General features: G+C 40.7%; 4 protein-coding genes across 7 annotated transcripts in view; 3 read left to right on the forward strand and 1 right to left on the reverse strand.

Moving 5' to 3' along the window:
* The window catches only part of slc23a2 (solute carrier family 23 member 2), a 71,373-nt gene extending 42,654 nt beyond the window's left edge, over window positions 1-28,719 (forward strand). For both annotated transcript variants that reach the window (XM_017719932.2, XM_017719933.2), the window contains 11 exons: window positions 1-12; window positions 8,118-8,206; window positions 14,805-14,872; window positions 15,629-15,810; window positions 16,692-16,812; window positions 21,349-21,505; window positions 23,020-23,167; window positions 23,565-23,670; window positions 24,690-24,957; window positions 26,333-26,428; window positions 27,138-28,719. The exon at window positions 1-12 is cut by the window's left edge and continues 146 nt beyond it. In XM_017719932.2, the coding sequence (XP_017575421.1) occupies window positions 1-12; window positions 8,118-8,206; window positions 14,805-14,872; window positions 15,629-15,810; window positions 16,692-16,812; window positions 21,349-21,505; window positions 23,020-23,167; window positions 23,565-23,670; window positions 24,690-24,957; window positions 26,333-26,428; window positions 27,138-27,397 (1,507 nt within the window). In that variant the 3' untranslated portion in view covers window positions 27,398-28,719. The remainder of the gene's footprint in view (window positions 13-8,117; window positions 8,207-14,804; window positions 14,873-15,628; window positions 15,811-16,691; window positions 16,813-21,348; window positions 21,506-23,019; window positions 23,168-23,564; window positions 23,671-24,689; window positions 24,958-26,332; window positions 26,429-27,137) is intronic.
* Window positions 28,720-41,938: 13,219 nt separating this feature from the next.
* On the forward strand, window positions 41,939-73,814 carry rassf2a (Ras association domain family member 2a). Of its 3 annotated transcripts, none has more exons than XM_017719944.2 (11): window positions 41,939-42,059; window positions 53,468-53,622; window positions 59,285-59,371; window positions 62,747-62,822; window positions 63,805-63,956; window positions 67,262-67,359; window positions 67,993-68,135; window positions 68,363-68,516; window positions 68,707-68,828; window positions 70,255-70,352; window positions 70,578-73,814. In XM_017719944.2, exons 3-11 carry the CDS (start codon window positions 59,319-59,321, stop codon window positions 70,645-70,647), a joined length of 966 nt encoding a protein of 321 aa, XP_017575433.2. In that variant the 5' UTR covers window positions 41,939-42,059; window positions 53,468-53,622; window positions 59,285-59,318; the 3' UTR covers window positions 70,648-73,814. The 3 variants fall into 3 exon arrangements, with proteins under 3 accessions (XP_017575433.2, XP_037392146.1, XP_017575434.2); XM_037536249.1 differs by lacking the exon at window positions 41,939-42,059 and adding an exon at window positions 42,116-42,609; XM_017719945.2 differs by lacking the exons at window positions 41,939-42,059; window positions 53,468-53,622 and adding an exon at window positions 56,783-56,837.
* A 2,030-nt stretch (window positions 73,815-75,844) lies between these two features.
* prnpa (prion protein a) lies at window positions 75,845-83,999 on the forward strand. The gene is made up of 2 exons (XM_017719934.2): window positions 75,845-76,028; window positions 81,171-83,999. Exon 2 carries the CDS (start codon window positions 81,187-81,189, stop codon window positions 81,790-81,792), a length of 606 nt encoding a protein of 201 aa, XP_017575423.2. The 5' UTR covers window positions 75,845-76,028; window positions 81,171-81,186; the 3' UTR covers window positions 81,793-83,999.
* A 1,265-nt stretch (window positions 84,000-85,264) lies between these two features.
* ccdc92 (coiled-coil domain containing 92) lies at window positions 85,265-121,579 on the reverse strand. The gene is made up of 4 exons (XM_017719936.2): window positions 121,224-121,579; window positions 103,913-104,109; window positions 102,138-102,179; window positions 85,265-88,348 (listed from the first exon to the last, which is right to left on the reverse strand). The coding sequence occupies exons 2-4, from the start codon at window positions 104,046-104,048 to the stop codon at window positions 87,474-87,476; spliced, it is 1,053 nt and encodes a 350-aa protein (XP_017575425.1). The 5' UTR covers window positions 104,049-104,109; window positions 121,224-121,579; the 3' UTR covers window positions 85,265-87,473.
* Between the last annotated feature and the right edge of the window lie 6,403 nt (window positions 121,580-127,982).

Genomic DNA, 127,982 nt, shown 5'->3' on the forward strand with positions numbered 1-127,982 from the left:
CATCGGCTGCCGGTGAGTGAGAGTGTGTGTACATATTTGAGTGTTCTGGTACGTGCCTGCTTCTGAGTAGGCACACGTAGGAGTGTGTGTGTGTGTGTGTGTGTGTGTGTGTGTGTGTGTGTGTGTGTGTGTGTGTGTGTGTGTGTGCAGGGGGGGAAAAAAAATCAAGGTTACATCAGGGCCACATCAGCAGAGCAGCATATTCATTTAACTAAAAGACGGCAACAAAGAGCTACTAACTGTAAAACTGTGTTCTTTTCCAAGAATTTGGGATGCTGTACCAAAAAAAAATCAAATGTTTAAATTGAGAGGTGTTATTGTTTTTTGAAAAATATATGCCGATTTTGAATTTGAAGGCCACATCGCATCTTAAAAAAAAATTGGATTACCTAAAAGAATTTCAGATGTTGAATTTCGGACCACAGGACACTTCTCCACTGTGCCTCAGTCCATTTTGTATAGGCCTGGGCCCAGAGAAGGTGGCAGCATTTCTGGATCCCATTTATATATGATTTCTTCTTTGTGTTTTAGAGTTTTAACTGGTATTTTTGGATGCAGCACTAAACTGCTTTATAGTCAGTGATTTTAAGTGTTTCTGAGCCCATGCAGTGACTTTCCACTACAGAATCATGTCTGGTTTTAATGCAGTTCCGCCTGAGGGCCCAAAGATCACGGCCAGCAAATACCAGTTTCTGGCCTTGACCCTTACATACAGAGATTTGACCCTTACATACAGAGACCCTTACATACAGATTTAGCACCCTGCATGTATCTCTCCACCACAAATGGATTTAAAAGATGACATTTTTAGGGTGAATGCCTTCTTGATCATCAGACACTGTATTCATACCCGTTTAATGTAATAACTTTCTGTGAGGGAGTTTTTCGAGGTGGATGTCTGGTTCCTGTCACCACCACTGTGAACAGTTCTGGGCCTGTAAGTTTCTTTAGAACAGGGCGTTTCCCACCAAACCACCCTGAAAGACTTTCCTAAGGACGAAATCATGCAGAAATTTTGAAAAACTGGGGGAATTCCCCTTTTGAGGCGAAGGCTCAAGCTATAAGCTGGTTACAGATCTTGTCTTGACTACAGTTCTCCTAAACTTCCATTTCTTAATGATTTAATTTGTTAATTTGGGAGTGGATTGACCGAAAGGGTGCCTGAACACATTTTATATTATTTAATGAAATATATCCATTTAAATTGTAAATTATTTCAATGTCTAATCAGGGAAAATACGGTGCAACTGTATACAGTAGAACTGTATTAATAACTAATATCTCCCAGTTAAGGCCAAATAAGGCTCGTTAAGGTCTGTAGCTTATGCTAAGGCCTCATCCTCGTGACTCGGCGAGACGGGCAGTAAAGGTGAGTGGTAATCCGACTTGGCAAATCCAGTGAAATTTTTTGCTTCTGTAATTTGCTTTTATTAAGATAATTAACAGAATAGTTGTTCGTTTTGATGAAAAATGTCATGTAATTAAAATTCTCAGTCATTTTTAATCGGGTTCCTCAGGCGGGCGCTGCAGGGGTCAGAATGGTGGACGGACAGTTTCCTTTATGTGCTTTAATCAGAATTAAATACCAAAACAGTGACTCTGCACTTTAGATCAGGGCTGATCGAGTCATGTGATTATCTCCTGTGTTCCTATCTCACACACACACACACACACACACACACACACACACACACACACACACACACTCACACACACACACTAACTGCTGAGTGGAGTCAAATAAAATGTTGTTTTCAGCTTAAGTTGGTCAGCATCTGCTGTTTTATACTCGAGCACCTTTTACAGCCAAACCCCCATTTTTTCTCTCTCTCTCTCTCTCTCTCTCTCTCTCTCTCTCTCTCTCTCTCTCTCTCTCTCTCTCTCCTGTGTCTCTCTCTCTCTCTCTCTCTCTCTCTCTCTCTCTCTCTCTCCTGTGTCTCTTTCTCTTGTATATCTCTCTCATTCTCTACATCTCTCTCTCGCTCTCTCTCTTCCTCTCTGCCTCTGTACTTCTCGCTCGCTCTTGCTCTGTCTCTCTCTCTCTTTCTCTCTCGCTCTCGCTCTCTCTTCCTCTCTGCCTCTGTACTTCTCTCTCTCTCTCGCTCGCTCTTGCTCTCGCTCGCTCTTGCTCTCGCTCTTTCTCTCTTGTATATATTAAAATTTTTGTGATATTGAGGTGAGAATATAAAGTAAGAGTGTTCCAGTGTAAGTAAAACCCAGTTCACGCACAGATTTTGGTGTCAGTATTAACTGTGGATCTGAGTTGAGGTGACGTTTCCTCTCATTAGCACTTTCTATACACCTGCAGTCATGCGACCATTCGTAAAGAGCATTAACAGAGAGGCTGTGAGGTCTGAAAGGTGTGATGGACGATATTCCTCTTTAATATCTCCCAGTTTTCTTAGCCTCTCTAAGCTTTTGTTTATCGTTGCTTTTGGCCTCGTTCTCTTTTTCTGTGACACTGAGATGAAGGCTGTCTCTCTGCAGGGTGTGTTGTGTTTGAAGAACCTTCTCTGTTTCAGTCTCTCTCACACACACACACACACACACACACACACACACACACACACACACACACACACACACACACACACTCACACTCACACTCACACACACACACACAGCAGGACAAGGTCAGCGCTGTTTCATAACAGATGAGCAGACAAAGAGTGAGACGGTCAGTGTCCAGCAGGCAGCTTCAGTGTAGTTATATAATTCCTAGTGGTCTGAAATTTAAAGGTAGTGATTTAACTTCAGTTTTGGCTTTGCATTAATTGTACTGAGTTATAATAATATTCTGTAAGCTATGCGCAAATATTTAGCTCAAAATAAAAAACTTAGTGTAATGTGTGAGCTGTCTGCTACGAATCATTGTACTAAAGGGATTTATACGGTGTTTACGTTGGCATAGCACAGGGTTCGGCTAGCCAAATGTTAAGAAGGGCCATTTTGTCCTTTAAACGAAAATCTAACTTTGGGAGCCAAAAACTTTTTATATCCATTTTATTTATCTTGGCTCTAAATGTGTCTGATGTGCTGGTATAGACACATATGTTATATAAAAATATAATAGAAACGAAAACAAAGACTCAGTTTGCTCTGCTTTAAGCTTTAGCTCAGCTATAGCCGCCTTTCTCACATCTCCGGCAGGAAACATTTCCTCAAAAGTGGGATAGTTGCTTGTGAAATGTCTTTCAACTTTTGTTTTTTACGAGGTTGAAGTTGCTTCTTGTTCGAATTCTGTCGTTCCACCTTAAATGGTGCTTGAGGCGGCAGAATGTCACTGCTGCACCATTTAAGGTGGAACGGGAGAATTAGAACGAGAAGCAGCTCAATGGGACGCGCCTTCAGCTTTGTGACTTTTTAGAGTTTGCAGATTAAACGTATCAGGAAACCAGCTGAAGTGATCATAAACGCACATAAGTCAATTTGTTTCCAAATTTTCGATGTTCGTCTTAAATCTTTCTCTTTGTTTTTCCATTAGCTACCAGCTAGGACTCTGTGTTGCTATGGTGACCAGCAGTCTGCACGCCAGCTTTAAGGGTTAAATGGTGAATGAGCTGTTCTGCATTAACTCCTGTGTTTAAGACCATTTATTGTTAAACTGTGTTGAACGATCAGCAGAGCTTTGTTTTACGTTATTTTCCTGCCTGTCTTTATTTCAACATGTTGCTTCTTTCTGAGCTGTTAGCTGTTCCTGTGCCTTGCTGTGAACCAGCCAATCAGAGCAGAGCTCATCAGCATATTCATGAACCTAACATGTTTCATGGTCCTAACACCACCCAACATCAAGTTTTAGTTGGGACGGTGGTTCATTGGATGCACTTGAAAGAACGTTCTAACCGCCTGAGCAGGTGACTAACAGTAGGTTCTCCGATAGTCACTACAGGCATGTTTAATTGGACTTCTGTCCGTTCCAAATATTCACATACGGTGTGCTGTATATAACATGGGGAGATGGTGAAGAGTCATGATTCGTTTCCTAAAGAATCACAATGAAATTTGATTCATTGTGAGGGCTGAGGCTTAATAAGGATGGATGGACACATTGGAGGCGCCTTTTTTTGTGTCAATATGAAGAAATGATCGTTTGAGAAGTCTGGTCACCGTGCTTAACCCCAGACTTGGCTGATTTGTGTGAGGCAGCAGGCTGAGTTCAGTGGTCTTTGCTCATTCATGTCCAGCCTGCCCCCAGAAACCAACCATCTGATGTCAGAACAGCTCACATGATCTCCACTGACGTCCCACATGGAGACGTGACTCAGCGCTCTTAAAAAAGAGGAAATGAGAAGATAAGGAGAGGGAGAGAGATGGTTATGTGGGGGGGGGGTGAGATCTGATGAGTCACTACGGTGAGTGAACTCTCGCCTCCTTCTAGGAAAGCAGTGTGTGTGGCCTGTTTGCATTCCTTTGTGTGTGTGTGTGTGTGTGTGTGTGTGTGTGTGTGTGTGTGCACAGCTGGGCTACCTGGTTTCACCTCGTTTCACCAATCAAAATTTCGAAGAACCCAACTGTCCAGACCTGTCCATCAGATTTTCTGACCTGCGACAGGTCAGGTACAGCTTCACTGAAAGCCAAACCCGCATTACAGAGAGCAGCACGATGATGGAGTATGAAACAGGCTTACATCACTTCAACCCCCCCCCCCCCCCCCCCCCCTCCACACACACTTTATTTTGCCCTGACATCCACAAGGAAAAGGCATTTTTGGTCACTGGAAACATTTTTGAAAACATTGTCGAAGGTGAAGGTTGTTTAAAATCGTTGCTTTTGCCACTTTCACATGGAAGAACAGGACATCTCGTCATGTAAATCGTGTAAATTTTGAAGTAGCACTGCTAACCAGCGTGTAATTCCTGCTGTGTGCTGTTGCATTTGGATCAGAATGGTAATTACTGGGCTCAGTTCTTGGCAGCTCCATAGCCGCAAGCAAGCTTTTATTTTCTGGCAGGAGTTTGACTTTGGCTAGTTTCGGATATACTTTACATGTCGTGTTTTTTTTTTTGTTTTTTTTTAAACCGTGGTCGTGTTTTCTGTTCATATTCTCCAGATCCCCCCCTCCCAATTTTCTCACCATCTACTGACGATGGGGCCAGTGTTTAGACGGTTGTGCCACTCAGGAGCCCTGCTGTCTTTTTAGTTAAACAGGAGGTGATTCATCTCTGGTTCTCGGGACACAGCTGACTAAAATCCATTTCACAGCAGACGCGCTTACTGTACCACGTTCTGCGTCACATCACACACAATTCTCTGCTATATCAAAGTAGCCTTTTGCACAAGCTGTATCCATCGTGAGCCGGCAATGTGTGCAGAAATATGCTTTGAGCCATTTCTGCAGCGTGGTGGCAGAAACTGTAAAGGAATGCAGTGTCTACAGTCCTGTGTGAAGGTTTTAGGCGTCTAAGCAAATATTTAAACAGTTGACCTCAGCAGTGAGTTTATCACAATATACATTAGAATAAAGTCACATTCATAATTCAAATAAACAGAAAAACAATAAAAAGTAACAAGAATTTCTTGGGTCCATATTTTTCCTGGACACCTTCACAGCCGCCACAGAGACTCGTTAATATCATCAATTACATTATGAGCTCAATTTACTGAGCACTGATTGGTCAAACCAGGAGCTGCTTTTTAACTACATATAATACTGGGCTTCCTCGAGGAGAGGCTTGGAAATGGGTAAACAAACACAGCAACATCCACAAAATGACCATTTATATATATAATTACATATATACATATAATTAATAATTATATATAATTAATAATAATGATTATATAATTAATATTCTATAAATTTAGTTTATTCAAATATTAACACTTTTCTCAGCAAATAAACACAAACTACACAAATAAACAGATTTTGAAAATGTGTCTCATGAGAAATGAGACTTTCTCGCTGTACTGTATGCTGCAATATACAGTCTAGGCTAATAAACAGATCAACAAATGTAATTTTAACTCTTTTGACACGGTTGATGTTGTGAGCCCACATGCTCATTCTCCTCCTCCTTGTTTAGCTACATCACAGAGTGAGGAAGCCAACAGTCACAGGTTTTTATTGCTGATCTCTTTGTCAACTCTATAAAGTTTATTTAAGCAATAAACAGATAATAAAGACATTTATATTGCATGAAATTTCAACAGAAACCGCTTTGTCTTGGCATCAGACGGTCGTTTCCTGTGTGAAGTAAGAAGTTGCAGTGTAGTGGTGCGGAATGCGCCGTGTTGCATCTGTTATGAACTTGGCAGAAAGAGACTGTGGACGATATTGCAAAATACAGGGAGATTCACTTGAAAGAGGCCCTGAATATTCTGTTGTAACTCCTATTAGGAGAAAGCAATTGGAACCAAAACAATTCGCTACATACCTTGACGTGTGTGTAACCGATGGCATTACATGCGATGCTGTGTTGAGTGTTCTCCGTTTTCTGCCAGACACATTTTGTTGCGACGCTCCATGCTCCTGAACATATCAGCAAGCATTAGAGAGGTTAAACGTCGCGACGGCTGTTGGGCGCCTACCTCTTAGCTCCGATGCAGGGGCGTCCCGGCCTGTTCGAAGCTGAGTATCCTGAGTAGCACATTACACATCGTTTCGTTCAGATTGTTAAGATTGCAGGAGTTATTACAGTGTATTTGGGGCCTCTTTCGAGTGAATCTCCCTGTATTCAGTACTTCCCCTTGTAATCCCTTCACAATATTTAGCTTTTCTGAGAGTTAATATGTTGGAATAGACTAAACAGAACCTGTAGCGTCGTATTAAAATGCTAGATAATAATAATAATAATAATAATAATAATAATAATAATAATAATAATAATAAAAAACCTACAGCTACAATGATAATTGGTAATGTATTACAAACAGCACTGCACTAAATCCTGTTAAACAGACCTAATTATGCTCACTTTGCAACGAAACACAGTCTCGTTAGTGTTCTAGTGCCGATGATGTCCATGATGTACTCAGAAAAGCATGTTGTGACAATTTATCATGATTAGAATATATTCCTATTGCCCACTCTTACTATGGGCCTATAAGCTAGTAGATCTACACAACTACAAAACGTCAGGGTGCTTTTATAGGTTGGGATATTTTAGCTACATCATATGTTTAAATAAACAAAAAACATTGAGATCTCCACCTGAAACTTCCAGCAGTCTCGGAATTTTCTCCGTTAAAGATCTTCTATTATAAAATCAGATTTAGAGGAAGGGTCATACAGCGCTGAACTGTGTTGACAAAAGACGGCTTTAATCTGTGTTTGTGTTGAAATAAAGGAAAACTGGACATCACATTGCAGCACGTAGCACCCTTGTGCTTTTCTAGTCACTCACTTGCGTTGTTGGTTGATTGATTGAACATGCGGAGATCATGGGTTTGATTCCAGCGATGCTGCGACCAGTGAGGTGCTACTTATCAGCACATTATGTTTAGGCTGGTGCTAATAAAACTGTGTTGGAGATATCAGTCAGGCTTATCAGCACCATCTGTGAGCTGGCTGCGTTCAGCTGCTGCAATGCTCATCTTAACTGCTGCTGCATTTTCAGCTGTTTTTGAAAAAATCGTCATGCATTTTCTTTTCAAAATGGGAAATAATTGGCAGGTCGACATGGCAGATTCTGCTGAAACCCCCCCCCCCCCCCCCCCCCCCCCCCCCATCCAGTCTGGGGCCAGGGGAACCATGTGCTGGTTCCTTGCATAAAATCTGTCATTACTGTAAACAGGGTGTGAGTTTTATGATTAAAGGCCCTCCCTCTGCACTCGTTTGGTGTGGGATAGTGATTGTTCTAGAAAAGAGGATGTAGGACTTCTTGTTTTTAGGCCACATCTTTCTCCAGCAGTCTCCAGTTGCATGTGACATCTAGTGGACAGTGTTGGTACTGCAGGGTGCAGTTAGTGGAGTTACTTAACTTGAATTAGAGCCGTTGAAGGATTTTGCTCGTGTCGAGGTTGTGATCGTTACGTCTTTCTCTGTTTGTTGTCTTTACGTGTTCTTGCCGTTGTTGATGGTGAAGCATGTTTGCTTGTCCGTGAGGATGAGAATTGATGTACTCAGTGTCCTTGTGTCAGTAGATTAATGAGTGTGTTTGCGTGTTTTGTCTTTCCAGGCTTCCGCTGTTCCAGGCCAGTGCTTTTGCATTCCTCGCACCAGCCAGAGCCATCCTCTCCCTGGAGAAATGGAAGTGCAATGCAACAGGTGAGACTTCCTCACGTACACTACAGGCCAAGTTCTTTAATGCCTTGTGTTTGGATTTATCTGGTCTTGGATTTTACAGGGCCTGTATTAAAGCTGGGCAGTATGGCCATATTTATCTTTATCGTGATAAATTACATCACAATATATCACAGTTTGCTTTTCTGAGCACATCCCCATTCCATTGAAACGATGTTGACATCTTTAAAAAGTCGTAAAATATTGAATACAAATAGTTATATTCATAGTTTTGATAGTGTTTTAAAACATCCTTCGTCTTCCTTCGTATGTTCTAACTTAATGTCAGAAAAAATAAATGCCATGACGGATCGTGTGTCATAAAAATCTTCCTATCTTGGTTGGACATTTGGCCACATCGCCCACCCCAGACCCATGTCAATACCCTACTTTTTTTTCCCTCTTAAAGTCTCATGTATGACATGTATATGGTTACATGTAGCAAAAGCAATCATAATTCATTTCTACATGACCATAATTCATGATCCCTTACAATTAAGCATGCTGTGCCTTTAAGACTGAGATATGAAAAGTACACTGGTGTTGCTGCAGTCGAACCTTTTTATCCTCTGTTAATTAACATATTAATATCTGCTGTCTTTGTACGGCAGCATTTTAGGTCGACTGTTAAAAAAGAAGAAATTGTTGGACTTCTAGAATAAAGTCGTAATAATGTAGAGATAAAAAGTCATACTGTGGGACGTTTTGAGAGCAAAGTCGTAATAAGGTAGAGATAAAAAGTCATACTGTGGGACGTTTTGAGAGCAAAGTCGTAATAAGGTAGAGATAAAAAGTCGTACTGTGGGACGTTTTGAGAGCAAAGTCGTAATAAGGTAGAGATAAAAAGTCGTACTGTGGGACGTTTTGAGAGCAAAGTCGTAATAAAGTAGAGATAAAAAGTCGTACTGTGTGACGTTTTGAGAGCAAAGTCGTAATAATGTGGAGATAAAAAGTTGTACTGTGGGACGTTTTGAGAGCAAAGTCGTAATAAGGTAGAGATAAAAAGTCGTACTGTGGGACGTTTTGAGAGCAAAGTCGTAATAATGTAGAGATAAAAAGTCGTACTGTGTGACGTTTTGAGAGCAAAGTCGTAATAATGTGGAGATAAAAAGTCGTACTGTGGGACGTTTTGAGAGAAAGTCGTAATAATATGGAGATAAAAAGTCGTACTGTGGGATGTTTTGAGAGCAAAGTCGTAATAAGGTAGAGATAAAAAGTCGTACTGTGGGACGTTTTGAGAGAAAGTCGTAATAATATGGAGATAAAAAGTCGTACTGTGGGACGTTTTGAGAGCAAAGTCGTAATAATGTAGAGATAAAAAGTCGTACTGTGGGACGTTTTGAGAGCAAAGTCGTAATAATGTAGAGATAAAAGTCGTACTGTGGGACGTTTTGAGAGCAAAGTCGTAATAAAGTAGAGATAAAAAGTCGTACTGTGGGACGTTTTGAGAGCAAAGTCGTAATAAGGTAGAGATAAAAAGTCGTACTGTGGGACGTTTTGAGAGCAAAGTCGTAATAAGGTAGAGATAAAAAGTCGTACTGTGGGACGTTTTGAGAGCAAAGTCGTAATAAGGTAGAGATAAAAAGTCGTACTGTGGGACGTTTTGAGAGCAAAGTCGTAATAAGGTAGAGATAAAAAGTCGTACTGTGGGACGTTTTGAGAGCAAAGTCGTAATAAGGTAGAGATAAAAAGTCGTACTGTGGGACGTTTTGAGAGCAAAGTCGTAATAAGGTAGAGATAAAAAGTCGTACTGTGGGACGTTTTGAGAGCAAAGTCGTAATAATGTAGAGATAAAAAGTCGTACTGTGGGACGTTTTGAGAGCAAAGTCGTAATAAGGTAGAGATAAAAAGTCGTACTGTGGGACGTTTTGAGAGCAAAGTCGTAATAAGGTAGAGATAAAAAGTCGTACTGTGGGACGTTTTGAGAGCAAAGTCGTAATAAGGTAGAGATAAAAAGTCGTACTGTGGGACGTTTTGAGAGCAAAGTCGTAATAAGGTAGAGATAAAAAGTCGTACTGTGGGACGTTTTGAGAGCAAAGTCGTAATAAGGTAGAGATAAAAAGTCGTACTGTGGGACGTTTTGAGAGCAAAGTCGTAATAAGGTAGAGATAAAAAGTCGTACTGTGTGACGTTTTGAGAGCAAAGTCGTAATAATGTGGAGATAAAAAGTCGTACTGTGGGACGTTTTGAGAGAAAGTCGTAATAATATGGAGATAAAAAGTCGTACTGTGGGACGTTTTGAGAGCAAAGTCGTAATAAGGTAGAGATAAAAAGTCGTACTGTGGGACGTTTTGAGAGAAAGTCGTAATAATATGGAGATAAAAAGTCGTACTGTGGGACGTTTTGAGAGCAAAGTCGTAATAATGTAGAGATAAAAAGTCGTACTGTGGGACGTTTTGAGAGCAAAGTCGTAATAATGTAGAGATAAAAGTCGTACTGTGGGACGTTTTGAGAGAAAGTCGTAATAAGGTAGAGATAAAAAGTCGTACTGTGGGACGTTTTGAGAGCAAAGTCGTAATAAAGTAGAGATAAAAAGTCGTACTGTGGGACGTTTTGAGAGCAAAGTCGTAATAAGGTAGAGATAAAAAGTCGTACTGTGGGACGTTTTGAGAGCAAAGTCGTAATAAGGTAGAGATAAAAAGTCGTACTGTGGGACGTTTTGAGAGCAAAGTCGTAATAATATGGAGATAAAAAGTCGTACTGTGGGATGTTTTGAGAGCAAAGTCGTAATAAGGTAGAGATAAAAAGTCGTACTGTGGGACGTTTTGAGAGAAAGTCGTAATAATATGGAGATAAAAAGTCGTACTGTGGGACGTTTTGAGAGCAAAGTCGTAATAATGTAGAGATAAAAAGTCGTACTGTGGGACGTTTTGAGAGCAAAGTCGTAATAATGTAGAGATAAAAGTCGTACTGTGGGACGTTTTGAGAGCAAAGTCGTAATAAAGTAGAGATAAAAAGTCGTACTGTGGGACGTTTTGAGAGCAAAGTCGTAATAAGGTAGAGATAAAAAGTCGTACTGTGGGACGTTTTGAGAGCAAAGTCGTAATAAGGTAGAGATAAAAAGTCGTACTGTGGGACGTTTTGAGAGCAAAGTCGTAATAAGGTAGAGATAAAAAGTCGTACTGTGGGACGTTTTGAGAGCAAAGTCGTAATAAGGTAGAGATAAAAAGTCGTACTGTGGGACGTTTTGAGAGCAAAGTCGTAATAAGGTAGAGATAAAAAGTCGTACTGTGGGACGTTTTGAGAGCAAAGTCGTAATAAGGTAGAGATAAAAAGTCGTACTGTGGGACGTTTTGAGAGCAAAGTCGTAATAATGTAGAGATAAAAAGTCGTACTGTGGGACGTTTTGAGAGCAAAGTCGTAATAAGGTAGAGATAAAAAGTCGTACTGTGGGACGTTTTGAGAGCAAAGTCGTAATAAGGTAGAGATAAAAAGTCGTACTGTGGGACGTTTTGAGAGCAAAGTCGTAATAAGGTAGAGATAAAAAGTCGTACTGTGGGACGTTTTGAGAGCAAAGTCGTAATAAGGTAGAGATAAAAAGTCGTACTGTGGGACGTTTTGAGAGCAAAGTCGTAATAAGGTAGAGATAAAAAGTCGTACTGTGGGACGTTTTGAGAGCAAAGTCGTAATAAGGTAGAGATAAAAAGTCGTACTGTGTGACGTTTTGAGAGCAAAGTCGTAATAATGTGGAGATAAAAAGTCGTACTGTGGGACGTTTTGAGAGAAAGTCGTAATAATATGGAGATAAAAAGTCGTACTGTGGGACGTTTTGAGAGCAAAGTCGTAATAAGGTAGAGATAAAAAGTCGTACTGTGGGACGTTTTGAGAGAAAGTCGTAATAATATGGAGATAAAAAGTCGTACTGTGGGACGTTTTGAGAGCAAAGTCGTAATAATGTAGAGATAAAAAGTCGTACTGTGGGACGTTTTGAGAGCAAAGTCGTAATAATGTAGAGATAAAAGTCGTACTGTGGGACGTTTTGAGAGAAAGTCGTAATAAGGTAGAGATAAAAAGTCGTACTGTGGGACGTTTTGAGAGCAAAGTCGTAATAAAGTAGAGATAAAAAGTCGTACTGTGGGACGTTTTGAGAGCAAAGTCGTAATAAGGTAGAGATAAAAAGTCGTACTGTGGGACGTTTTGAGAGCAAAGTCGTAATAAGGTAGAGATAAAAAGTCGTACTGTGGGACGTTTTGAGAGCAAAGTCGTAATAATGTAGAGATAAAAAGTCGTACTGTGGGACTGTTTTGAGAGCAAAGTCGTAATAAGGTAGAGATAAAAAGTCGTACTGTGGGACGTTTTGAGAGCAAAGTCGTAATAAGGTAGAGATAAAAAGTCGTACTGTGGGACGTTTTGAGAGCAAAGTCGTAATAAGGTAGAGATAAAAAGTCGTACTGTGGGATGTTTTGAGAGCAAAGTTGTAATAAGGTAGAGATAAAAAGTCGTACTGTGGGACGTTTTGAGAGCAAAGTCGTAATAAGGTAGAGATAAAAAGTCGTACTGTGGGACGTTTTGAGAGCAAAGTCGTAATAAGGTAGAGATAAAAAGTCGTACTGTGGGACGTTTTGAGAGCAAAGTCGTAATAAGGTAGAGATAAAAAGTCGTACTGTGGGACGTTTTGAGAGCAAAGTCGTAATAAGGTAGAGATAAAAAGTCGTACTGTGGGACGTTTTGAGAGCAAAGTCGTAATAAGGTAGAGATAAAAAGTCGTACTGTGGGACGTTTTGAGAGCAAAGTCGTAATAAGGTAGAGATAAAAAGTCGTACTGTGGGACGTTTTGAGAGCAAAGTCGTAATAAGGTAGAGATAAAAAGTCGTACTGTGGGACGTTTTGAGAGCAAAGTCGTAATAAAGTAGAGATAAAAAGTCGTACTGTGGGACGTTTTGAGAGCAAAGTCGTAATAAAGTAGAGATAAAAAGTCGTACTGTGGGACGTTTTGAGAGCAAAGTCGTAATAAGGTAGAGATAAAAAGTCGTACTGTGGGACGTTTTGAGAGCAAAGTCGTAATAAGGTAGAGATAAAAAGTCGTACTGTGGGACGTTTTGAGAGCAAAGTCGTAATAAGGTAGAGATAAAAAGTCGTACTGTGGGACGTTTTGAGAGCAAAGTCGTAATAAAGTAGAGATAAAAAGTCGTACTGTGGGACGTTTTGAGAGCAAAGTCGTAATAAGGTAGAGATAAAAAGTCGTACTGTGGGACGTTTTGAGAGCAAAGTCGTAATAAGGTAGAGATAAAAAGTCGTACTGTGGGACGTTTTGAGAGCAAAGTCGTAATAAGGTAGAGATAAAAAGTCGTACTGTGGGACGTTTTGAGAGCAAAGTCGTAATAATGTGGAGATAAAAAGTCGTACTGTGGGATGTTTTGAGAGCAAAGTCGTAATAAGGTAGAGATAAAAAGTCGTACTGTGGGACGTTTTGAGAGCAAAGTCGTAATAAGGTAGAGATAAAAAGTCGTACTGTGGGACGTTTTGAGAGCAAAGTCGTAATAAGGTAGAGATAAAAAGTCGTACTGTGGGATGTTTTGAGAGCAAAGTCGTAATAAGGTAGAGATAAAAAGTCGTACTGTGGGATGTTTTGAGAGCAAAGTTGTAATAAGGTAGAGATAAAAAGTCGTACTGTGGGACGTTTTGAGAGCAAAGTCGTAATAAGGTAGAGATAAAAAGTCGTACTGTGGGACGTTTTGAGAGCAAAGTCGTAATAAGGTAGAGATAAAAAGTCGTACTGTGGGACGTTTTGAGAGCAAAGTCGTAATAAGGTAGAGATAAAAAGTCGTACTGTGGGACGTTTTGAGAGCAAAGTCGTAATAAGGTAGAGATGTACAGACGAGGTGAATGATAAACAAAACGATTGATCCTGAAGAAGCAGAACTCTGTTGTGCTCTGCGTCTTCACCCTCGACAGTACAGCAATCGAGGCCCCCACGCATTACAGCAGCCCCCTTAAAATTAGCCCCCTTTATCTTCCAAATATCAAGTTTATTCTTATAATATTGCAACTGTATTGTCGCAATATTATCACTTTTTATTCTAAAGAATACGACTTTATTCTCAAAATTATTTTTATTTATTGTTAACCGTGTGTGTTGCTTTCATGTTTGTTTTTTGATACATTGGCAATGTATGATTAAAACTATTTAATCATAGTTTGGATAAATTATGTAATGTAAGAAATACACATTTCTTTTAGTGTATGATTGATAACGTCAGAGTTTAAAGAACAATGACAAAGTACATGTTGTCTTACAAAGTGAGCCTGACTAGGCCTCTTTAACTGGATTTAGTGCAGCACAGTTTGTACTGAATAAAAACAATTGTAGTCATAGTTTTATTTGTTTATGTGACTATTTTATATATGAGGCACTACAGGTTCTGTTTTGTCTGTTCCAACATATTAAATCTCAGAAAAACTAAATATTGTGATGCGTGTCGTGTATCGTGAAAATGTCTTGAAGTATCGTGATTATGATATTTTTGCCACATCGCCCACCCCTAACGTCGGTGCTACCAAACGTCTGGCCTGCATACACACGCACACATACAGTGTAATTCCTGGCTGTGATTGTGTTTCATTCTTATATCTGTATCTGCAGATGTTCCAGTTGTGAACAGCACTGAGCTCCTGCACACAGAGCACATCTGGCACCCCAGGATACGAGAGGTGAGTCACATGACTTTCACTTTCAGGGGTTTATACAGAGGACTATATATAGAGAGAGGGTGAGAACAGAAACACTGAAAGACTCGGGAGGAACGATGGAGATGAGACAGAAACACTGCACCAAAAAGCACTGAAATAGCTAGAAATATAAAAGGTAAAACCTGATAGGGGCTCATATAGTCCCATATATGGAAAATAATGAGCATAAACAGTTTGAATAATGCCACAAAAACACAACACCTTTTACCGTCATCCACCTATTCAGGCTGCAGCAGTTTAGCCCCGCCCATTCACACTGAAGTTATAAGGAGTGTTTCAGCCTGGACTGCTTGCTAAATTGGGCAGCCTGCCAGAAGCAGAGCTCATTTACATATCAGTCTTGAGATGAGGTTGGAAAATGGTCATGTAAACTGGTTTTGATGCAGAACAGCACACACATGGTAAAATGCAAGGAATTGGTGTGGGAAACTGACCATATAAGGCAAGAGCTTTATGACGATTATATTAATGTGTTTATTTCCTTCATCCTGTTGTGTATTTACCCAGTTTTCTCCGTTTAGTCTGTGCTCAGTTTGCTGGGTGTGGCGTGAATATAAATAGTCCAGATGAGTGTCTCTCTCTCTCACTCTCACTCTCTCACGGCCTTTTATATGGAACATGTCATTCTTAAAGGTCTAATTTGAGCTTGACAAGTCAAAGTTTTCCCCTCTCCCCTCCTTATTTTGTGTTCTCTCTCTCTTGTCTGTCTGTCTGTAGATTCAGGGGGCTATAATCGTGTCCTCTCTGGTGGAGGTGTGTATAGGGGCTCTGGGTCTGCCAGGTGTTCTGCTGAAGTATATTGGGCCCCTCACCATCACCCCGACTGTGGCTCTCATCGGCCTCTCTGGCTTCCAGGCCGCAGGAGAGAGGGCAGGAAAACACTGGGGCATTGCTATGCTGTGAGTACCGGGATTACAACACACGTGTGTGCAGACTTTTGAACACGGCTGGTCAGATTACATATTCTGTTGATTTTCTGAGTGGAAATATGTGAACACGTCCTCTACAAAAGACGCACTGAAACATTAAATGTGCTATAAACTGTTTAAAATTTAAAGGGCCCATGTGTTAAGAGTTTGATTTTAGCATGTAAATATTGTTAAAGTTTCTAAACATGCTGTTCACCATCCTGTCCATACTGTCCAAATATGCAAAAACACAAACCGGTACATTTACATATTCAGCCTTCAGCAGTTCAGCTCTATAGAGTTTAAGACAGATTACTTTATGAGTTAGGCAAGTACAGGGCAGCCAATCGGAACAGAGCTCATTTACATGCATCAGTCTTAAAGGCACAGTAACAGCCTGTTTAATTATGGCAGCACTGCTGTGTCTGATCCACTCAGACCAGCACAACACACAAAAACGCACCACCATGTCAGTGTTACTGCAGTGCTGAGAATGATCCACCACCCAAATAGTACCTGCTCTGTGAGGGTCCATGGGGGTCCTGACCACTGAAGAACAGGGTAACAGAGTATCAGAGAAACAGATGGACTACAGTCTGTAACTGTAGAACTACAGAGTGCAGCTATACAGTAAGTGGAGCTGATCAGATGGACACTGAGCGTAGAGACGAGGAGGTGGTCATTATGTTTTGCCCGATCAGTGTCAGTGGACCTCAGGGCGATAAATAAAATATTTATTTAACAAGAAAATTGTCTAAAATGAGCCCTTTAAAACGAACTGATGCCTCATGAATTGAAGGAAAGACGTAGAAAAGTAGGTCTGGAACAAACTTGAGCTGCAAGTTTCCAACATTCTGGTGTTTTCTCCACAGGACGATCTTCCTGGTGCTGCTGTTTTCTCAGTACGCTCGTAACGTACAGCTGCCGTTCCCCATCTACAAAGCCAAGAAAGGCTGGACCTCCTACCGCCTGCAGCTTTTCAAGATGTTTCCTGTGAGTTTCTCTGCCATCCACACACACACACACACACACACACACACACACACACACACACACACACACACACACACACACACACACACACACACACTGCGTTCTAGTCATAAGCTGAGCTGAGAGGTTATGAGAGTGATGCAGGTAGATGGGTACTAATGAAATTTTTATTAAAGTTAATTATGCGTCATTTGGAAATTATGTCCATAGAGTGACCTGTTTCATGGAGGCATCAGACAGTTTTCCCTTAATGATAGTTGGAGGTGAAGTGAGATGAAGGTGCAACATATTATTGTACATATTAAAACTAATCTTCCCTGCCTGCTGATACATGGTGACATAATTAAAGATCCAAAGACATTTTGGGAGCAAAAATCATTACATTTAGATTGAATTTTCTTGGAAAGCGGGGCATGTTATGATGAATTGTGCTCAAAACTACCAGGAATGTGAACCAGCAATGTAAAAAAATATCAGTTTGGTCCATTTAGATTTTATGTTGAGTTTCACTGTGGGAGAGCTGCACGATTAGGACCCTGAGACGATATGAGACCCACCAAATTGTGATTAAATGATGTCAGGCTGCTTGTGCAACTACGTAATTAAACCAAAATGTTCTTGAACCCCTTAAAATCCAGCTTATCGTGCAGTAAGGCTGGGCGTTCACTACATGACTTATAAGATCTTAACAGATTTCTAAAATGGAGAGCATCACAAACTTTCTCATGGAATTTGTGTTTTCGATGTGTGGGCGCTCACACTAGACCACAGGGCAAAGAGAGCGCATAACACACACAACGTGTTCAGGCTAAGAACTCAAACTCCCAGATCTCCTCAGATCACACGGCACAATTAATACTAAACTTTCTGGACCTGTTTGTGCTTTTTAGTTTAAAAGCACTGATATTACCTGGAGAAATATTTCACAAAAAACAGCTGAGCTGAAACCGTTAGAGTGGCTTGACGTCTGTATCCAACATTATAAACACGATGTCGGCTCTTATCCGCCTCCGTCTCCGCTCTGCTGTTCATGTGTGTCTCTTCACTTGTTTCTCAGCTCTTCCAGATGTCTGACTGGCTGTTTGAACAATTTACTCAGTGCGACTCTGACCTTCACACTGCATGAATGTTTTTGAGTCGTAAATATCAAACATGTTTGATAATGTCGGAGGGTCTCCGATCACTTCAGGTCTTGATTTACTCATTCCTCCTCTGGAGAATCGCTTCAGATTGTGAAAATTTGTCTCAAGGGGCAAATCGGACTTAAATCGGGCAAAAGATCAGGTAGTGTGGGCCCAGATTAAGCCTTATTATTCCAGAACTACAGGGACTTGCAAAGTGGTTGAGTGCAATAGAGTGAGGATGAAGGCTAACACCGTCTTCCTCCAAGACCTGTGAAACCAGCCACCGCTTCTTTTTGAACTGCCACTCCCGCAACGTCACTGGACAGCCGAACGTCCTTGAAGGAAAGCGTCAACCTCCAGATCTGCTACATCAGCTCTCGCTGCCTGCGCTGACTAATATTGCGTTGAGTGATGGGAGGGGGGGGCGGTGGGCCCACCCGAAGAGAGCAAGGCCAATTGTGCTGTCTTGGACTCCCTGCTATGGGCGGCTGTAGCATCACCAAGGATTGAAATCACAATGACCGGGCCAACGCTTAGACGGACGTGCCGCTCGGGAGCCGGGCCTGGAGCACATAATCAATCACTGTCTTCCGTAAAGAATGAAAAACTATTCACAACACGGTAGTAAATACATTTTGTCTACTTTAAGACTGTTAGAAAAGCCTTCAGCATTCCCTGAACAGCTCAGCTTTTCCAGGACAGGCCTACGGTCAGTAAAACGCTCCTAATAGTGATGCTGCTTCATACACTTAACACTGAGAAAGATAATCGTCATGTTTAGAGGATTATTACAGTTTGTTTAGCTGGTAGTTACAGACTGTTTTGTAATTATCTCTGTAGGAACGTGGTTAAATCACTCTCTCTGCACTCTGGAGAGCTGAGTTTTAGTCCCTGGCTAAGACGAGCTCCCCGCTGTGCTAATATTAGAGACTCCTCACGCGCCTCATCATTTCACTCTCCTGCTTCACACACAGGATGTAATTTGATTAAAAAGTACAGTTTGTCATGTGTAGGATACAACTGATAGCAAGAGTTTTAAAAAAAATCTGATTTACACGGTTTTCTCCTAAATGAACAGCCTCTGCATGTTTGGTGTCTGAAGTTTCCTTCGTTATTGGCTTTGTAATCTGTAGAAATGGACTAAAGTGCAGATGTTCCAGCTTCAGGATGGCTACTACTACCGTTTTCACTGTGCTGATGTGCTTTAGTATATGATTATAGACAATAGTATGTCGTACAGCATCAGAAACCACATAAAGACGTTTATTAGTCATCACAACTCCACACAGTTTGAGCAAAGTAGACACACTGTTTGCACAGTTAATAATGTGTGGGGTATAAACTTCCATTACTTGTGATCTGCATTAGCCTCATAGCTGCAGTGAGAAACAAAAGTCAACAAAACATTTGACCAAGGGCTCCCACACTGGCGTTCGACTCGGTAGGCACACACGGGCATATTCAAAAATTTGAGCACCCCTGGCCAAATCCCGTTTCTAAGTGAAAAGAAGTCGAAACATTTTCTACAAAGAACAAACTTCTGTTTTAATCCACAGTTAATGTTTGTTTACTGAAATGAACGTATTTAGGGAAGAAATAGAACATAAAATCAGGCCTGCGCAAAAGTTATGGCACATTATATAGAAACAAAACCTTATCTCCAAACTGGTAACGTTACAGGTGAGGGGGAAAAATATACTTTACTTTTAATGGAAGTCAATAGAACCAGACCTTTTTTCCGAGTGATTTTAAGCCATTTCTTTTGATCCATTCATCATGAAATGTAAACACAATATAAAAGACAGTAGGTATTTGTCAAAAACTGAAAAATGTTCTGAGAGCAGCTGAATATGTGTGTATATATGTGTGTGTGTGTGTGTGCGTGTGTGTGTGTGTGTGTATGTGTGTGTGTGTGTATGTATATATATATATATATATATATATATATATATATATATATATATATATACACACACACACACACACACACACACACACACACACACACACACACACATATATATATGCATATACATACACTCCCCAGCCACTTTATTAGGTAGTAAAAGGTTGGACCCCCTTTTGCCTTCAGAACTGCCTTAATTCTTCGAGGCAGACTTTGAACAAGGTGTTGGAAACGTTCCTCAGAGATTCTGGTTGGTTATTTGAGTTCCTGCTGCCTTTCTATCATCTGGAACCGGTCTGCTCATTCTCCTCTGACCTCTCACATCAACAAGGCAATTTTGTCCACACAACTGACCGCTCACTGGATATTTCCTCTTTTTCGGACCGTTCTCTGTAAACCCTAGAGATGGTTGTGCGTGAAAATCCCAGTAGATCAGCAGTTTCTGAAATACTCAGACCAGCCCGTCTGGCACCAACAACCACGCCACGTTCAAAGACCCTTAAATCCCCTTTCTTCCCCGTTCTGATGCTCGGTCTGCACTTCAGCAAGTCGTCTTGACCACCTCTACATGCCTAAATGCACTGAGTTGCAGCCACGTGATTGGCTGATTAGCTATTTGTGTTAACAAGCAACTGAACTACACCTAATATACTGTACCTAATAAAGTGGCCAGTGAGTGTATATGTGTGTATATGTATACAAACCATGTTCTTTGTAGAGAAAAAAAAAACACTGCATGTAAATTTTGCTTATGACTGCATGTAAACAGCTGCAGGTTATGAGGAATTTCCCATCTACAGACCTTAAGTCAGATTTACAGTATGAATGAGTTTATCCGAGGAGCGTTATGGGACTGTAAAGGGTTAAACCATCTTGGCGCTGCAGGAGTGAGTTCTGATTATGATGATCATGATCAGGATTATGATGATCATTAACAGTCTGGTGGCACCAGTTGGCAGTCGGTGGTGTGTCTGATGAGGGCTTGGCACCTGTGCCAGGGAGCCTCTGTAGACGAGTCTGGATTACAGCTGATGGGCTCATTAATGAACTCAGCGTGCCCGGCCATGCCAGGCTGGGAGATTTTCCCGCCGCCTGCAGTGGTTTAACCCGGGTGTCGATGGCGAGGACAATGAGAGCTGAGAATATGCTGAATATGCTGAGTCACGGAGGCCTGTGGGTTACACTGCCTAGAGACCAAGCCAGGGATTGTAAGTAACATGTCTGGCTTTGTAGGGCAATTATGTGCCACTGTGTGTCGTGGATATGGATGGACCACACCCAGCACAGAGTTACTGCTAGGTGATTAACCAAAATGTTTCTCTCTCTCTCTCTCTCTCTCTCTCTCTCTCTCTCTCTCTCTCTCTCTCTCTCTCTCTCTCTCTCTCTCTCTCTCTCTCTCTCTCTCTCTCTCTCTCTCTCTCTCTCTCTCTCTCTCTCTCTCTCTCTCTCTCTCTCTCTCTCTCTCTCTCTCTCTCTCTCTCTCTCTCTCTCTCTCTCTCTCTCTAGATCATCATGGCGATCCTGGTTTCTTGGCTTTTGTGCTTTATCTTCACTGTGACGGATGTGTTCCCTCCTGAAAGGGGGAAATATGGCTTCTATGCTCGAACAGATGCCCGGCAGGGTATCCTAGCAGCTGCCCCCTGGTTTAAAGTACCTTACCCCTGTGAGTGTCTGTGACTTTTGTTCAGATATATAGATGTATCTTTGTGTGTGTGTGTGTGTATGTGTGTATATATATATATATATGTGTGTGTGGTCTGTGGGTCAAGAGAAATGAACAGTATGGTATTTTAAATACAATATTAACTTGCACAGTGATAATATAGATTTAAATATTACATTACATTTAGCAGACGCTTTTATCCAAAGCGACTTACAAATAATGTGGTACATAGAACAAACATAGTCAGGCCTTAAAGGAGGCCAAGGGGTAATAGCGGGGTAGAGAAGGGAAGGAGGGCAAGAAGGAGATGAGGTTGGTAGTGGCTAGATTTGCAAGAGGCGATTAGAGTAAGTGCTCCCTGAAATATTATAAACTAGCAAACCTTTGTTGACGATCTTTTATTCCAAATCCATTTTTTGGCAGTTTTTCAAATTCAGTAAGTGACCAAAAAATGGATATACAAGGTTTTGTTCTGACAGCAACTGTAATTGATTAGCAAATGCTAATTAATGCGGCCTCTTGTGTGCATAATGTCATTCTAGACCAGGGGTCGGCAATGGTACTGCCCTGTTGTGGCTCTAGATTTTTGGATTTTTACTTTACCTTAAAATGTAAGGTGAAATTTTTACCTTTTTAGATTTTTGGCCTTAGATTTTTAGGTCCAAATAAAATAATCCTCCTTTGCAGTAAAATAAAGCTTGAAGGGACTTGCATTTATAATCATCTCCAGCTGGTTTCCTGACGCATTTAATCTGCAGCTACAAACTGTCAGACGCTAAAGTCGTGAAGCTGCATCCAGTTTCTCATTCTCCAGCTTCTTGTTTGAATTTCCGTTCCACCTTATATGGTGCTACAGTTACATGCTGGCACCTTGGGCACCATTTAAGGTGGAACGGGAAATTCGAACAAGAAGCTGGAGAATGAGAAGTGACTTCAGCCTCGTGGAAAGTCGAACGCTGTAGAGACATTTTAGAAGAACCTGCTCTACTTTTGGAAAAGTTTCCTGCTGGAGATGCGAGAAAAGTGGCTACAGCTGTGCTAAAGCTTAAAGCAGAGCAAAGTAGGTCTGCGTTCTCACTTATATCGTATTTTTTTAGCCTATACTAGCACATTAGCACATGCTGAGACATGCAAGATAAAAAAAATGGACACACAATTTTGTGGTGGTTTGATTTTTGTGGAAAGGACAAAATGTCTCTTCTTAACCTTTGGGTTGCGACCGCTGGACTAGACTGATATGTTACTAGATCGGATCAGGACATGTTCAGTTTCTGGAAACATTGTATAGGATTAGCCTTTCATTATGCATATATTATCATCGTATCTTAATAAATCCATTTTATTATTTATTACATTTATCCACATCTAATTTGCAAACGTAAAACATTTCCATTGTTGAAAACTTTGATGTAAAGCTTTTTTTTCTGTTTGTGCTACATATCGTATAATGAAGTATGAGATCTCTAGACAGCAGCCGTATGTGTGCACTACACTGAACTGATTCTCTCTTGCAGTTCAATGGGGGTTGCCGACGGTAACCGCAGCAGGGGTAATAGGGATGATGAGTGCGGTGGTTGCCAGCATCATCGAGTCTATTGGAGATTATTACGCCTGCGCACGTCTGTCTGCTGCCCCCCCGCCTCCTGTACACGCTATTAACAGGTAAAACAACGAGAAAAAGGCGGCGTTGTGGAAATCAGTTTTAGCATCATTTCTCTCTTAGTGTTGTACAGCTTTCTAACCATCTGAAGCTCCGCTGCAGCGCACTGTGTTATTCAGAAACAGCTTTTAAATGACTGTTAAAGCAATACCTTCAGCAGCAACGGTAGACAGCCCATATAAATTATAGGTTCATGTCAACTCTGTTCACATAATGACAGCGTTATTGAATTAATGACAGTAATAAATACATTCTGATGAAGCTTATTATTTTAATTTTATATAGATATAATAACATTCACAGCCTTTCATATGGAATATGTCATTATTTAGGGTCTAATTTGAGCTTGAAAGGTCATTGTTAAACATTTCTCCTCTCCCCTCCTCTCCTCTCTCTCAGAGGGATTTTTGTAGAGGGTCTGTCCTGCGTGCTGGACGGTTTGTTCGGCACAGGAAACGGCTCCACGTCTTCCAGCCCCAACATCGGGGTGCTGGGTATCACTAAGGTAAAGCTGCCCTGGATCTCCAGGTCTACAGTCTCTCCGTTCACTAGAACAGCTCGGCAGACAAGACATTCTCCCTCTCGCACTTGTTCTCGTCTCTTGTCCAGATCAAATTATACTTTTTTCCTTATTTTGTCCCCCGTGACTCAAACTGTCCTGAGGTTAAAAATAAATAACCCTGTAATTTAGTGAATCGCAGAACTGCACTCTCAAATTAGACAGTAATTACAGTGTTGGGTTGGTGCTGCACCACCTTGTGTTCAGAACATGCCTCACTGACCCACTGGTAGCACTTCAGTCACAGCAGTGGACACTACAGTCTGTTAGTGGCCACTGAGCTATTAAAAATGAGCAAGAAGAACACACATACATACATACATATATATATGCTTACACACATACCACACACACACACACACACACACACACACACACACACACACACACACACACACATATATATATATATATATATATATATATATATATATATATATATATATATATATATATATATATATATATATATATATATTTCAAAGTTAAATTTTATTACAACAGTAACAATATGCAGTATTAAGTTATTAAAGGCCTAAAATCCCCACTCTGTATGCTCCACATGTGGAAACTAAAGCCCAATCACTCTGATTTGAGTTAATTGTATTTATGAAATCACAAAACCCAATGCATCGCCTACTCAACCTGCTCCGGTTTCACTCCACCTATTTGTGGAGAAATCAGTGTTCTAGCCTGAACTGCACAGTACAGGACAGCCAATCAGAACAGATCATTTACATTTCTCAGTAACAAACTAAAAAAAGTAACAATGAGTTGTTAATACATACAACCACAAATATCATACGTGGATGTATTTAGGAAATGGGCTCTTAAGTGCAGCGATAATCACAAAACTCCTGGTTTTAAGCTGGAGTCACTAGACTTCAAGCTAGTACTGGATATATTACTGAATCTTCTTAATCACTGGCTGATTGGACGGTGTGGTCTGCTGTGATTTGGTGCAGGTGGGCAGTAGGCGGGTGATTCAGTACGGTGCGGTGCTGATGCTGCTGTTGGGCACTGTGGGGAAGTTCAGTGCGCTCTTCGCCTCTCTTCCGGACCCCGTGCTGGGGGCGCTGTTCTGCACGCTCTTCGGGATGATCACGGCCGTAGGTTTGTCCAACCTGCAGTTCGTCGACCTCAACTCGTCTCGCAACCTATTCGTTCTCGGGTTCTCCATATTCTTCGGCCTGGTCCTGCCCAGCTATCTCCGGGGAAACCCGCTCGTCACTGGTGGGTAAACACACACACACTCATTCACAGCCTTCAGTTACATGGGAGTTATTTTGTGGATTGTATTGTGGAAAAAAAATTGTTGAAGCAAGGCTAAGGCGAGAGGTCCAGATCAGTGAGCAGCAGTTTGGTTTCATGCCCAGAAAGAGCACCAGAGATGCAATTTTTGCGTTGAGAGTGTTGGTAGAGAAGTACAGAGAAGGTCAGAAGGAGCTACATTGTGTCTTTGTGGATCTAGAGAAGGCAGATGATAGGGTGCCAAGAGAGGAACTGTGGTACTGTATGAGGAAGTCAGGTGTAGCTGAAAAGTATGTTAGGGTGGTGCAGGACATGAATGAGGATAGTGAGACAGTGGTGAGGTGTGCAGTTGGAGTGACAAATGGTTTCAAGGTGAAGGTGGGGTTACATCAGGGATCAGCTTTGAGCCCCTTCTTGTTTGCAATGGTGATGGACAGGTTGACAGATGAGGTCAGGCAGAAGGCTCCATGGACCATGATGTTTGCAGATGAGAATCTGGAGAGGTGGAGGTTTGCACTGGAGAGGAGAGGAATGAAGGTCAGTAGAGATAAGACGGAATGCATGTGTGTGAATGAGAGGGAGGCAGGTGGAAAGGTGAAGATTCAAGGAGTAGAGGTCGTAAAGGTGGATGACTTAAAATATCTTGGGTCAACCATCCAGAGCAATGGACAGTGCAGAAAAGAGGGGAAGAAGAGGGTGCAGGCAGGATGGAGTGGGTGGAGACGGGTGTCAGGGCTGATGTGTGACAGAAGGATAGCAGCAAGAGTGAAAGGGAAGGTTTACAAGACAGCAGTGCGTCCTGCTATGATGTCTGGTTTGGAGACTGTGGCTCTGTCTAAAAGACAGGAGGCTGAGCTGGAGGTGGCGGAGATGAAGATGCTGAGATTTTCGTTGGGAGTGACAAGGATGGACAAGATTAGAAATGAGCAGATCAGAGGGACGGTGAAGGTGGAGCAGTTTGGAGATAAAGCCAGAGAGGCCAGGTTGAGATGGTTTGGACATGTGTTGAGGAGGAACAGTGGATATATTGGGCAAAGAATGTTGGAGATGGAGCTGCCGGGTAGAAGGAGAAGAGGTAGACCTCAGAGAAGGTTTATGGATGTAGTGAAGGTGGACATGGAGATGGTTGGTGTAAAAGTAGAGGAGGCAGTGGATAGGGCAAGATGGAGGCAGGTGATCCGCTGTGGCGACCCCTAAAGGGAGCAGCCGAAAGAAGAAGTATTGTGTGATGTCACAACCATGGCCACACTTACAAATCACTGAAAATTCAGCCAACAGTGTTCGCGCTGATGTTAACATATCTGAGAAGAGTGTTGTGTTGGTAATGTTATGGTGGCTCTCTCTCGCTCCATTGCAGGAATAGTGGAGATTGATCAGGTGCTGAACGTCCTGCTGACCACAGCCATGTTCGTGGGAGGTTCTGTGGCGTTTATTCTGGATAACACTATTCCCGGTGAGTGCATTCAGGACGGGAATTCTCCTCACAGGAAATGATGCTATCCGGACTTTCATTCAGAATTTTAGAATCATTGGATCTCATTCACCAAACGTTCTTAAGAAGAAATCTCTTCTTAAAACCCACTTACAGTTTTTACAAAGACTCCAACATTCACCAGTGTTTTCTTATTTGGGATTTTTTCTACACACACTCAAGAGCACAAAGCACAGTTCTGCGCTTTAAGAACACACCATGACTCTGACGTAGACTCTGACTTTTTCTTGGGACTTTTATCGTGAACAAATTTAAGGAAAGCTTAGGAAGATATTTACATGTGGTGAATGAGGCCCAGTGATTGAATCAGTTTATACATGTTCATACAACCAAACTGGTTTAATATTATTGCAAATATGCTCGGCCTGTGCAACTTTATGGCTCAGGAAGCTAATCAGCTTAAAAATGATGATTGGAGCTGTAGATGATTCTGAAATGACTGAGAAAGCTCTACAACATTAAGAATGAAGTTATAATACTCATTAATATCTGTAATATTTAAAAAGTGGTAACCAAACTTGAGACAGATGACAATGATTGTAGATAGATAATTGTGTATCATTTAGAATTTAACAACTTTTATTTCCTATAAAATTCTTGAAATATTGAACAAAATGTCTAGAAAGACCTTCTGGTGCCTGGTGTGGTAAACGTGTTTGTGCATGTGTAGGCACTCCAGAGGAGAGGGGAATCCGTAAGCTGAAGCGTGGGACTGGTCCCAGTGCGTCTGAGCTGGAGGGGATGCGATCCTATGACCTCCCGTTTGGCATGGACTTCCTCCGGCGCCACCACATCTTCCAGCACCTGCCGATCAGCCCCACCTTCACCGGCTACAAGTTCAGCCTGCTGGGCAGAGCCTGCCAAGAGCGGAGCAGCAGGAGGGAGGAGGGCGGGGCCTCCAAGTTAGAGACAGGGGAAAGCAGGGTGTAGAGCTGGAGGGGTCAGAGTGGTGGTCGTATAAGTCCAGTTGTGACCTCATACATGTGTTTTCGTGCGTTGGCTGCTCTACTTTACCTACATCTACTCTTCAAAAGTTTGGAATCACTTACCATACAAAACAATACAGTACTAATTTATAGAATCTAATATTTTAAAATACATTAAGTGTTATTAAACAAATATACTGTAATTGTCTGTTTATTGATTTTTGGCCACATTGTCTGCCTCAAGATGCGATCACGTCTGACGAATGAGGCATTCTGTTTTTATTCTGTTCAGTCATCCAGTCATTTTAGAACCACTCTAAGCTCTGTGTTCATTATTTAACTGGACACCACTGCAATTAAATCTTAAAGGGAAATTCCAACCTTTTTTTTTTTTTTTCCCAAATTTTCTGTTTAGCTTTGAGGTGCAAAGTCCTTCAGAGTAATTTGATGCAAAATAGTTAATTCCGGAGAAATTTATGCACTTACCATATATAGCCTGCATGAACATATAAAATATGTTTAGGCATAAAAGTTTTCTAAAAATTGTACAACAATGTCCCAGGCTTTGTTTATAATCATTTAATGTGTGGACTTTCTGTGAGAGCTTTTTTAGGCCTTGGCACTCTTCAGGCGTCTGGTTCCCATCGCCACCAAAGTGAACACTTCTCGGTCTGCAAGTTTCTCTATAACTGAGCGTTTCACACCAAACCACTCTGAATGACTTTGTTTATATCATAACCATTTAATTATGCAGAAATTTAGAAACATCGGTGGAGTTGCCCTCTACTTTTGAAAGCTATGCAGTTGAACAAAACTTGCATGTTAGAATCGTTTTAGACACTGAACTGATTTCATTTTATTGACCAGTTTGATTCCAAACTTTTGAACCGTAGCGAAGTTCAACCTTTTAGCGATTATCAATCTTTCTATTCATGTTACGGCACTAAGAACACAAATGTGCTTCGCATGGGGTCCAAGAGTGGGATCGAGAACCGATGGGTTAAGGCGGGAAGCAGGAAACGGATCCAGTGCAACGCTGCCTTCCAGGCACCTGGTTGGGTACTGGGTGGGCTCTGTTTGTTTACCTTAGTCAGCAGCTCTGAAGAATCTGTTTTTGACTGGACATTAAGAGGCATTCCGCCAGGTGGCTAAGATGTTACCATGGTAACGGTGGTGTAATGCAGGTTGCACTGGTGGCTTTTCTCTGCGGATGGGCAGGCAGACAGAGACTGAGACATGGAAACTTGCACTCTTGCCAAAACTTAAAAAAAAAAAAAAGATCCTTCAGAGATCAGTGTTCCCTTTTGTTTTAGCAAACCTGCACTGCTCAGTATGCATGAGGGATTGTGGGAATTGTAGTTTAGATAACTGGGGATAGGTTGACCAGTTTATCGATTAGGCTTCAACATAAGCTGATTGTTTATGCATATACAAACACAGTGGCCGTCGTCCCCCGCCTAACATGCGCTCGCTTGTTAGTGTCCGACGTCCCATGAAGCTAAGCGGCTTGAAGGTGTATGTACTGCAGAATGATTGTGATTTGTTCGTTTGGTGTTTCTTTTGCACTAATCGCTAATGCAAGAAACGCACACTAACCAGGTAGGACCTCCATCCACCTGGTGCATCTTGAGCCTTCTAACCCTCAATGGACGTATGACTGTACAGGTGGTGGTGGGCAGTAAAGCCTTGAGCAGTTTCCATTGTCCAGCCCCCACTTTTCACGTCTGCATTTGATTTGATTTTGAGCAAGTCAAGTTTGCCTTAAACCCTCACGTTGTGGCTCAGGTGTTCTAAGAGTCCAGCGTAGTCCGCTAACAGGCCTCACAGACCACCCAGCTTTGCCACCAGTTTTAATCTAGCTACTTACGCCTGTTTTTGATTAGGATTTATTTGATAATATAAACCAACTGTACTCAGCCGATCACCGATGGGGAGTGGGGGGTAGGTGGTCATACAGAAGGGGTGCGAATGAGGATTCAGTTGTGAGTTTTTATTTATTTATTTAATTTTTTTTTTATTTTTTTTTTTAGGAAAAGATTCAGATTAACACAACACGTGATTCGATTCTAAAGACAAGGCTAATTACTAAGGCTCTCTCTCAGACTTACAGATGGCTGTGGCATCACTAGGCATCAAACTGTGGTCTCCTACTGATGGAGCCAACACTTAGATGGTTGCCCTCTGGAGTCGTCTCTGTTTAATATTTTATTATTTTTTGTGTAAATGGCTTCTCCAGTCACATTTATGGTCATGTGCAAAAGTATGTGCACCCCCAGTCAACTTAGACGTCACGTTGCTTTAAACATAAGTCTTTACTTTAGTGCACCATTTCTGTTTTTATTTCTTTATATTTTTGGAACATATTGGAGGGAAAAGAATAAAACATGCAGTACAAAATGTGCCCACACTTTTTGTACCGTTAGCATTTATTTTTCACCCGATATGTTTAGCTAGTAAAGGGTTTCTCTGTAGAGAGTTGTGACGTGTGCTTTTTATTGTTAAAATAACCAAAACACGGTTTGAGCAAGGGTGCACAAACGTTTGCATGCGACTGTAAACTGGACTTACACTAAAATTTGCAACAAAAAAAGAGAGAAAATAGCCTGAGAACAGTATTGAAACTTATAATAATTTAATATTATTTATTAATAGAACTGTTTAAAGTTAACATTCCAGACTTGAATCGTGTTCTGAGGCTGTTCAGAGCGTTTTTTTTACACAGTTACGTCCATTAAGTCCAGTCACGGACATGTGGTCAGTGCATGGTATGCAGAGAATGGGAGGATGAGGGGACGGTCAGTCAGGCAGCCTCTCCAGCAGATCAAACTAACAAAGAGCAGAAGAAATGAGGGTTTCTCTCTGTCTCTCTCTCTGTCTCTCTCTCTGTCTCTCTCTCTGTCTCTCTCTCTCTCTGTCTCTCTCTGTGTCTCTCTCTCTCTCTCTCTCTCTCTCTCTCTCTCTCTCTCTCTCTCTCTCTCTCTCTCTCTCTCTCTCTCTCTCTCTCTCTCTCTCTCTCTCTCTCTCTGTGTGTGTGTGATCTCTCTTTCTCTCTCTCTCTCTCTCTCTCTCTCTGTCTCTCTCTCTCTCTCTCTTTCTCTCTCTCTCTCTCTCTCTCTCTTTCTCTCTCTCTCTCTCTCTCTCTCTCTCTGTGTGATCTCTCTCTCTCTGTCTCTCTCTCTCTCTCTCTCTCTCTCCTTCTTCTAAAATGAAAGGTGCCAGTTTTTCCTCGCCACTGTTCGGTTCAAGTGAACGTAAGACTATGACTGAAATCCAAAGACACTGCACCGTGGAGGCTGTTTGGGGTATTAGGCTTTGGAGGAGCACTTCAAAAAGGGGTGGGGCTTTAACTCTTACTGTACAGTCCCTCTTACCTGCTGCATTTCAGTGATTAATATTAATATTCAGCTGTTATTATGCTATTAGTTGCTTATTTTGCATTGTTAACTTTTTTAATTGTGCTGTTCACTTCATTAATATTAGTTAGTGCTTTTCAGGCCTGCAAGTCATACATGTTGTGAACAGCTGGAAATGCGCAGTAAACGTTAAATTAAGGTTTTAATCATTCAATATTGCAGCCTGACTTCAGTATATGTCACTATCTGAAGGCTGTAGGCTGAACACAAGACAGACCCTTCATCCATTAAAGGAATAATCCAGCATTTTTCAGTCTAATCTCCATCTGATTCGTCTCTCTTTGGTGAGCGATGACCACAGAGAGTTATCTTGATGTGTGTTTGCGTTTATGGAAAAGAGCAGAAAAAGCGTTGACTTGATGCTCAGGTATAATAGAAGCCAATGGGCAGTTGCTGAGCTCGGCGTGAAATGTGTGACTACATAATGCACGTTTGATCTTGGGGTGAGACAAACGTGAGAGAAGGTCTAAATCAAGCTGTAGATTCAAACACTGGGGCAACCAAGAGGTAAAACAATCCCGGTTACTTTCGCTTTCCATAAGCTTTACTATCTGCTGGTGGAAGCTCCGCCCACATCAGTAGGCTGGGAATAAATTCTTTCCATGGGTAAACTGGTCCCATCTAGGAAGGGTCGAAAAATAGTGCCTGTGACTGAAGAGCTCATGAAAGTGTTCAGCACAGTTCAGCAGCTGCCCATTGGCGTCTATTGTAAGTCAAATTTGTCAGATTGCTTTCTGACAGGAAAATCAAAGCGATGAGCCACATGCTGTAGGTGGAGCAGAACAAGATTAGGTTAAAAGGCTGGGCTGCTGGAGATCTCCTTTAACGCACCTAAAGAGATCTGAACATAATGATGCGCAGGTATCTATTTATTTATTTAAGGCTAGTACTAGTGTGTTGGTATAGCATCAGATCTGCGAAGATTACGGACGTGCAGGTATAGAGACGACTCCAGTACCGCCTGAGAAAAGAGAAGACTATAACTGCAGTGTGGGTGGGCTGTATACTGTTGGGGGGACTTGGTGCTGCTCTACTGGGACGTTTAATTGTGAGATTTACAGCATCACTGGTGCTTCTTCAAAAAGGTCATTCCACACATTGCAGTGCTGAAACGTTGGCTTTGCTCGTTTTATTTACCGTATAATTTCCTCAAAAATGCGAAGTCACCCTTACAAGCTGTAATTGAGCCTCCCGTGTCAGAAGGAGGCCGATTTAATGATGCGTTTTCACTGGAAATGCACATGCAAGGACCAGCTGGCTTTTAACCAGGCAATGGGAGACGCCCTCTTTCACAGTTCGGGATTACAGGAACGGAGAAGCTGCCTGTTCCTCCAGTTTTAGAGGGACAGTTTGGCGGAAAATCAGGTTTACAGAAGACCTAGATTTCCATTTAACAGTTTTAACAGTGCTAATTGGTGGGGTGTAAGCTTCCATTGCTTACTAGGTGCATTAGCCTTGCAGCAACTTCAGACACCAAACGTGTCTTGAGTGATTACATTCGAGTTAAAGGGGTCAAATTGTGTGAATCAGATCTTTCACTACTACTTTATCCCAGTTTCAGCCCTAATAAAGATTTCCATTTTCATAGCCAGTCAGGCTTCGCGTCTTGTGCAAAAGTTTGTGCACCCCGGTCAGATCACGTTTTGTTGTTTTTCTGGCTGCGAATACGGATAACATGCATGCAGAGGTGTAAATTGGGTCTGATGTAGGCCCCACTCATCAGGAGGCTGTAGCTTACAGACAGCAGTGCGGGTCTAAAACTGTACGTCTGCAGTTACACTTACAAAGCATGAGACGTTGATGTTTGTCAATATTAACGCAGCAAAACAAAATATCATTCACAGGAACGTCAGCGTTTAAATTTTGTTGCTTATTATAGTCGTGTGTGAAAGTTTGAACACCCCTGGTCAAACTACATGTTTTTGTTGGTTTTCTAAGTGTAAATAAGTGAATACATCTTCTACAGAGAACACACTTCTACACATTTTAATAGGTCGGGGTGCGTGCGTGTGTGTGTGTGTGTGTGTGTGTGTGTGTGTGTATAATATAATATTTTATATATATATATATATATATATATATATATATATATATATATATATATATATATATATATATATATATATATATATATATATATATATATAATCAAACCATCATGCAGTTCGACCCAGGGTGTTCAAACTTTTGCATATGACTTTTGCATATTGCTGTTGTCAGAAGAAAACCTTGTATCTCCAAACAGGTGACTTTACAGGTGAAGGAAAAAACCTGCTTTACTTTCAATGTAAGTCAATGGAACCCGAATCGTTTCCACATCATTTTGGGCTGTTTCTTTTGGTCCATCCATCATGAAATGTGCACACAAAGTAAAGGACGACTGGTACTTCTCAATTATTTTAAAAAAACTGAAAAATGGCAAAAATGGACATACGAGGTTTTCTTCCGACAGCAGCGATTTATTGTGTCAATTCAATTTTTTGTTTGATCTGCATGTTTTAAATATCGCTGCTGTTGGAACGAAACCTTGCATCTTCACAAACGTTGATTTTTACAGGACAAGGAACAACTTTCTTAACCTTTAATGGAAATAAATGGAGAAACATTTTTTCCAAGTAAGTTTGGACCTTTTCTGTTGGGCCGTTTCTCATGAAGTTTTGACAGCCGCCTTTTTCAAAATGTTAAAAAATGGAAAAACAACAAAAAAGGAGATATGAGGTTTTGTTGTGTTAAACATGCAATTAGACTGGCGGTGCACAAACTTTTGCACAAGACTGCAGTGTTGCAAGTATTAAGGGCTTGATGAACCATACTTCACTCAGCAGAGCAGGCAGAGTGGAGCGCACTGTACATCTTTTACATCATCCCTGAAATACATTACAGGCCACTTTACAGCCCAGTTTGACCCAAAGCAACGAGCGTTGAGAGGAGCTTTTGGTGGGTGGGGGTGTTGGGGTGGGGGGAGCACATTGGCAGTACTTGTCATGCTCTTTCACAGTGAAACGCCTTGTGAAATCCTTTTCCCGTGTTTAATATAGAGATGCTGTCGTTCAGGCACGTTGTGTCGTGTAAATCCAGTGAACAGTGTGTCAGATGTCCACTGCATCTTTGCCCCTCGTGGCCTCCCAACCTGACTCTACACCCGCAGTGCTCACTATGGAGTCGGTGTCCACTCTACATGGACTTCAGCTTCCTTTCTTTGACCTTAAATCATTGATTATAATGTTATTGACTGCAGGATGTGACTCGAACGGGCCTTCATATTAAAGCCTCTCACTTCCTGTATGATTTGATCCTCGACCTGTCCGTCACAGAGGTTGCCAAGGTAACACACACACACACACACACACACACACACACACACACACACACACACATATATATATATATATATATATATATATATATATAAATGAAAAGCATAGAATGTGGCAATAGTTATGGCACACTTGATGTTATTTTATATATTTTTCTTCATCTTAAGCTCTTATTTAAGCCAATAAAATGGAAATTGTGTACTAAAATTTGTAGGAAAATGCCAAATTTTACACATGTTCACTGTTTGTCACTTAGAACATCAACAAAACATTTGATTTCAAACTTATGCATATGACTGCAGTTTGCAGTTTTTTTGGTGGAATGTAACTCTGGTTAATTATTTAATATTTTTTCTTCAAAGTGGAATGTTACTCTTGGTTAACTTTATTTTTATTTTTTTTATTTACATTTTGTTTTTGTGGAATGTGACGGGCAGCCAGTGATGAATCATAGCAGAAAATTTTAACATTTTTCTTAAATTGGAATTCCAGTTATTACAATTCAAAATCAGTACAATCCGTTTCCTTAAGATTATTCTCACAGGAATCCTTTCAGCATCCCATCTAGCACTCCTTCCCTCAAGTTGAGCTTGAGCTGGGTGTAGAAGGTGGTGGGGGGTCTTAGTATCATGGCCACTAAGAGTCTGATTCAAAGATGTATTTATAAAAAATAAAAAAAAAAGCCCTTCAGTTGTTATGAAGGGGAACCTATCTGACAAATATACTTTGTCTACCTGAAGTGGTTGATATCTCTTCACTGTTTATTCTTGTTTTCTCCTTTTTTTTTATATATACACACATCGTTTTTATGTTTTTACAGACAACGAGATGTTTGTAGGAAAGAGATCATGCGTATAAATCTTAAATCATGCTGCGAAGCGCACCGTTTTGTTACATTTTTATTTAAGTGAATAATGAAACCTTCTGTTTTGCCTCTTTTTGAAATCGATAGTTTTAGTGGAATAGCTACTTTTGTTAGCTAGAACTTTTTCATAATGTATTTTTCTAACATTGCTTCCTGTTTTATGTCAATAGTAGTACAAATTGAAAAAAAGAAGTGAAATACTTCAAGATGAATATAAATATATGAATATACACCTATATTGAACAGAGTACACAGTGTGTTATTCTCCTGGACCAGGCTTTGTGGATACTAATTGTAGCAACTGTTTTATTCCTTGCTCTTGAAATTATTTAAAAAGATGTTACTGAATGAAACTCTGTCTGCTTCTCTTTTTATTTGTTTGTTTTTTTGCATGCGTGTCGTGCATGGGTTTGAATAATTTCAGACAAAGACAATTTAATTTTTATGCTGTACACACCTTGAAGATTTTATACAACTATGAACTGAACCCCGACAGATGGTTTTAGATTTTTTTTTAATTTAATATTTTGAATGTTTGGGGAATGAGAAGTTATTGAATGAACAATAATATACTTCTCTTCATTCTTAACCTCTTATTCTCCAAGGTATATTTAGTTTTGTCCATCTGAATTCAAATGACCAAATTATTCAGCAACTTTTATTTTGTAAAGCACCGTCTGTTTATAGTTTATAGTCCAGATTTGGGGAAAAACGGGTCGACTTTCAGTAGAAAAACAAAGTTCAGCTTCTTTTATTATAAGGGTTTAAAATGACATCACCGTCTATTAGACTGGAGAGAAGAGCTACAGCCTCACACGACGCCCAGCTTCTGAATGGAGCTTTATGAAATATGAATCAGAATCCTTTATTGATGCCAGAGGGAAATTGCAGTTGTTACAGTTGCAACCATTTACGTAAAAGAATAAACACTACTAATTTAAAACAAAGATAAAGAGAAAAATTGCAATAAGTACACAAGATTTAAGTTCTTATGAATACAGTAAAGTGGCGGTGACTGTAATAATAAATATGAATCATCTAGTATAAAGCAGTTCAAATGATTGTCCCTCTGAGTTTTTGCACACAATTATTATTATTACACATATGAACTGTTTGGTATTGAGTTTTGCGCAGATGAACCACACTGTGAATCACACACTGAGGGAGGAGTTATAGAGTTTGATGGCCACAGGTAAGAATGACCTCCTGTGGTGCTCTGTGGTCATTTCAGTAGAATGAGTCTTGCACTGAATGAGCTCCTGTGTCTCATCACTGTGTCGTAGAGTGGGTGGGAGCCATTGTCCATAATGGCCTGCAGCTTAGACAGTGTCCTCCTCTCCGACACTGCCATCAGCGAGTCCAGCTCCACACCCACAACATCACCGGACTTGCGGTTCAGTTTGTTGAGTCTGTTGGTGTCTGCCACCCTCAGCCTGCTTCCCCAGCATGCAACAGCATAGAGGACAGCACTCGCCACCACAGACTCATAGAAGATCCTGAGCAAAGTCCGGCAGATGTTGAAGGACCTCAGGCGCCTCAGAAAATAGAGATGACTTTGGCCCTTCCTGTAGAGGGCGTCAGTGTTCTTAGCCCAGTCCAGTTTATTGTCAATATACACACCCAGATATTTGTAATCATCCACAGTGTCCACACTGACCCCGCTGATGGACACAGGGGTCACCGATGCCTTGTCCCTCCTCAGGTCCACCACCAGTTCCTTTGTCTTTGTCACATTGAGCTGCAGGTGGTTCCGCTCGCACCATGTGACAAAGTCCTTCACCGTCGCCCTGGACTCTTCCTCATCACTCCTGCTGATACATCCAACTATTGCAGAGTCATCACAAAACCTCTGAAAGTGGCAAGTCTCTGTGCAGTAGCTGAAGTCCATGGTGTAGAGGGTGAAGAGGAAGGGAGAGAGGACAGTTCCTTGTGGAACTCCAGTGTTGCTGACCACTCTGTCCGACACACAGTGCTGCAGGCGTACATACTGTGGTCTGCCAGTCAAGTACTCAACAATCCCGGACACGAGGGGGGCATCTACCTGCATCACTGTGAGCTTATTACCCAGAAGAGCTGGCCAGACGGTGTTAAATGCGCTGGAGAAGTCAAAAACCATGACCCTCACAGAGCTGGCTGGCTTATCCAGGTGAGTGTATACTCAGCTGAGCAGGTAGATGATGGCGTCTTCAACTCCCAGGCAGGGCTGATAGGCGAACTGGAGGGGGTCCAGAAAAGGCTGGACTATGGGTCGGAGCTGATCCAAGACAAGCCTCTCCATGGTCTTCATGACGTGGGACATCAATGCCACTGGCCTGTAGTCCTTGGTGTCACCGGGTCGCGGCGCCTTTGGAACTGAAACAATGCAGGATGTCTTCCACATCATGGGGACCCTCTGGAGACTCAGGCTCTTATTGAAGACGTGTTGCAGTACTCCACAAAGTTGGGTAGCACAGGCTTTAAGCACCCTGGGGGGGACCCCATCAGGTCCTGCAGCCTTGTTTGTGTGGAGTCTCTTCAGTTGTCTTCTCACCTGGTCAGCAGTGAGACTCACTCTAGAGGTGACAGGTGGGGGAGGGATGGAGGTGTGAGATGGGCTGTCACAAGAGGGGGGCAGGCTATCAGGAGGGGGAGGAGGGATGAGTGGGATGGTCTGCTGAGGACCGGCAGCAGAGGAGTCAGGCTGGGGGGGACAGAGTCTGCAGTGTCAAATCTGTTAAAGAACAGATTTAGCTTGTTGGCCCCGTCCACGCTGACCTCTACTCCTCTGCTGTTGCTGGACCTGAAGCTGGTGATGGTCCTCATTCCATTCCAGACCTCCCTCATGTTGTTCTCCTGGAGTTTCCACTCCAGCTTCCTCCTATATCAGTTCTTCGCCTCCTTAATAGCCGTCTTCAGTTTCCTCTGGATTGTTCTTACCTCCACTCTGTCTCCAGCTCTGAAGGCCCTCTTCTTCTTGTTGAGGAGAGCCTTAATGTCCTTTGTTACCCACGGCTTGTTGTTTGGGTAACATTTAACAGTCCTGGTTGGGACAGTGGAGTCCACACAGAAGTTAATGTAGTCCATGATGCACTGTGAGCCCGTCGATGTCCTCTCCGTGTGGTTCACAGAGTGCCGGCCAATCAGTAGCCTTGAAGCAATCCTGCAGTGCCTCGTAAGTCTCCCCAGACCATCTACTCACTAAATATGAAATTTAAATATGAAAGTTATGAAGAATATGAGGAAGTGCGTTTTGGAACCACTGTCAGTTTCAAGGAGTTCCAGAGGTTGATGTTTTTTAGAATAATCTACAGCTCTGGACAAATTAGTCCAATTTTATCTAATGACAACATTGCTGTTTTGAGAAGGTGGAGTTTAAATGGACACTGAAGGGGAATTTCAGGGGCATTCAAAGTGGTTTAATGTGAAATGGTTCTTTATAGAAAAACTGACTTGGTTTTCTTTACAGTGCTGGTGATGGGAACCAGGGGTCACCATGATTACAACACAAATATAGCCATTTAATTACTATCCAGACCCACCAGTGAAGACCTACACAGGTCATTTGACTTTTATGTAGAACGTTGAAGATCTGAAAAGAAGCCTTTTTGGGGACTATATGGCCTCACAGAGCTGTGCATGGAACCACTGACATAAACTGAAACTCAGCCTCTGAGCTACGGAGACGTTTTTCACAGATTGACCACATTTCTCTAGATAAAGAGTTTTGTTTGGGTTAGAGACTCCAATAAAATATAGACACACTACCATGACGTACTAAATTACTACAGTGCATACTACACTTTTCTTTGTATGTGGTGGGAAAAATCTACATAACTTTATCCTGAACCCAGAAAAACAATATTTGAAGGCCTGATATGTACTAATCATCACTGTTGTAACAAAATGTCAAATCTCCAGTGTGATTATCTTGACAGGAGGGGGAAAAAATGTTTCTGGAACCATCTGTAAAAAAACCCAAACAGCCCATCAGTCACAGATGACCAAGAAGAACACGAGCACGTCTCACGACTGGGCCTTAAAACAGAGCTGACGGCAGTCTGTAAGTGTGGAAATACAAAGTGTTCTTATATAGTAAGAGAAGCTGATAAAATGCAGTGCTGAGAATGATCCTCCACCCAAATAGTACCTGCTCTGTGAGGGTCCATGGGGGTCCTGACCACTGAAGAACAGGGTAACAGAGTATCAGAGAAACAGATGGACTACAGTCTGTAACTGTAGAACTACAGAGTGCAGCTATACAGTAAGTGGAGCTGATAAGATGGACAATGAGCATAGAAACGAGGAGGTGGTCATGATGTTGGGCCTGATCGGTGTATTTTCTGCAGTACAGAGCTCCGTATAAATGCAGGCTGAAGCGGCTGATCTCCCATAAAGTCATGCGCTCTGTTTTCCACATTGTGGAGCAAACTCATCGCTCACTCTCCTCTTTGTGTGTCTGGGGCCACCGTGTGTCTCTGACCGTGACTGTGTGCTTTAATGAGATTACCCACACTCTGTCTGCCCCCACTCCGGTCCAGCCACAATGGGCTGCGAGTGAGCAGATGCTGCTTCTGCTGAATAAGGACTCAGCAGTGGACTCGAGTCTGGCACACACCAGTCTTGCTGTAGAGCAATTTAAAAGCCTGTAAAACAGTAAAAAGTTCCACTGCTGAGTTAACAAGCTCAGCTGCATCTGTCCAAATGGCTCCCACTGACTTCAGAGTCTCTTTAAGGGAGTCCCCAACCTCCTTAGATCCAGTGGTGGTCAGTGTTTGTGACAAATCCTACATAAAACTGCTCTTGGGTTGAAGTTTCACTGCCTATTTTTGCGCTTCACACTCTTTTCTAGCTGTCCAGCAGCTCACCAGGAGGTCAGACTGGAGGTTTTATGGTTAAAAAGGAGAAACACTTCAGTTTGCCCTGCAGGACAGAAAGGGTTCTGATCAAACGGGATTCCCTCATTTACTATCCAGCTGAACAAAGGGGTGTTAAAGCTGCGCGCTGATTGGCTGATCGGAGCGTCTGAAAACAACAGATGGAACGCTGCTGGTGTTCAAGCGCCTCATTTGTTTTCCCACCCGTTTTCCGACAAGCCCCGCCCCCTGCTCTACGATTGGGTACCGCGCCGCGACTCCGGTTCTGCGATTGGTTCGTATATCTCCGCGTCCTTTCACAGTGAGTATACTTAGAACCACACCAGATCAAAGAACCGGGTTGTAGCAGGATTAAGATTCTTCTCTACACTCTTAAAAGAGGGTTCTTTAAAGGGTTCTTTGGTAAAGGCAAGGTTTCTATCTAGAACCACGAGTTCTACATAGAGCCATTTCATGCTTAAATGGTTCTTTGCGTGGTGGTTATTAAGACTGATTGAAAAGGTTTTATTCAGAACCTTTTTTAAAAGGTTATAGCACCAAACAGGGTTCTTGTTGCAAGCTTGTCAGCATAACAATGGCAGAACCCTTTTTGGTGCTACATAGAACCATTTAGAACACATTCTCCATCAATGTGAACCATTTCACCATGCAAAGAACCATTTAAGCATGAAAATGGTTCTTCACGTTGATGGAGAATGTGTTCTAAATGGTTCTATGTAGCACCAAAAAGGGTTCTGCTGTTGTTACATGCTTGACATCATAACAACATAGAACACCTTTTGGCACTACATAGAACTGTTTTCACATTCTCCATCAGTCTGAAGAACCACAAGGCAAAGAACCCTTAATGCATGCAAGTGGGTCTGTATAGAACTTACGGTTGTAAATAGAGCCATCGCCTTTATTAAAGAACCCTTGTAGAACCCTCTTTTTTAAGAGCGTAGGAATGGAAAACTTGTGTATTGTTCTTCAAAGAACCTTTTTAAAATGGTTCTATATAGAACCACTCTTGTCAACGGTGAAGCTCTGCTACTCTTCATGTTCTTCAAGGGTTCTTTGGTGAAGACAGTGGCTAAACATAGAACCATGACAGCATAAAGAACCATTTGAATGCAGGCATGGTTGTTTGCATGATTAAATTGTTCTTCTCCATAATGTGAACCCTGTTGTATATGGTTCCTTGAAGAACCTTATAAATATGGGCCTATGTAATGCCAAAAAAAGGTTCTAAAAGACCTTGTTTGCTAGACCCTTCAGAGTAGATTCTCAGAGGACTCTTTAGTATCCTGGTTCTTTCCACTGCACCCTCTAAAAAGGTTCTTTGTTAAAGAGAGTAGCCAAATGTGGAACCAAGACAACTCAAAGAACCAACCGAATGCATTGATGGTGGCTGAACAGTTCTTCTCCACCACTGGAAATCTGCTGGGTGTGGTTCTTTAAGGAGCCTCATACAACAAAAAAAAGTTCTACTTAACAATTAAAAGGGTTCCACTACTGTTACGAGTCACAGAACCCTTTTGTACTCTATAGAACCCCTTTTTGCTAAGAGTGCAGAACTGGGCTACATGCTTTAAGAACCTGGTTCTTTAAGGGTTCTTTAGTGAAGGCAATGGTTCAAGTTCAGAACCATGGGTTCTGTATGTGTTTAAATTGTTCTTTGCGTCTTCGGTCAGACATATATAGCTGTATAGCTGTTACGTAGCGATATATAGGTGTTATATAGTGTTATACAGCCACGGAACCTTTTTAAAGAACCCTTTTTAAGCGTGTAGCGGTTCACGTTCTGCTCCGGAACGCGTTGCGATGCCGTTTGCTAACCAATCCTGGCGCGGGAAGGCGGAGTTATCGTGGCCTGGGCGGGGCGTTGCGTCTCATCCGCCAATCCCGGCGCAGGAGGGCGGGGTTTGTGAATGCGGGTGGGGAAAGCAGCGCTCCCCTTCATTCCCGATTGTTCAGAGGTCGCGTGGACTGGATGCGGGGAGCGCGAGGGTCGAGCGCGCGCTGGTTCCGTATCAGACAACAAACGTTCGGAGCGTCGACGTCAGAGTTAACGGTACATCCGCGAGCGGCTGAACGCGGCGGCGGCGGAGGAGGAGGAGGAGTCGGAGGAGGAGGGAGGCGGGGGGCGGAGCTTCGGAAGGAGAAGCTGCGGCTCGAGCCTCTGAGCGTCGTGACGACGGAACGGTCGCGCTTGACAACAACGGAATCCGCGCGCGGGGTGAGTGGAGCGGCGTTAGCCGAGTTAGCTAACTAACGACTTCAGCTCAGCTCTGTTTACACGCCGTTGTTTGTTTGTTTGTTTGTTTTCTGTATTCGTCCCGTATTTCTTTGTGCTGTTCTCCAGAGACTGAACCGCCGGTGTGTGCCAGTATTAGCCTGTCTGCGGTGTGTAACAGGAGCATATAGTCGATACGCCGCTTAGATTACTGGGAGAAAATGTTACCGATATCAGTTTCTTCGGCTCCTCGCTGGACACGCAGGGCACTAGAAGCCTCTCTGAATTACCCGTGCAGTTCACTGAAGAGGCAGCAAGGAGCCGCATGAGACTCGCATGACTTTACTCCCGCTCTCCTCGTTGGTCCTGTCCGTCCACATGTGCTCCTGTTACCTAATTAGGAAAGACTCTGCCTGCTCTGGCTCCACCGAGGGCTGCGTGCTGCTCTGAACTGGTACCATCTCTCTCCATCACATTTCAGTGCTCTTCGTGCTCCAACACACCCTGTGTGACTCGACAGCGATCTTGGTGATGAGCTGATGAGGCTGAGCAGGTAGGATCAGGGCAGGTCTGCACACTTGGAGGGGCCTAAGTGGCATCCTACTTGGGATGTCACTGGAGCTGGGCAGTAGGGCAGTATTTATTTACTTAGTCACTTGCCAGCTGCGCGTTTGTTAAAGAGACAGTCATTTGTGCTGCTTCGCTGGATTCAGTGCAGCACAGTGTGTGAAATATTGAATAGTGATCATCTTCATAACCATCAATCACAATCAATCAACGTATTATCAGGTGTCAGAAAAAAACAAACGTGGCACGTCCTGAAGTGTTGTGATGTTGCGTCTCGTCCACCTCCATGTGTCGCCCACTTCAAACCGAGCAAGACGTTTTTACTCGGTTCATTTTGGTGAAGTCTGTACTGATATTAAAAACGTTAAAAAGTACATGCTCATTCTGTAGTTGGTGCCAGTGTCAGGAACTCGGCGTACTCACTTTAGGCCAGGGGTGCAGCACAGTTTGGTGGTTTACCTGCTCCAACACACCTGGTTACACTCATCTGTTAATTGGCAGGTCTAATGGGTGTGTTTCAGTAGGGAAACCTCAAAACTGAGCCCTCCAGGACCGGAGTTGTGCACTCCTGCATCAGGCGATCTGTAGCACGTTTGAGCCAAAACGTTTGATCCAGTTCACTTGACTCGTGTTGTCTGGGCCCATTTAAAGAGATGGGCTCAGGCACGGTTCAGTTGGCCTCGGGCACGGGACGAGTCCAGTGTGATCACTAACCGTGCCTGAGCATGGAACTCAGACATGATGTCAATGATGCGACTGTCCCCTTTATGATTCATTTGAGAATATTTGGGTTAATGATGGGTCTGGTTCTCGCCTTATTGAAGTAAATCTATAACGTGTGAGCAAGTTGTGATGATTTAAGTGCGCTCAGGCCCAGAATGTTAAGTGTGTGTGAGTGCAGGCCAGCAGGGGTGGTGGACAATCATGCTCGGCCACAGTACAAGGCAACCAGACCTAAGTAGTGTCCCAGTTCAGAGGCTGCATCCTTTGGAGGCTGCATTTGAAGCCCGATTGCGTCATAGTGGCACAAGTAGGCTGTCCCATTTTAAAGCTCGTTCATATGCGACCAAGAAATGTGTCCTTCTTTTCCATGGCAACGAAGGATCCAACAGGTGGATCCTTCTCCAGCCAGCACGTCCCAAAGTTTATTGCATGCCGCTGAGCAGCAACGTGGCGGCTGAGGTGTGCCCTTTAAATGGAAGTATTTAGTTTAAACTGCGTTGAATAGCTAACGATACAAACAGCTGCTGCCGGAACAAAGTCTCCAAAATGGTAACTTTACACGAGAGGGAAAAACACACTCTACTTTTAGTGTAAGTCAATGGAACCAGAATTTTTTCCTAGTCATTTTGGGTCGTTTCTCTTGGTCCATTCATCATGGAATTTACACACAATGTAAAGGCCAACAGGCATTTTTAAATGATGTTAAAAACAGAAAAACGACAAAAATGGAGATATAAGGTTTTGCTCCGACAGCGGCGAAATGTTGAAAAAGCCAGTGTGGTCTTAAGCAAAACTGAAGTTTTGTTTTGTTTATTATGTATATAATTTGCGCAGAGCTGACCTCGTTTCAGTTCAGCCTTCGCGGGTCTACGCGGCCTTTGAAGCCTATGCATTCATAGACCGTATCCTTTGAAGGATCCAGACTGATGGCGTGAGATTTACATCCGAGATTTAGTCTATGACAGAAATGAATGCCGTTTCCAAAAATCGTGGCTGTTGCATCCCGTTGAAAACTAAAATGCCTCGATACATTTTGTGCATATTTTCCCCAGAATGTCACTGGATCCTTTGAATTGCGAGATAATTTGACTCCTAAACCACCTACAGTGCTGCATAGAAGCTACAAGCAAGCTAAAAGTAGGTCTACTATTAAACTTTAGCGTTGTTTTACATCAACCGCAGCTACTCAAACTGCAGCCTAAAACTGACAAAGCCTCAAAACTATCACATTTGACACGTCTTTCTGGTTTGTTTGGGATATTTTGTTGAGGTTTCCAGTCTTCTGATGTCAGTTCTGTGCACTTCAGTGTTAGCTCATATTTAGCCTAAAGCAAGTCATATTTCAGCTCCTCATAATTCAGAGGATCCTGCTGCGTTCAGAGGAAAATGTCCATAACTGCTTTGGAACGTTTTCACCACTGTTTATTCCTGTCAGAGAAAAACCGATTCCTAATATAGACGCAACACCCAACACAGAAAGAGGACCCGACTTCGGAGGTCCATTGCTGTGGGTGAAAGAGCAGGAAAATGCTAAAATGTGCAATATATAGAGACTCCAGGGACAGAGTTGAGAAACACTGGACTGAGGCGGCTGTCTGGTGATATTACATAACGGCTGTGGTTCCTGCTGATGATCTACCCAAACCTCCCTGTCAGATTCCTCTAACGTCAAGGCTGACAAGCTTGGTGGTGAGCTTTCTTTAGAACCGTCATGCTGATCCTGATGGAGACAGGGCTCCAGCTTTCATCAAAAACAGGTCCAACTGCGATTCTGGGTTTCATTACCTTTAATTTACTCGTTATGATTAGCATATGCTAGCTCTGGCAGCATGTAGCTGGATCACACTCACAGAGGAGAAGATAACTGCCAGATCAGGCCCTTCTATTTTCCATTGTGCGGATGCCGAGAGAGCTGTGTTTGTGTTTCTATCTGGCATTTCATAAATCCTCAGGGTCCAGAGAAGTGCATGGCGGAACGCTTGTGAGCAGGCGAGCACATTTGGGAAGTGGTGTCACACGGCAAGCTGCTAAACTCATGTAAACGGGGGAAGGAAGAAAAAGAGGAAAGGGGGCCGACTCCTGGCATTGGTGGACAAAGCCTGTTGTTTGGGTCATAAGTGTTTTCAGTGTTGTCATGACAATGTGAACAATAGCCAAGTGAGCGGAGTTCGGGAGGTGATGCTGACAAAGAGGCGGGGGATACGGGATGTATATGTATGGAGGGCAAACAATCATTGGCCAGTACCAAGGGGTCACTGAGTGACCGCTGGAAAACAAGGGAAAAGCTGATGGACAGCATTGCAAGTGTTCATTAAAGAAGAAGTATGATGGTTCTTCAAGGGTTCTATATAGAGCTATGAATAGTTTGCATGATTAAAGGGTTCTTTGCATAGTGAAAGTGTTCTTCAGATTGGTGGGGAATGTGCTGTAGATGGTTCTATACAAAACCTTTTTTGGAAAAGGGTTCCATATGGCACAGAAAAGCGTTGTTCTATTGGTACAAGCTTGACATTGTAACAATAGAAGACCCCTTTAATGATGAAGGGTTCTGTGAATATGCATGGTTCTGTATAGAACTATTGTTGTACTAAAGAACCCTTGAAGAATCATAATTTTTAAGCGTTTGGGAATGTTTTTTTCACTTCACACCGCCATACATCACACTTTTCTCTCTGAAAAAATGGAAGAAACGGTTGTTTCTATATATGAACATCTGAATGCGAAGCAACCTCCGTTTCGTGCTACACTGCAAGTCATGTTTGCATTGATCGCTATCCCACAAACCCTTGTGCATATTTCCGCTGCTCTATGAATAGAGGCGAACTTTTAGATGACAAATTGACATGCAGTGTACACGCACTGTAACAACCACAGCTCGCTACTGTACCGGGTGATTCACAAAGATTCATCCGACTTCAAAGCCCCATATTTTTAAACCGTGAGGCGTTTAGGAACCAATCACAATCCAATTGTAAGAGGAGGTCATAGAGTTTCTGACCGTCACTGGAAGACGGCTCCCTTCAGTCTGAGAGGAGATGAGACCCCTGAGCAGAAAGCGTTCTGCGGTCTCCACTTCAGTAAGAGTGAATCCGTCATAACTGTGCATCGTGATATTCGTGGTCAGTGAAGCTCCAGCAGCTCAAAGTGTTCATCGTTGGTTCCACAGCACTGGACGATCTCCGAAATCCCACTGAAAGAGCCGTGAGTGCAGCGTCACCCGACACGCTCGATCCGGTATGGGATGAGTTTGACTGTGGTGTTGATGTCGTCCGTACAGCTGGAGGAGGTTCAGACTGAGACCTTGTATTACATAATAAACTTTACGCTCATTTAAACCGTTTACAGTTCACTGCACTGATCTGTGATGATTTACAGGTGAAATAAATCACTTTGAAATCGATGAATCTTTTTGAATCACCCTGTATTAAATACGTATTTATGTAAATGTAATAAGAATCTAAGCTTTATCTTAAAGCTAACCTCGATCTCATCAACCAGTTTCAAAGCTTACAAAGTTGGGCCCAGACTTGTTCTGTCTGGTTTTCTTACAAAGTCAGAAAACTGTGTCCAAAAAATGCACAAAAACCTTCCCCACACATGTGAAAAGGATCTGTAGCAGTAAAGCAGAGCATGGTAAAGAGACAGAAGCCAAAACGAGAGAGGGAGAAACGGTGGAAAGCAGTGATTAGGGAAAGTTCATGTGGGTTGACTGCATACGTTGCAGTGTGAGCCGGAGTGCTTGGCTGCCGCCGGTCTGCTCCACTTCCACCGGCTGCTCCAATAAACTCCCCCCCAGACGCACATGTGCCCCTGGAGAACGTGGGACTGTGAGAACTGCTTCTGAAAACAGGGCTGATGAAGTTTCAGCACTATAAATCAATCCATTGTAAATACAATTAGGATTCATGTGTTTCTCTTTGGGCCACGCAGCGCTCAGAACAGAGTCAGCATACAGAGAAATAACCCTGGGCTTCTACTTCATGCATTTTTCACACGTCTCCTGGCTTACATGACGGCTCAGAGGAGGGTTATGTAAGTGTGCGAAAGTGCAAGATTTGAAAAGAAATGCACATTGAACGTCTTCACACAGCAGAGAGTCGAGAGAATAATGTTGTTAATTTATTCTGACGATGGCCCAAATACAGGCAGATAATACTGCACACGTTTCAGTCGAAAAAGTGACGGTGAGATCATTTTATTTGCATATATTTGCATATATCTTTATCATTATAGTAGAGCTTTATTTCCATAACTGCAGCCATGCAGTTATTCCAAAGTATTTCCATCTGCATTAAAGATTAAAAGGCCAATAAAGCTGATGAGTGCTTTGCTTCCTGTGAGCAACGCTGAAGAGCAGTGAGCAGGTTAGGTCAGGCCAGGACAGCAGACCCGCACAGGAATGGTGCTTCAGACAAATGGACAAACTGGTTCTGATTTCAAAATGTTTATTATTTTCTAGCCTTGGATCCACCAGTTGGGACAGTCGTCTCAGCTTGTTTCTGTACATGCAGACAGCTTACGAAGTTAGATAAGATGTTCCTGATGGTAACGCAAGGACAGGGACAAAGTGTAGCACCAGGCTGCGACCCTCAGAGTCAGACAGAGTCAGTGAAGCAAAGATACTTTCTCTAGACTGACAAAGCACTTCTTGTAAGTCGCTCTGGATAAGAGCGTCTGCTAAATGCTGTAAATGTAAATTTCAATTCCGCATACAGTTTGGCCCAAAAGTCTGAGAGCACTCATTTAATACAGAGTTTTCATTACAAATAATATTAGCAGCAGATTTATAATAATAATAATAATAATAATAATATTATTAACAGTAGATTTTCTTACTATGTGTTTTTTTTCCTTTGGACTTTTGACTCCATTGTAACTTGTATTGACTGAAAAATCCATTTTAAATGGGAATTTTCTGTATTATTCCATTATTATGATGTAAACCAAGTAATTCAGAGCATTTGATGCGAACTGGTTAATTGTAGAGAAACTTGCTGACTCTTTTATAGCTATTTTATTTATGTAAAAGCTCCAACACGTGTCTTCTGAGCTTTCCTATGTAATGTTGATGTTGATGGCAAAATATTGTAATAAAATTGTAACACATTTACAAGTTTTATTACAAGTTCTCTTAAAATGTCCTGCATGAATCTGTATTGTTCTACACAGCTCTCATGTTCATCTTTAGACTATATACTGTCATTGTTTGACCTCCACTGCTATATATACTATCTGTATTGTCTAAAACTGCACGTTTTGTAACTGATATGCTTGGACCCCTATCATAACCTGTGTCTCCTAAACCTCCTAAGCATATCTATTGTGTATCTGAAGACCAAGGCCTTGGCCCCGTATCAGAGACTAATTGCTCTTATTGTGCATCTTCAGCTTTGACAGGCCTATATATAAGTTATGAAATATTAAAGCGGTAGGGCACTGTTCTGGGCTGATTGCTATTGAATATTTTATCATGCTATGACGGAACGTAGCAAGTGGTGTGTGAGAAACTTGTGGGAGCGGCAAGGAACACTTGGTTAGGTTCTCACATCGCACACCTCTCACACTCAGATGAACTTGAATGAGCAGAGCGGGTGAAAAGATGCCCGTGTTGATAAGAAGGTGACCCTATTGTGTTTCTTTTTGTGGAAGGATAATCAGTTTGTGTTCTGGTGATGAACTGAGGAAAGCCATTATGATTGCGAGCCATTAGAGGCCCTCATGGAACTTCTGGAAAGCGCTCGTGTGTGTGTGTGTGTGTGTGTGTGTGTGTGTGTGTGTGTGTGTGTGTGTGTGTGTGTGTGTGTGTGTGCGCGCATCTTAAGTGGGTCTTGAACCAGAGCTTTATTAGTCCTCACTTAAATAAACTGCATGATAGACTAGATTATAATCAATAAGAATGATTATAATCGATAATCAATAAGAATTATTATAATCGATAATCAATAAGAAAGTGTACATATACTTCATCTGTGTACTGGTCAGGGCTGGAGACTAGGGGCTGTATTTACTAGTATTTACTAGCCATTGAGTCATCATTACCACACAAAAAAGGTCTGGATGTCAGTGAAAAGTATTTTGTTAGTAGCTTGCTAAGCTTGCTGGAGTGGCAGCTGCACACAGAAGTACACAGATTGTCTGAAGTAAACTGGATGCTAAAATCACCACAGCTCTCAGAATCTCACCTCTCGGCTGCGGCTCTGGCCTCGGCTGGCCTCTAAGGCGATGTTATCAGATATAGTCAATGATGGACAAGTAACCCAATGGTGATGTGTACAAGGTGATAACTGACGTTTTGGTAAAAGAACTGAGAGAGAATTAGAATTTTACTTAGGATTTTACTAATTTACTGTTAAACAGCTTGAAAAATATGCTGTGAAACTGGGGTTCACGTTTAAGAAGTGTGCGGGCTCTCATCAGTAGTTGGCTTCACATAGGGAGAGAGGTTTGTTAAGAAACTGTCTGCGTTATTTCTCTCTGCTGTGCACTGTAAGGTTAGCTTTACCAGATTCCGCTTAAATCACTTTATGTGAACGAAATCTAAATGAATGCCGACGTGCTTTGGAGCTTCAGCTCACCTCACAGTGATTTACTGCCTTAAAAAATAAGGTAAAATGACAAAGTTAGTGTAGAGCAGCTGACTTAACTCTAACCTGGAGAGAAAGTCGCTCCAATCATCTTCTACAGCCATGTACAGTATTTTCTGTACAGATTTAAGTGTCTCTGTGGTCAGTCGAATTAGGAAAACGCTGCTGTTACAACAGAAAATGTTTATAATGTGGAAAGAGCGTAGACGTAACTTTGGTTATCATTTGCAGTATGACGTTATTAGCACACAAGTAGCTGTGAATCTGCAACAGAAGAAGCTCAGGATCACACATGTTTGCAGTAATGTTTACTGAATTGACAGGTGAAGTTGTTCTGAAGACACTGGGTTACTCAGTATCATATTGTTTAATATGTGCATTTTATCAAAGAATATTGTTAAAACAGTCAATATTAAAAAACAAAATCGGCTGAAATAGAATAAAAAGTAGGTCAAAGCTGCCACAGAGAGATTTGTGTTGTTTTTGTTTTTGGCTGGGGTGATATAATCAATAATTGCGATTTTTTAGACGGAAATATTGTGCTAATTATTTTTAGATATCCCCCAGGCTTACTCTGGTCTGTTCACTGTCCAATGGGAAATAAATGACTGTTTATCAAGCCAAATGGTAGTAGCAAGTAGTGGCTATCTACTCACCAGTGAACCTTGTAGAGTGGGATATAAATTTGTTCTGAAAACTGCAGTAATAATGAATGAATAAATATGGCTGGGGAGAATGATAAATAACGATGATTGTAGTTTTAAAGATACATTTAAAAAATACAATAATTATGCATTAAAGCTGCACTGTATAAGATTATTTTTGTTAAAAATTGGAAGAAGTAGCCTGAAATAATCATTTAGAAGTCAGAGCGCCAGGTCAGTTTTTTAGGACCTTGTAGTCTTTACATATCAGCGTCACACACACAAGCTCAAAAAGACGGTTCAGCTTGATCTTTAGATCTCAAATGCAAAATCAACAAATATTGATGAAGATATGATGACAATAATAGTGATGACAAAACATTCACATCCTCAGAAGACACGTTCTCAGGAGAACTCCGTTTAGACTGAGTTCTCCTAAAATATTCTTTTGAGCACACTCATAATCATCAGATTCATCCACTTGGGGAAGGGGTCTGAAGGGCAAATGATGTTACAGTAGCCACGTTTACATGCAGCCTAATAATCCGTTAATAATCCTACTAATAGCCCATCGGAATAGAGTACATCCATGTAAACACCTCAGTCGGAATAGTCTAGTCCATTTGAGGACATACAATTTCTGTCTGATTGAACGAGGTGGGTAATCCTGTAAATAATCCGTGAAATGGAAGAATAATATCCGTGAATATCATAGTGAAAGTTTATACCGTTCAACGCAGTGGAGCAGAAACTGGTCTGCAGAGGAGACGAAGTTCATGCTCTGATCTTTAAAAGACGGCAGTGGGACGGACGTCCAGCTTGTGTGTCTCAGAACACGACGTCTTCCTCTTGGCCTTCTTTAATAAGGACATGTGAAGGACGTTTTCCTGAGGCTGACATCATTTTAAAGTAATTAAATTGCGCCAACTCGAAACTCATTTTGCTCAGACTGGATCTGACATGATGTTCGCTGTTATGGTGATGTTTACTCGAAGTGGTTCTCCATGCATACGTGTCATTTTGTATCTGATTATTTGCAGTGAGCATGTAAACAAAGATTTTCCATCAGATTATTGAATAACGTGAATATATTGCTATTACAGATTAAGACTGAGGTGTTTATGCTCATTCAGATTGGTAAATATCTTTGTGTATAAACACAGCATTCATATGTGTGCAATTACACATTTCCACCAGAGAGGTCTTCAAATCCCCAAATTTTACATAGCACAGTATGTTTCACTCTCGCATTAACATGCTGTGCCCTGCTGTTATCATTAGTGTGTGTGTGTGTGTGTGTGTGTGTGTGTGTGCGCGCGCACTCCCAGGTGTCAAGCATGTGCTGTATTGTGCTGCCTCAGTGTTTTTCTCTGTATGCATTTGGTGTGTGAGACAAAGAGAAAGACCGAGAGAGAGAAGTGGGTACAGTGCTGAGCAAAAGTCAGAGTCCAAGCTTTGTTCCTTTAATTTCCAGTAAAAATGCCCACTAAGTACAAGTTTTTCATTTTTCAGAATGCGGTGGAAAAGCAGAAACTGTATGTACACACAGAAGCTTCAACAACTAAATATAGAATCAACATTTTCATTATTTTACTTTACCTTTATTACAGCTTCCAGTCTTGTCAAGAGACTCACTTTCAGCTTTCAAATCTGCAGGGATATTTTCCACACCTCCAAAGTTCAACCGGCTGCCTTTTCTGCTTCTCATGATCCAAATAATCCCAAACACATTCACTGGTGTTGAGCTCTGGACTCTGGGGTGGTCAGTCCATTGTTCAGCTTATTTGTTTGATGTGTCCGTCTCATTTTCTCACTTATCAATTCAATTCAATTCAAGTTTATTTGTATAGCGCTTTTTACAACAATTTTGACCCGTCCTCCTCTGGTCAAACAGTGTTTACAATTTAGTAAGCTAAATACCAAATAAAAGCTAAGAGGGTCTCTGTTTGAACACTGGATGGTAAAGCTTTAGAAACTGCACTGGTAGAGGCAGTCTCTGACTGAGGCAGTCTCTGACTGAGGCAGTCTCTGACTGAGGCAGTCTCTGACTGAGTCTTTATGAAAAGTGGGAGTGAGCTGAAATGGTCCCATCCTATCTCAATGCTGGTACATCTGGATGGCACAGTGATGTAATTGAGGGTGTTGCAGTTGGCACAAACGAACAGGAGAGCAGGTTGGTGATGGTGAGGAGGAGGCCCTGATGGTCAGTCTTCAGCAGGATGGGAGGGCAGTCATTATCTCAGGAAGGGTAAAGAGACAAAATTAGTTCTGGTCAGGAGAATGACTGTAATAAATATGATTTCCCCCAGAGTGTGGTTGGTCAGTCCAGCAGATAACTATAACAGCATAAACTAAAAGGAGAGAACCAGAAGCTAACATAGATATGAGAGAACCCTGAGACACTGGGATCCCCCCCACTCCACCGTCAACAAACCTGTGTGATCGCCTGAAGTGGTGGGCTAATAGTGTCTTCTCACAGTGGAAGGATGGGCAGAAACACCTGTGGTGGGGACAGTTTCGGTGGTCTTGCATGGTTGTTAGGAGTCCCACTTCAATCATTTTTGGAACTCCAGTTTTGGAAGCTCCTATTTTTTTCATTTGCTTATGCAAATGAATTGTCTTTTTGACAGAAAAATAAATGAAGGGTGGTCTCTGACTTCTGTACAGAGAGAGAGACAGAAGCTATGACACAAATAGAGAGAGAGAGAGAGATACAGTCAGTAGAGTGGCTGTGCTGTGTGAGGTTCAGCAGCAGCACTATTAAGGAAATGTGAAGTATAATGGGCAGCGTCAGCTTCCTCTGTGAGCAACAGAAAGAGGAAGAGAGGAGCAGAAAGAGCAGCACTTCCCCAATTCTGACTCTCCACTGACTCACTCTTTACCTCCAACACAGACTGACGGACGGCGGAGAACAGCTGGACCTCCACATACACTCACACACACCTGTGGAACGATAACTCAGCCTGAAGAATCTGTCCTGATTCAGAGGGAGGAACAAAACCACACGCTCATACCGCAGAGAGAGAAGTTCTTTTAAGACTGAGAGAGGTATGTGGTTGAAATGTGGTCAGTACATTAAAAATAATACTGTTTATATATAATCACTAATGTAACAAAACTTCATATCTCAGAAATACTAACTTTACAGGATATAGAAAAATAAATCCATAACTTTGATGTGATTTGATGGACATCAGTGGACATGGATCTTTTATTCTAATTAATTTTGGATGTTTTTTACTGGTCCATTAGAGTTTTCTAAATGACAGTGATGCTGTTTAAGTTTTAATGTGTGCAGTTACCCCTGTATGTGTGCATTGACTTGGGCTGAGTCTTAAAATTCAGTACTTTTATGGTGATTAATGACTTCAGTACTGCTGAGTTTTAAAACACTCAGTCATTCCATGACAAACTCCAGTATTTAAGTCGTATAGTATCAGTGAGCCAATAAGCTTGATCCGAAACTTGGTGTCGATATTAAACATTTTGAATGATGTGCAGCCCAGATTTGACTGGCTAATATGATCTGATGTATGATAATACATTGATATCACTGTAGCTTTATATGCTCAAAATAACAAAGCCTTTCAGCTGAGCTGAGAGGAAGAGTTAGAGATAATAATGAAATGAAGCATGACTCAGTTTTCTGCCTGTATTTAGATCTTGACTGAGTTTATATGCTCACCAATAATACAACCATTATCTGATTTCAGCTGTTATCTGATCATTCAAGTGGTTTTGTGAACAGCTCTGATTTCTTAGATTGGATTTCTAGAATTAGTATTCAACCTCAGTAATCAGGTTTATGTAAACCCTCAGATTTGTTTCCTTTTTCTCAGTCGTGTGTGAAACAGCGTGCTATCTTGGAAACGGCAAGCCGGGTTTAACGCAGCACCAATGAAAGAGCAGTAAAACGCTGTTGGAGTGACGCTGAAACAAACTACATGCTTGACGAAATGAAAAATTTGAATATTCAGGGGTGTCGAACTCATCCACTAAAGGGGTAAAAAATCTCAACAAATCTGCAGGCCAGAATAAAAAATGTGCTTAATGCTTCTTATAACCCACATATGTCAAACACAAGGACTTCCCCACTAGCCAGGACTCTTTCCTTCTCACAGTCATAGTATACTTTTTTTTCCTCTTGGGTACACACTTATGGATGGCTATGGCATCGCTGGGGTTCAAACTCACGACCTCCTGTTGGGGTGACGGCTTAGTCCACTGCGGCACTCAGGAACACATGAAGCAAGATTTTGTGTCCATTAATATTTAATACATTGGAGAAAAGGTTTGTTGTTTTAACTTTAAAGCGGGGCATCGTCTCATGTGGTGCAACTATCTAATGATTCGTCCCGACATCAGGAGGTCGTGAGTTTGAATCCCAGCAATTCCCCAAAAGCCCAAGAGGAAAATATGCCAGATGGGACTGTGTGATGGAAGGAGCGCCAGCTGGTGGGGACGCTGAATTAAAAGATGAAAGTTTAGTTTTGTTTGTCTGACTGAGATGCAGAGCTAGAAACAGCAGCTGGGAGAATTTTTGACTCAACTAAGAAGTTTGAGTTGAGTCAACTCAAGAAAAGCCAGTAATCAGTTACTATATCAATTTAAGTTGAGCTGACCTCTCAATTTTACAGTGTAGTAGCCCATATTTATCAAACGCCTTCGAGTAATAATACTGCTCTAGGACCAGCTTATGCTTTTTATCTAACACTAAATAAAATGACCTGATCTTAGATCAGTGCTCTTACTCTGAGATGCTTGATAAATGTGGGCCGTTGTCAGAATGCAAGATTGACAAATGGTTTATCTCCATACGGTTCAGTTTTGTTTTTACTGTTTTGCGCTACAAACACATTTCAGATTTACTTTGGTTGGTGAAATTGATTTTAATTAACATGTGAAGGGACATCACAGAATAAAAAAAACACTGTTAACCTGCAATAATAGGTTTGCTATGTAATATTGCATGCATTGTACTAATATTACAAATATTTTTTTAAATAGACCATCAATGATCCAAAATTGCTCGGTAAAAAAATCCTTTTACGTGAAGTGAATGTACAAATTTAAGGTGGTTTTCTTCAGACACAATGTAAGAAACAGACTTCTTTTAATTGGTTCGGGTCTCATGGGTTCTGCACCTGTTCTCCCCCTCCTCCCTTCTTTCCGGAAGCTTCTGTGTAGCCCCCCTCAGCCGCATAGGAAGGAAACCCTTAGTAGCAGTGCTGGCAGCGTGCCAGGGGAACCTCCGATCCTTGTGTGTGTGTGTGTGTGTGTGTGTGTGTGTGTGTGTGTGTGTGTGTGTGTGTGTGTGAGTGTAGTGGACGTAGTTCTTGTGTGTTGAATTGTAAGAATGTGCAGCTGTCCGAGTTTTAGGTGTCTGTATGTGGGTCGTCCAGTAGACTGCAGTTGGGAGTGGACGGATGGCTTTACAGCAGAAATAACAGGCTATCAGCTTTGCTTAAACACTCTGTGACCGGATCACTTTACATTTAGGTTTGTTAGTGGACAATCAGCGGGTTAAAAACGCTGTGCTGGATCCAAAAAACAGTCACAAATGGAGAAAACGAATCAGACAGAGCTCATAAGACAGTTCAAGAGCTGAGCTTTTTTTTTTTTTGTCCTCTTGTGTTTTTGTTTGATTTCATTCGGTTCAGTACGCACTTCAAACTCTGTGTAAGAGGATCCTCTCTTTTAACTCGTGGCCTCCCCCCTTCCTTCCTTTATGTTTTTCTTTCAGTGGGCGCCCCTGGTCAGATGACATGTTTTGCTGATTTACTAAGTCATGGGTGTCAAACTCAACCATTAAAAGGGCCACATTTAAAAATCTCAACAAATCTGTGGGCCAGAGAACACCATTGTTTTTTATTAATTCATTTTTAATTAACATTGTGACCCAAATTGACCATTGTTTATTAAAATACGCCAAATATGTCAACAAAATACAGAGGCTTGTATTAGATCTTGAAATATTACAGGAATATTTGAAATATTCAGAATTTAAGTGTGCCCTGGATGTAGGTCTTTTAAACCTACTTACTTGCTTGAACTAGACACTTCGCATCTTTTCTTTGCTGCAAGACTTGTCCCACAGAGCTGTTGTTGGGGACAGTTGTCCTACTGTTAGGAGAGTGTAAGAGAGTGCACTTTGTATTGCAGGGCTTGCTGGGGACTGTAGTGCAGCACATTGTAAAACATTCACAGCATTTGGCAGAAGATCTGATCCAGAGCGACTTACAGTTTGATCAGTTTACACACAGGTAAGCGAAAGCAGTGTTGGGAGTCTTGCCCAGGGACTCTTATTGGTATAGTGAAGGGTGCTTACCCAGTCAGGGGGTGATATGATTAGAAAATGAAAACACTTTTGCAGGCTGGGTAGAATTGCGCTGTGGGCCTGATCTGGCATGCGAGACTTGTGTTTGACTCAAAGGTTCTAAGTGAAAATAAATGAATATAACCTCTACAGTGAACACACATCTGCCTTTTCATACTACGCTGAATTTAACGTTGTCAAAATCGAAACATAAAATGAGAACTGTGTGAAAGATATGCCAATTTTTATTTATATATATATATATTTGCTATATGTTAAACAGCACGTAAATGTGAATTGCACAATAAGCATGTTCTCTGTAGAGGATTAACTGATTTTCGCTTAGAAAATGAACAAAACATGCATTCAAACTTTTACAATCGACTGTAGTCCCTCTCAAAGGTGGGAAAAACACCTCTTGTTACTGTTTAAACATGTACTCTACACTGGTTTTTAATGTTTTTACAGACTCTATAATTGATCTAAATATTTTTTATGAACCAGTTGTTCAGTGTTCTAGAAGTACTGATGATACCCATGATAGTCAGTCAAGAGTATCGTGATGTAAAATATCACAATAACATTAACTTATCGTTATATTGCCGATTCCTAGCTGCTGCTGTCTGATATTTCTATGCTGTGTTTTTAGTTGTGTGATCTCAGTAGGTCTGTTCTCTTGCTCTCCACGCTCATGTAAGATGATCCTCCTTTAATACACGACACCCCCCCAATACACTCGCACCACACACACACACACACACTTTCTATGTATAACCCATCTCTTCCTGTCTTCTGTCCACTCTAAGCTCTTTCTCATTGCTCTTCTGACCCACACTAAGCCCGCTTTCACACTCGCCTTGCTCAGTGCGGACCAATCACGCTCCACTCATACTGGGGGGCACGCTTAACAAATGAGCCGTGATCCTCCAAAAGTCTTGGGTCCCGGCCCATTTCTGTTGCATTGTGAACCCAACAGAACCAAATGAAAGACACGGATACAAAAATGTCATCTCTGGTTTGGAAAACGACACTTTTATGCAAATTTTAGTGCAACTTAAATTTATGTGCTGAGTCTAACATGTTGGAAAACATAAAATATAAGATTTGCCCAGACCCCCCCACCCCCCGCCAATGTTAAATTCAGCAAATAAACTGTAATTGTGCATTGAAATGTGCTGAAGCGTGTTCTCTGTAGAGGATGTGTTGTAAATGAACAAAGCAGTAATTTGTAATTTGACCAGTGAAGGCCAAACATCTGTACTTTAGCGTGAGCTGCCATGTGTTTTTGTGCTTGTTTTTTTGGAATGTGAGGTGGGTGGTGTAGATGTGTTGGCGTTGGGGGGGATTTGGGGGCTGGCAGATCTAGGCTCCATTCAGTGGGTCACTGGGGTCATTAAGAATGCGAGCTGTATTGCTAGCTTTTTTCGTTTGTTCCACTATAACTCCCTCTTCACTGTCTGACCTAGTTTCGTAAGAAACGCTTCCTTGAAGTTTAAGAAATAGGAAGTGATTCAGTTCAGTCTGTTTCTGTCTCTGTTAGGTGCCACGTTTTACACTGGCTTATTGTGCAGTTATTAGTCTTAAGCCTCTTTCTAATTACCATAGGCAGCACCAGTGTAATACCAGTATCTGTATGGGGCAGATATCAGTAGAAAATGCTGGTTAGGATTTGGGATATACAAAAAGGTCCTGTAACAAATCTGTCATGAAACAGCACTCCACTCACTTACACTGAGCGATGTGAAGTTAGTGAAGTTCTTCTTGTGAGGGTTGTTGAGTGACTTTTAGTATGATACTTTTTTTTTTTAGATTTTACAACAAACACTTTAATTAAAAATAGCAAGTGTTGTAGATTAAACGAAAAAATCAGATCAGCATTGGCCAACTTTTAACATCGCCGAGTTTTAACATCAGTATCAGAAAAGTGTGGTGTTTTTTTTTGTTTTTTTTTATCTGATCGTTTTTCTATGATGGTTCACATTTATATAGATATGTGACTCAAATCTGCCATTAATGTGAACAAACCTGCATCCTGAAAGTGAGGCCCGTCACACAATTCAGCCCACAAAATTATGTTAATTTTCTATTAATATTCGCCCATTTTACCATGAACTGCACTACAGTTCCCAGCATGCACTGCAACGTAATGTGTGCTCCCATCCCCCTTCCTTCGTGGGACTGCACCACAAAAAGATGCCAGGTGTCTAGTTCAAGAGGTCTAACTGATCTGCAGCTAATGTAGTCTATGGTTTTATAAAAAATATATATTTAAAACATTTTTAAAATATTTCAAGTATTCAAAGTATTCAAATATCAAGTATTAAAATATTTCAAGTATTTAAATACGACAGCTGTGAGAATATTTCATCGCAACAAAAAATTCTCTCTCTCCAGTTTTCACTCATGCAGTTGTGTTGGAGTTAAGAAGATGGATGACAGGCGTGATGGAGTGCAGGTTGGAGAGAATAAATACATCAGCAAGTGAGTCTTCATTCATCATTCATCTCACTCTCACGTTCACACATATGCAGTTCTCAGCACACTCAGCTGTGCACTCTGACCCTTAGAAAACTGCTCTCAGTGCAGATGATGTCTAAGCTGTAGTTTGGCAAACAATCTAACAGAGCTGGACGAAGCACACAAACCATTTACTTGAGTTAACCCAGGGTAAAACATCACTCCAGTAAAAGTAGAAGTTCCTCCCTTTAGACCTCCACTTGAGTAAAAGTACTACAGTATTTACTTTCAAATGTACTTAAGTATCAAAAGTAAAAAGTACTAAAAGATTAATTAACTTAATGCAAATGCTTAATGAAATGGTGTTTGTAGAAATTCAGAAAAAAGCCGCGTCAGTCTCGACTGCATATGTGGAAATATTTCTATATTGAGCTCTATTTACACAAAGTTAGGTTAGTTCATCATTTATGTTGAACAGACTCTCCCAAAGTTTTACGCTGCTGCGCTGACGTTGAACCGCGTGCTGCACTGGGTCGGTATGACCAACAGGTCAAAACCAGCTCTAAACAAAGTGACCGCTGGGCCCTGATTGGTGCTCTGGCTTTGCGCTTCTTTCGTTTTCCCATGTTACGTTTTTATACACACAGAAACCAAAAGGAACGACAGATTTCTCAAAATGTAGGAGGAAAAAGTCGGATATTAGACTCTGAAATGGAGTGAAAGTAAAAAGTCGCCCAGAATGAAAAACTTCAGTAAAGTACAGATACACAAAAAGTACTTAAGTACAGAAACTAATTACATTTACTTCGTTACCGTCCACCACTGGAATCTAATTTACACATTTGTCTCCCCACATGCCAGATCTACTCGATCAGCCAAGAGAAGCTTGGTGTCGTCTGCTTCTTTCGTTTATGCTATACTATACAAGGCTAATGTAGCTTACAACTAGTAGAAGTTTATCCCGTGCTAACTGCAGGCCACACACTCGCCTCAAACCGTGTGGAGTTGTTCAGCATCTCTAATAGACTTGAATTTGTGGTTTCTGACACTTTATGCCGTTCTGTTTCAAGCTGATACCCTTTTGTCTGTTTTATGTGGTGATGGTTTAGGCATGCGGTTAGCACCATGCTAACTAGTGTATATAAGCTTCGATTATTTGTTAACTACAAATTGTGAAACTAAAGAATCTTTTCTACTTCAGACACCGAAGATGACTGTGCTGAGCGATTACATTTGAAGTCAGGAAAGAATTGCGTAATAAAGCAGTTAACCACAAGATGCCGTGCTTTACAGTGGTTTTAATGGGTTAGGCTTATGTACTTATGCACAACATGAAACTGCAAGATAGCAGAGGTAAAATCACTTAAAAGCACTGCCTCAAGTGGCTTATTGTTTTTATAAAATGTTGAATTATTCATTAAATGATTAAATTATTCAATCACATCACATAGTTATTCCGCTAAGAAATGTAATAGGTCCTTTACAGGTCCTCCTGCCATTGCTTAGTAGTTGAGGACTGCTGATTGAACAGTGAAGAACTTTGAATTACCAGCTTTATAATGCAGTCATTTCATAAACATAGCCGTGTTTCAGCAGGAACCTTCACCACCACTAAGAACTAAAAGCATCTTTTTCAGAGATATTCAAATTACTATTACAGCTATAATGCTAACTTCTCTGTGATTTTCTCTGTAATGTTAGCATGAAACGGCTCACATGTTCATTTTTCCACATCTTTAACGCTGCCTCAGAAAGACCTCAGAAAAACATGGACACGTGGATTTTGTACACTTCACGTGTTAAAAATGTGGTATTATGTAAAAAAAAAAAAAAAATAAAAAAAAATCTTGTAAACTTTTTTTTTTGTACACCTCACAAGGAAAATGTCGCTGTCCAAAGAAAACTATGTAGCTCCCTTTTTGTTGATTTTTATTTATCTACATCATTTCAATACACCAGGTGTTCTTAAATTTAAATGTGTAAATTTTATGATGAATGGACCAATAGAAATGCTCTTACATCACTTGGAACAAAATCTCTTTACATTGACTTACATTAAAAGTTCAGATTGTTTTTACCTTCTCCTGTAAAGTTACCATTTTGGAGATACTTGTTTTTCTTTGCACAGCAACGATATGCGACTTTTACAATATTCTTTACTTTTTATATTTCAGTTTTACAGTTAAATCGTTAAATTTAAAACGACAGGTATTTATGAAAGAGGCAATCTGCCTCCCTGATAGGTGTAAAGCATTTTAGTACATCTTTCAGTACAGTGATTGGTCCATGTAAACAACATAAAGATGAATTAATACAGAATGATGTTGTAAAGTGGTCATGGATTTGCATATATTGAGTATTTTACAATAGCTTTGAACGTGCCCCAGCCAATCAGATTTTAGGACCGGCACTGTCTGTTTCATAGACAAGATTTCAACTGTCCATTTCAATTTAAGCAAACGTGTAGCTGATAACTATTAGCAATTATACAACAGTTAGTTGTGGCCACGCAAGCTGATTGGTTGAGAAGTGTTTTAACTGTGCTGTTATTTCACCATAACATCACAGTTTCCTACAAACACTATCACTCTGCTTGGATGCCGTTGCCAAGCAACGACTTTGACAGCTGTAGGAGACGCTCAACAACCAATTTGGTCAGACTCTGAAGATGAGATGACGCTAAATTCCCAAACTGTCGTCACCACTGAGCAGCTTTTCAGTCGGCAGCTGAGACAGAAGAACAGCTAAATAACCTGGAATCAGCCAGAAATGAAACCAACACCATTCGCCAGACTAAATGGGCTGTAAGAAGCTTTACAGACCGGCTGGAACAAAACAACAAAACTGAGCTGAACCTGATATTGCGGCAGTTTTATTGCTCAGTCTGATTTGGTCAGACTCTGAAGATCAGACTACACATTTGGCGAAAGGTATTGGGTTCATTTCTGGCTGATTCCAGGTTGTTTAGCTGTTCTTCTGTCTCAGCTGCCGACTGAAAAAGAAATTTAGTGTAAGGAGCTGGAGAACGAACTTCCGGCTGTGCAGCGAGTGGGCGGAGCTCGTTACTCTGACGTAGCAACAATCTGCTTGGTAAGGAACTATAATCTGGCGGAAGGAGCTCAACATTAAACATATTAAACGCTGCGTTCACGGCCAGTTTATTGATTTCTTACTGTATTGATTTAACTGTTGTATAAAAGCAGTACAACACCAGAGGTTGTGTATTGCGAATAACATCGCTTGATATTATTTCACAATAACACACTCCCTCTCATGTTCTATTGCTTAAATACACTGCCTTTTCTGCACAGTATGAATATGAACAACTGTTCAGAAAACCTCCTGAGCAGAATATCCAGGCGCTTATAGCCGTGGTACTTTTTTTTTTTTTTTTTGCAGGAGCAGCATCCTCTCACACCTGAAGACCTACAACCTTTACTATGAAGGGCAGAACCTGCAGCTCAGACACAGAGAGGTAAGAAAGAGGTTACCCACTCACACACTTCTTCTGCCCCCCCCCCCCCCCCCCCCCCTTTGTCTGAAATGTGGTTCAGTTTGACCCCCACTGTCCCTGCTTAATAATTTACTCGTCTCTGGGGAGTAATAGCTGTCTGTGACTGGAGGCTGAGGAGTGTTTTTGTGCACAAAAACTACATTCTGTGCCAGCTGAGATTTTGGGCTCTGTTTAACCTCACAAAGAACAAATGCACCGATTTTAGAGACAAATACAGCTCCCGTGGTTCAAAGCATTTAAGGGGAATTCCATCGATTTTCATAAATTCTGCACAATTCAGTCACTGAGATGTAAACAACGTCCTTTAGAGTGGTTTGATGTGAAATGCTAGAGAAAATGACTAATTTCTTTACAGTGATGCTGATAGGAACCAGGGGTCACCATGTAGTTATTTTAATTACTATCCAAAACCAACACTGAATCTGCATATGCCTTTTGAGTTTTTATATGTTAATACGTGTCCTTTTTCCATTAATGTATAATAGCTGTATCTATTTCATATAATAGCTTTGTGTGAGTAGCATTAAACTCTTCAGACATCTGGTTCTTATCACCACCATTAACAATTCAGACTCTATTTACATTTCATTTCATGCATTTAATTATGCAGATGTTTTTAAAAATCGGTAAAAATCCCCTTTTAAATGATAATAATGCTGAACTGCTTCATTAGTGTTTACCAACACCACATAATTATAATAATAAAAGTACCATATTATTATTATTATTATTATTATTATTATGTGTATTTCAGGATTGTGTATAATAATCTAGTAATGCCCAGCTGTCCTATTGGAATAATTGACAATTAGAGGCTTTATTTCTGGCTCTCTTTTATTTGGGTTAATGAGTTATTGACTTAACTGTAGAGATGGTGTTTCACTGTAGGGGTACCAGTGTTTGTGTGTGTGTGTGCATCATGGCCTAATTATGTTCTCCACAGGAAGAAGGCGAGTTGATTGTTGAGGGCCTTCTCAATATCTCCTGGGGCTTGCGTCGACCAATCAGATTGCAGATGCAGGATGACCATGAGCGTATCAGACCACCTCCCTCCTCCACATCCTGGCACTCAGGCTGTAACCTGGACAACCAGAGGTCAGAACATAGACCACACTTAAAATTAGAACCTCATCCACACACACACAATTTAAGAATTTGCTTTAAGTTAAGTTGTTAATATAAAAAAATACAGTAAGAAAGCCTGGGTTCGTTTCCCCAGCCAGGCAGCCAGAGCCCTTTCTGTGTGGAGATTGCATGTTCTCTCCATGTCTGTGTTGGTTTCCTCTGGGTGCGCTGGTTTCCTCCCACAGTCTAAAGACATGCAGACAGGCCAGTTGGAGATGCTAAATTGCCCCTAGGAGTGACTGTATGTGTTTGTGTGCCTGCCCTGTCCTGTCCAGGGTGTCCAGGTGCCCAATGAGCGCTGGGATATGCTCCAGCTCCCCCTGTGATCAATTTTAATTTAGTGAACAAAAAGTGAATAAACTATATTTTAAAACCAGTCCTAAAATCTGATGAGCCACGTTTGAAGTCAAATCCACGACACCTATGACCACCTCTCAACTGAACAGCACCTGCTGTTAACGGAATAATCTTTGACTCTCCTGCTGCTCGCGGACCTTCGAGTGTACTGATGAACTAAGACCCGTTTTTGTTTAAACTGAGCAGCTGGCAACTTATATTCTTAACTAGAACTAGGCTAAAAGATTTAGGCTAACAGCCTAAACTACTCTGTCATTAATATCACAGGTCTGAATTAAAGTACTTGCGCTATGGTTAACTGTAAAACGGTAGTATAACTGCCTAAAAATATCACTTGAATGGATTGCCCGCTTCCGCTGTCTGTGTTTCAGTCAGAAGTCGCATCAAATCCAGGCTGAATCCCAAACGACTTCATACTCTCTAAATAGTGAAAGTTTAGAAAGTTTAGAAATTCTAGCCTCTGCACACAAACAGTGCATCATTTATGGAGTGTGGATGTGTCCGAGTCCCAAACGACTGTTTCTTAGCTGTATTTTGCTCTGTTGAACTGCAGGATCCAGTATTTAAACTCCTACGTGGTGCACTATGTAGGGAGCAGGGAGCCGTTTGAAATTCAGCCCCAGTGTGAGGGGCGCTGCTGGACTGGTGCTAAATAAGACCTGCAGTGGTGATTTGGTGACCAAATTTTGTAGCATTACATTTTTACAAGTAATCTGCCTTGATATTAAATCTCCGCTTCTGAAATATGATGAATTTTATTGAACTTCATTCTTGATGTTCTGCAGCCTTCGCCATCCTTCAAAAATGGTCTACAGCTCTGTTACAACTGGACACATCTATTATTTCTTACTTTTTATTTACACCATCCTAGTTTCTGCAATCAAATAGATTTTATATTATTGATAACACTGACTCTTGGGCAGCGGTATATACATTGAGGACATAACCATTCTATAAACAGCCGTGTAAATTAAATAAAGGATTTAATTCGGTAGTTGTGCAGACTTGTAGTGCACCACTAAAGACTTCTTCGGGAAAAACGTTCTTCACGCCCTCAGAGCTGATCAGATACAGAAAGCCCCAAATGTTTATGGGTTCTCTCTCTCTCTCTCTGTTTCTCTCTCTCGACTCACAGGTCTGTAATATCTCACAGCAACATTTCTCTTGGCCCACACGCATCAAATAAAACAACTTCTGTTCTAGACATGTTTGTGTTTGAGACCAGCTTTTTCCAAAGTGGACAAAAAGCTTGTCGGTCCACAAAACCATCAACAACAAATGGGATCAACACAGGCCTGAAAAGACTTTCAGGGCGGTTCGGTTCGACGGCAGAAATGTCAACAGCATGGCCAGTGACTCAGCTGGAGTTGCTATGGAAACAAACGGCATTGCAGAAAGCATTCTGTGCCTGATCAGCTGTGAGGGAGGCAAGAACGTTCTGGACAAGGACGTGCTATGAAAAGTAGAGCGGTTTCTATGGAGATGCTACTTCTGCACACAGACTGAAATGTTAAAAATAGGTGAAGCTCTGAAATCTTTCTCAGAAGTTGCATATGCATGGATGATTCTTGGATACTTCTTAGTACTGAAGGAATATTTCAGTGCTTTTCAGCCTAATCTGCATCCCACTTCTGTACCATACCATCAGTGACCACAGACAGTGATGTTATTTGTTTCCCTGTGCTTGTTTGGTGTCCTAATTTTAGTTCGTTATGTTAACACTGGAGCTATGAGACCAACACTGCTAACACTTGAAGTCAATAGTCACCCAAATCTTTTCTGTTAATACATCCACGAAACATCACTCAACCCACTCAAGCTGCATCCAACTCTGCATTAAGGTACAAAAGACTTGTTGATGTGGTTAAGAGCACAAATTGACTTACTGTGAGCTGCAAAAATGAACAAAATGTCACTGTGTCGCTGAACACGATGGTTAGCCATTTAAGAGTCTGAAGTGTCTGAATAGAATAGAATAGAATAGAATGCCTTTATTGTCACTATACACAGTACAATGAGATTAAGAGCAACTCCATCTCAGTGCAAACACACAATGTAAACAAATGACACGGAATAGAATGGGGAGGGGTTGTGCACAGTTCTATGCGTTTGTATATATATGTATATGAAATAAATATAGAAACAAAATAAAAACTATGTTTTTTACAAGATATAAATATAAATATCTGACCATAGCATTCAACTACACAGTGAAGTTTTGAGTTTAAAGAGTTCACAGAAAGTCCTAAACCTCATCAGAAAGTCTGCACGACTTTAATGAAGACCTGGCTGTGGTTTGAGCAGTCTAAAAGAAGGTTTGCAGGTTTATATTAATGGAAAGGATTTGGGTGACTATTGACTTCTATTGATTGGTCCAAACATGTCTTGGCTGATTGAGTACAGCTGGGGAAAGCTGGAAAAGTGTAATCGTGATTTTTTTTTTTTTTTTTTTTTTTTTTTTTTTTCCCCTTTAGAACACTATGTAGTGTTAGTCCCACATTTCAAACAAATAATTCAGCAGCTGCGTATTGGCAGTGGGTTTAGAATCAACTTATTTTCTGTTCTTTTCTAAATGCGAGGAAATGCAATGCAGATACTGTCGAAGATAATTGACCATTATCTACAGACAGAGCTCCGGTTGGGAAATGCTGGAATATTTCCTTAAATGTTCTAAACCCAATGCAGAATTTAAATTTGTTAAAACTGTCAGAGTGGAGTACTAGAGCCTATCGGCACCATCACTGGTGGTGCTTTCTGTAAAGAGCTCCTCCTGGGATGAGCAGGGGAGGAAATTGGATATAAACAGTGGATATAAACATAGTTTGTGCGTAATCTCCACATTTATCCATGTCATGTGACACAAGATGGATGGTTCTGTTGGCCTTGAGTGATGTGCTTTCCTCTATTGCTTGTTGTAGCGGTGAGGCTCAGAAACAGGCTCCGCCTTCCGTCGAGGTTACAGAACCAGAGACCCAATCAGACAACAGCACAGCGAAGGAGAATGAGGAGGAAGAAGGTCGGTGTCAGTTTGGAAGACTTTGTCTCAAATCATTACACCAGTAAATTAGGATCACTGTACAGAGCAGAAATGCAGAGAATTCATCACTCACATCAACTAAGCTCCTCTCTCTCTCTCTGTCTCTCTCTCTCTCTCTCTCTCTCTCTCTCTCTCTCTCTCTCTCTCTCTGTCTCTCTCTCTCTCTCTCTCTCTCTCTCTCTCTCTCTCTCTCTCTCTCTCCTTCTCTCTTTCTTCTTCCCTTCTTTTTCTTTTTTCCTTTCTCCTTTTCCTCTTTTTCCCTCCGTCTCTCCTCTCTCTCCCTCTCTTTCTCCCTCCTCTTGTTTTACTCTCTCTCACTCTCCATCTCTTTCTCTTGCTCTTTCTCTTCCCTTTCTGTTCTCTCTCTACTTCCCATACACCTTTTCTCCTTTCTTTCTTACTCTTTCTTCTTTTCCTCCTTCCCCCCCCTCTCCCCCTTACTTTCTTTTCCCCTTTTCTCTGTATCTCTTTCTTGTTCCCTTGTACTCTTTGTCACTTTTTCGTTGTCTCTCTTTTTATTTCTCTTATTGTCTCTTCCTCGCCCTTTCTTTATCTTTTTTCCACTCTTCCTGTTTCTGCTCTCTCTCTTTGCTCTCTCTCTTTCTCTCTCAGATGCCATTGACGCCTCTTCTCAGCTCCTGAGGACCAAAAGCGATGCGGGTGTTTTGAGGCGGGGTAACAAGCGGTCTCCTAGCGACCAGCGGCGAATCAGAAGGCACAGATTCTCCATCAATGGCCACTTCTACAACCACAAGGTGAATCAGAATCATTTGTGTGGGAGCTGCATCACTGACATGTTTGAATAAAGCAATGATAAATATATATTTATTTCTCTTATGGTTATGTCTCTCCTTCTCTTTCATTGAATATTGAATATTACATTAATTCCAAAGAGGTTAACAGAAATATTAGCGTAAATAAGAGAACCGTGTTTTCCCATTTAAATGTATTATTCATTTTCTTTCTCTCTTCTCTACCCCAGACGGCTGTGTTCACTCCAGCGTACGGCTCCGTGACTAACGTGAGGATAAACAGCTGCATGACGACGCCGCAGGTGCTGCGCGTGTTACTCAACAAGTTTAAGATTGAAAACAGCCCCGATGACTTCGCTCTCTACCTCGTCCACGCCAGCGGAGGTCAGTTTCTCTATAGAAATCCTGATACTGTGTAAAACGACTGCCATCTGGTGGACAAAGCTCAGCAGTGCAGCCTGAAATAGATTTATAGGTCATGTTATGTTTGCAGTATTTCACTGTCAGCTCCTGTCTTTCCTTTTTAAGCAGGTTATCTGTCGGCATCTTATGAGTATGTCTATGTGTGTTTCAGAGCGAGTTCAGCTGAAGCGCACTGATCACCCTCTGGTGTTGAGGATACTGCAGGGGCCATGTGAGCAGGTCTGCAAAATCTTCCTCATGGAGCAGGACCTGGGAGAGGAGGTCACATACGATGTGAGTTCCTGTGCATTGGTGGTGCAGTGAATTTTTAAAAGGGCCAAACAACATCCCTGGTCAAATTATGTTTTGTTGATTTTCTAAGTGAAAATAAGTCAATACATCGTCTACAGAGAAGACGTTTAAACATGACATTTTTCTGCTGTTTTAGCACAGAATGTTTATGCATTTGCTTTAACATATTGAAAAACATAAGACATAAAATATAATGTAATGGTTAAAACATAAAATATAAACCTTTTGCACTGGCCACGTTTTTCTCCAGTGTGTTAAATTCAGCAGGTAATCAGTAACAGTTGTGCATTAAAACATGCAGAATTGTGTTCTCAGCAGAGGATTTGTTCAGTTATTTTTGCTCAAATATAATTTCAAAATTAAATGTAATTTGACTGAGCTGCCCAAACTTTTGCACACACACAGCTATTCTACACTTTTATTGGAGAAGAATATGTGCTTTCATGTACGAAAAACATTAATGACCAATGGGCAGATATATGGAAATGTGTTGTTTTTTGGTGACATCACAAAAGATACTCAGTTCAAAACAGGGTGGTTTGAAAACCTCAACAGTCTTAATACATCATAGTCATAGTACATCGAAATCTTTTTCCATGAAACGAGCCCTTTAAAAGATTCTTGGACCACCTGCTGATGTAAATAAACACTGAGACTGTTCGTGTTGCATTTAAATATATTGTGCTCTGTACTTCTGCTTCACACCAGAGCCGACAGCTTTACCTATAACAAATGTTGTATTTATATTATGAATATCTTCTGTTTTAAATTAGATGGCGATGGATTAGTTTGAACTGTTATAGTTCTGTCCAGTAGGGGGTGCTGTACCTCACCTTGAGAGAGACAAAGGAAGATTTTGTGGATTTGGTTTGATCCTTGATCCGTGTAATTTTATTAACTTGTAAGATATTAAAAGGCTCATATCATAGAAAACTGAATTTTCCTCACTCCTTGAGTTTCGTTTAGTCTGTAAACAGTGTTAAAGCGTCCAAACATACCATTCAAACCCCAGTGAATACAGTCCATATACGAAAATGAAGCTGTTTTGAACTCACTGTTTTTGTGATGTCACGAAAAGCAAGGCACCTACATACATCCACTTATTCAGCCTACAGCGGTTTAGCCCCACCTTCATGCTGAGGTTTTTAAGGAGTGTCTCAGCTCTCAGTGCTTTTTGATTGAAGCAAAATAGAGAGCAGCCAATCAGAACAGAGGTCATTCGCATGTGTCAGTCTTAGAGGTAACAAAAACAGCCGGGTTAATTCTAAAAGATTAAAAAAAGGCCAGGCAAAACAAAGTATGGCTGTTTTTGCTGCAACCCACACGAACATTACAAGTGGACAAATTAAATACAAGAAAAATGCAGGATATGGGCCCTTTAACTGCAGTTGTGTTCTCCTTGCTCTAGGTGGCGCAGTACATTAAATTTGAAATGCCCGTGCTGCAGAGTTTCATTACCAAACTGAAGGAGGAAGAGGACAGGGAGGTGCAGAAGCTCAAACGAAGGTACAGTTCACCTGAAGAGACCTATTTCAGGCATTGATGTAAGGATGAACCTCATGGTACAGCTACACAGAGTTGTTCTTTCGGTTATCTGGCAAGTCTGTTGCTTTCTAAACGTAGTATTCATATTTTCTGACTGCCCCTATTTTAGCATATATAAGTCCAGCCTGGTCAAATGTTCTAATCAGAGTATTTGTACTTCACTGAACTCTTTCTCTTTCTCTTTAGGTACAAGTATCTGCGGTATATCATTGAGAAGCAGTTGCAGTGCTTACCGGATGGTTCCACTTGTATGTGAAGAAGCTCCTAATCCACCAGCACTCGTTCCCCTCGGCACCCTTGTGCTGGTTGTCTGACTGTGAAAGGGCTGCAGCCTCTCGGTTTGGTTCATTTGCTCCGTCCAAAGTGGTTGTCAGCATAAAACACTCTGGGATCCACTTTGCTTCCACTATAATGTCGCGTATATGGAGTTATGGTACATTTTTCAGGGTAAAGAGTAGCAGACTTAGCCAGGGATGGTACTAGGCACGTGCTGAGGGCCACTAGAGGGTCTTAGACCAGCACAGATTTATGATTGATTGGCCAATACTAGATTTTGTTAGATTTGCTAGACATCACACAGCCTATAGGCCCATAGGACTTCATTGGGTTGATATAATATGGGCCAAAGGGTAAATACAGTGGTGTAATTTGTTAGGTTGTAGCCATTTTTGGTAGATAAGTTAGACAGGTGGAGTGATAAGTTGGGCCACATTGATATCAAAATCATAGTTAATTGTAAGTCCACACAAGGTGGATCGATGATAAAAGGAAAAGAAGCCAGAGAAGCAGCTTGAAGTACCTCCTGCTATCAGATCTAAAGAGGAACCATTATTTGGAAAAGTTAACCATGTAATAGAATATGTGAATTGGGGGTGGGGGGTGGGGGGGGGGGTGATGCAGGTTTATTTGTGAGTGTGTTGGGAAACCCAGGATTTACTAATCCGTCCCCACAAAGGATGATCTGGATAGTGTTGCTCGCTATGTTAGATGTTGTTCAGTCAACCTAGGGTTCAGTTTGCCCCTGGCTGTGGAGAGTAGGGCTAAATTGTAAGCTTATCTGTGAGTTTAAGGCAGAGGATTCATACTCACTGACCGTGTTTATTCAGAGGGGCTAACGGAATATAGTGGGGAGTCTTGCCCAGGGACTTGAATAGGATGATGTGCTTCCCTGGTTTAACGAAAATAGTTGACGCCTTCAAAAGTTGACAGATTAAGCCTGAACTCATACATACGACTACACGTGTGTAAAAAGTTGATGCTTGCCTGTAGAGCAGTATGCTTAGGCTGGAGAGGAGGACGTTGGATTGGAACCGTTAAAGACCATTCAGTTAAAGGGGAAGTTTCTCCAGTTTCTTTAGCTACAGTGGTGGTGATAGGAACCAGGGGTCACAATGTCTACAACACAAATATAGCCATTTTATTTATGAAACCACCACTGAAAACATCTTGTGAGTTTTTATATGTAATGTGGAAGATGGCAAAATAGTGGAAAAACTGAAAGAATATAATATCCTTGGGGACTATTTTGCCTTACAACGCCCTGCTTGTACCTCTCCACCATGAATGGATTAAAATAAGTGGATTAACAAGACCTTTTAGGCCAGAACTCTATCGCATAACTGTTGTAGCACAGTGTCTTGGACTGATGTCCAAGTGTATATCTCACCATTTCATGTAATAACTTGCTGTGACGGAACTTGGAGTAAGCCGCCAGGCTAAATACTAAGACGTAACTATAGTAAGGTGCAGTGTCAGCTTTTAACACTTAGTTGCAAGAATCTTGCATCAACCTTTGACAGCGTCTGCTATTTTTGTTACACTGAACAGGGAGCTGGTATTACCAGACAATTTCTAGTGAGGAAAATTGGAACTCAGTAATATCTTTTGGGTTTGTCAGACACTAGAGGGCGCTCCTGAGCAAGTCCAAAATGAATGGGGTTTTGTTTTTTGCACAAAAACCTGTTTTCTCAGCACAAAACAGCATAAAATATTTCAACACTGCTCTCATATTTTCGATCACATTTGACCTGCGGTTACAGGACTTTCTAACAGTGCTACATGTGCGTTTGTGATGTCGGTGAGCGCAAACCACTTTACTCAGCCAGTGAGCTGATCAGCACTGAGTAGCACTAATACTAGCATCCTACTGTCCAAAACCTGTTTGCTGTAGAAAAATAGAAAGGTACTGGTAAATTTTCTTTGATGTTTTAATGTAACACATCCTTCTGCTTTCCAAACTTGCTCCATGTCACACATTCATGAAACACTCGCTCACAGGCGCCCTCTAGTGTTTTCGGTCATCTCATTTGATATAATGGAAGAAATAAGAAATGGCTCCCCTTAAACTAGCTGTGGTTTCACCAAAGTCCTTATAGGATAGTCGGTCCATTTCATGGCCATCCTGGCACTCATACAAAATCAGACTTCTGTCTTGTGGAAAGACCTACAAATAAGAGTGCAGCGTTTACTCAGATAACACAAACACATTTTTTCAGCTTGTTCTGGCTGCTGCCCATGCACATATCTCCACATATCTCAATGAGGGGGGCTTTTCCCACATTGCAGCTTTACCAGTAAGTCAGTTGAAGGGTGGGACTTTTATGGTAAACTGACGACATGTAGAGCATTACGAACTTTTCCTTTCATTTTCCACCCAGTAAACCTCCTCCTCCTTATAACGTCTGGAGTATTACCCACTACACTATACCAACCACTGCTTATACAAACTAGACATATTTACTGACTTGTAGGACAAATGCTGGCGCCCCCTAAAGTCACAAGATATAAAAGCACACTTGATTGATCCAGGGAGCCTGCAGTGTCAAATAAATTCCACAGGTGTAAGAAACGTCCAGTGATAAGCACAATATAACACGCAAGTGAGCTCCTTATCTGGCAGAGTTCAGTTTGGCAGTGATTATCTTCAGTGTGAAGCGTGTTTGTGTGTTGGACACGGTAAACTGACTGAAGCACATTGAGGGTCTGCTATGATTGTTTATGAACTAATAAGGAAATGTAGCGAGGTGTGTGAGTTTGAGAGAGAGAGAGAGAGAGAGAGAGAGAGAGAGTGAAGCAGAGGTAAAAGAGTGATCCAGCGCACCTCCCCTGATTTTTAAATATGTGTAAATGTTTGTATGCAAATGACATTTTTTACAGCGAGTGTGGGTGGAGATTATGACCCGTGTGTCTGGGCTGGTTTGTACAGCATGCATGTGTGGGTATTTGAATGTGTTGCATGCTTTTACATGTAAGAGAGGAGGAATTTTTAATGTTTTTATCTTTTTAAATCATTTGATTCATTTTTTTTACGAGTTCCTCCTCTGGTTTTGGCGATAAACTGTCAACCCAGCATGCCTACTTTGGTTTATAATGAAGCTGACATGAGAAAGATGATTGTAATTAAATAAAATCTCTAAATAGAAATGGGAAAGTTCTTTTACTTTTGGTCTGTCAGTTTTAGCTACACCTGGTGTAATCTGAGTTTAGCGTTTAGCTGAAAATGATGGGGTATTTTGTCAATGTATTATTGATTAAAAGAGGAGGGATGGAGTCAAAGTGCGATGTCAAATAGTACTGGCTTTTAAGCTACTTGCATATATTAGAGTAATAAAGAAAATATGTAGTAAAATGTGAGGAAACCACGGATCGGCAACATTGTTTTAGGATGTTTTCAGGGTATTTTGCGCATGTGTATATATACGCGGGTGCAATATCAGGAGTGAACGGGGGCACAGTCCTCACAATTTTTAAAATTGTGTGACTAATAATGGGGTTGTCACAGGAGGGTTTATCACAAAAAGCAAAAAATACGTTATTAAATATTGCTGATTAATATATTTTTGAGAGTGACTTTTCCATTAAATCGCAAACCAATATTATTTTGTCATTGTGAGCCAAACTGATATAGCAAAAAAAGCCTGTTCATAGTTTGAGTTATTAAGAGGACATTGTGACGTGCAGCCAGGTCAATAAATATTTGGACATTTGTCATTGGGCAGTTTTATTGCAGCCTACTGGAGTTGAGTTTAAATACTGAATATGAGCTGAAAGCAAACTTTCAGTTTTAATTTAAACATTTGAGGGTATCTGAATCAGATGAACAGCGTAAGAATGACTGCCTTTTCTTACGTAGCCCACCATTGTTACTGGCTCAGAAGTAATTGGACAATTGGCTGCTCAGCTGTTCCATGGCTTTACTGCCAGTGAAGCAATCATTAGGATTAAAAATCAGAAGAAACCCGTCAGAGAGTTAAACAATCATTTGTGGCCAAATCAACTACTTGGTACGTTCTTAAAAAGACAGAATGCACAGGTGTGAGCTCAGAAACACCAAAATGCCCGGAAGACCATGGAAAATGACTGAGAACTGAGAAATTCATTCAGAACAGTTGGCCGTAATGCTGGAAAAGGGAAGGAACTGCTCATGACCCAAAGCAGAGCACCTCATCTGTCGAGCATGGTGGAGGTAGTGTTAAAGGAGGATCATGTGTGGCTGCCAGTAGAACTGGTGCCCTTGTATATATTGATGAAGTGAGAGCTGACTAAAGCAGCAGGATGAATTATGAAGAATCTGCCCAGATATGGTCAAGTGTTTCAAAACTGGACATCGCTTCACAGCACAAATGGACAGTGGCCTGAAGTCACTGCAAAGCAATCCAAGACTTTTTAAGGCAAAGTGGGGTGATATTCACTCACAGTTTGAGTCCTTTGTACATTTATGTTTATATATGTACATATTTTTATTTCATATATATATATATATATACATCTGTATAGACTCATCAAAAAGGCACCCAAATTGTTCTTCTATTGTTACAGGGTCACACTTGTAACAATAAAAGAACCTTTTGGGGTGCTGTATAGAACCCATTTTGATGAGTCTATATAGAACTGTCTGGAGCACATTTCATGCACATTTACCATCAATGTGAAGAACCTGTTCATGATGCAAAGAACCCTTTAATCTTGCCAAGGGTTCTGTGAGTGTTCATGGTTCTACATAAATACATACCCCTTTTATTTACTAAAGAACCTTGAAGCACCATCTTTTGTGAGAGTGTATATTGTGTGTGTGGGGTTTAATGTTTTGCTCTGGGGAAGTTAAGACAAGTGTCTTCGGTGCTGTTTAGTGACATAAGGATCTCCGAGCTGCGGCCTGTGGTCACGCAGGCCTGTAGGGAAAAAAGGAGCGGGATTTTTGCCAACATTGTGTAAAGCTCATTCAACCGAACAACAGCTGCTGCATAAGAACACACTTGTGGGCGGAGCATGGACAGATCAATTCTCCTTCATTCTCTGACCAGACACGTTTAAGTCCAGCAGCAAGTCGTCAACACGACCACGTGATGCTCTGGCCCCTGCCGCCTGAGTCTGGTGGCTGAGTAAATCCTGGCTCCTTTTATCCGGGGGCGTGCAGGTTACAGTGGGACAAAGTGGCTTTGACCTCACACTGATCAGCCTGAGTGCTGCTCTCAGCCAATCAGAGAGAGACGCAGATCAGCCGCTCATTCAGAGAGCTTGTGCGTGACTGAGCGTGTGGATTTAAATTGCTCTGCCTTGGTGTGATCACCTCATCCAAACGTGCAGTCGGAAGGAGGACGGTTCAAAACTTTGCTCTTCAAAGTTCTCAGTCTGCAGGTAAGGTCTCATCTCCTCCTTCTACTCCTCGCATAAAGTGTTAATGGCTTTACTCATCACTTTCAATGCTTTCGGTACACTTGTGTTCACATTGAAGGGGAATTCCACAGATTTTTCAAAATTTCTGCATAATTATAGGGTTGAGATGTAAACAGTCATTCAGAGCGGTTTGGTGTGAAATGCCCCATTCTAGATAAAGTTACAGAGTCAGAACTGTTCACAGTGGTGGTGATAGGAACCAGACATCCACCTCTAAAAGCTCCTTCACAGATGTTATCAGACAAAATAGTTATGAAGATGCATCCAGTAGTTATGAGCTAAAGTTTTGGCCTGAAGTCTTTTTTTCCAAATCCATTCTTGGTGGAGGGGCACATGCAGAGCGTTGGAAGATGAAATAGCCTCCCCATTTTTTAAAAATATTTTTATTATTCTCAGATATTCCACTATTGTACCATCATCAACGTGATATATAAAAGCTCACAAGACACATTTAGGCTCACCGCTGGTTTTGGATGATAAATAAAATGGCTATATTTGTGTTGTAGACATGGTGTCGTCTGGTTCCCATCACCACCACTGTAAGGAGATCTGTATCTCCACTATGAGCCGTTTCACATCAAACCACTCTGAATGGCTCTGTTCACATCTCAACCACTGAATTAAGAAATTGCTTTTTCATAAATTATATTACAACACAGTTGAATTTTATTCATGCTAAACTGGTGACACTTGAATCAAGTAATACTGGTGCATCACTTTTTTCATTGTGAACATGTATTCATTTATTCCTATCACTGCTGTCAGAAGAAAACCTCCTATCTCCAATTGTGTCATTTTTCATTGGCGTAATTTGAAAGTACCTGTTGCTCTTTACACTGTGTGTAGATTTTGTGACAAATGGACCAAAAGAAACCGCCCAAACTGACTTGGAAGAACATCTGGTTCCATTGACTTACATTAAAAGTACAGTAGGTTTTTTTCCTTCTTCTGGAAAGTTGCCATTTTGGAGATACGAGGTTTTCTTCCAGCAACAGGGAATGTTTTTATATATGGTCTAAAGTAACTAAGCTTTCCAGTTTTAACGTACAGGAGACATCCAAACATTTTAACCCCTTACACGGGCCTGCCCAAAGTTTTATTACACACTTCTATAACCTAAGAGTAGCTCAGCCAGTTTGCATTGAAGTCCCTGTAGTTACTGAATAATAAGCTTTAATATGTATGTATGTAATAAACCGGGGATTTTAAGGGTTTAATACAAGCAGAAATAAATGATTACAGGGAGGTAACTGTGGTCAACTAGTTTCCTGGTCAGCCTTTCATGTCCTCACATCATGCATGGGGACATGTTTCTAAAGGATTTTCAGCGATTCAGGTCGATGAACTGTCTGGTAAAGTAAGCTGAGGCAACTGGTGTTATACAACATACTTGTGATGTACTACTAGACAATTTGGAGATGGATTACTAGATCATATAATAATCTACCTGAAGCAGACTTCACATATCTACTAATAGACATCTCAGTGATCTACTACTACATAATTTAGTGCTGTCCCAGGGGTTAATTCAATAAATCCTCAAGACTATTCAGTGCCATCATCCACTACTAGATACCTCTACACCAGTTAATTGAGATAATACATGATGGTTCAGTGACCAGATCAGCTACTAGATCAAATGATTATTTGATCTATTATTGGATAATTCCGTGATCTTCTACCAGATTCTATGAGAAGTCAGAGATCCACTTTTAGATAATTAAAAAAGTTCTAACAGATAATGCAGAGCTCTTCAATGAGAATTCAGTTATATACTAACAGATAATTGCAATGATCTACTACAAGACAGTCCAGTGATCAGCTACTAGCCAATTCAGTGATACACTACCAGATAATTCAGGGATTGTGCCAGTATATTTCAATGCAATTCAACTTGATTACCAATCAATCAATTTCACAGTTCAATGATCAGCTTCTAGAGAGTTAAATAATTAGATAATTATTCTTAGGTAATTCAGTGATCCTCTGAGATTCTACAAAATACTACTGTAGTCTACAAGACTGTTCAGTGATCTATGAGATGGTCTACAACACAATTCAGTAGTCTATAAGGGAATTCTATGATCAATGAGATCATGTAGTGATCTGAGATAATACATTCATGTATGAGAGTTCAGTGATCTACAAGACAATTTAGTGATCTAAGAGAATTCAATGACCTATGAGATAAGTCAGTGATCTTCCATGGGATAATTCAGTGATCTACAAGACAATTTAGTGATCTTCCCTGAGATAGTGATCTATGAGAATTCAGTGATGTTCTGTGAGATATCTCAGTGATCTACAAGATCATTTACTGGTCTTCTACTCCACAATTCAGTGGTAGGTACCAGATAATTCATTGATCTTCCAGGGGATAATCCAATGATCTACTTCTAGACAATTCAGTGATCTTACTGCTAGAGAAGGAAATGATCCTGCATCCAGTTGCCTTGATTTACTCCTTCTAGACAATTCATTGACCTGTATGGTGGAAAGCCTCCTCAGACATGTATGTGTGTGATGTTGATCAGTCACAGGGTGTCAGTTAAAGGCAGACGTCAATGTAAGACAGATTATTTGTCTGACATTGTTTAGGACAGTGACTGACGTCCTAGTTTGGCTATAATGCTGTGCATCGGGGTTTCAGTTCCGGTCCTGCAGGGCCTGAGTCCATGAATCTGCCCAAATACGCCTGCATAACCTGGCGATGAAACTGCTGAGTGGAATTACTTTAGTTTAAGCAAAAGAATTGACCAGCAGGGGGGGTTTGCTCTGTTTCCAACCTACATGGTTCTGTAGATTGGCTTTGGGCTTCTGTTAATTTGCTTAAACCAAAATAGCAGTGGCTAAGTCAATGAGCTCTAATGCCTCTTACAGTGAGAAGGCCTCCGCCCTCTTCCCCCTGCCCTCTCTCTCTTTTCATTCCTCCATCATGCTGCCTTGTCCTTTTCTTTCGTCACTGTGGCACAGGACACACAGTCCCTGATTGCACAGCAGCTATAACCCATGAGCACCTTCTTGAGACTCACTTAGGAAGGATAAATCATTTAGCATCTATTATAAATTATTCAGTACCTACTGGAATTTATTTAGTATCTACTATGAATTATTCAGTATATACTTTAAAATATTTAGTTTCTATTAAGTGTTACTCAGTAACTACTGTGACTTATTCAATATCTACTATGAATTATTCAGTACTACTGTACTTATTCAACTACTATAACTTATTCAGTATACACTAGTAATGTTTCAGTATCTAGTATAACAATCAGTATCAACAATACATTTTTTGTACCTACTATTAATATTCAGTATCCATGAACTGTTCAGTATCTACTGTAAATCATTCAGTATGTACTATGAACTGTTCAGTATCTACTGTAAATCATTCAGTATGTACTATGAACTGTTCAGTATCTACTGTAAATCATCCAGTATCTACTATGAGCTGTTCAGTATCTACTGCAAATCATTCAGTATGTACTATGAACTATTCAGTATCTACTGCAAATCATTCAGTATGTACTATGAACTATTCAGTATCTACTGTAAATCATTCAGTATCTACTATGAATTATTCAGTATCTACTGTAAATCATTCAGTATCTACTATGAATTATTCAGTATCTACTGTAAATCATTCAGTATGTACTATGAACTATTCAGTATCTACTGCAAATCATTCAGTATGTACTATGAATTATTCAGTATCTACTGCAAATCATTCAGTATGTACTATGAACTATTCAGTATCTACTGCAAATCATTCAGTATGTACTATGAACTATTCAGTATCTACTGTAAATCATTCAGTATCTACTATGAATTATTCAGTATCTACTGTAAATCATTCAGTATCTACTATGAATTATTCAGTATCTACTGTAAATCATTCAGTATGTACTATGAACTATTCAGTATCTACTGCAAATCATTCAGTATGTACTATGAACTATTCAGTATCTACTGTAAATCATTCAGTGTCTACTATGAACTATTCAGTATCTACTGTAAATCATTCAGTATCTACTATGAATTATTCAGTATCTACTGTAAATCATTCAGTATCTACTATGAATTATTCAGTATCTACTGTAAATCATTCAGTATGTACTATGAACTATTCAGTATCTACTGTAAATCATTCAGTATCTACTATGAATTATTCAGTATCTACTGTAAATCATTCAGTATCTACTATGAATTATTCAGTATCTACTGTAAATCATTCAGTATGTACTATGAACTATTCAGTATCTACTGCAAATCATTCAGTATGTACTATGAACTATTCAGTATCTACTGTAAATCATTCAGTGTCTACTATGAACTATTCAGTATCTACTGTAAATCATTCAGTATCTACTATGAATTATTCAGTATCTACTGTAAATCATTCGGTATGTATTATGAACTATTCAGTATCTACTGCAAATCATTCAGTATGTACTATGAATTATTCAGTATGTACTGTAAATCATTCAGTATGTACTATGAATTATTCAGTATCTACTGTAAATCATTCGGTATGTATTATGAAGTATTCAGTATCTACTACAAATCATTCAGTATGTACTATGAATTATTCAGTATCTACTGCAAATCATTCAGTATGTACTATGAATTATTCAGTATCTACTGTAAATCATTCAGTATGTACTATGAATTATTCAGTATCTACTGTAAATCATTCAGTATGTACTATGAATTATTCAGTATCTACTGTAAATCATTCAGTATGTACTATGAAATATTCAGTATCTACTGTAAATCATTCAGTATGTACTATGAAATATTCAGGATCTACTGTAAATCATTCAGTATGTACTATGAAATATTCAGTATCTACTTTGGGACTAATATGCAATTATGTCATTTTGAGAGGGACGAACTGAAATGTGGGTCCTTATAGACGAGACATGCTAATGTGACTAACAACGAAGCTTTAAAAGGTTCTTCATACTCATAACCCTTTTTCTAACATGCTTCCTCAGGGACCCAAAGCGGTTCTTCTAGGGCATCACGCATGATGTGTATAAAGAGTGTAAATAAATATGTAGCCGAGGCTTTGACCCTTAACCCTTCTTCTTTTCACAGACATTTACTCCACATCATGATCTCCCAGCGTGGGGTCGTCTCATTCTTGGCCTGCCTGTTACTCCTGGCAACGCTGCTTCCCGACGTTCAATGCCGTCGGGGTGGTAGTTTCGGACGCGTCGCCGGCGGCATGGGTCGAGGTGGAGGAGGATGGGGAGCAGGAGGAGCTAACCGAGGAGGCTGGGGAGGAGCGAGCCACGGCCACCCCCATGGCCACCCCCACGGTCACCCCCATGGCCACCCCAACACCCACAGAGCCCCTCCTGTCCACACCGCTCCTGTCCACACCCACAGCTCTTCTGGCTCCAGTGCTGGGAAGATAGCAGGGGCAGCTGCAGCCGGAGCTTTGGGGGGTATGGTGCTGGGGCACGGCCTGAGCTCCATGGTCCAGCCTGGGTACGGCCACGGCTATGGCTATGGGGGGCACGGGCATGGGTATGGCCATGGGCACATGGGTGGACATGGCTACCACCGACATGGCAGCGAACACCATGGACACACAGATGCAAATGAGACGGACTCGGAGTACTACTTTGACGCAGCCAGCAGCGGGCCTGCGTACAGCTGTGTTTTGCTGTTTGGGGCAGCCGTGTCCTTCACACTCGGACACTGGCTCTCATAGAGTGGACAGTGCCCTGAACGAAAGACTGTGAATCATATCACCAGTACTCAACATTCAGTGTTCAGTAATTGTTGCCATAGTCACAAAGTTGTTTGGAATATGCGCCAAACAATTGAATCAAAGAGCCAAGATTCACTATTCAGTATTTCTGCTGCATAGTGAATCTGGTCCTTGAATTCAAGATTCTTTGATTCTTTCAGTCAAAAATCTATCATTAATGAACTAATTCGTCATGCACTGCCATGACAACAAACACACATGTTGAAGTTTTGCGCCAAACCATCGAACAGAACTAATACTGATGGTTCAGTATTTAATATGTATTGTCGTAGTAACAAATTAGACTGAAATTTGTCGCTGTTGAAGCAAAACCTCGAATCTCCAAAACGCATTGGGAGGTGGGGAAGAGACGTGTCCTCATGAGTGTTTGGAGGGGGACGTTAAATCCCCCACAGTAAGTCACCCTGAACACAACTGGACTTTGCTTATTACAGTGAGTTGGGAAATTGCATCTTTTTCAAAAACTATGAGAGAGAATATTTTATTAAAACCATGTTTTCCTTCAGATCTTTAAACTTTAGACTTATGGGAAATGGGAACTGTAGCAGACTGAACAGCTCCACGTTTATGAGGATCAAGATGTTTAAAAGTGAGGTAAAATAAACAGGCCACCTGAGATAATAAGACAGCGCCAGCCTGTTATGTAGCTGGATTGAAAGCACTAATGATGTAACGTTAGTCTAATTTGTTAGTTAGCTAGCTTAGCAGGTGTAGCACATGTATTTTCTGTGTTAAAGGTTGCCTGGTATCCAGTTTTGAACCAGAGAGTCCGGGTTTTTTTGAGTGCCGAACTGTCGACTGTCTCACTCTTAAGGCATAAGCAGTGGTATGAAAAGTGCACCCCCCCAAAAGTTGAAATGAAACCTACACCTCTGCCAAAATGGTAAGCTTACTTTTCGTTAAAGTACACTTAATGGAGGTTAAGTAACTTTTATTGTTTTTATTGGACCATTCATTATAAAATTCTCTCTAAATGTAAAGGGCAGCTGACATTCGGTAAATAGAAATAAAACGGAGATGCTAGGTTTTCTCCTGACAGCGACAAACTGAATCTGAATTTGGTGGGTTTCTTCTACTCTTGTAGTAGAAAAGTGAAGACTTTTATAAGAAATCTTTTTATTCTGTAGCTGTTAAGTTGTATAACTCAAGCCCAAAATATTTGTGTTCTGCTTGACTGACAACTAATTTAACTGAATTAATCTCCTACATTCAATAAGTGTGTAAATACTGCACCTGTAGAGTTAGTATTTATATTTTCACATTGTAAATAATTTCATTTTTTTTTCTTATTTCTATCTTAGTAAAATGTGATTGTTCATTATTCTGTAAGATTACATTTTGAAACTTCTTAATGAAACTCGGCATCATATAAAACCGTACTGTCCTAGCAAACTGAGGCAGCTTGGCAATGACGGCTAGTGATACTAATGTTTGAAATGCTTTAAACAGCTGAAGCTGAATCGGAATGACATTGGTTGGTTTGTCCTTACGTGCTGAGCTCTCTCGGACTCCTGACAGACGTTACGGGTCGGAGCGTATGCAGGCCCCGAGTGAACGAGTGAAAAGGAAGTGGTCTCTGCAAATAGGCAAATCACATTATTAGTCTATAATTAGATTACCAGTAGACAGGATGTGGTGGACGTCAAGGTGAAGACAAATCTTGTTTGAGATCTAGGTGCAGCCTACCTCATTCAGTCATCTCTCAGTGAAAGTGTAGTGATTCTTTTTGCCAATGTAGGGGTTTATCTTAAATGAATACTTACAGCCTAATCGCACTCTCAGTCCACTCCAGCATCTGCCCACTGACTTCTATTATAGGCAGGTTGCGAGTCAACAGGTTTTCTAGTCTTCCTGAACAGAAAAATGCACCGAAATGACTGTTTGTGGTAATGAACTGTAAGATGCAGGCGTGGCAGACGGAGACTGGGTTGAAAAATGCTGGACTTTAATAGCTTTATATAATAATAGTGCTGTATCTTTATGTACTGCTTTTGTAATGCTGAACTGTCTGATACGTCTCCATCCAAACTAACACACGGATAAAAAACTGAAAAGTATTCCGCGCTGAACTGTACAGGTTTTTTTGGTTAGGTGGTGCCTGTGAAGCAATAAAGAATCCCTCTGTGTGGTCAGTGTTGACTCTTTGACCTTGTGTACCGTGTTTCCATTCATGTGACGTAAATACACAGAAGACCAGCAGAATCCTCTTCAACAGTGAGTCACTACAGAGAGGATTACAGAACAATGTAAATGGATCAAATTAGGCTGATACACAGAGACAGCAGATTAAGAGATTTTACAGTGTGTGTTAGGTTCCGGTCTGGCAACTTACAGAAGAATTCCACCAATTTTCTTAATTTCTGCTTAATTTAGGCCCAATCCTATTTATTATTTTCAGCCCTACCACTTGTCTCTGAGTGTCACCTTGTCACCTGAAACTGAGTTACAGGGTAGTGGTTGACATCTTCTCTACGAAATGAGGCCCTCAAATAAAAAGAGCATTACTTCATTAACAGCTACATGCAGTGCTCTGTAGGCGACCCTGCCGAATGTAAAATGCTTGGACCCCTTGGATTGCCAATTGCAAGTACATTTATCTTTTGAATTTAATGGAAAGTTACGGTTTTGTGTGTGGTTTGTTTGGCAGGAAATAACATTTACACTGTTTCCATGTTTTTTGACAAATTTTGAACAATGAAACAAACAGGTAAAAGGTCAGAAGGGCAGACCTGAACCCATCCATACAAACTCTAAATTAAATGTGAATGTAATTTGTTACATAACTATATATTAACTGATTAATTGCAATCAGGTAAAACACCACTCTTTCATAACTTTGTGTGTCCCCAAGTCATTTATCTCCTTTTTCACAATAACATATGCTCATATGCTGTAAAATAGTTATATTTTTTAAAGGGTAATTCCAGCCTAAAACTAGCATTTACTGTTATCAGTTGTGTTACGTAGTATTTTGTAGCTAAATATTTTATCCCTCAGCCTCATCAATTTGACAGAATTCACAAATTTTGTATTGTTTTTATGTTTTCTCCCTTCAATGTTCTGTCACAACAATATCTAGCATGTATTATTCAATGCATCATATTATCCCTGCGAATCGAGCAATAAAGAAATATTGACTGGAAGCATAGCCACTGATGTCAGGGCTCATAAATACAGACATGGTTTTCAGCTTCTAGTAGTAATGTTAGCTATCTGGCTTCAAAATTCACTCCCACCTTCAAGACACAGCATCAGAAGGGAGGTTTTCTAGTCTTCACACTAGTTTTGTAGGTGCTTAAACATGTTCACAACAAATGTAGTAATGGTTACACTTTTCATTTTGGTTGAGAGTGCCCCTTTAAAGATATATAAGATACAAATACAGCTGTTTAACATGGAAAAAGAAATCACAAATCCAGGTGTTTTTTTTTCATAAATTGCTTTTATATGTTTGTATATATGTAGTGAAGCAGAAGAGCCTACATTAATTACGTGAGACGCCTGTACAGAAGACCAGTGGAGGCTGAAGGACAGTGCCAAACTGCATTACTACTGCAGTGCTCATGAATAAATATGAGAGAGGAGGAGTACATATCGGAGCGGATTAGATCAGCAGGCAACGACAAGATTTGGCCGCGTGTACGAGTTGTGCACTTTACAAGAAGAACAGAGCGAGACAACGAGAGAAAGGAAACCGGAAACGTGTGAGTCGGTGGGATGAGTTAAGTAAAGTAAATCTTTTGGCATGCGCACAGTCGTTTCCAACAGACATCCAGACAAAATGAGACACTGAAGATGACAGATTCTCCTTGGTTTGTCTCCGAGTTGAATAGCAGTGTTACATAAAAAGCAAGAGGCTATACAGTAGTTGATGCTTTTCGCCCATCCACTCATTCTCCAGTTTTAATAGCAGCACGCATCAGATCCTTATTGGTCCATTTATACAACCTAGAAGTAGTATTAATAAATGTGCCAGTGTATGACATCCAGTGTGTTTAAGAGGTCTGTTAGTGCACCTACTTAAGAATTCCAGTTTGATAATTCTACTCATAATGGACTGAGAGATATGTCTCTGTCTGTCTGCCTGTCTGTCTGTCTGTCTGTGTGTGTGTGAGAGATAGTTCTACATTCTGCTTCCTCTTGTGCTGAATTAGTGCTTGTGTATTTCCATGGTCTTAAAGCAAAGGTGCAGCCAAAAATGTTCCGCTTACTTCACATATAGTCAAATCAGACTTGTTTGGTGTTCTCTAGTTTTGTACTGAAGCTACGAGGCTTTGTTAAGTAATAGATGTTGTTAAATAATAGATGTCGTTTCTGAGACTGTTATCTATAAACCTGAACAAACAGTAAGGCAAAATTCCGACTAAAGAAATGGATCAGCAAAAAAACATACTTTACAAAATTATCCACTTTCACACAGACGTGTTGCTGTACTTTAGGACACAATGAGCTACACTAAGTAAACAAAACTTCACCACGAAGCTGAACGTGGTGTTCATCCCCTTCAGCTGCCCTTTGCATGCATGGACTTTACACAGAAATATGGATTGTTGTTGCTATTTTCAAACAAATATCTTTGAGATGAACAGTTGTTTATAAAAAATAAACAACAGAAATCTCTAACATACTGTTTAGTATCCTTATGCCTGCATGCACATGGTGGATGACCCACTGGCTTTAGGTACACAGTGAAGTTTCATTCAGTTTCCATACTTCACAGGAACTGACACTGTGCCTTATTCTGAAAATTTTGCTGTTAGCTATGATTGTCTAAACAGTAAACAATTGATTTAGAGCGGCAGCACAACGGGAATGTTTTGCCATTCATGTAAAATCCTTGCTCACTGCATCATGTTGAAACAGTTTGCAATCACTGGATAGGGGGTGCATTCAGTAATTGCTAAAATGTAAAATGCTTGGACCCCTTGGATTGCCAATTGCAAGTACAATTATCTATTGAATTTGTTCACCAGATATGCCTGCATGCACACGGTGGACGACCCGCTGGCTTTAGGTACACAGTGAAGCTTGTCAGCAAGTCTCTGGGGTAAGTGGAAAAGCTGAGTATATTAGATTTTTTGCAGAACCATTACAGAAGATTGTAGCCAGTGCTGTAGCTATTAGATGCCACTGTTTTTAGCTTTTTAGCTACATACACCTTTGTTCATCATAAAGTTTCCATTACTTTTTAGCTACAATAGCCTTGTAGCTCCAGGGCAACAATAAAGAAGCAAACTTCAGACACTAAACATGTTGTAGCGGAAACGTGTCGAGAAAATTGAGTCAATTTCATTTTTGGCCAAACTATTACTTTAAAACAGTTCTGCCCACTCTGCATTGGACAAAGTCTGTATATCATTGCTGTCGGTACAAAACCTTGTATAACTTTACAGTAAAAAGGAAAAAAAAAACCATCCTTAACTTTTAAAATAAAGTACAAATCATGTATTGCAAGTAAATTTGGACCATGTCTTTGGGTCCCATTCGTCATGAAATTCTAATATAATGTAAAGGCGTTAAGGGCTGAGATACAAGGTTTTGTCCCAACAGCAACAAAGCATGTCAGTGTATTGTATGTGTATGTATGTGTGTATGTATGTAGGCATGTCTGTACGTATGTCTTAAACAGTCCTGTCGGTGCCCGAGCGTTTGCGGACCACCTTCTCAGCGCTGACCTGATCCACAGCAAGCGTCTCCACCTCTGGCTGTGCCCTGGCTGCCCCGCCCCCAGCTGACGGTGAGCGGTGGATCCTGTGGGCCACGCCTATGTGGGCTGACCCTCGGTTCTGCCCGTCCCGCGCCGGGCTACTTCTGGGGCTCGGGGATGCTGGGAGGTGGGCGGGGCTCGATGGGGCAGAGGGACTGGTTTGGGGTGCGATAGGCGGGATTACTGGGGGTCGATCCCGTAGTAACGGCTGGGCCTCAGCTAATGAATTTGGGGGCGGCTCTCGGGCCTGCAAGAACGGAGTAGGGTCAGGCATGGCATCCACTGCATCTCTCAGGACGACCCTGCGCCCCTCTGCCGCCCCGAGCCGGTACAGCTCAGTGTATTCGGAGTGTAGCGGCTGAGACAGGCTTTTACGCATACGCCTGCGAGGAGTGTCCGGCTGCCGACCGTCTGAGGCGCTGGCTGGTGGATCAGGGGGTGGAGCGGGTTTGAAAGAGCCAATAGGGCTGACCGCTGGGCTTGCGCCGGATGAGCTGCCGGCCAGCAGCCTTTTTTTAGTGGCATGGAGCTGTGAGGTGAGGTAGGCGATAGTGCTGGCCCTTTGCTCCAATTCACCAGACAGCACGGCCAGTCGGTGGCTCTTCAGCTTTAGCTCGTCCAGGTACTTTTTCTCACGCTCGCGGATGGTGTTCTCCAGCACTGAGATCATGGCATTTTTTTGCTCCAGATCACGCATCATCTCAGCGTTCTCCTGCTCTTTGGCCTTCAGCTGAGCCTCTAGCTCCTCACAGCGGCGCTGCAGCTCCCTGCACCGCGCCTCACCACTATCTGAAAAACAAACACAGACATGCAGACGCCTCACTGTCTACAACCGCTGAGTATGGGAACATATGTATCCTACTCGATTACATATACGTAAGCACTTACATGTAATATGTCACGTATCACTGTTGTCAGAAGAAAACTCTCCAAAATGGAAAAGGAAAAAACCTACTTTACTTTTAATGAAATTCAATCGAACCAGTTTTCCTATAAAACTGGGGCCAGTTATTTTGGTCCAGTCTTCATGAAACTTACAAACAATGTAAAGGGTAACAGGCATTTTCAAATTACGTAAAAAAAACTGAAAAATGACAAAAATTGAGATACAAGGTTTTTTTTCTGACAGCAGCAACATGAAAGTATCTCTATGTTATACCACGAAAAGTCACAGGACAACATTTTATTCTATTTTATCGACTTTTATCTCTGGGGTAATTTCAAACAAATCGTGTATGCTGAGAAAATCCGCAACAAACACCACCTTCAGCACCGCATTGTGGAGGCTTGTGACTCTAGAGATTCTCATGCGGGTTCATAACGTTTGGATCCTGTGCCTTCAGCTCTGTGTTCAGCACCAGGGACAGCACACTGAACACGTCATATAGCTGCATCATAGGCAACGTTCCCGGTTGTTGTTGCAACCTTGTGTTGATATCTTTTGAACCACAAGAGAGATTGCTAATCTGATTGCGGTAATCGATTTCTGAGACAAGTCTAGTCTTCTTTGATCTGCTACACGACCACCTTCCCATTGGAAAAACTTGCCCTTGATTCAGTATGGCAGCTTTCAAGATAGCAGCCATGTTCTGGCCCCCTCACCCATTACTTGCTGGGGTATTCAGATCTGTCATTTTCCCTTTCATTTCTGACTCACCCTGTAGATGTACCACATATATTATACATATGTAAATACTTACAGATAACAATATCGATTGTTATTCAGTTTCTGACATAATTTGAAAATGTCTGTTACCCTTTACATTGTGTGTAAATTTCATAAAAAATGGACCAGAAACGGCCCAAAATTACTCGGAAAAATGTCTGGTTCCACTGACTTCCATATATATATATATATATATATATATATATATATTTCCAAGTAATTCTGGGGCATTTCTTTTGATCCACTCATCATGAAATTTATACATAGTGTAAAGAGCAACAGGAACTTTGCTTAGAAATGCCCTTAGAAACAGAATTCATTCACATTTAAGCTGAAGCCTTTAGATCAAAATGTGTTTGTCCATAAGTAAAGTGGATGACAGGTGAGACACAGGCCTTCATCGGCGGAATGACAGGACCAGGCCAGACAGAGCACTGTGTGATAATTGAGGATGATTTAACATGAGAAAATATATTTTGCATGCTAGAGTCACTGTGGTCCATATACCCTGACGTTCAGCACTACTTAAAGCAGAAACAATGTTATTTCTACACTCAGCCTGTAGAGGGCAGTGTTGACCTGTGATATTCTTGACACTTATTCCACTCCCATGGACTTCTCTAAGCATTACAGCACCGACCAACTCTTAGGGGTACTCTGAGAACCTCATGCTCATCTTGGCAATGTTTTATGTATGATGTAGAACATGATTCACATGAACACACACACACACACACACACACACACACACATATGCAAATCACCCCAGGCCATATAATGTTTTGTTGATTTTCTAAGTGTAAATAATTCACACATCCTCTACAGAGAACACACGTATGCACAGTTTTACACACAATTACTGTTTGTTTACTGAATTTAACATATTGGGAACAATCAAACATAAAATATGGCCTGTGCAAAAGTGACTTTTTTCTAATACATTAAAAATACAGATAGAAAATGTCCTATTTAGGTGTGTTCTCTGTGTGGGATGTGTTAACTTATCTTGAATTCAATCGTCAAATCATCACTTGGCCAGGGGCGCTCAAACTTTTGCACAAGACAGTATACACTTAATGAATTTGTAGAAACATACGGAGGTAAATCTACGACCTCAAAGTGATTCGACCCAGTAATGATTCTTTAAGAAACGATTCAAAATTCCCTGTAAATCAAACAAATGTCATTATTTTTGTATGATTCAGAATTATTAGTGAAAAAATACACCAAATACATAAATGTGACAGTACACAGAACTGAAACACAGATAATTAAACACTTTTGCTTGATGTTATGTTGCATTTATACTTCCAGTGTGAAATAACTGTTAAGACACGCATATTAAAGTTATTTTGAATGCTTCTCTCTTTCCTTTCTGCGTCAGTGTCAACTAAAACTGGGTGGGGCTACAAGCATGCACTTATAGAGAATCAGCAGAGACTGTGAGGGTGACAGACAGAGAGAAACAGAGGGAAAGAAAGAGAAAGCAAGAGGAGAGAGAGAGAGAGAGAGAGAGAGAGAGTGCTCTTGTTACAGTGTTAATCAATATGAAAAGAGAGGAGTGTCTCTCTACTGACCTTCAGCTCTCTCTCTCTCTCTCTCTCTCTCTCTCTCAACCCTTAATGCTGTTTCTTAACAGACACACACACACACACACACACACACACACACAACATGCACGGCACTGCGAGGCACATATTCAGGAGGTAATAAAGTCTAATGTCTGCAGTGAGGAAATATTTCATAATGAAATATGAAAACTTTTAAAATCTGCAGCAAAAGAGCTTCAACTGCTACTGTTGTTATTCACTCACAAGTCGCCAACATTTAAAAACAAAACCATCAGCAATACATGCAATTAACAGAAATAGCATATTAATAATGTACTATTAGTTATAGTGTATTATTTCAGACAATATAACATTAAACACATATCAAATGTGACGTTTTACTGCTTGCCAAATTATCAGGGAAGTCAAACAAACTATCTTGTCAATATTAAACACAAAATACAATAAAAAAACAATCTTATAGTCTAGAATATCACATTTTGCATGTATTAGAAATAAGCCTATTTTTCCTAATCTGTGTAGATGTGCAGACAGACAGACAGACAAAGGGAGACTACAGGATGAGCTCATGCAGCCACTATCCATGTGACTCACACACAGGGTCAGCTCTCCCTGACCCATCCATTACACCCAATCATGACCACCCCAGCGTCACCGAGCTATAATCATATACATCTATAAACCTAATTACACTGCACTCTCTCTCTGCTTCCTCTAATGCATCATACATCTTTCATGATGTCCTCACAGCTGATGGCTCATGCCATCTTCTCTGATCACCAAAGGAGCCTCCACATTACATGATTTTGTCTGAACGAGAATGTGAGCTGTATAATCTTTTCCAATCGGCATTGAGCCACTTTCCTAGAACAGATGCAAATCCGACATGTGGCTATGCGGCCATAGTGAAAATGGTTGAATTGCTTCAGCACAGGTCATTAAAAGGCACGAGCAAAACCACACCATGAGCAACGATTCCAAAACTTGTCGTTTTTTTTGTGTGTTTTTTAGTCTGTGTTTGATCAGCCTGGCTAAGCAATCACTGACTAGCCATGTGATTACAGTAACCGATTACAGGAAAGCCAATCACTGACTAACTCATCACAGGCTAATCAATCATAGACTACAAAATTCCAGGCTAACCAATTATAGACCAACAAATCACATGCTAACCATTCACAGGCTAATAATTTACACACTAACTAATCAATAGGCTAACTAACCACAGACTAAACAACAACAGGCTAACCGATCAATAGGCTAACCAATCACAGAATGAACAAGAATAGGCCAACCAATCACAGACTAACCCCCAGTAGGATAACCAATCAACAGGCTAACCAATCACAGGATACCCACCAATAGGCTAACCAATCACAGACTAACCCCCAGTAGGCTAACCAATCAACAGGCTAACCAATCACAGACTAACCACCAATATGATACCCACCAATAGGCTAACCAATCACTGACTAACCACCAATAGGCTAACCACCAATAGGCTAACCAATCACAGACTAACCACCAATATGCTACCCACCAATAGACTAACCAATCACTGACTAACCACCAATAGGCTAACCAATCACTGACTAACCACCAATAGGCTAACCACCAATAGGCTAACCAATCACAGACTAACCACCAATAGGCTAACCAATCACTGACTAACCACCAATAGGCTAACCAATCACTGACTAACCACCAATAGGCTAACCAATCACAGACTAACCACCAATATGCTAACCACCAATAGGCTAAGCAATCGCAGACTAACCACCAATATGCTAACCACCAATAGGCTAACCAATCACAGACTAACCACCAATATGCTAACCAGCAATAGGCTAACCAATCACAGACTAACCCCCAGTAGGCTAACCAATCAACAGGCTAACCAATCACAGACTACCCACCAATAGGCTAACCAATCACTGACTAACCACCAATAGGCTAACCACCAATAGGCTAACCAATCACTGACTAACCACCAATAGGCTAACCAATCACTGACTAACCACCAATAGGCTAATCACTAATAGGCTAACCAATCACAGACTAACCACCAATAGGCTATTGATTGGTTAGCCTATTTTTGTTTAGTCTGTGATTTGTTAGCTTATTGATTGGTTAGTCTGTGACTGGTTAGCCTATTGATTGGTAAGCCTGTGATTGGTTAGCCTGTGATTGGTTAGCCTATTGGTGGTTAGCCTGTTGGTGGTTAGCCTATTGATTGGTTAGCCTGTTGTTGGTTAGCCTGTTGTTGGTTAGCCTATTGGTGGTTAGCCTGCTGATGGTTAGCCTGTGATTGGTTAGCCTATTGATTGGTTAATTGTGTGCTTGTCTTCTGATTGAATTCTGTCTTTCTGCTGGTAAAGGTAGGATCTGAGTTAATAGCTTAATTGCAATGACTAGTTTCAGGTGTGGTTTCAGGTTAGTGAAAGGTGTGAAGTGTAGGGGCTGGACTATCAGTCACAAGGCTGATAAATTGAGTGTGCTTGTCTTCTGAGTGAATTCTGTCTTTGTGCTGGTAAAGGTAGGCTCTGAGTTAAGATTTTCACTGGCTTAGACTGTTAGTTACAAGGCTAGTACTTAATTGCAATGACTAGTGTGGAATTATTAGCCTTATTATTGTTCATATTACTCTTAAGATTTATTAAAGAAAGCTTATGTTTAGCATTGAAAGCTTAATGGTTATAATGTACAATGCTAAGAGTCAGCACATAAGGCTGTGTGCTGACTAACGGTGGAATACACAAGGACGTCAGATAACCGGAAAAACCTCAACGCTAATAGTAGTAGACACTGGGATTAGCACACCACACATGTGGTTCATCTGGTCAGATAAGCAGAGCCATTGTCTGGAAAACGGGGGGAGTTGATAAACACAGGGGATACCTTAAGCTGACCTTGCAGACACGCTCACGTCTGGAGCGCATCCTTAAACTTTTATGGTATAGGGAGCTGGGCTAACACACACATTGGAGGCTTGATGGAATTTACTGATGTCTTGGGTAAGGGAGGAGCGGTCATGCGACTATAAAAAAGGGAGTCAGATGAGAAGCGGTCAGAGCTTACTTGGGCGATACATGATGCATGTTCTGTTTGTAACCTCTCCAGAATTCTGTAATAAAACTGTTTGTTTCACTTCAGTCTGATCTACTCGTCTCATTTGTTTTGCATCAACGAACACGCAGGACTGGTTTCGTCCACACTAGTTTCAGGTGTGGTTTCGGGTTAGTGAAAGGTGTGAACTGTAGGGGCTGGACTATCAGTCACAAGGCTGATAAATTGAGTGTGCTTGTCTTCTGATTGAATTCTGTCTTTGTGCTGGTAAAGGTAGGCTCTCTAGCTTTTCTCTAGATTAGACTGTTAGTTACAAGGTTAGTGCTTAATTGCAATTACTAGTTTCAGGTGTGGTTTCGGGTTAGTGGAAGGTGTGAAGTGTAGGGGCCGGACTATCAGTCACAAGGCTGATAAATTGAGTGTGCTTCTCTTCTGATTGAATTCTGTCTTTCTGCTGGTAAAGGTAGGCTCTCTAGCTTAGCCTGTTAGTTACAAGGCTAGTGCTTAATTGCAATGATGAGTTTCAGGTGTGGTTTTGGGTTAGTGGAAGGTGTGAAGTGTAGGGGCCGGACTATCAGTCACAAGGCTGATAAATTGAGGAGGTGTTCCCTGCAAGAATCAGTGTGCTTGTCTTCTGATTGAATTCTGTCTTTCTGTTGGTAAAGGTAGGATCTGAGTTAATAGCTTAATTGCAATGACGAGTTTCAGGTGTGGTTTCGGGTTAGTGGAAGGTGTGAAGTGTAGGGGCCGGACTATCGGTCACAAGGCTGATAAATTGAGGAGGTGTTCCCTGCAAGAATCAGTGTGCTTGTCTTATGATTGAATTCTTTGTGCTGGTAAAGGTAGGCTCTGAGTTAAGATTTTCTCTAGCTTAGACTGTTAGTTACAAGGCTAATGCTTAATTGCAATGACTAGTTTCAGGTGTGGTTTCAGGTTAGTGAAAGGTGTGAACTGTAGGGGCTGGACTATCAGTCACAAGGCTGACAAATTGATTGTGCTTGTCTTCTGATTGAATTCTGTCTTTCTGCTGGTAAAGGTAGGCTCTCTAGCTTTTCTCTAGCTTACTGTTAGCAGGCCTGATAGTTTTCAGGCGTTTTGGGGGGGGGGTGACACGTCAGTCAAGCGAACCGAAACTAAATACCGGACGTTTGTGATATTCCGCCCGAATATTTTTTTAAGTCTCAAAAATAATATATGTTAATTAAATTAATTATTTTCAAAAGCTGAGCCGCAAAGAGCCGCCGGTTGCCGACCCCTGGCCTAGTGATCTGACCATAGGATCTTACACGTCTCTTGATCTGACATGCCATTAAGCCAGTCAGAAACAGGGCGGGGCAGGACTTGCTTTGACCAAACAAATTGATAGATTCAGTAGGAAATGCCGGGAAATACACGTGCAATTTTTTTTCCACTGTCAACGCGAAACGTATAAACTCAGCCATGGAACACAACCATATTAAGCCTATATTAAGGGGAAAATGGAACTGAATAGTAATTTTAGGGCTGTAGTATTATTTGAGTTTGTTGCCCTGTAACTGTTTCAAAATATTTAAAATAAATGGTGCATAGTTTGCTATTATATTTTTAAAAGAAATGAATGTGTCCTTGTTCATGTCATTTAGTCAATGGTTAGGCTACTAATCAATTCCTAGTTTACTTTGGAGTATTGTTATTGTCACCTGCTGACCGTTCTTGGTATGGCTGTACTCCTCCTTCCTCATCTTTCACCTCAACCATCCTGAACACCCTTCCCCATCCTGACTCATTTTCCTCTCTCTCACCGAACAAGGCCACGGACGCTTTCCTTTCTTCACTCTCATCCGCAATTAACCTCCTGTGTCCTCTCTCTCCTCCAGGCCAGCAAGATCTTCTCCACCTGCCCCCTGGCTGATAAGTGTCCTGCGCAGCAACCGACAAGATCTAAGGATGGCTGAGAGAAGGTGGAGGAAATCCCAACTTGACTCAGATCTTCACTCCTATCAATCTCTCCTTTCCAAGTTCTCACTTGAAGTTACTGCTGCAAAGCCATCATTTTACAAAGGGAAACGAAGCATCAGCATGCGATCCACGCAAGCTCTTCAACATTTTCTCCTCTCTTCTCAACCCTCCTGTTCTCTCACCCCTGAGGATTTTGTCACCTTCTTTGAGGAGAAGGTTGATAGAATCCGCCAGTCTTTTCCCTCTGACCCCACACCTTCCACTAGACCGCATCATCTCATTCTCGATCCCTTAAACCGTTTCTCTTCTCTTTCCACAGATGCTGTCCTTCAACCGATCAAATCCAGTAACCCAACCACATGCCCACTGGATCCAATCCCATCTGCTTTGTTTCAGTCAATCTCTGAGGACCTATTGCCCTTCATCACGTTTTTCATCAACGAGTCTTTGGCGTCTGAAGTTCCAGCAACTTTCAAGATGGCAAGAGTACTCCCCATCTTGAAGAAACCCATGCTTGACAGCTCTGTCAACAACTACAGACCGGTATCACTTCTTTCTTTCCTTTCAAAAGTTTTTGAACGTGCAGTCTATAATCAACTTTCTCTCTTTCTCACACAGAACCAGCTCCAAGACCCCAACCGGTCTGGCTTCGAAACTGCCCTCATCGCATTGACTGAGAACCTCCAATCTGCAAGATCGGCCAAATTGTCTTCTGTCCTGATCCTTCTCGATCTCTCGGCAGCTTTTGACACGGTCAACCATACGATCCTTCTGGACATCCTCACCAACCTCGGAATCACCGGTTATGCGTGGAAGTGGTTCAAGTCCTATCTGGAGGATCGCTCTTATCAGGTAACACGGAGAGGGTTCTCCACTGGCGTCCCCCAAGGCTCGGTCCTGGGTCCTCTTCTCTTTTCACTAGCTCTCTTGGTGATGTAATCTTCTCGTGGCTTCTCTTACCACTGTTATGCTGACGACACTCCACTAATGTTTTCTTTCTCTCCCTCTGACACGCAGGTCTCCAGTCACATCACAGCATGCCTGTCTGACATCTCTACATGGATGGCAGCCCACCACCTGAAGCTCAATCCCAGCAAGACTAGTCGCAGGGATGAATATCAGCTCACAGGTCCTCATCACGATCTTGCCATCTCATTCGAGAACTCCCTGATTGTTCCATCTGCAGAGGCAAGAAGTCTTGGCGTGTCCCTGGATGGCTGGTTATCGTTCTCGACTCGCATCGCGAACCTGACTCGGTCATGCAGGTATCTACCGTACAACATCCGGAGGATCCGACCCTTCCTCACCCGAGAGGCCACCCGGGTGCTAGTGCGGTCTCTGGTCATCTCGAGGCTCGACTACTGCAACTCACTCTTGGCTGGTCTTCCCATGTAGACCATCAAGCCTCTGCAGCTCATCCAGAATGCGGCAGCACGACTCGTCTTCAATCCGCCCAAGTTCAGCCACATCACCCCATATAACTATAAGCCGCACTTATTTTATTGTACTGCACTCTGTATTGTAGTTTATTGTATTGTATCTTATTGTTATTGTATTGCATTGATTGGCAGAGTTCTGCGTTCAACTGTTTCTTTTTCTCTTGGTGTGAGCTCAGGACTATCTTTTTCTCTAAGCTATTGGTAACTAGCAAAGGTACTTTCAGCCAGTCCTTTAAGGGGTTGGTCATCCTAGAACCGAACTAAGGCTTGTAGTGTGAACGCAGACACCGAGAGTTGTTCTCTCCCGAAAGCTGTTTGCTGATTTTCCTCAGCGGCCATGGCTGAGTGGTGTTAATGTCTGATTGCACTCAGCGCCGGTCAGGTTTGGCTCAGACTGCAGATGGTGCATTAGCCCTGCTTTAGCAGAGCAGCACCTAATCTCATTTCCTGAACTACAGTCTGGCCCACATCAGCCAACAGCAACAACAAATTAGGACGGGTCTCAGCTGATCTCGCTCATATTCAGTGTCATTATATGAGGTTTAGAAGTATAAATATAAAGTACACATGTGTTTTTATTGCTGACAGTAACCAAACCAGAGAAGGGGGAGGTAAAAGGAGAGGTGGGTGGGCACAACAGGGTCTTAGTACTTGCGCATCTGTGTGTCTGCTGGGTGGGTCATTGGTTGCCAGGTTACAGCAGAAGGCCAAGGTGATGTGTGGGTAGGGACAGCAAGCTAAGCGCTCTTTTCTCTCTCTCTCTCTCTCTCTCTCTCTCTCTCTCTCTCTCTCTCTCTCTCTCTCTCTCATTCTTTTTCTCCCTTTGACTCCCCTTTCTCTCCCTTTGTCTCTTTCCTTTCTCATTTTCGAATAGATTAGAATATCTTTGAATAGATTAGAATATCTTTGAATATCTTTGAATAGATTAGAATATCTTTGAATAGATTCGAATATCTTCGAATATCTTTGAATAGATTCGAATATCTTCGAATATCTTTGAATAGATTCGAATATCTTTGAATAGATTCGAATATCTTTGAATAGATTCGAATATCTTTGAATAGATTCGAATATCTTCGAATATCTTTGAATAGATTCGAATATCTTTGAATAGATTTGAATAGATTCGAATAGATTTGAATAGATTTGAATATCTTTGAATAGATTCGAATATCTTCGAATATCTTTGAATAGATTAGAATATCTTTGAATATCTTTGAATAGATTAGAATATCTTTGAATAGATTCGAATATCTTTGAATAGATTCGAATAGATTAGAATATCTTCGAATAGATTCAAATATCTTCGAATAGATTCAAATATCTTTGAATATCTTTGAATAGATTAGAATATCTTCGAATATCTTTGAATAGATTCGAATATCTTTGAATATCTTTGAATAGATTCGAATATCTTTGAATAGATTAGAATATCTTTGAATAGATTAGAATATCTTTGAATATCTTCGAATATCTTCGATTAGATTTGAATATCTTCGAATATCTTCGAATAGATTTGAATATCTTCGAATATCTTCGAATAGATTAGAATATCTTTGAATATCTTTGAATAGATTAGAATATCTTTGAATAGATTCGAATAGATTAGAATATCTTTGAATAGATTCGAATAGATACGAATATCTTTGAATAGATTAGAATATCTTTGAATAGATTTGAATATCTTTGAATATCTTTGAATAGATTCGAATATCTTCGAATATCTTTGAATAGATTCGAATATCTTTGAATATCTTTGAATAGATTAGAATATCTTTGAATAGATTAGAATATCTTTGAATAGATTCGAATATCTTCGAATAGATTCGAATATCTTTGAATAGATTCGAATAGATTAGAATATCTTCGAATAGATTCAAATATCTTCGAATATCTTTGAATATCTTTGAATAGATTCGAATATCTTTGAATAGATTAGAATATCTTTGAATAGATTAGAATATCTTTGAATATCTTTGAATAGATTAGAATATCTTTGAATATCTTTGAATAGATTAGAATATCTTTGAATAGATTAGAATATCTTCGAATAGATTAGAATATCTTTGAATAGATTAGAATAGATTAGAATATCTTTGAATAGATTAGAATAGATTAGTATATCTTTGAATAGATTAGAATATCTTTGAATAGATTAGAATAGATTCGAATATCTTTGAATAGATTCGAATATCTTTGAATAGATTAGAATATCTTCGAATAGATTAGAATATCTTTGAATAGATTAGAATAGATTAGAGTATCTTTGAATAGATTAGAATAGATTAGAATATCTTTGAATAGATTAGAATAGATTAGAATATCTTTGAATAGATTCGAATATCTTTGAATAGATTCGAATATCTTCGAATAGATTCGAATATCTTTGAATATCTTTGAATATCTTTGAATAGATTAGAATATCTTTGAATATCTTCGAATAGATTCGAATATCTTTGAATAGATTAGAATATCTTCGAATAGATTAGAATATCTTCGAATAGATTAGAATATCTTTGAATAGATTAGAATAGATTAGAATATCTTCGAATAGATTAGAATATCTTTGAATAGATTAGAATAGATTAGAATATCTTTGAATAGATTAGAATATCTTTGAATAGATTAGAATAGATTAGAATATCTTTGAATAGATTAGAATATCTTCGAATAGATTAGAATAGATTAGAATATCTTTGAATAAATTAGAATATATTTGAATAGATTAGAATATCTTTGAATAGATTAGAATATCTTTGAATATCTTTGAATAGATTAGAATAGATTAGAATATCTTTGAATAGATTCGAATATCTTTGAATATCTTTGAATAGATTCAAATATCTTTGAATATCTTTGAATAGATTAGAATATCTTTGAATATCTTTGAATAGATTCGAATATCTTTGAATAGATTCGAATAGATTAGAATATCTTTGAATAGATTAGAATATCTTTGAATAGATTAGAATATCTTTGAATAAATTAGAATATATTTGAATAGATTCGAATATCTTTGAATAGATTCAAATAGATTAGAATATCTTTGAATAGATTTGAATATCTTTGAATAGATTAGAATATCTTTGAATAAATTAGAATATATTTGAATAGATTCGAATAGATTAGAATATCTTTGAATAGATTAGAATATCTTTGAATAGATTAGAATAGATTAGAATATCTTTGAATAGATTCGAATATCTTTGAATATCTTTGAATAGATTCGAATATCTTTGAATAGATTCGAATATCTTTGAATATCTTTGAATAGATTAGAATATCTTTGAATATCTTTGAATAGATTCGAATATCTTTGAATAGATTCGAATAGATTAGAATATCTTTGAATAGATTTGAATATCTTTGAATATCTTTGAATAGATTAGAATATCTTCGAATAGATTAGAATATCTTTGAATAGATTAGAATATCTTTGAATAGATTAGAATATCTTTGAATAGATTAGAATAGATTAGAATATCTTTGAATAGATTAGAATATCTTTGAATAGATTAGAATAGATTAGAATATCTTTGAATAGATTCGAATATCTTTGAATAGATTCGAATATCTTCGAATAGATTCGAATATCTTTGAATATCTTTGAATAGATTAGAATATCTTTGAATATCTTTGAATAGATTAGAATATCTTTGAATAGATTAGAATATCTTTGAATAGATTAGAATATCTTCGAATAGATTAGAATATCTTTGAATAGATTAGAATAGATTAGAATATCTTCGAATAGATTAGAATATCTTTGAATAGATTAGAATAGATTAGAATATCTTTGAATAGATTAGAATATCTTTGAATAGATTAGAATATCTTTGAATAGATTAGAATAGATTAGAATATCTTTGAATAGATTAGAATATCTTCGAATAGATTAGAATATCTTTGAATAGATTAGAATAGATTAGAATATCTTTGAATAAATTAGAATATATTTGAATAGATTCGAATAGATTAGAATATCTTTGAATAGATTAGAATATCTTTGAATATCTTTGAATAGATTAGAATATCTTTGAATATCTTTGAATAGATTAGAATATCTTTGAATAGATTAGAATATCTTTGAATAGATTAGAATATCTTCGAATAGATTAGAATATCTTTGAATAGATTAGAATAGATTAGAATATCTTTGAATAGATTAGAATATCTTCGAATAGATTAGAATATCTTTGAATAGATTAGAATAGATTAGAATATCTTTGAATAGATTCGAATAGATTAGAATATCTTTGAATAGATTAGAATATCTTTGAATAGATTTGAATATCTTTGAATAGATTCGAATAGATTTGAACATCTTTGAATAGATTCGAATAGATTTGAACATCTTTGAATAGATTCGAATATCTTTGAATAGATTCGAATAGATTTGAACATCTTTGAATAGATTCGAATAGATTTGAACATCTTTGAATAGATTCGAATATCTTTGAATAGATTCGAATATCTTTGAATATCTTTGAATAGATTTGATGACAGTGCAGCATGAACAGCTCTGTCACAGCTACACTTCAGCCTTATGAGCCTAAAGCTTTCACCTTGCTGTATATTTGCAGTGCATTCAGTTTAACATAGTTATGTAACAAATTAAAATTACAATGAATCAACAGTCTGAGCACACTCAGGTCAGTACACTAAAAAAGGTGCTTGCAGTAAAGGTTCTTTAAAAGTGCACATAATTTCTAATAAAATACACACCAATCAGGCATCATGACCACCTCCTTGTTTCTACTCTCATTGTCCATTTTATCAGCTCCACTTACTGTATAGGAGCACTTTGATGTAACAATGTTATACCTGATTGGTGTATTACACTAACACAACGAGAGAGAAGGAAGGAGAGAAGGAGGGAGAGAAGGGAGAAATTTTACCGTTTGGATCTGAACTCCTGACGACCAGCTCATATGTCAGGTCTGTGAAAACAGAAAGAAAGAGAGAGAGAGAGAGGGGGGGGGGCGGTTAAATTGTGTATTATGAATGGATAAATGGACAGAGAGACGAGAAAGAGAGAAAGAAAGATGGAGAAAGGAGAGAGAGATGGAGAAAGAGAGAAGAGCGACAGACGGAGAAACAAAAGAAGACAGAGAAATAGATATACAGACACAGGCAGAGAGAAAGAAAGAGGGAGAGAATATATACATATATATATTATGCAATACAACTTCTATGAATTAGACAAGATCTGCTCGTGTAAACAAAGTCACATGCAAATGTTTCAATGCTTGTTTTGTTGATTTTATAAGTGAATACAAGTGAACACACCTACAGAGAACATAAACTACCATTTATTCGCTGGATTTAACATATTGACAAAAAACTGAAAATATGGCTAGATTTTCCATTTTGTGTTTTATGGTAAACTTAGCAAATAAATAAAAATTGTGAAATAAAAATTGAAAAAATCGTCACGTTCGAGTGTGTTCACTGTAGAGAGGAGAAAGAGAGAGAGATGGAGAAAGAGAGACAATCGTCCTGAGAGAGAATCATTCTGAGAATCATGCTGAGAGTATGATTCTGAGAGAGAATCATGTTGAGAGAGAATCATGCTGAGAGAGAATCATCATGAGAGAGAATCATCCTGAGAGAGAATCATTCTGAGAGAGAATCATCCTGAGAGAGAATCATTTTGAGAGATAACGATCCAGAGAGAGAATCATGCTGAGAGAGAATCATCCTGAGAGAGAATCATTTTGAGAGAGAACGATCCAGAGAATCATTCTGAGAGAGAATCAATCTGAGAGAGAATCATCCTGTGAGAATCATCCTGAGAATCATTTTGAGAGAGAACGATCCAGAGAGAGAATCATCCTGAGAGAATCATCCTGAGAGAGAATCATTTTGAGAGAGAATGATCCAGAGAGAGAATCATCCTAAAACAGAAACATTCTGAGAGAGAATCATTCTGAGAATCATCCTGAAAGAGAACAATCCTGAGAGAATCATCCTGCGAGAGAATAATCCTGACAGAGAATCATCCTGAGAAATTCATCCTGAGAGAGAATAATCCTGAGAGAAAATCATCCTGAGACAGAATCTTTCAGAGAGACTAGCATCCTGAGAGAGAATCATCCTGAAAGAGAATCATCCTGAGAGAGAATAATCCTGAGAGAGAATCATCCTGAGACAGAATCTTTCAGAGAGACTAGCATCCTGAGAGAGAATCATCCTGAGAGAGAATAATCCTGAGAGAGAATAATCCTGAGAGAGAATCGTCCTGAGAGAGAATCGTCCTGAGAGAGAATCGTCCTGAGAGAATCATCCTAAGAGAGAATCGTACTGAGAGAGAATCGTCCTGAATCGTCCCATACCGAGAGAGAATCGTCCTGAGAGAGAATCGTCCTGAATCGTCCCATACCGAGAGAGAATCGTCCTGAGAGAATCGTACCGAGAGAGAATCATCCTGGGAGAATCGTCTCGAGACGGAATCATTCTGAGCGAGAATCGTCCTGAGGCGGCGTGATCTTGAGACGGAATCATCCTGGCTGAGAGTTTAAATCTATTCGCAATAATGCTGAAATCTGGTTTCTACACAAATGCACTCCTGTGAGGTCCAAGTCAAAGAAACAGAATGTGTGAGGTGTTATATGTTCCTATAACATTACAGAGTATTATTACACAGCGTGAAGAGCCTGTGTGTATGTGTTACCTGTGCAGTGCTGTTGTAGTCGGTGGATCTCTGCATGAAGACCCTTCAGAGTGTTGGCGTGGTCCTGCTGCAGAAACAACAGGTTCTTCTGAGCACTGTGGAGCTGATTCTCCAAGGTCACGTTCTCTGAGGCCATGATGAACCATGCACACTTGCGCACTCTCACACACACTCGCACACTCTCACACACAGTGAAGCTGCAAACAGACAAAACACACACGTTACTACATCAACCATTAACTTACTAATGAGTGCGGCTGATCTGATCTCATGAAAATGTGCTCACTGAAACATAAATGATCCTGGAACAGGCGGAAGAGAACCGTAGGCCGATTGATGTTCTTTATAAAAGACGTATTTATGATTGATTTAAAAAAACCCAACATCCTCTCGAATCGGGAAATGACTGATGACGTTGCTACTGTTGTAGTGATTTTATATATGATTGTTTATGTTATATATATTATTATTATTATATTATTTTACTCATGCTTTTGAATTAGTGTAATAATACAATGCTTCAAACGTGATAACAGCCATGTTGGCCAATTCAAAAATTCAAAATGATATTAAGCATTAAAAGCTGTACAATTATGATAAAATAATACTTCATGGTGTCCCAAATGATGCAAGACGCCTCTTTTTTTTTTTCGGTTAGGACACGAGTAGTTTTGCTGTTCATTATTTAGAGACGAAACAGCCATGAACCTTCGCAGGAATGAATTAGAAAATAATCAAAAAGTTTCGTTTGCTAGCACGTCACCTAATAAATGAATGGTGTACATGACTTTCAAGCCGTCATTCAATAAATATGAAGTTAAGCAAAACTCTCATACTGATGTGATGTCTTTTGGCTTTCTAGTTTGCCGTTGCTTTTGTTAGTTTGATACTTGTTGATTTATCCATAGTTCTCTGTAGTGTGAGCGTGAGCACTGTAAACGTTTAACCATATGTAGCCATTTTGAGATTCTCCTTATGGTCTAGTATTACCTGTTGTTATCGTCCAACGCACGGTTTGGATAATTAGATTATTTGATTAGATTATTATATTAAATTAGGTGCACTGGTAGAGGGATGTTATTGTTTATATTAGAAAAGTGATAATATGCATAGTTTTTCAAATATGAAAACAGCCAGGTATTAAAAGTCTGTATTGACAAAATGAGTTTTGTGTTTGTAAAATATTCCAGAAAAGTAGTAGGACCCCACTGCTGATCATCATGACTGGGTGACCAATGAGTTAGTTTGAAAATGAATTGAACAATCGTTTTTTTCTTCTTCTTTTTCAAAGGCCAAACAATAAAAATGGACTTAAGTGAACAATAACAAAACATGCATAGCCTTTAAGTTGGTACACTGATTGTGAAAATCCAAATTGTAATACATAAAATATTTTCAGTCATGCGGTTTTACTCAAGTTTTTTTACTTAAAGTTTTTTACTTTCTCTCAAACTAGGAGAGAAAGGAGAAGGTCAGCATGATAACAGCTCTTCTCACCACAGAACATGTATGATTCTCGCTAAAATACCGACACAAGTTCTGATGATAATGATTCAAATCTGAAGGAGTGAATTTGAGCAGCTGACGTTGAAGGGATAGAAAGGCATGAATAATCGCTAAACCGATGTTACGTTAGCCGATCGGGCTACGCATCCGAACGCCACATCAGCTAACGTAAAATTAGCTTAGCTTACAGACCAAAACGATGCCACGCACCACAGCACAGGGTAGAATCTGACTAACTGCTGCTCTGCCGAGTCCAGAGTAGCCGGTAAAAACGAAAGAGAGAGTGCTTTGGCTAAGCCGAAAACAGCTTAGCTAGCTAACCAAACGTGTCACACATCACAACACAGGCTTGGTTCCAGCTAATTGCAGCTTAAACGACACCCGTTTAGAGGATATCTGAGACAGCCGAGACGAATGACTGTGTCACGCCTTGTACGAACTCTCAGAAGAGAATAAACTACATTACTCAGACTCCTTCGGGAGGTCACGTGACTCCTCGACCTCCTTCCGACTTGGATTCTGACAAAGACTACAATGCCCAGAACGCTAACGGGGATCACGCGACTGATGACGATCGCGAGCCGACCTATCGCCGCTCTCGGTCCCCGGACTGCTAAGTACTTACACCTGTGTTTGTTTGTCACGTGTCGGTTTTAGATAGCTTATAAACCCGGGCTTTAGAATCAGTCAGCGCGAGGAGTTCCTTCTCTGTGAACGTACTGAGTAGTTATTTCTGATGGTACTTGATGTGTTTGAACTGTTGCCTGTTCGCTCTCACTCCGTTTTTTTGCTTATCCGTTTTTGTACTTTTGCTCTGTGTGTTTTTGGACCTTTTGCCTGACTTTTAACTACGTTTTCAGCCTTGCCCTATTGTTTAGTTTGCCTCGTGATATGATCGCTATATTGATCCTGCTTCTCCTTCTGGTTTTGACCCACGCTTGTTATTCGACTATGTTTTCCTTCCATCCTAATAAATCCAATACTCTCGGTTTTATCCGCACATGTCTGGATTCTGTTGACTCGTTACAGACCGGTGTTAGAGTGGAAGAAAGCTGAACGCTTTCCGTGGTGTGTCTTGTTCTTAGCCATTGCCGAACTGCTGTCATGTTTAGCTTTTTTGAGGATCTTCCTGACTTTGATTCTACACCGACATGGTTTACCTTCTTACCGTTACACTGCCCGGCCTTCTTTATGTGCAGGTGTTTTATTAGTTTGATAAAACACAAACTTGTGTGGAAGATGAGAAGTCCTCCTCAGCACTAACCAGTCCCTCAAAGTCTACTCTGACTAGCTCCAGCGTCATGATTAGAAATAGCTCATCTGAAGGGGCAGCTATTTTACTTCCTTATTAGATACTGAAACGCTTTAATGTCCAGTCACTAAAAGATTTCCATGGCCTTTTTTTTTAAATAATAGCAATACTTCTTCTTCTTCTTTCGGCTGCTCCCTTTAGGGGTCGCCACAGCGGATCAATCTTGCCCTATCCATTGCCTCCTCTACTTTCACACCAACCATCTCCATGTCCACCAATAGCAATACTAATCATTTAAAATCAAATGACAGCTTCTGTGCAACGACATACTCTAAAATCAAGAAAAGATCAAAAGATCAAAAATTGATGATATTGTATTAACTGATATTATATGTAGTGATTTTATATATGATTCGCCATTTTTTTATGTTTTTGAATTAGTGTAACAATGTGGACAATGCTTGAAACGCGATAACCATGTAAACCATGGAAAATTTATGGTGTTTCAAATGCATCTTAAGCTCCAGAATTCCAGAGTGCCTACACTATAACCATGGAAAACACCTAGTGTTTAGTGTTCATCCCCAGTTAGCAAAATGTGCCTGGCTCACTTGTGGGCCACAATCTTGGTTTGTTCTGGAACAGTAAATACATGGGTCTTCATCCCAGATCTGGCCCACCCACTGTAAAGTGAGTAGAACTATAAGGTTTGGCCCAAATCTTGTCCCTGTCTGGGGCTACATAGTTTGTCCACAATTAATGACAGAATTGTCCCACAATTGTATACATGAGGCAAAATGGTATGATGTCCATTATCTGGCTCTATTGTGGCCCACGTGCCTAACATCTACCTGATAGTCAACCAACACTCACGCAGGAAAGCCAGAATCAGCCCAAAACTGTCAACTATCTGGATCATTTAGAGAAGGCATCTTTATCTTTATGTTTAGCACCAGCTCATCTGAAGGGGCAGCTATTTTACTTCCTTGTTAGATACTGAAACCTGATGCTTTAATTTGTTTGATTTCCCCTCTGTTATCTGTTACTATTTCTGCTGGTACATTTTGTTTTCCACCTATGCAACATTGTGATGACACATTTTTCCATACTGTCCACTCTTACCTCAGGGGTAGATATTTATATATATATATATATATATATATAGAGAGAGAGAGAGAGAGAGAGAAAGAGAGCGAGAGAGAGAGAGAGAGAGAGAAAGAGTAACAGCAAGAGAGTGAGAGAGAGAAAGAGAGACAGAAAGAGAAAGAAAGAGAGAAAGAGAGAAACAGCAAGAGTGAGAGAGAGAAAGACAGCAAGAGTGAGAGAAAGAGAAAGAGAGAAAGACAGCAAGAGAGCGAGAGAGAAAGACAGCAAGAGAGAGAAAGAGAAAGAAAGAGAGCGAGAGAGAGAAAAAAAGAGAAAGAGAAAAAGAGAGTGAGAGTGATTGAGAGAAAGAGAGAGAGACAATAAAAATTGAGCTGGGTAGAAAACTTGATCAACCTCCTTGAGAACGAACCTCAATGCCACCCAACAACTGTATCCAACAACAGCTCATCTGCTCTGTACTTAGCCGATTAAACTCACACTCATCCTCTACAAACATGTGGAGACGGTATGTGTGTGTGTGTGTGTGTGTGTGTGTGTGTAAGCTTCTTTTGGATGATGCAAACAGTACGATACGGCTGAATAACGCTGCACTTGAGGCTGGTTTATTCAGGGATAGACGCACTGCTGATCTGATGGAATAATAAACAAAGAGAGAGAGGACACCACACACTCTCTCTCTCTCTCTCTCACACACACACACACACACACACACACACACACACACGGGATGTATGACAAGGCCAAGTACTAGAATAGTGATTGTACTGTTGCATACTGGCATTAGGCTTGTCATCATTTTCAATACTTATTGGAAAAGCTGAGATTAGGATACCTATTTACAAATGATATATTGTACAGCCCTAATAAACTCACTGCAGCATTACTCAGCTGTGCTGTAATGTATGTATCATCCAAGGACTCAATGATACCACATTTCTTCATCCAATCCTCAAGCAGGTGACAAGACAGGGCACCCGATAATAATGCTATCTAACCCAGGTGCCAATAAATCTTGATATTTATAGAACTCTACTTTTTAAACAGAAATATTCTGGTAAAGGCCATGTTCTGCATTTTGTTTGGGTAAAAAGGACGTGCGTACGTGCGTCCCATATACACATATGAGCGTTGGCTCTGCTGGTCTTTAGTAAATACTGCAGTCATTCATGCGGTAGCAGCAGCCGTTCAGCCACAGACCCTCGGCCTCGGGAGGCACTGCGCAGACGATGCTACAGAGCACAATAGTCTGGCTAGTAAACTGCTATGCTAACGGCTAAACCTAGGCCAGGGGTCGGCAACACGTGGAGCAGAAATAGATTTGTAGTTAAAAATAAAAGAATCCGCCTTCGCAGTAAAATATAGCTCTGCTGGTCGTTTAACACAGTTTAACAATAAATGGTCTTAAACACTGGAGTTAATGTACAACTGCACATTACCGTTAATCCTGAAGGTTGGCGTGGAGACTGCTGTTTGCCATAGCAACACAGGTCATAATCTGGGCCAGCTAGTAGCTGGCAAAGAAAAGGCAAAGAGGAAGATTTAAGACGAACATTGATCATTTTGAGACAAACGTACTTATTTGCATTTACAATCACTTCAGCTGGTTTCTGATACGTTTCATCTGCAACAAGAAACTTTCAGACACTAAAAAGTCACGTAGCTTAAGTCAGTTCCCCCTCCCAGCTTTTTGTTCAAATTTTCCCAATCCACCTTAAATGGTGCGGCAGTTACATTCTGGCGCCTCAGGCATCATTTAAGGTGGAACGGGAAAATTCAAACAAGAATCTGGCGAATGAGTAGCTGACTTCAGCCTCGTAAAAAGTCGAACGTTGAGAGACACAAAAAACTGTTCTACTTTTGCGGAAAACTGTCCTGCCAGAGATGTGAGAAAAGCAGCTACAGCTAAGCTAAGGCTCAAAGCAGAGCAAATTATGTCTGGATTTTCATTTATGTTTTTTTTTAGTCTACATTGGGACATTAGCACATATTTACAGCCAAGATGGTAAAACGTTACTTCAATAAATGGACCAAAAAATTGACCTCTTCTTGACATTTGGGTTGCCGACCCCTTCCCTAGGCCTGCTATTCAGATCAAGGGGATAATGTTAAGTGTTCCTTATGCTTGTTTGTGGCCTATTGATGAAACTAACACCTTAGGAAGAATTCCCAATACTACTGCCTCGCCTCAAAATACCTACATTACAGATTCTGGTGTGAGCAAATCAGTTCCGACTACTGACTCACATGCAAATCACTTAACAGTAGGTACTTCGTAGTATTGCTACTCTCTATTACTGATACTGTGTACAGTTTGGTGCAACACTACTATTATATAAAAGAAGCTTGGTGCCATATGCTTGTAGTGATGAATGTGTCACACACACATACACACACACACACAGATACAGCAAGTGCAGCCCTGGGTTCTTCCTGATGCCACCACTCTACCCACAATCATCCTTCTGTTTTCGAGAACAAAGAGCCATAAATAGCTAATGACAACATTATAGCTTGTTATTACATAATAAGATAGCGAGACAGAGAGAGCATGAGACAGAGAGACAGACAGAGAGAGAAAGAGAGAGAGAGGCAGACGGAACAAGGCGGAGAGACAGTGGAGCAGACAGAGAAGGGGGAGAGGCTGAGCCCTAAAACAAAGGGAGACACACTGAAGGCCTAAATGAGTTCTCTCCGTAATGGGGGCGGTACAGTAGCTGCAGGAGATGGAGCATCGATCTGAGCTACTGACGACTGGAGAGAGTGAGCTGCGTCTCCACAGTCTCTTCAGCATATAAGCAGACTTTATGAAGGCTTAAAATAACACCAAGGCCTTACAGGTGCAGTTCTTCTAGTCTTTGGTTTTGCAATGGAGATAGGATGCTTATTAGCTAGCAGGTAATGGAAGCTAATGTGCACAACCACACTGACTGCACACCTAAATCATCACACGCTTGCTTTAAACGGTATGGAGTTGTTCAGTAATCGCTAACAGACTTGTTTATGTAGTTCCTGCCACTGTATGTAGGGCTAGGAAATTAGACAATATATATCAGTATCATAAATTATGATCCAATATACTTACAATTACAGTGCTTGTAGGACACATTGTCAATACTTGTAGTGTTGTAGTTCAATTGTCAGTACTTGTAAGACACTGACCTCGAGGAAACCGCATGTTTCACTATAAAAAGAGCAAAATTAGGCCAGTTTAGTGATTTAGTGCCAAATATTGAATAAATTCATTTATTTCAGTGTTTTATTTTAAATGTAGTTGCTGTTTTTTTTTCTGTTTCAACTGGTCACATGTCTGAAGAGATAAGTTAGTAAAGTGACCCTTATTAGTCCCACAACGGGGAAATTTCACCTCCGCAGTTTAACCCATCCATGTGGTGAGAACACCACATACACATTAGTGAACACACATACTAGGGGGCAGTGAGCACACTTGCCCAGAGAGGTGGGCAGCCCTATCCGCAGCACCTGCAGAGCAGTTGGGGGTTAGGTGCCTTGCTCAAGGACACCTCAGTCACGCACTGTCGGCTCAGTGGATCGAGCCGGCGACATTACAGTCACAAGGCTGCTTCCCTATCGTCCAGCCCACGACTGCCAAAGAAAGAAAAAATAATAAAAAACAAATATCATGACATATCGTGTATTGTGAGAATTTCTTGAAGTATCACGATATCACTGTTTGCCATATCGCCCATCTCTAACTCTATGACACACTGTTGTCCATGAGGAAAAAGTACACTGCACTGCTAAAAAGGCAGCAGCTGTTTTAAAGCTGGAATTATGATGTTTGACCATTTTTATAGATAATATTGCGTCACTGGGGATGGGAAATGGATAAATTGTGAAAACTTAATGACAATGTTGGTGTTCTAGTCTTGTATCATGGTAGCGTAGAGTCTGAATGTTGTATTCGCCAACTGGACAGACGTTATTCTGACAGCACCATCTGACTGGCTGAGAATCGTTATAACAGTTTTGTTCACAATACTATTTGCAAAACCCAGAAAAGGCACTCCGGGTCACAGTGTTGACATTCTGTTTATGAGCAGTCAATGTCAACCATAGCTTCCCAATCAGGATGTTGATTCGTACCAAATCCATAGTTTATTGCATATCCACACATGTAGAATTCCCTCGCAAGTACTGAGTTAGCATGCACATCGCAGGAGATCTACTAGAATCATTTGGGTCAGGGATATTCTGTCTTTTGGTTCCAGCAACAGCACCGTCAGACGTCGGGTCACCGAAGTGAGTAAAAACTACGCGCCCATGTTTGATGGGATTATTCAGTGCTCCCTGCTAATGTTCTGACACTCTCTCAACTAGATAAAGCATGAAAGATATAAATAGTTCGATTGCATAAATCGATTATCAACCAATGTTGATTGTCATCAAGAACAAATCTCAGCACGCAAAATCCATCCCTCAACTGTTTACCTGTTATGTTTAAATGAAATTTAAAGCAGAACATTTTTCCTGTTTATTCTCACCATTCAAACTCTTTCTCCTCACAACGTCGGACACCCAGGACGCTACGAAAGCTTCGGGTCTTTTGCTTTTTGTTTCTTCTACAGGGATGAACCACACAGCACAACACAGCTATATTTTATCTATATTTTATAAAGCTTTTCAGTCGGCAGGTGTGATGTAGCACCCAGTCAGAAATGAACAGAATACAATTCAGCAACAAGATGGACTGCGAAATGCTTGACAGAGTAATAGGGCCAAAACGTTCAGGTTAGTATGGAACATATTGAAAAAGCTGAGCTGAACCTGATATTGAGACAGTTTCATGGCTCCTTGAAGCAAAGAGGAGCTTACTTTTTGTGGGGGAAGGAACGGCCAACGTTAAAGCACATTTGATGCAATGTTTGGGGCTTCTTCGCTTTACCTTTTTCTTTATTTTGCTGACTAAAAGCAATAAAGCACTTAAGGCTGTTATCACGAAAGGATCCACTGTACTTGCCTTTAGCTTTTATGACTGTAAATCACAGCCGTAATGTTATTCTCGACAAAACCCTTCCGCTCACTGTGCTACTGCGTAAGTACAAGTAACATACAAGTAATTCTCTTGGTGCAGAATATTAACATTACTGTCTATAAGATAAAAACATCTCAAATACACAATATAAATAAACACGTAATGCAAAATAACTGCTATGGGTACCATGTCCAGTTACTTCAGAATGGGATAGTGTAGCGGTTAACACCTCTGCCTTCTATGCTGTAGACTGGGGTTCAATCCCCACCTGGGCAAACACCCTACACTATACCAATAAGAGTCCTTGGGCAAGACTCCTAACACCGCCTTCGCCTACCTGTGTAAAATGATCAAATTGTAAGTCGTTCTGGACAAGAGCGTCAGCCAAATCCGGTAAATGTAACTGTAAAACTGGCCTCTCAGGCAGATCGCTGCACCTGTACAGTGCTGCACAAAGAGTGCAGAGTTTTTCACATGATTTCTATTCTTTTCACTTCAATCACAGTGCACTACTCCCTTGAGCTTGTTGGTTTAGCATGAACAGAAACTGGCCTAAATCTACTGCAGTCTGAATAATTCAGTGAGGATCTGCTTCTGCAGCCTTTCTCATCTGGGCGCACTCGCTCTAATATTGATTATGAAATCTAATAAATCTGTCACATCTGGCCATTTAGAGAAGGAGAGAAGAGGAGGAGGAGAGGAGCAGAGAGAAGGGAGACAGACAGACGGGCCTGTGCTACCATTACCGTAATATCGCTGCTGGTAAAAGGCTACAAAGGCATGATCACAGGTTGTGCAGTATGCTTCCTAATTAGGGAAAATGAGGGGAGATACTGTGAAGTAAGAGTGCAAAAACACACATTAAAAACAATTATGCATAACAGTTTAGAATCAATTATGATGACTGCATGTAATCCACTGTTAGTTCTTCCAGTATTTTTCTCTTCAGTCTATGTTTAAAATAATTCTGAATAGTATTAAAATAATCAATCTCAGCTCAATCCAATCATGGTGATATTTCATGATGGACTGAATCGTCTCTTAAAGAACTGAACTGAATCGAATCACTGCGAGAATCACTCCCGACCTAATGCATGCATGTCTGCAAGTAATGCAAGGCCTAGCAGTGGAGCATCAGCACACATGCTGTCTAGTACTGAGCAGTATACCAAACATTGAGCTCGTGGGATACAGTCTTGGTATATATCATGGCAAATATATGAATTTTTGGAACACAGTCCTTTCAGATGTTTAACTTTTTAATAAGAACCATTTTTAACAACTGAATTAAACCTGAAATATGTTATGGTGCAAAACAGTAAAAACAAAACTGAACAAAATACAGATAAAACTATGTCAATGTTGCTTTCTGGGGAAAACGGTGCTAAATACTGAGTCAAATCTAAATTGCTACAGCTTTTTGTCTGTAGTTTCTAATCCACCTTAACTGTGGCAGCAGTTACATTCTGGCACCTTCAATAAGAAACCGAATGTAAAGTGCTGCACCATTTAAGGTGGAACTGGAAATGGAAGTTATTTGTCTCAGACATGATATTATACAGAAAAACTCAACATACGTGTAAGTTCCCTGGTTGTTTCGTATAGTACAGCAACTAGTGGCTCCGGAGCCGCATGCAGCTCTTTTACTGCCCTTGTTTTTGGCTCCACAGCAGAATCAGGTTTTAGTTAAAACTAAAATTTTGCAGTAAAATAAAGCTCTGCTGACTGTTCTAACACAGTTTTAAACGCTGGAGTTAATGAAGCACTGCTAATTCACCCTTTAACCCTGAAGGACGGCGTGCAGACTGATGGTCACCATAGCAACACAGACAATAATCTCACCTAGCAAAGAGGGAGATTTAAGACGGGCATCGATCATTTAGAGTCGAATTGACTTATTTGCGTTTATAATCGCTCCAGCTGGTTTCCTGACACGTTTAATCTGCTATGAGAAACACTAAAAAGTCATGAAGCTGAAGTCGCTTCTCAGTCGCCAGCTTCTTGTTCGATTTCTCCCGTTCATTTAAGGTGGAACGGGACAATTTGAACAAGAAGCTGGTGAATGAACGTTACTCTGCTTCTGTGGAAACGTTTCCTGGTGGAGATGTGAGAAAAGCTATAGCTGAGCTAAAGATTAAAGCAGAGCAAAGTAAGTCTGCGTTTTCACTTCTATTATATTTTTAGCCTTTACTGGTACATCAGCACATACTGAGACACATTTACAGCCAAGACGGTAAAATGGACATAAAGGTTGCAGCTCCCAAAGTGGTTTGATTTTTGCTGAACAGACAAAATGGCATTCTTTACATTTGGGTTGCCGACCCCTGTAAATAAAATTGCCATTTGTGTGTTGGAGTCATGGTGACCTCATCACCACCACTATAAATTGGAGTCGGTAAGTTTCTCTATTATGAACCATTTCACATCAAACCACTCTGAATGTCTTCTCAACGACCAAACTTTGCAAAACTTTTGACAGATCGGTGGAATTTTCCTTGTGTGAGGTGTCACCTTCATTTTTAGGAGTGTAGAATCTACAGTAGAATTAAGAGATTTATAACTCAATTTGACTGATTCGCTCATGAGTCGATTGAAAAGAACCATTCGTTCAAACCACATTGCTCTCACATGCGTGACAACAGGGCTCAGCTAAACATTCCACACTCTCGAGCTCTTACATCATCAGCATGAATAAAACATCTGATCTCACCTCTGACAACCAGCGAAAAGGACACACACACCTCTATCAGTGAGAATGACTTTGCTACGGTCAACTGCACTGTGAGGAAGGCAGCAAAGGGTAACAGCAGCTACGGTACATCATAAGGAAATCATGGTGAGAGTCATTAATGTATATCAGAGAAAGAGACCGAGGGCCACATGATCTACTGTTAATAATTATGGATGGGATGGTGTGAACATTGTGTGTAATATTAGTAAAGAAGACTGTAACTTGTTATTATGACAGTATTGTAAGATGAATAGCTCAGTCAAAAAAGGCAATATTGCTAGCAATGAATAGCCAACAATGAGTGATCTATATATATTTACATTTCCAGCATTTGGCAGACGCTCTTATCCAGAGCGACTTACAATTTGATCATTTTACACAGGGAGGCCAAGGTGGTGTTAGGAGTCTTGCCCAAGGACTCTTATTGGTGTAGTGTAGGGAGCTTATCCAAGCAGGGGTTTGAACCCCAGTCTACAGCGTAGAAGGCAGCGGTGCTACCGCTACACTATACCAACCAAACAAACAGAGTCATGACAATTGACTGCTTCCAGCTTCACTTGCTACTTAAAACCGTTCCTCTGAAGTCTGAAAACGTTTAAAAAAAGTTGAAATCACATTATACTGACATACATCTCCTATTACTTTAGAACAACTATAACTTGAATCAATATGAAACGATCACCATTTCTATTGTTCTCTGTCCAGTTTATAGTTCTTTCCAGCAGCAATAATATGTAATAACTAAATATGCAATAATAAAAAGCAAAACATCATGAATAGCAATGAGTTTTATCTCGCAGTACATGACAATATGGCTGTCATTGAAGTGTATTATATAAACCTTTTCCACACTTAAACTAGATGGTTCTTCAATGGTTCCTTACTAAGGAAAATGGTTTTATACAGAACTATGAACACTCAAACAACCCTTTGCATGATTGAAGGGCTCTTTGCATTGCGAAGGCTTCTTCAGACGGATGGAGAATGTGCTGTGGATGGTTCTATGCAGAACCTTTTTGAAAAGGGTTCTTTATAGCACCATCTATTGTCACAAGCTTGACACTGTAACAGTAGAAGAACCCTTTTTGGTGCTATAAAGAACCCTTTTCAAAAAGGTTCAATAAAGAACCATCAACAGCACATTCTGAAGAACGCTTTCACTATGCAAAGAACCCTTTAATCATGGAAAGGGTATTTTAAAGTGTAGAATTTAAGTTCAAACAACAGTTAGTTGTGGCCACGCAAGCTGATTGGTTGAGAGGTGTTTCACAAGCACTGGATCACTCCACTGAGACGCTGTTGCTAAGCAACGACTTTGACAGCCGTAGGAGACGCTCAAGCCATTTGAACGTTTTTACTTCTTACTTTGCCACAAACAGAAAACGGACACTTTTAAGATCACATTTGACCGACAGCCGATTTGGTCAGACTCTGAAGACGAGACGACACTAAATTCCCAAACTGTCGTCACCACTGAGCAGCTTTTCAGTCGGCAGCTGTGACAGAAGAACAGCTAAACAACCTGGAATCAGCCAGAAATGAACCCAACACCATTCGCCAAACTAAACGGGCGGTGAGAAGCTTTACAGACCGGCTGGAACAAAACAACATTAATACTGATCTGGAAAAACTGACCAAACTGAGCTGAACCTGATATTGCGGCAGTCTTATGGCTCAGTCTGATTTGGTCCGACTCTGAAGATCAGACTACATGTTTGGTGAATGTTACTGGGTTCATTTCTGGCTGATTCCAGGTTGTTTAGCTGTTCTTTTGTCACAGCTGCTGACTAAAAAGCTGCTCAGTGGTGACGACAGTTTGTGAATTTAGTGGAGAATAAGCTGGAGAACGAACTGCCGGCTGAGCAGCGAGTGGGTGGAACTCGTTACTCTGACGTAGCAGCAAGCTGCTTGGTAAGGAACTGAACATTAAAACACATTATACGCCGCGTTCACGGCCAGTTTATTAATGTATTACTGTATTTATTTAACTGTTGTATAAAAGCAGAACACTGGAGGTCGAGGATGTTATTTAGTGATAACACACTCCCTCCCGTGTTCTACTGCTTAAGTAAAAACACAGTAACGTGACTAATTACATTAATCGGTTATGGAAGGAATCATATTTACATTATTTTTTAATTCTGTATCGACGTCAGATTTTCAGCCATTTCAAATCATCATAAAATGTTTCCTCTCCTGCTTATAAACACAAATGTGGTTTGGATTGAAAGTTCAGATTCTCAGCCTGTTTCAATGAGCTGCTAAAAATGAATGAATACAAAGTAAGAGAAAATAAGAAATAGAATAAAAAATAATATATATATATTATTGTTTATTATATATATATATTTTTTTTAATGGTATAATATATTTAATGGTTATGGCTATCATGCTTTTGTTTTCATTAATGGTTTTTGAGTCCTATTTATGTGTTTGTGTCTGTGGTGCTGTGAGGGGAGAGTGGCCTCAGCTACGCCTGATGTTGATGGATCCCCAATACACTGATGAGCATAACACTCAAGCACTTCCTGAAACAAGTGAGGTTTACCGTTACCGCCGATGACATCATCGCATTAAGATGCTACATGCGATACTGTGGGACCAAGACCGGACGCTTGAGCGATTCCCAGTGGAGAGTGACCAGCTGGTCCTGTGCAGCTGATGCTTTAGTTATTGGCTATTGGGCTTGAAATGGACTGGCCTGAGATTGACAACATCAATGTGCCACAGAAGCCTGTCAGTAGTGCAAAGCAAAGCAAGCAGAATGTAAGATCTTATCATCTCCTTATGAATTACGCAAACTATTACAGAATATATATATATATATATATATATATAAATAATATTCTTTGCATTTAGTGCACAAATATTGTTTGTTTGCTGAATTATATGTTCATGTAAAAAATATATATATAAAATGGCCCATATATATACATATGAATCGTTTGTGTGTACGTGTGTATTTTTTCTGAATTACACTGAATCAAAATTCATTTACACTTAATTGTCTCCTAATGAATCGTAATCTAATCACTAATCAAATCCCTAATCCTTTCATGACTGCATGCATGACCGTACCATGACCGTCTCCTTTCCTAGCCACACAGAAATGACCAAACCTGCCACATTTGAGGGCACACAAGCATGTTATACATCATACTGATCCACACAGGCCGAAACCCAACAAACAATAACAACAGCACAATTACAGAGCTGAACAGTTTGTATACACTGAGTATTAACACAGCTTTTACCACTATTATCACTACTGTCTCCACACTGCATCGCCTGCTTACCGTACACCAGTTTGTCCACCGTTCGGCTGCAGCAACCTGAGAAGCTGAGACAATCCTTCAGATGATAAGTTCTGAAGCCGTCCGAGAACTAACTCACTTCACTCACTCACTCACTCGCTCACTCGCTCGCTCACTCACTCACTCGCTCACTCACTCACTCACTCACCCACTCACTCACTCACCCACTCGATCGCTCCCTTCCCCCTTCACTTAAGAACCATTTGTGGAGTAAGCCGACATTTTAAAACTGATGCTGGCGTTTGGTGTGATGTGGATGATCTGACTCTTCTCTCTTCTGACGGAAAGCGAGGCCACTCCCGCCTGCTGGTCAGACAGCCGCCCACATTAAGGGACATGTGGGGTTTCCAGCGGCGCTCCTGAAAGCTCCAGCTCAACTCTTTTGCTTCACCTTTTTGGCTCTCAACCTTTCTCTCTCTATCTCTCTCTCTCTCTGCCCGTGGTCTCTCAGCTTCTATCAGGGCACCCAAGATGTACTCACTATCTCTCTCTCTCTCTCTCACAGGCCACCCTGCACTTCCTCTTACACATTAATAATCAATGAACTGCAGCACCAGACAAACTCTGAGAGCCCTGGTTACTATCCTGGTCTGGAGGAGATGCACTGGTCTGTGTGAAGGGGGACTTATTTTGAGTCAGGGACACTTCAATTCATCTTACAGGACAGAAGGAGTGAAAAACACGCCTTGGTGAAGAAAACCAAAGCATGTAAAACTGAATACCAGTGGCGGCGACAGGAACCAGACGTCTGAAGAGTTTAATGTCAAACAGCAAACAAAAAGTTGCTATATAAAATGATTAGATATAAGCTGCCTGATGTCTGACACATTACTTTAAGTGTATTTTAATCCATTCACTGCGAAGGGCTGCATGCAGGCTGCTGTAAGGTAAATTAGCCCTATTACGAAACTTATTTTTTCAGTTTTATGACTATTTTACTATCACCACCATTACATATGAAAACTCAGAAGGCACATGTAGGATCACTGGTGGTTTTGGATAGTAAATCAAATGGTTATATTTGTATTTGCAGACATGGCGGTTCCAATCACCACTACTGAGTCAGAAAATTTCTCTACAATGAAATATTACACACTAAACCACTTCGATTCCCCTTTAGTACAACGTAACGTAGCTGCATTTTAAAATTGTTGGAATATTTTATAAGACATGGGCCAACAAAAATGCCTGAATTACCCGAAATAAGACCTCTTTGCAGCTGGCTGTCAAATAAAAAACAGGCCTTCGAAAAACTCACAGCACATGGCGCTATTTTGTTTTGCTTTTCTTTTCCACACATCTATTCCGGGAGGCCCCGCCCTCCTGTGGAATGATAGGCTGATTCTGGCGTTCATGAGCCGGCCGAGTCTGAAATATCCAATCACAGCGCAGAAGGCGCGACACTACTAGCTAATCCGAGCGCAGGAGGGCGGGACAACGCGTGCCACTTCCAACACAGGGGGTGTGGTCTGTCGGAAAACGGGTGGGGAAAACGCCACTTCAGAACCTAAAACGGCCGCTGCATTGCGGACAGCCCAACATCCTCCCCATAAAGTCCTTCACGGGACACCTACCACCTCTTTTAGATATATAAAAGCAAATTAGACACATTTTGGTGGCTAAATTATACGCAGAATGGAAATGACAGTGAAAACGGCCCTGCACGCAGAGGGACAAGCAGCCCACCACCGGCCACCCTCATTATTACACGTAGAAACAAATGTATTACCGTTAATTTCTCAAGCGTTGACTGTTTGACGTAGTTACACAGCAACACTCTCGCTGCCACTCACTCGTCTTGCGTAAATTACGTTTAAGGACGTAAAAAAGCCGCCGTGATGGCTGACGATAACAATAATAATCAAAATGAACGCACTTACATACTAACAGTGGCTATTTCTGAGGGACTGTACTGGTGGTTTATAACGCCCTGATCTACTTGAGTCCAGCAGACGATCCGATTCATTCGTCTGTGGCGTTGTTGCCACTGTATTTGTGCAGTAACCATGCATATGTCTGCTATATTTACACTGCTATATTAGACTCACATTTAGCAGTTTTTTTGTGCAGAAAGCCTGGGTAGCTTTAGCCTGTCATGGTGCATTACTGCGCAGGACGAGGTTGAAGTTCCCATTCGCCAGCGCTACCTAGCTTCTTGTTCGAATTTCCCCGTCCCACCTTAAATGGTGCAGCTGGAGCCTGAAGCGTTACCATTTAAGGTGGAACGGGAAATATTCGAACGAGCAGCCTGTCCAAGACCCTAGAATGTAATCGCTGCACCGAAAATTCGCCCAGGCGAATGAGAAGCCGCCTTCAGCCTCGTCTGCGCAGGCAGGTGCAAAAACCCGGAGGATGCAGCGACCCCGCCAGAGCGGAGTCAGCTCGGTCCGGCTGAGCGGCTGCCTTACCTGCTGTATTCACGGCGTAAAGGTCTGTTTCCAGAAGAAGAGACGATGTGACAGCGTGAATATTTTCATTCTGACATACTGGCCGTCGTCCCTGGTGGGGTTTCTGCCCCTCTCTCTCTCTCTCTCGCTCTCTCTCTGCCTCTCTCGCTCCGTCTCTCTCCGAGCTCAGCGACGAGACCAAATAAAGCAACGCATGCTGGGAAGCCGAGTCCAAACACTCTCTGTTAGCTTGTTTGGCTAACGATGTGGGAAAAAATCATCAAAGCACGCGTCTCTTTATACCCTCCGCGAAATAAAGGGAGTCGAAACCAAGTACATCCGGAATCCTGCCGTTTCTGTGCGCTGGAAGCGAGTGAGAAGGGCGGAAAAACGTTATGTTTATGGTGTTAGCAAAAAAGTGTATTGCAGCCTTTCTGCAGGCCGCTGCCTCCAGTGGCGTCACCATAGCAACGGGAAAACCGCACCAACCGGCCTCCTGCGTTTCCAGGGCCTCCTGCGTTTACTTGACCTTCTGTACAACAAGTCAGTGGAATATATAAAACACGGACTAAACAGACCAGGTCGTTGAATATTTTCCAGTTAAATAACAGACCTTTAAACAGGCTGAAGCTCAAAAGAAAGGGAAAAATTTCATAAGAGCTGAGGACAGAACTTGGTTATCCCTTCTGCGAATGTCCCATTAAGGGGGTGAGCATATGTACCCTTTTGGGACCTAAAATGTGTCCAGCTGGAATTTCTAAATTGCCAAATATGTCTGGGATTTAGCTTTGCTTCCAGTTATACATTTGCTTTCTCCTGCTCACATTGTCTTCTTTTTAAAAACCAAAATATGGTCACCAAACCCCCCTGATAGAAAGAGGACAATGGGCTACTGTTGGCCCACTGATGACAAAGCTGGCGGTCCACTGGCGTTTTGCTCAGCGTTTTCCGGGGGTCCCACCAATGAGTTTTGGACAAATTCCACCGAGTTTTATCTCAGCTGTTTGTAATATTTGTGTGCAGTTAAAATCTGTTTGAAGAGGTTAAAAACAAGATAGAGCTTGTATGCAGAACAATAATCTGGGTGGCCCGAGGGTGGACCACCAGTTGTATACAGTCAGCTTGTGCCGACCTTGTCAAGCCAGTGGATGGCTCAAAAGAATCATAGAAACCAACCGTTAAAAGCTTCTGCTGGTTCCTGGTGGTGTTCAGTAGTCAGTAATGGTACTTTCCTGATGGGTTGATATCACAGTGTAAAGGATAGGATTAATAGGTGTTCTGTTCTGGGACTGATTCCAGCATTCAGTGGTATCCTAAAGGGATCTAAAAGTGTCCTACAGAAAACTAATTATCTCGTAACCATTAAGCCGAAAAGGGATTTAAAAGTGTCTTATAGGAAACTAATGCTCTCCAATGATAACCATTAAGTTTCCATCAGAAAGCAACACCATCAGGATTTAATTCTAATGGTTCTAATGATCTTTTTTTAGCTAGCTTGGTAAGGTCGGCACCCCGCTGACTATATGTCACTGCTGGTCCATGCTCAGACAACCCAGATCATTGTCTTGTACAAGGTCTAACTAGTTTTTATTCTCCTCAAACAAATTTTAAAATTACTTTGGAAAATAAACTGTAAGACAAACATTACAAACACTTGAGAAAAACATAAAATAGGTCTAATATAAAACTTTTTTGTTTAAAAATGTTTTTGCTGACAAAAACAACAAAAGTATTAGGCACCCCTCCTAATTATTGAGTTCAGCCACACCCATTACTAACAGCTGGATAAAATTAAGCTCATAGTATTGCAGTCTCAATAGACAAACACTGGCAGCAGAATGAGTCATACTGATGACTGAACTGACTTTAAACGTGGCACTGTCATGGCCACCTCTGCCACAGGTCAGTTTTTGAAATTACTGGCCTGTAGATCTGCCCCAGACAACTGTAAGTGCTTTCATTGTGAAATGGAAACACCTCAGAGTAACAACAACTCAGCCACAAAGCGATATATCACACACACCCACAAGCTGTAGCCAGCAAGTGCTGAAGTGCACAGTGCCTTCTGTCGAAACGCTTACGAAACAATCCAAATTGCCTCTGGAAGCAGAATCAGCAAAAGAACTGCACATTAGGAGTGACGAATCACGCTTCTCTATCAGTCTGATGGATGAGTCTGGGTTTGGCGAATGTCAGGAGAACATTACCTGCCTGACTGCACTGTGCCAGCTGTAAAGTTTGGCAGAGGAGGGATGATGCTATAATGCTATGGAGCTGTTTTTCAGAGGTTGGTCTAGAACACTTCCAGTGAAGGGAAATCTTTGGACAATTGGACAATTGTATGATTCCAACTTTGTGGGAACAGTTTGGGAAAGAACCTTTTCTGTTCCAGCATGACTGAGCCCCAGTGCCCAAAGCAGCTCCATTAAGGCCTGGCTGGGTGAGTTTGGTGTGGAAGAACTTGACTGGCTATCACAGAGCCCTGACCTCAACCCCATCAAACACCTTTGGGATGAACTAGAATGGAGACTGAGAGCCAGGACCTCTCGTTCAACATCAGTGTCTGACCTCACAAATGCTCTTCTGGATGAACGGACAAAAATTCCCACAGACTCAGTCCAACATCTTGTTGAAAGCTTCCCAGAAGAGTGGAAGCTGTTAGAGAAGCAAAGGGGGACCGACTCCATACTAAAGCCTATGGATTTAGAACGGGACCTCATAAAAGCTCCTGTAGGTGTCCCAATACTTTTGTCCTTTTAGTGCATTACTGTTAAAATTAGTTACCAAACTAATTTACAAAGAATAACAAAAGAAATGAAGAAAAAATCAGTAAATTAGACTGTGAGTAGAAAAGAGCACTGAAAAGTGGCATTTTGACTAACAGTCTGCTTTACCAGTGGGCTGCCTCGAAGACACTGAGCAAAAAGTCAGTGGGCTGCCAGCTTTGCCATAATTTACTTACAGTGGTGGTGATAGAAAGTAGGGTTTGCAATGTGGACGGCGCAATGTACACAGTTTATTTACTGTACAAAGTGACCGCTGAACCTACACATGCCATCTGAGATGTTATAAGTAATGTTGATGATGATAAAATAGTGGTAAATATGAAAATATATATGTCTTTGGGGGTATTTTGACAAAGACATGCATGCACCTGTCCATCCTGAAAGAAAAGCAGGTTTGTGTAATGACTTTCTGTGAGGGAGCGTTTAGAGGTGGACGTCTGGTTCCTATCACAACCACTGTGTACAATTCTGACTTGGTAACCTTCCCTAGAACAGAGCATTTTACATCAAATTACTTTCTTGAATGACTTTCTTGCTTCCTAATGATCTGAATCTGTGGAACTTCACTTTAATTAGTGACCAAAAATGGGCAGCGTTTGTTCCGTAAAAGTAAGTTTGTTCATCAAAAGTTGTTTCAGTGACTGAGTTGTGTGTGTATAAGTCACAGAATTCACACCAATATCATTTGAATCCCTCTTGATGGCTGTAATATAACACTGATTTGAAGTATATAATCAGCTCACATGGAAAGCTAGTCCGGGTACAATACAGCCTCCACATGGCGGGGTTAGTTTTAACATGCTGTTACAAGTGAGAACCCAAAGGCCATTTTCCCTCATATCAATTCCAAATAGGTGATATTGTTCAAAAAAACATCCAAAACTAAATCAATCAACCATAAAAACAATTCTAAACTGGCTATATTGTACGCGCTATAATGCGTGGCGTGTGGTATAATGCGTAAGGTGTGGGAATGAGATCATGCCTTACTAAGTCATGGCCATGCATTAGGATCTCGTTCCAATGCCTTACTAAATTGTGGCCCCTACTTAATTATCTTGTTCTCACGCTTTACTAAGTCATGGCCACTTACATAGCCCTACCTAATCTTTTACGAATGTTTATGCAAAACTCCATATGAATTTCAGGCAAAATATCCTTACAATGTAAATATCGTAGCTTATTTATTTATTTATTTATATCTTATCTGTGTATGACCATTTTCCCATCTCTCTCTTCAAGAGCCTCTTGCTCCTGTGTCTTACCTATGTAAATGAGCTTTGTTCTGACTGGCTGTCTGTATTGCGCCTCATTTAAAATGCAGTCCGGCCTCAAACACTCCTTATAACTTCAGCGGGAATGGGCGGAGCTAAACTGCTGTGGCCTGAGTCTACTTTTAAATGTTCTCGTGCCGATATTTGATGTAAATTCTACTTTTAAATAACTTTGCCAACTCTTTCAGGTTTGGCACCGTCTCTTTTCAGTAGTCCCATGTGTTTCGATGCATATATTTGTATGTGTGCTGATTGTGTGATTCAGACTGTATTGAATGAATTGTGTTTGAATTGACCAGCCTTTTCTAGGGGTAAGTTGTCATATGGGGTAAGTTGTCACATTTAGAGTCGCTCAGTTTTGGCTAAACTGTTTCAAAATCTGTCAAATTTGACATTTTTGCAGCACAAATAGGTTTCTTGCATGAAAGAAAGATTCATCTTGCTCAAATATTTCAGCATCACAGCAGGTTCGGTCAGCCGGCTACAGAATATGAGTCAATGTAGAGATGTAGAGATAAATGTACAGCACATAGTCCAGTGAACAGGTCTGTGAATCAGTATTTAGAATGAAGTGTTATTTATTAAGACAGAACATTTGGGAGTGAATTGGGACAGTAACATTTTTGGCTGTACAGCCTATAGGCTTCACTTCAACTCCACCATATGATTGAATGCATAAGGCCCAGTCTACAAGCTATCAAAAAAAAAACACTCCAACAGTTATAAATGCGTATTTCTGCTTGAGATTTACACTGACCGATTATCTCATTGTCATAGGGAGCCTAACAAAAACAACAAAAACAAGTTCTTTCAGGTTATGAAGCCAGCAGGTTCAGTCCTTTGGGCCTAAGCTGCATTATTTGCCATGTGAGCACTTTAAGAGTATTCATAGTTCCCTTTCATCTTGGGAATGATAACAATATGTTTAGGTGGGTTGCAGAGTGGGAGGACGTGGATAACATTTTCCATCATGTACATGGGGCCGTTGGCTCTGCGGAGAATTTCAGCATCAGCTTAAATCAAATTCTAATGGCTTTCACCTGCTGACTGGAGCTCGACCAAGAAGAACATTCCTCAACAAAGCCAATCTGTTTTGACGCAGGCCTCTCCATTTTGTGAAAACACTGAGCGCTAAACAACGGAAACATGATCATCCGTCTCCACGGAATGAGACAGCCGGGCCTAGTGGCGTCCAATTTTTCCGTTTTTCTGGACGCTCGACCTGAACTGAAGCTAGCCATGTAATGCGGCCTTCCTGTCTTCTTAATAGCTGTGATATTAGAGCCTGAGTGATATGGCATTTTTGGAAATAATACCAAGACTGAAGATGAGCACCCTGTCTGCAGAGCTTTTGGATGCTGAAAGCTGGAATAAGTAACAGGCCTGACCATTGAGATTTCTGACTCCTGCCTAAATTCATTCAGTAAGTGTTTTTGTCCAAGGCTCATAACCTTAACACACATCACGGGACATACAATGTATATTTTTCAATGTATGTATATATTTATGTCTTCAACTAGTCATTAAAGTATTGCAATGTAAAGTATGTCCACCAGAGGTCAGTATGGCAACATCTTGCTTCAGCTACCGAACCCTTCCTTAAAGCCGAATTCCATGGATTTCTTTTTCAAATCTGCTTTATTAAATGGTAAAAATGTAAATGAAGTCATTCAGAGTGGTTTGGTGTGACCTGTTCCTTTATAGTGAAACTTGGAGTCTGAATTGTTTACTGTGGTGGTGAATGGAACCAGATGTCCACCTCTAAAAGTTCCCTCACAGTAAGTTATTACATTAAATAAAGTAAGTGCAATGAAATAAATACACGGCCTGATGCATTAGACCTTGTTATAGTTCTGGCCTACAACGCATTTTTAAAAATCATTTCATGGTGGAGGGATACATGCAGGGTGTTGTAAGGCAAAATAGTCCCAAAAGAAAACTTTTTTCAGATTTAACACAATTTCATCACCATAAACATTTAAAATAAACTTGAAAAAAAAATGAAATGGCTATATTTGTGTTGTAGACATTGTGACCCCTGGTTCCTATCAGCACCCAGTAAAGAAGCCAGTACACTCTCTTAAAATAAATCATCAAACCACTCCGAATGACTTTGTTTACATCTCAACTCTGCAGAAACTATTAAAGGAATTAAAGGAATTGTCCTTTAATCTTCCACACAGGTCATTTTTCAGGTGTTTCACATGATCCAAATCCCAAATATTCCATTAATCTATAAATCCCAGTGATTTGTCACCCTTTCTTCAAACATTCACAGACGGTCAGTGGCATGGCGGAAGGAGTGAGAGACAGCACGTTAACTGTTCAAGGACAATCGCTTTTAAGAGGGGAATTCCTTCAAACGTTTGGGGTGAAACGCTGAAGAATGTAATGCGTTTTCCTGTCCTTATTCCCTCCTGAGAGACTGAATTATGAGCTGAGCACGAATGCTCTGCATTTTTGCACAATTGCTCTGTTGTGCAATTCCATCCAATGTACACAGATTTATATCAACGTGTGGATGCTGCCCTTCTCTCTACCACTAATGGAAATTCCAGGCGAGTTCAAGGGGAGCACATGTTTATGAGCTCTCACGCCGACTAAAAGATATAATATCCATGAATCATCCACGAGACTTCATGTAATGAGGCCTAGGCTTTCTTTGATGCTGGGTATATTTGCATATTGGGCTCAGCTAGTCATTTACAACGTGTCAATCA

Source organism: Pygocentrus nattereri, chromosome 29, assembly GCF_015220715.1.
Source record: "Pygocentrus nattereri isolate fPygNat1 chromosome 29, fPygNat1.pri, whole genome shotgun sequence".
Lineage (NCBI taxonomy): Eukaryota > Metazoa > Chordata > Actinopteri > Characiformes > Serrasalmidae > Pygocentrus > Pygocentrus nattereri.

Bases quoted from the DNA above. Each gene is read 5' to 3' on its own strand.
- rassf2a (XM_017719944.2), top strand. From the start codon at position 59,319: ATGGATGACAGGCGTGATGGAGTGCAGGTTGGAGAGAATAAATACATC. The intron at 68,136-68,362 runs GTGAATCAGAAT...TCTCTACCCCAG, and splicing joins GCCACTTCTACAACCACAAG to ACGGCTGTGTTCACTCCAGC. The intron at 68,829-70,254 runs GTGAGTTCCTGT...TCCTTGCTCTAG, and splicing joins GAGAGGAGGTCACATACGAT to GTGGCGCAGTACATTAAATT.
- prnpa (XM_017719934.2), top strand. From the start codon at position 81,187: ATGATCTCCCAGCGTGGGGTCGTCTCATTCTTGGCCTGCCTGTTACTC.
- ccdc92 (XM_017719936.2), bottom strand. From the start codon at position 104,048: ATGGCCTCAGAGAACGTGACCTTGGAGAATCAGCTCCACAGTGCTCAG. The intron at 102,180-103,912 runs GTAACACATACA...CTGTTTTCACAG, and splicing joins ACTACAACAGCACTGCACAG to ACCTGACATATGAGCTGGTC. The intron at 88,349-102,137 runs GTAAAATTTCTC...TTTGTTTTTCAG, and splicing joins CAGGAGTTCAGATCCAAACG to ATAGTGGTGAGGCGCGGTGC.